Genomic DNA, 144179 nt, shown 5'->3' on the forward strand with positions numbered 1-144179 from the left:
GTGTTTGCACGAGTGTTTGCATATGCGAGTGTTATACCCTAATTTTGGACCTAAAAATACTGGTCAATTTCTCTTTTCTTGCATTATAAGTCATTTGAACTGTCTCTGATCAATTGCATCTTTCTCTGCATTTTATTTCAATGTTATTTGCAAAATTCACATGCAAGGGTATTTTAGTCATTTCCTGTGTCAAATTTCTCTCAGTCTTTCAAAAATTTGTTTAACTCCTTTCAAATAGGTTGAATAAGTCTTTGTTTCAATCCTATGTCAAAATCCCTTTAAAAATTGCGTTTGAAGTCATTTTGAGTCAGTTTTGCCCCTAGGGGCATTTTAGTCTTTTCATGTGTTAAAGCCCTGTTTAAATTCTAAAAAAATTGTCTCTGAGTCTTGTATAAGCTCTTGTTTTAATTCCCTGTTAAAAATCCATTTTTAAATTGCATCTGAGTCATTTTTAGTCGTTTTAGTCCCTAGGGGCATTTTGGTCATTTCACATAAAATCTCTTGTCTGCTTCGTTGTTTTTAATCGTCTCGCTTTACGTTTATTTTCAATTTACTTTTTCAATTCAATTTTAGTTTTAATTTTCATTTTGGTCCTCGTACTTTTGTTATTTGCATTTTAATCCCTTTTTTAAGTTTGTTAGAGTCCAAGTGCCATGTGTCTAAATGCTATTGGTCCATAATAGTTTGTTACAAGTTCAATGCCACATGTCTCTATCCTATTGGTCCAAGGCCTACCACATCACCTATATAAGTCAAACCCTTGGTCAAAATTTAACAACTAATTATTTTTCAATCATTTTTCACAAAAATCACAAACTTTTCTCTCAATTTTTTCCCTCCCATTTTCTCATCTCTAACCAACTTTTTCCACCTCCATCACCACCCTAACTAACTTTTCCTCCACCCTAACAAACTTCAACAACCTCCATAACCACCTTCAACCACCACCTTCAACCTCCAAAAACCACCACAGACCTCCATAACAAATTCCATAATCAATTCCAACAAAGGGAACACCACGTTTAACTCTTTCATTCGCCGTTAAACATCAAGCTCTAACAATGGCGTCTTCACTCTTTCTGGCTCCGTCTTTCATTATCTTCTTCTTTTCTTTCTCCGCCGGCGCTAAGCTTCCGACGATGCTTACCGATCAATTGCTAATCGTCACTATATCACTCTCCGATTGTGTAACCTCTGTCAACAATATCAAGATCAACGGAACGCCGATATACGACGATGGAGTTCTTCTTGTTTACGGAATCGATAGATTTTTCGATCCTAATTTTCAGAACACTGGACCTGGTCGGAAACTTATTTCGAATTCCAATTCATCGTGTTCTGCGTTGAATTTCACTGTGAATTTATCTGGTTCGTTTGAACAAGCTGTGAGGACACTAAAATCTGGCGGTTATTCTGTTATGGCTTCGTTCCTCGAAGTGCAATTCTCCAGCAATATAAACCAGAACGGAATAACGGTTCACTCCCACGGAAGAGATGGTGATGAACCGCATCGGTGGTTTCAGAGGTTATCCTTCGCCCTTTCGTCGACGTGTGGTGCCTTGCAAGCTTCTATGGAACGATCTGGTGGAGTTTGGTGTCGGCACGCAGTTGCTTCTTTCCGGCGGCGCTTTGCTTCTTTCCGGCATGCTCTGTAACTAGAGAGAGACAGGTTTGAGTTTAGAGAGAGAGGAAAATGGGTGGAAGAAGTGAACCGGTTCAATAGCTTGCACATTATATTAAACGGGTCGGACCTTATTCAAACAGGTTAGTCTGGATCGATCCAGTTCCTTATTTCCCTTTGTTCTAAGCCCAATAACTGTCTTGCCATGCCTGTGTACGTTTTGCTATGCACACCCCTCTTCCCTGTGTGTTTGTGATAATTTCTTGCTGTCTGCACCCCTGGCAGTCCAAAAATTTTCATAAAAATCCCTAAAAAATCATTATGTTTTTCTTGCTAATTTTAGTTGTTCTTGAAGGATTCTACATGTTAATTTTGAACTAAAAAATATATGGAGATGTGTTTTGATAGTCTTGTTAGTTTAATACTTTTTCTCTCGTTAAAATTGTGTGAAAAACCCCCAAAAATTGTTCGTGTGTTTTTATATTTTGATAATGATTCTTGATGTCAAATATGCTGAGTCTTTTACCTCTGAAATGTATGCAATTACCTTGATTTGTGTGGTGAATTTTTGGTGTCTTATACTCTAAGTAATTTGATGTTTTTGTAGAAATAAAGTGGTGAATACACCTAAAATCTTGCTATGATTTCTTGGCTTATTGTTTCCATTTGATTTCCATGTTATGGCTGAAGGAAAAATACTCTATAAAATTGGCCATAATGTAGAAATTATAGGCTCTACATTTGCCATCATTTTGTAGTGATATTTTGGGTGTATTTAGCATTTTCTCTTTGCCAATTCTAGTTGCTTGTTTAGAACCTTTTGATAACCTTCATGATATCTTCACGGTATTTCTCTATATTGTGCTACTAACCTTTCATGTTTTGTTCCATAAGCACTTCATAAACATTCCCATCTCATCTCATATTCACCTTTATCTTCTTGCAATTTAATTTGTACCAAGGCTTAGAATGTAATACTTAGGAGCTTTTGTAATATTTTACTTCATGCAATTTTTAAATTTCTTGGCAAAGAGGCCATAGAATGTATCTAGGGTATGATGTAAAGGACAATGGACTCTAATGATGTACACCGACACAAGCACCGACACATGCACACACATCACTATATAGCTAGAATATGCATGTTTAGATGTATGTTTAGGATTGTATGTTTAGATGAATGCCTAGGACTTATACTTAGAAAAAAAAAACCCAATTTTTCAAACAAATGTGAACAACTTCACTCAAAGCTTTTCCAAATAAACCTTGGGATCCAATATCCCATTGTATTTTCTTTTCCATTTTCTTAATCAAATTTCAATGAAAATAATCAAACTTTGACTTCTTTTGCAATTCACTAATTCAACCTCACTATTTTCCAATCTCATGCCCTTGAGGCCTCTTTCTATTCTTCAAACTCCATTTTCAAACTTAAAATCAACCAACAAAAACAAAAACATTTTTTGAAAGAGAACTACGGTGGATTTGATCCCTTAATCGGGTACGTAGGCAAGGAACAAAATTCCTTCAATTCAACTAAAATAAAAATTCAAACACATTCTTCTCCCCCCAATTCTTCACTTAGTAATTCTTAGGTTTAAATAAATACTTTCAAAATAGCATTTAAAAATAAAGCGCGCGCGTAGAAATTAAAGACGGTTCCTATAGGTTACTATAGTCGTTATGGGTGCCTAACACCTTCCCGTAGCGAAAACAACTCCCGGACCTCGACTCTCAAGGGTTTTGCTTACTTTTTCCCTTCCCAAGAAAAAATAAGATATCACCGGTTAGAAAGGTTCAAACGTAATCAATGTTTGACACCTGAAAACCAAGATAAAACAGCTGGCGACTTCACTGGGGAGATTCGAGAGTTACGCCTAGTCTTTATTTCCACGCTTGCGCTTGTATTTTTACTTGCTTCTTTTACTTGTTTTCTTATGTGAATAAATGTTTAATTTCTTGCAAACGTGTGGGGTGAGAATATCAAAAGTCCTGCACCCGGGCTGAGTGAACTTAGGATTTAGGGGGGATATAATCGACAATTCATTCCGGGGGTTGCCTCGTGTTTTGGATTATGCGATCAATCCCACATAGCTGAGGCATTTTGGGGGTGATGTTGTCGGCGCGAGTTGTCGCGTTTAGGCACTTTGCTTCTAATTGTTCTATGACGCTATGAACCGTAGATAACCAAACCCATCCATGGCCATTTTCTAGGATGTAGTGCGGAGGCTAAACCGGGTGTTGTCTCGAGTTTTAGTCGTCACGCGATACTACACTCAAGTTAGACCTTCCACGTATAATCATGGAGCGAGTGTTGACTCGTGACACCATGAGATACGTCGGAGAGGTTGCAACTTGGGAACCTTTTTAGAACCCGGTTACTATTATCCTAAAACCATAGTTTCACCGGACACCGTGTCCACCCATGACTCCTCGACTTTGAACTTCAAACCCACCATGTTTTCTCCGAACTTGAACATAATCATGCATTCATGCATACATGCATACATGCATAAACTTTTTCCATGCATTGTTATCGAAGGGCTTAGACAAGTTGAATTTGTAAACATTGTAGGGATGAAGATGACTAAATCCTACAAGTTCAAGGAAGTGGATTTGGCTAGTTTGAGGGATTTGGCACTCAAGATTGAGGATCCGACTGGTTTCCGACGCCGTTACGGGGCTTTACTTTCTATTCTCCAGACTAATGTGGATGAGAAGCTGGTGCACACTCTGGTGCAATTCTATGATCCGGGGTATCGGTGCTTCACTTTCCCAGACTTTCAGTTGGTGCCTACTCTAGAGGCTTATTCTTCCTTGACAGGTCTATCTATTGCTAAGGGGATACCTTTCTCAGGACCTGAAAATCCTCCTCCTCCATTGGTTATTGCTAAAGATCTCTATCTCAAGACCACCGATGTCTCCAAGAATCTTGTCACTAAGGCACATATTCGAGGGTTCACTTCAGAGTATCTTCTTGGGAAAGCCAACCTCAACACCACTTGTCAGGACACTCTCGAGGCTATTCTTGCACTTCTCATCTATGGGCTTATTCTCTTTCCGAATCTTGATGGCTTCGTGGACATGAATGCTATTATGATCTTCCACTCCAAGAATCCGGTTCCTACTTTGCTAGCTGACACATACCATGCTATTCACGATCGTTCCAGCAAAGGTCGTGGATACATTCTTTGTTGTGTGCCTCTCCTCTATAGGTGGTTTATTTCGCACCTTCCGCAGTCTTTCCACGACAATCCGAGGAATTGGTCTATTTCACAGAGGATTATGGCTCTCACTCCTAATGAAGTGGTTTGGCTCACTCCCGCTGTTAGGGTCAAGGAAATCATCTTTGGTGGTGGAAAGTTTCTTAATGTACCTCTTCTTGGTACCCGGGGTGGAATCAACTACAACCCGGAGCTTGCTTTGCGACAATTCGGTTTTCCGATGAAAGATAAGCCCATCAATCTTGCTACAGCTCCTTACTTCTTTCACTACTCCAATGCTCCCACAGGCATTAGAGAAGATTTCATGCAAGCTTGGACCAAACTTCGGAAGAAAGAGGTAAAGCATATGGGTGTGAGGTCCGGTATCGCTCATGAGGCCTATACACAGTGGGTAATAAACCGAGCTGAGGAGGCTGGTACGCCTTATCCCTCTATGAGATATGTGTTTGCATCTGTTCCTACCATGCCTTTGCCTCTACTCCCACCTACCCAGGAGATGTATCAGGAGCATCTAGCTATGGAGAGTCGGGAGAAGCATCAGTGGAGAGCTAGATACTATGAGGCTGAGAACTTGATCATGACTTTGGATGGAAAGGGTGAGCAGCAGACTCATGAGGTCTTGACATTGAAGAAAGAGTTAGCTAAGGCTAAGAGGGAGATTGAAGAGAAAGATAGGTTGCTTATGAGGGACTCCAAGAGAGCTAGGGGGCCCGTGACTTCTACGCACGATACTGCGACTATGAGTCCGACTCTGAGGATGACGCTTCCACTTCCTATGCTTGAGGATTTCCATTTCCTGTTGTTATTCCCTTTTGTTTATGTTAAAATTGTCTTGTAAAACTATATGTTAGTTGTTTGATTCCCGATTACGTTAATTGTTGTTTAGTAATGTTTACAAGTTCACAATTTGTCTAAAACCCTTCGATAACCTAAAAAGAGTCTTTTTTGCATATACATCAACACATTTCATGCATCATATGCATCATTCATCGGTCACAAAAAACTTCTCTCGTGCTCATTGCCTCCTGGTTTTGTCCGCCGCAGTCTGAAAAGTGCCTCGTGTTCGCAAAGTCTACCAACCAGATAGAATTCATCAGACAAGATTTCACAAGAGAAGGATAATGGCTAACTTTGAAGAAGAGAATGCTCAGCTCCGTGCCGAATTGGCTGCTATGAAAGAAGACTTGGCTAAGGCTCATGACGCTATGTCCGCTATGATGGCTGCACAGGAACAACCAGTCACTTCTGTTCCAGTTACTGCTGAGGTGATTCCCTCTATCCCACTGTCTACTGTGGCTACTGATGCTCGTTTTGTTATGCCCAACGGCCGTCCTTATGGCCTCTCGGCTTACTACTCTCCTAATACTGCCGCTGGTGTCTCTGGTTTTGCTGGTCAAGGACAGATTCCTGTGTCTACTGCTATGCCTCAGGTGACTACCGTTATTACCGACCCTATTGTACACACTGTGCAACAGGTGATTGATGTTGACACTCCACGTGGACAAGATCCCGCAATGGAAGCTATGAAGAGACAGTTGAGGGAGTTGGCTGGAGAACTCCGTGAGGTCAAGGCTAGCCGAGGAAACAATGGTGCTCCTGCTAAAGCTCGTGATCTATGCTTGGTATCCCGATTTGAGGTTCCTAAGAAATTCAAAGAGCCAGAATTTGACAAGTACAATGGGACTTCTTGCCCACATAACCATGTTATCCGGTATGTCCGAAAGATGGCTAACTACGCCGACAATGATGCACTGATGATCCACTGCTTTCAGAGTAGCTTGACAGATGATGCAGCAGATTGGTACACTAGTCTGAGCAAAGATAACATTCATACCTTTGAGGAACTCGCTGCTGCTTTTGAAGGTCAATATGAGTTCAACACCCGTCTGAAACCAAATAGGGACTCTCTTAAAGCCCTATCTCAGAAATCAGATGAAACCTTCCGAGAATATGCTCAGAGGTGGAGAGGGGCAGCTGCCCGTGTTTCTCCTCGACTTGATGAGGAAGAATTAACGCAGACATTCCTGAAGACTCTGAAGAAGGAATATAAGGAGAGAATGATAGTCTCTGCTCCGAACAACTTCTCTGATATGGTTACAATGGGAACCCGTCTAGAAGAGGCTGTCCGAGATGGTATTATTGTCCTCGAGAAAGGTGAATCTTCAAACAGTGCACCAAAGAAGTATGGTAATGGTCACCACAAGAGGAAAGAATCTGACGTAGGGATGGTGTCTGGTAACCCGTCTGCAGCAGCCATACAATTACCCCTGCCTTATCACTACATGCAATACTCTCAGCATCCTTTTTTCCCACCATTCTACCAGCAATATCCTCTGCCACCGGGTCAACCACCAATGCCCGTCAATGCTATCCCCCAGCAAGCACAACAACAGCCTCCCGCTCAACAGCAACGGCAGCAACAACAGGGTCCCCGACCCAAACCTTCCTTTCCAACAATACCAATGCGGTATGGTGAGCTGCTCCCAACTCTATTGGCTAAGGGACACTGTGTCACTAGACCAGGCAAGCCTCCGCCTAATCCGTTGCCTCCCAGGTTCCGTCAGGACCTAACATGTGAATTCCATCAGGGTGCTCAAGGCCATGATGTTGAAGGTTGTTTTGCTCTGAAATATATTGTGAAGGATCTGATAGAAAAGGGACGGTTGACTTTTGAGAACAGTGTTCCTCATGTCCTTGATAATCCGCTTCCGAACCATGCTGCTGTTAATATGATTGAGGCCTTTGAAAGGGTTCCCGTTCCTCAAGAGGATCCCATGTTGGATGTCCGCAATGTCGTTACTCCCTTGGTGCCATTACATGTCAAGCTTTGCCAGGCTTCTCTGTTCAAACATGACCATGATTCTTGTTCAGAATGTCTGCAGAATCCTATGGGCTGTTGTGTTGTGCAAAATGATATCCAGAGCCTGATGGATGACAAGTACTTGATTGCCAGTGATGTATGTGTGATTGTGCCAGTGTTTCATGACTCTCCTGTTGAAAGTGCAAAGAATGTCGAGCCTTTGGTAATCAGGTTACCTGGTCCGGTATCTTATACCTCTACCAAAGCAATTCCCTACAAGTACAATGCAACCATGATTGAGAATGGAGTAGAGGTACCTCTCGTATCCCCAGCTACAGTTGATAATGTTGCTAGTGAAGTTACAACTCTGAGAAGTGGAAAAGTCCGTCCACCGTTGTTTCAAAAGAAGGTAGTGACACCCATTGCTACGGTAACTCCACCAGTTGTCCCTCCTGTTGACAAGAACACCGGCCCAGCAGGCCAATCTATTGAAGAGTCCAATCTGGACGAAATCCTGAGACTTATCAAGAAAAGTGACTATAAGATTGTTGACCAGCTGCTACAGACTCCTTCAAAGATATCCATCCTGTCTCTGCTCATGAGCTCTGAGGCTCATAGGAAAGTGTTAATGAAGATACTCGAGCAAGCTTATGTTGACCACGAGGTCTCTGTGGATCAATTTGATGGGATAGTGAGTAATATTACTGCCTGCAACAACTTAGGGTTCGGTGACGATGAGCTCCCCGAAGCAGGGAAGCACCACAACTTGGCTCTACATATCTCAGTGCACTGTGGGTCTGATATGATATCCAACGTATTGGTAGACACTGGATCATCTCTGAATGTAATGCCCGAATCCACACTAAGACAACTGAGCCATCATGGAATCTCCTTGAGGGGGAGTAGCTATCTGGTTAAGGCTTTCGACGGATCACGCAAGGATGTTCTCGGGGAGGTAGACTTGCCAATTACCATTGGTCCAGAGACATTCCAAGTTACTTTCCAAGTTATGGACATCAATGCTTCCTACAACTGTCTCCTCGGAAGACCGTGGATCCACGACGCTGGAGCGGTAACTTCCACTTTGCATCAAAAGCTCAAGTTCATGAGGAATGGTAAGATTGTCACTGTGCATGGTGAGGAAGCATATCTAGTTAGCCAGGTATCATCGTTCTCTTGTGTTGAAGCAGGGTCCGCTGAAGGGACGTCGTTTCAAGGTTTGACTGTTGAGGGTGCAGAACCCCGAAGGGCTGGTACTAGCATGGCCTCACTGAAAGATGCCCAGAAAGCTGTCCAAGCAGGACAAGCTGCTGGCTGGGGCAAAGTGATTCAGATTCTGGAAAACAAGCGTAAAGAGGGCCTTGGATTCTCCCCGACATCTGCTGTTTCAAAGGGAACCTTTTACAGTGCTGGGTTCATCAACGCTATTACTAAAGATGCTGCTGAAGGAAGCCACGTGCCTGCATTTGTTATACCAGGAGGCACTGTGAGAAATTGGGAAGCCATTGATGTTCCTTTAGTCATGCATGCTTCCATGTAATGTGTCTTGTTGCTCATGTTTTTCCTTGTTTTCAAAATAACAATCCTTTCGCTCTGCCCGAGGCGAAAGTGATATCATTGTAAGGGCGTGTTTTTTTCGGCATTGCCGTTGTCAATAAAAGTTGTCGTCTTTCCCACGACTCTTTGTTTTCTACTTTTTTTAGTGCCTTTTTTCTCGGAAATAATGGTAATGCCAGAAAAAACCAAAACATCTGTATTTTTCTTATTAATTTCAAAAATCTGCATGAAAAACTTTTTCTAAAAACATCCAAATCATATTATGCAGATTGAACCATAATAAACCCGTTGAACACAGTGACCCTATGGTTCCTCCAAATTTTGAATTCCCTGTATATGAAGCTGAAGATGAGGATGATGATGATGAAGGGATACCGTATGAGATCACTCGACTGCTTGAGCAAGAAAGAAGAGCCATTCAGCCTCACCAGGAAGAGATTGAACTCATCAACCTGGGTACTGAAGAGAACAAGCGAGAGATCAAGATTGGTGCTGCACTTGAGCCAGAGGTGAAAAAGAAAATCATTCAGCTTCTCCACGATTATCCAGATGTCTTTGCATGGTCCTATGAAGATATGCCGGGTCTAGATCCCCAGATTGTGGAACATCGGATACCGACAAGACCTGAATGTCCTCCTGTCAAACAGAAATTGAGAAGGTCTCGTCCAGACATGGCTCTTAAGATCAAGGCTGAGGTGCAAAAGCAAATTGATGCGGGTTTCCTCATGACAGCTGAATATCCTGAGTGGATTGCCAACATCGTACCAGTACCAAAGAAAGATGGGAAAGTTCGAATGTGTGTTAATTACAGAGATCTGAATAAAGCCAGTCCAAAAGATAACTTCCCATTACCTCATATCGATGTGCTTGTTGACAGTACTGCTCAATCCAAAGTGTTCTCCTTTATGGATGGTTTCTCTGGTTATAATCAGATACGGATGTCTCCTGAAGATAGAGAAAAGACGTCCTTCATCACTCCATGGGGAACGTTCTGTTATAAAGTGATGCCATTCGGCTTGATAAATGCTGGTGCTACCTATCAAAGAGGTATGACAACTTTGTTCCATGATATGATTCACAAAGAGATTGAAGTATATGTTGATGATATGATTGTGAAGTCAAGTGATGAAGAGCAGCATGTTGTGTATTTGAAAAAGATGTTTGAAAGATTGAGAAAGTACAAGCTGCGGTTGAATCCTAACAAGTGCACATTCGGTGTAAGATCGGGAAAGTTGCTAGGCTTCATTGTCAGCCAGAGAGGCATTGAAGTTGATCCTGACAAAGTCCGAGCCATCAGAGAAATGCCGGCCCCTCAAACTGAAAAGCAAGTCAGAGGTTTCCTCGGACGTCTGAATTACATTTCAAGATTCATATCTCACATGACTACTACTTGCGGTCCAATCTGAGCAAGAAGTTCACCGACTGTGAGACTCGGTATACAATGCTTGAAAAGACTTGTTGTGCTTTAGCTTGGGCTGCCAAACGCCTGCGTCATTATATGGTGAATCATACAACTTGGTTGATATCCCGAATGGATCCAATCAAGTACATCTTTGAAAAGCGTGCTGTTACTGGAAGGATCGCACGTTGGCAGATGTTGTTGTCTGAATATGACATTGCATACAAAGCTCAGAAAGCAATCAAAGGAAGTGTCCTTGCTGAGCATCTTGCTTGCCAACCTCTTGATGATTACCAGCCAATTAAGTTTGATTTCCCTGATGAAGAGATTATGTATCTGAAAGCAAAAGACTGTGAAGAGCCACTGATCAATGAAGGGCCCAATCCCAATAGCAAATGGGGATTGGTGTTTGATGGTGCTGTTAATGCTTACGGTAAAGGAATTGGAGCCATCATTGTGACTCCGCAGGGGCACCACATTCCTTTCACTGCTCGAATAACCTTTGAATGCACGAACAACATAGCTGAATATGAAGCATGCATCTTGGGCATTGAAGAAGCCCTTGACCTGAGAATCAAACACCTTGACATCTATGGAGATTCTGCACTTGTCATTAATCAGATAAAGGGTGAATGGGAGACTCATCATGAGAAGCTGATTCCTTACCGTGACTATGCAAGACGTCTGTTGACATACTTTACCAAGGTCGAGCTGCACCACATCCCTCGGGATGAAAACCAGATGGCTGATGCTCTCGCTACTTTGTCTTCCATGTTTCGAGTCAACCACTGGAATGATGTGCCTGTAATCAAAGTGCAGCGTCTTGATAGACCCGCTCATGTGTTTAATATTGAAAATATGCCAGATCAAGCTGATAGAGATGTGAATGGTAAAAAGCCTTGGTATTACAACATCAAACAATTCTTGCAGAATCGTGAATATCCACCTGGTGCTTCCAACAGGGATAAAAAGACTTTGAGAAGATGGGCTAGCAAATTCTTTTTGGACGGAGAAATCCTATACAAGAGGAACTATGACATGGTCTTGTTGAGATGTGTTGACAAACAAGAAGCTGAGAAGTTGATGCATGATGTACATGATGGTACCTTTGGGACCCATGCTTCGGGTCACACCATGTCAAGAAAGCTGTTAAGAGCCGGCTATTACTGGATAACTATGGAGCGTGACTGCCACAAACATGCTAAAAGATGCCACAAATGTCAAATTTATGCTGACAAGATTCATGTGCCTCCACACGCCCTCAATGTTATCTCTTCCCCATGGCCTTTCTCTATGTGGGGCATTGACATGATCGGAAGAATTGAACCAAAGGCTTCCAATGGACATCGTTTCATTCTAGTGGCAATTGACTACTTCACCAAGTGGGTTGAAGCTGCTTCCTATGCAAATGTGACCAAACAAGTGGTTGTCAAGTTCATCAAGAATAACATCATCTGTCGATATGGTGTTCCCAACAAAATTATCACTGACAATGGTTCCAATCTGAACAATAACATGATGCAAGCTTTGTGTGAAGAATTCAAAATTGAACATCACAACTCTTCTCCTTATAGACCTCAGATGAATGGTGCAGTTGAGGCCGCTAACAAGAACATCAAGAAGATTGTTCAGAAGATGGTCACTACTTACAAAGACTGGCATGAAATGCTACCTTTTGCCCTGCATGGTTACCGTACTACAGTGCGCAGTTCAACCGGGGCAACTCCTTTCTCTCTTGTATATGGTATGGAAGCAGTTCTCCCTCTGGAAGTGGAGATTCCATCTCTTCGAGTAATCATGGAAGCAAAGTTAACTGAGGCTGAATGGTGTCAAAGTCGGTAAGACCAGTTGAATCTGATTGAAGAGAAACGTATGGATGCCATGACTCATGGACAGTTGTATCAAGTGCGAATGAAGAATGCTTTCGACAAGAAAGTCCGACCTCGAGAATTCAAGGAAGGCGAACTTGTATTGAAAAGAAGGATAAGTCAGCAACCCGACCCAAGGGGCAAGTGGACACCTAACTATGAAGGTCCTTATGTTGTCAAGAAGGCTTTCTCTGGTGGTGCTTTGATTCTTACACACATGGATGGTGTTGAACTCCCAAATCCTGTCAATGCCGATATAGTCAAGAAATACTTTGTCTAGAAAGAAAAGAACAGCGTGGTAGGTCGAAAACCCGAAAGGGCGGCCTAGGCAAAAATGCGCTTCCCGGTGGATCGAAAACCCGAAAGGGCGATCCAGGCAAAAGTTAGGGACAAAAAAAAAATGAATATGAAAGAGCTCGCTGAGATTGTACGCAACTCAGGCAAGAATGAGCGCCTCGATGAGCCAAAAACCCGAAAGGGCGGTTCATGCAAAAATGAGGTTGACAATAAAAGACAAGTAACTATATCTGGCAAATCACCATCACCCCTTGGGGCATCTGCAACTGTCAATGATCGTCTTCATCAGAAGCTTCCGTACTTGTGAATTCAAAATTTCTATGAAATGTAGCGGTCATCGTGTTCAATGTATCACCAACCAATAAAATTACCATTTTCCAAGCTTTGTAAATCCGTGGAGTCATGCCTTTGGCTGACTATCACTCTTCTACATCAATTTGAGCCTTTATATTGTTTGAAACTCTATTTTCTTTCTACTTTCAATGCTATATACAAAACATTTTCTTTCTATTTGATAATGTTAATGTCTGAAATAAACATTTTTGAAAATTAAAAAATCTTTTTCTGTCTATTTTGAAAGCAAACCTGAGCAACAGGGTACATTTCAATGAAACATGCATGAATGAATGAATATCAATGTCTATTTCAATACATGCTACAAGCAGGTTACTCCCCGGGATGATCTGTGGTCAATGGCAAGAATGAAAAAACAGAATGAAAGTGAAAAAAATGAAAAATGAAAATAAAGAGCTCGCTAAGTTGAAAACCCGAAAGGGCGGCTTAGGCAAAAATGAGCACCCCGCTGATTGACAACCTATGAAGGCAATTCAGGCAAAAATGGGGCAATGAAAAGAATCTTTACTCCCCGGTGAATCGAAAACCCGAAAGGGCGGTTCAGGCAAAAGTGGGGTTTGAAAATGAAAAATGAAAGAATGGAATATTGGAAAAGCATTGACCACAAATGCGAACATCCAATATTTACCCAGCACTGACACGCCTAGCAACGGCGACCTGTATCCAAGGGCATTCCAAGGGTCCCTCCTCTACAAGTTTTATTGCCCTCAGCCATGGTTTTGATACGTCTCCCAACGACGGTCTCTCCAAAGAGGTTTTCCCCTGTGAATATGTTGCAGCACGAGCCACTACGTGCCCAATCTTCCAATGTTTCGTCTGCCTTTGTGAAACTTTCTCTGTCCAACTGCCAGCCAATCATGCATTTCAAGCATTCATACATGCATAATCATACATTCTATGTGCTCATACATCCAATAATCTTGCTATACTATACATACATGTTGCATATCCAACTTTCAACTGTCAACTGTCAAATTCAATCCAAATTCCAACTGTCAAATTCAATTTCAATTTCAATTTCAATTCCAATTCCAAATTCAATTCAATTTCAACCTGTCAAATTCGAAGCAATTTCCAATTTCAATGTCAAACTGCCAAATTCGAAGCAATTTCCAATCTCAATTTCAATTTCAACTGTCAAATTCGATGCAATCTCAACTTTCCAATCTCAATTTCAAACCATGTCAAATGTCAAATTCGAAGCAATTCCCAATCTCAATTTCAATTTCAACTGTCAAATTCGAAGCAATTTCCAATTTCAATGTCAAACTGTCAAATTCGAAGCAATTTCCAATCTCAATTTCAATTTCAGCTATCAAATTCGAAGCAATCTCATTTCCAATCTCCAATTCCAATTCCAATGTCAATGTCAATGTCAATGTCAATGCCAATGTCAATGTCAATTTCAATTTCCAAGTCAATGTCAATATCCAATGTCAATGTCAACTTTCAATCCAATTTCATTCCAATTTCCAATGTCTCTTTCAATTGCAACTCTCAATCCAATGTCTATGTCTATGTCTATGTCTCTGTTCAATCTCAACTTTCAATGTCAACTTCCAATGTCAATTTTCAATTCAAATCAATGTCAATTTACTCTCAATTTACTCTTGGGCCAACAAAAATGGTCATGTCTATTTCCAAGTCAAGTCAATGACAATTTACCCTCAATGGGTATCTTGTTAAACAAGACTCTCAATTTGTATCCCGTTATTGGTCAAGTGCCAGGTTCGATCCAAAAAGAACCACTTGTACCTACTTGTATACCTATGTTCCTGGACAAACGGCAAGTTCGATTTGAAGAACAGTTTGTACCCAGCTCATGCTTTGTTATCAGTCAGACGACAAGTTCAATCTGAAGAACAGTTTGTACCCAGCTTATGCTTTGTTATCGGTCAAACGACAAGTTCGTTCTAAGAGAACAGTCTGTACTCTCCCACATGATGTGGTGATAATCCAACAAGCAGGTTCGATCCAAAGAAACAGCTTGTATCAACCCTTTTGTCTATGTCTCCAGCCAAACAGCCAGTTCAATCCAAAAGAACAGTTTGTGTCTGCCTATCTGTTTGTATCTCCAATCAAGTGTCAAGTTCGATCCGAAGAACAACTTGTATCTGCCTATATGTCTATGTTTCCGGTCAAGTGCCAAGTTCAATCCCAAGAACAGCTTGCACCTATCTCTTGTTTTGTATTCTTTGGTCAAGTGGCTAGTTCGACCCAAAGAACAACTTGTACCTATCTTTTCTACTCCCTGGTTTGTCTACCCTGTCAATGTCCACCTGGATCCCCAGTGACATGACAGGTTCCATAGACTCCAATTGTTTGTCTTGCATTCATAATCAAATATTGCATAGCATTCATAATTTTGAAAATCTGAAAGCGTATTTTTATGTCCAAAAGCAGTGCAAATGTTAATATTTAAGTATCTTCGTCCCGTCAACTCTAAGACTTCGTCTCTTGACTCTCCGGAAAAAGAAACTTAAATAGGGGCAGCTGTTATACCCTAATTTTGGACCTAAAAATACTGGTCAATTTCTCTTTTCTTGCATTATAAGTCATTTGAACTGTCTCTGATCAATTGCATCTTTCTCTGCATTTTATTTCAATGTTATTTGCAAAATTCACATGCAAGGGTATTTTAGTCATTTCCTGTGTCAAATTTCTCTCAGTCTTTCAAAAATTTGTTTAACTCCTTTCAAATAGGTTGAATAAGTCTTTGTTTCAATCCTATGTCAAAATCCCTTTAAAAATTGCGTTTGAAGTCATTTTGAGTCAGTTTTGCCCCTAGGGGCATTTTAGTCTTTTCATGTGTTAAAGCCCTGTTTAAATTCTAAAAAAATTGTCTCTGAGTCTTGTATAAGCTCTTGTTTTAATTCCCTGTTAAAAATCCATTTTTAAATTGCATCTGAGTCATTTTTAGTCGTTTTAGTCCCTAGGGGCATTTTGGTCATTTCACATAAAATCTCTTGTCTGCTTCGTTGTTTTTAATCGTCTCGCTTTACGTTTATTTTCAATTTACTTTTTCAATTCAATTTTAGTTTTAATTTTCATTTTGGTCCTCGTACTTTTGTTATTTGCATTTTAATCCCTTTTTTAAGTTTGTTAGAGTCCAAGTGCCATGTGTCCAAATGCTATTGGTCCATAATAGTTTGTTACAAGTTCAATGCCACATGTCTCTATCCTATTGGTCCAAGGCCTACCACATCACCTATATAAGTCAAACCCTTGGTCAAAATTTAACAACTAATTATTTTTCAATCATTTTTCACAAAAATCACAAACTTTTCTCTCAATTTTTTCCCTCCCATTTTCTCATCTCTAACCAACTTTTTCCACCTCCATCACCACCCTAACTAACTTTTCCTCCACCCTAACAAACTTCAACAACCTCCATAACCACCTTCAACCACCACCTTCAACCTCCAAAAACCACCACAGACCTCCATAACAAATTCCATAATCAATTCCAACAAAGGGAACACCACGTTTAACTCTTTCATTCGCCGTTAAACATCAAGCTCTAACAATGGCGTCTTCACTCTTTCTGGCTCCGTCTTTCATTATCTTCTTCTTTTCTTTCTCCGCCGGCGCTAAGCTTCCGACGATGCTTACCGATCAATTGCTAATCGTCACTATATCACTCTCCGATTGTGTAACCTCTGTCAACAATATCAAGATCAACGGAACGCCGATATACGACGATGGAGTTCTTCTTGTTTACGGAATCGATAGATTTTTCGATCCTAATTTTCAGAACACTGGACCTGGTCGGAAACTTATTTCGAATTCCAATTCATCGTGTTCTGCGTTGAATTTCACTGTGAATTTATCTGGTTCGTTTGAACAAGCTGTGAGGACACTAAAATCTGGCGGTTATTCTGTTATGGCTTCGTTCCTCGAAGTGCAATTCTCCAGCAATATAAACCAGAACGGAATAACGGTTCACTCCCACGGAAGAGTTGGTGATGAACCGCATCGGTGGTTTCAGAGGTTATCCTTCGCCCTTTCGTCGACGTGTGGTGCCTTGCAAGCTTCTATGGAACGATCTGGTGGAGTTTGGTGTCGGCACGCAGTTGCTTCTTTCCGGCGGCGCTTTGCTTCTTTCCGGCATGCTCTGTAACTAGAGAGAGACAGGTTTGAGTTTAGAGAGAGAGGAAAATGGGTGGAAGAAGTGAACCGGTTCAATAGCTTGCACATTATATTAAACGGGTCGGACCTTATTCAAACAGGTTAGTCTGGATCGATCCAGTTCCTTATTTCCCTTTGTTCTAAGCCCAATAACTGTCTTGCCATGCCTGTGTACGTTTTGCTATGCACACCCCTCTTCCCTGTGTGTTTGTGATAATTTCTTGCTGTCTGCACCCCTGGCAGTCCAAAATTTTTCATAAAAATCCCTAAAAAATCATTATGTTTTTCTTGCTAATTTTAGTTGTTCTTGAAGGATTCTACATGTTAATTTTGAACTAAAAAATATATGGAGATGTGTTTTGATAGTCTTGTTAGTTTAATACTTTTTCTCTCGTTAAAATTGTGTGAAAAACCCCCAAAAATTGTTCGTGTGTTTTTATATTTTGATAATGATTCTTGATGTCAAATATGCTGAGTCTTTTACCTCTGAAATGTATGCAATTACCTTGATTTGTGTGGTGAATTTTTGGTGTCTTATACTCTAAGTAATTTGATGTTTTTGTAGAAATAAAGTGGTGAATACACCTAAAATCTTGCTATGATTTCTTGGCTTATTGTTTCCATTTGATTTCCATGTTATGGCTGAAGGAAAAATACTCTATAAAATTGGCCATAATGTAGAAATTATAGGCTCTACATTTGCCATCATTTTGTAGTGATATTTTGGGTGTATTTAGCATTTTCTCTTTGCCAATTCTAGTTGCTTGTTTAGAACCTTTTGATAACCTTCATGATATCTTCACGGTATTTCTCTATATTGTGCTACTAACCTTTCATGTTTTGTTCCATAAGCACTTCATAAACATTCCCATCTCATCTCATATTCACCTTTATCTTCTTGCAATTTAATTTGTACCAAGGCTTAGAATGTAATACTTAGGAGCTTTTGTAATATTTTACTTCATGCAATTTTTAAATTTCTTGGCAAAGAGGCCATAGAATGTATCTAGGGTATGATGTAAAGGACAATGGACTCTAATGATGTACACCGACACAAGCACCGACACATGCACACACATCACTATATAGCTAGAATATGCATGTTTAGATGTATGTTTAGGATTGTATGTTTAGATGAATGCCTAGGACTTATACTTAGAAAAAAAAAACCCAATTTTTCAAACAAATGTGAACAACTTCACTCAAAGCTTTTCCAAATAAACCTTGGGATCCAATATCCCATTGTATTTTCTTTTCCATTTTCTTAATCAAATTTCAATGAAAATAATCAAACTTTGACTTCTTTTGCAATTCACTAATTCAACCTCACTATTTTCCAATCTCATGCCCTTGAGGCCTCTTTCTATTCTTCAAACTCCATTTTCAAACTTAAAATCAACCAACAAAAACAAAAACATTTTTTGAAAGAGAACTACGGTGGATTTGATCCCTTAATCGGGTACGTAGGCAAGGAACAAAATTCCTTCAATTCAACTAAAATAAAAATTCAAACACATTCTTCTCCCCCCAATTCTTCACTTAGTAATTCTTAGGTTTAAATAAATACTTTCAAAATAGCATTTAAAAATAAAGCGCGCGCGTAGAAATTAAAGACGGTTCCTATAGGTTACTATAGTCGTTATGGGTGCCTAACACCTTCCCGTAGCGAAAACAACTCCCGGACCTCGACTCTCAAGGGTTTTGCTTACTTTTTCCCTTCCCAAGAAAAAATAAGATATCACCGGTTAGAAAGGTTCAAACGTAATCAATGTTTGACACCCGAAAACCAAGATAAAACAGCGAGCCGAACTTGGATGAAGACATCGGACCACTTTACCGATGGATAAACCTTTTATAGTGTGAGACACAGACTAGAAACTATGAATGCAAAATGATGCATGAAATGCTTTATGCAAAAATATACAAATTTTTTGTTATCGAAGGATTTGTCAAAGTGAATTGTAAACATCATAAAGGAACATGGTTTCATTTTAACATTGTAAAGATATTGCAATAGATTTCCATTTCAAAAGGTAAGAACGAACCCAAGGAAAAAGTTCTTAACAAAAGCAAAAGCTTAGTTAAGATGTTTGAAGTTGTATTTCTTGGTGTTCACTCTTACAAGGTCCATTCCTTTGATGTTTACAAAAAACTTGGCTAAGTCCTTCAATTTTTGATGGAAAAAACTATTTATGAATGGATGCATGTATGTATGATTATTCATGGAAAACATGAGGTTTAATGTAGACAATGTTGGAGCTTAGGGACAACAACGCCATTTGGTAAGGACTATGGTTTCCATTTGCACAAGTAACAAGGGTTCTACCAAGGTTCCCGAATTACAACCGCCACAGAACTTTATCGGATACCGAGACAACACCCGGTCCAACATCGTTCGTAGGAAAGTCTAGTTCGAGTGTAACATTGCAAGTGAACTAATACCGAGACATCACCCGGTTTAGCCGCCCGCGTTACGTCCTAAAAAGGCCAAGATGGGTTAAGGGTTACTAAAGGTCCTTAGCGTTCAACGGAAACTTATAAGCAATAGAGTCTAAGCGTGACAACACCCGCCGACATATATCACTTTAAGCTCCTCCGCTAAGTGTGGTTATCTCACGTGTGACAAGACACGAGAATACTCTCGACATGCCACTATGAGTCTACCACTCCTATCTTATGTTTCGCTCAAGTCCGGGTATAGGACTTATTTTCTCACCCCTCACGCCATAAGGTAAATATATATAAAGTATAAACAAATAAAGCACAATAAAAGAAGAAAGGTGGGTTTAACCAGCGTAGGATCCCCAATGAAGTCGCCATTTTGTAGACCATGATTTTCGGGTGTCAATCCATTAATTGGTTTTGAACCCTCAATCGTTTGGACTTTCTTGATTTTTCGTGGGAAGGGAAAATGAGTTAAACCCTTTATTCGGATCCGGGGGTTGATTACGATTAGGGAAGGTGTTAGGCACCCGCATCGTCCACGGTACTCCGTGGGAACCTCTTTCTAACTTTATTTTATTTGAAAATTTATTGCTTAAAGTATAAGTAAGAGAATGGAGAGAGAAGAAGTAGGAGTTTTTGTTATTTTTATTTAATCGATTTGGAAGGAATAAACCCTTGCCTACGTACCCTTAAAAGGGATCAAAACCGCCGTAGTTCTCTCTTAAAAATATTTTTTTTGTGGGTTAGGTTGATTTTAATTTGATTTTGAAAAAGGTTTTAAGAAGGGTTGCGAGACCTCAAGGTATAGAAGAATAAAATAGAAATAAGGTTGTTTCATTTTATTTAAGAAATTTAGTCTAAGTTTAATTAAGATTCATTAGGAGTTTGGTTAAGAAAATAAAAAGGAAAAAACAACTTGGATTTGGATCCAAGGTTTATTAAGAAAATATTTGACTTTTGCTTATTTGATTTTTGAGATAAAAAGGTTTTTCTAACGGTGAACTAACGTAACGATGCGAAAAGTAAAGCGAGGTAAAAGCGATAAGTAAAGTGATATGGTGTTGGTGCAAGTGTCGGTGCTTGTGTTACCTACATTATTACAAAAAATTCCTAGATACATTCTATGGCCTCTTTGCCAAGCTACAACCAATGGTAAAAATATACATCCATTTCCTAATTATACACACTAAAATCAATGACAATAATAAAATGGATGATGCATGCAATAATTATAAACAAAAAAACAAGAGATAAAAATATACCACAATTAATATCAAGACAAGCATATTAAAAAAAGAACAATACGAGAAAAGCAATAAAAATGAACAACCAAGTAACAAGTAAAATTAAAGTGTTTAAAAATGCAAGGAATAAAATTTTAGAAGCAATTAGGGTACTAAAACTGAAAACAGTGGTGCAAATATTAAAACAGTAGAAAACAATTGAACAGAATTAGGCCTAATGCCTAAAATAGTTGGGCTCAGGCTGGGCAGTTCTGGACCATTAGATGAATCAAGAGGTCCAGAACTGAATCCAGAAGAAATCATCACAGCCACAGGATCAAAGATCCAACGGTTTAAAAAATAGGAACACAGTGCATTACAAGAAGCATAGGCGCGGATAACCCACTCTAAGAGCATCACTGACCGTCAGATCTGAGATCTGATGGTCTAAGCTTGAGATCACATGGTGAAGCTATGATTGTACACACACAGGATTGGACAAACAAATAATAGTATAAAAGAGAGCTTGACAAAAAAAATCACAAATACATACTCCTCTTTAAACAAAAACGGTTTTAGAGAGAGAAGGTGTAACTTCTCTCTAAAAAATTTCCAGCCATCTTCATCTTCTCCAAATCTCCGACGCGGTGGTCGGCCGGCCATCTATGGCGGCGCCGCCGCGCCGGAGGTAGCAACCACCTTCTTTTTTAAAACCAAATACACGTACAGACTTTCTTTTTCTTCCTCATTTCATTTCTTCAATCGTTTTTCAAAAATAAACAACAACAAAGTCTAGATCTACGGTTTTAACTTCGGACTCAAACTCAAAAAAATTTCAAAAGTATTTTGAAATAATCACTGCATATACACACTAAACCACAGTCAAAAGATTAAAACAGAAAGGAATCGATTACCTCTTATCGTCGTTTCGAAAACTTCTTCGGTTGGAGTGGAAATCACTTGAATCCGCCTCTTCTTCTTCAAACTCGGTTATGTTTGTTGTTGTTCTTGCTCGATTTGTTGCTTGACGAGTCCGATCTGCTAGCTCCTTGCTCTTCTCGGTTCGGTTATGGTGAAAACGAACTCGGATTCGAGTTATTGCTTGAACCGAATTCGAGATAAGAGTGTTGTTTGCTTATGAATCAGTGTCTGTAATTGTGTGTTGTGTTGATTCTGGGAAAGATGAGGTATGAGTGTTCATGTGTTCTTCATGAGTTCATGAAGTTCGTATGATTTTTGTGGGTTTTTTTGTATTTTGATCTGAAAATGTAGAATGAAAAGGAAAATTAGGGTTTGTGGATTAGAAGCTGCGGCTGCCAATCATTTTCGTGAACAGTATCTGACATTCAATGCTGCTATAAATACTGCTACTTTTTAGGGTTTGACTGATGGAACCAATGTCAAAAATACCCTCAAATGGGTCAGATACAAAAACTGCCAGCACACCACTGAAGATTGGGGACCAAGTTACTAATGAGACCAATACTAGACTGACACCTGGACCTTGGACAAAACTTAAGACCTAAAAGAAAATTAAAACAAAAAATGAAATGTAAGTGAGTCTAAAACTCACGTGACTCATAATAATAAAAAAAGAAATAATAATAAAAGAAATATAATAATAATAATAATAATAATAACATTAAAAAAATAATAAAAATAAAATACTAATAATAATAATAATAACAAAGTCCCTTTCAGTAAATGAGGTATTTTAAAATACCTCTCTGCCGAAATTTCGACTGAAACGGTTAAAAATCTCGGTATTTTTAGAATGCGAGCAAAACTTTTAAATGGTTCAAACGATACGAATGAAAAGGAAATTAGTTAAAAAGGTTAAAAAGGAAATAAATTAAGAAAACTTCAAAACTTGTAAAAGTACGCGTAAAAATTTTAAAAAACAAATAAAATGATTTTAAACATACGTGAAACACAAATAAAATGATACCTGCTTTAAAATACAAGATAAAAATTTTAAAAATGTTAAACAATGACTGAACAGGAGTTTTAACTGATTAAAATAAAAAGGATTTTGAGCCGCCTTAAAATACGACCAAAAGTTTTAAATGGTCCAAAAATGGGGTATGACAATGTTGGAAAATTGGGTCTGGCACCCAAATTAATGTGTGGGAGGACAATTGGATTCCTCAACATAATGGGTTTAAGATCTACACTCCAGACACTAACTCATCATCTATTAGACTAGTTAAGGACTTAATGGCAGAAGATCCCAGAGGTTGGCATCACTCATTGTTAGAAAACAACTTTCACAGCTTTGAAAGTGAACACATCCATCAACTACCCCTTGTTCAGGAAGTCCTAGAGGACAGCTACATGTGGATGTTTTCCCATGATGGAAACTACTCTGTCAAATCTGGTTATAATTTCATTAAGGATTGGCAACACAACCAATTACCTGGCCCTTCTCACAATGATATTAACCAGGACATCTGGAAAGCTATTTGGAGCCTAAACACTATACCAAGACATAAAGACTTTCTATGGAGGGTTCTCAATGATGATATCCCTGTTAGAAAAGCTTTACACTCTAAAGGGATAACCAGGGAAATTTTTTGTCCCAGATGTGTTACCAAAATCGAATGTATCAACCATACGTTCATGGAATGCCCTTTTGCGAAGAAAGTGTGGTTTGGTTCTACCATTTCTATTAACTTCCCAGATAGACCTGAATTTGAGCTCAAAGACTGGCTCAGATACATGATCAAAACAACAGAGGAAGAAATCTCTATCTACGTTGCATCTGTTATCTATAATTTATGTTATGCTAGAAACATGTTAGTTTTTGAAGGCATCACAAACAGCGAGGTAGATATACTGAACATAACTAGCAGAACCATTCTGGACTACAAAATATGCAATGAAATAAATAACAAGGCAAATTCAATGAAGAACACTATTTCTGGTCCTCCCAAACAACGTCAATCAGCAAAACCAAGTGGTTGGAAGAAACCAGAAAAAGACATGTACAAAATCAACACCGATGCAAACCTGTCTGAAGAGAACTTCTGGGGATTGAGCGCGGTCATTAGAGACAACTCGGGAACAGTCATGGCAGCAGCAACTTGGAAGCTTCATGGATTTCCAGATCCCACTGCAGCGGAAGCTTTTGGCATCTACACAGCTGAAGAATTTGCAACAGATTGTGGCTTTAGGAATGTAGTATTTGAATCTGATTGTGAAAAGATCATTAGAATTCTCAATGGGTATGAAGATGTACCAAATACCTATGTGGGTAATGTGATAAGGGGAATCTAGGGGAGAGCTATTAATTTTAGACATGTGGCATTCAAACATGTGGGTAGGAAAGATAATGGGGTAGCCCATAAATTGGCCCATTATGCCCTTAGTGAGCCAAACATGATTTGGCTAGAAGAAACACCCCCTTGTATTGTTTCAGAGGTCCTTCGGGACATTATTAATCAATAACACATCCTTGTCTTTTTCAAAAAAAAAATTGTTCTCTTGTTGGTTTGCAAGTCCTCAAATATTATAAAATAGAAGATGATGAGATTTTAGTAATAATATGTTTTATATAATAATAATAATAATAATAATAATAATAATAATAATAATAATAATAATAATAATAATAATAATAATAATAATAATAGTCTTGTTTCCGTAAAAATAAAATAAAATAAATTAAATAATAGTCTTTTTAAATAAGGGTAAAAATGGAATAAAAAAGTCATAATTTGTTCCATTCCGTTTATTTTGTAAACAATGGAATGGAACATTATTCCATCACTTCATAAAATACCCAAACAATTCTTTCAAAAACAAAAAAAATACCCAAACAATGGAATGGAATCTCTATTCCATTCCGTTCCGCTCCATTCCATTATATTCCATTCGCTCCATTCCGCTCAGTTCCATCAATCCAAACAGAGCCTAAAACTTTTTATATTGCACTTAAACTGACTTAAGCGTCGAAATGTCTTTTACAGGACGTTATCCTGATCACCACATATTAGAATTTAATTTTTAAATTAAACAATTTATTTAGTCTTTTTAGGTCTTTTTATTTTGCAAATATTACTTGAAATTATCTTGGCAAACAAAATATTTATTTGAAAACCCCTAAAAAAAGAACACCCCTAAAAAAATATTTATTTGGAAAGTGATATTCTATTTATCATGGCTAAATATTATTTGGAAAGTTATCTTACATTTATTTGAAATAAAAAGTCTTACATTTTTAATACAATAAAAATTCATATTAGCACGTTAAAATATACACATAGTTAGAAAATTGTAATGGAAAATGTTTTCAAAAAATTATCGAAGTGTTAGCTATCAGTGATAAACATATTTGCAAATCTAGGAATTTGAAAGTAACAACACGTATTAGGTTCTTTTTTTTTTTTGGTCAGAATTCGAACCCCAGACCTTGCATATATTATGCATTGTCCATAACAACTGAGTTAAGCTCATGAGGACGTTCTTATTTTAAGATGAGCGGATGGTGTTTTGGAAAAAGTAAAAAATTAAAATGGTTTAATTTTTTTTAGAGGAATTAAAATGGTTTAATGATCACTTACGATATTTACCTTGAGTAAATTACTAAATTGATCACCAAGTTTGTAAGTCATTTTCTTTGTCAAAAGATTTTTAATTAGCTCCCTCATCATGTGACAAAAACATAAAGATAATGACCCAATTGAAAAACTTAAAAAAATAATTTAAAATACTAATTTAAAAATTACTTGCAAAAATATAAACCAATTTAGTAACCAAAAAATATAAACCAATTTAGTATTTATTCTATTCATCTCACTCTAAAAAGACACAGAAAACTCCCCGTCCAATCACCCATGGGATTCTTCTCCATCTTTACCGACGTTTCATTTCATATTAATAAAAACATCTTTAAAAATAAAAAATAAAAAACATCTTTGCCGACATTCCATTTCATATTAAAAAAAAAATATTGGTCAAATTACACTTGTTGTCCTTAAATTATTTAATCATAATAAGTTGGTCATTTAAATTATTTCCATTCCACTTATGTCCTTTTAAGTTATTTAACTGTAATAAATTAGTCATCCTTAAGTTTTTTTGGTACCATTCATGTTTTTTAAGTTATTTAATTGTAACTTTTAAACGTTAAATAACTTACTTCTATAAGATTTAAAATTTTCCTATCGTTAAAGTTAAATAACAAAAGGACATAAAAAAACACTTAAAAAGTCAAATTTTTTGAGCAATAAAGTCAACTTATTATAACTAAATAATTTAGACTTAATTACAGTTTTGGTCCCCTATTTTCACTTTTTTGCAGAATCGGTCCCCTTATTATAAAATTCGATAAGTTTGGTCCCTCCATGATATTTTTGAACTATAAAAATGTGATGTGATAAATTTAAAATGTCTTAGAATATGATATGAAGATAGAAAAAATCAACATCGATGAAATTGTAACAAAATTCCCTTAAAAACTTCATTTATAACATATCATATCACAATATTTTAGACAAAATATGTGATAGAGGGACCAAAATTGTCGAATTTTAAAATAGAGGATCAATTTCACAAAATAATAAAAAGGGTTAATTAAGTAAATGGTCCCTATAAATATTCAGAATTTTGTTTTTAGTCCTTACAAAATAAAATCACACTTTTTAGTCCCTATAAAATTTTTCATCTACATTTTTAGTCCCTATAAAATTTTCCATCAGCATTTTTAGTCCCTATAAAATTTTTCCATCAGCATTTTTAGTCCCTAAAATGCTTAAGGAAATTGTCACAGGGACTAAAAAGTGTGATTTTATTTTATAGGGACTAAAAACAAAATTGTGAATATTTATAGGGACTAAAAACTTAATTAACCCTAATAAAAATAAGGGGACCAAATCTATAACTAAGCCAATAACTTAAAGAACCTTTTTGTTTATGGTGTCTGGAGTTTGAACCACAGACCTTGCATAGATTGCATTATCTTTATCAACTAAGTTGACGGAGACAATAATTTAAAGAACCTAAATAGTGCGAATACAATTTGAAGAAAAAAGAATCAAGTTTAAATAACTTAGAGAGAAAGAGAACTCTTGCTTTACTTAACCAAAAAGATTTGTCAAAAAAAAAAAAAGTATAAATAGAAAATGAAGAAACGGTATAAAAGGAGGCACATGGCACTCTCATTCCATAACGTAACATATATATCCAAATCCAATAGAGAAAGAAGTTACAGAAAGAAAAGGAAAAGGAGAAGAAGAATGGCAACGCTTGGTGGAGTTCGCGATGTTTCAGGAAACCAAAACAGTCTTGCGATCGATGGTCTCGCTCGCTTTGCTGTTGAAGAACACAACAAAAAACAGGTTTCTTTTCTTTTTTCTTTCCCTTTATAACTTGATTATTTACTATGTTTTCTTCTACGTTTCTTTGTTTGTTTTATGTTTGTTAATTTCTTATTGCCTCATGCCGATGATTGGTTTTGTCCCAAATACGTATGATTTTATATTAGATCCTTCATCTCGTAATTTTTTTAGTAAATATTTGATTTGGCTCTTCACAATTTCTCAAAAACCCAATTTTTGAGACAATGCATACTATATGTAAGGGTTGGGTTCGAACCCCACTTATTCACTTTGATAAAGTGTCAAGTTGAGTTACTTCGACCACCGAAGTAGGTCCTTGAGATTATGGGTAGTATGTCAAAACGGTCATGACTCTATTAAAGTGTCAAGTTGGTCCATATATTTAACCACTTATTATCAATTAAGTCTCAATATATTAACAACTTACTCTTAATTAGGTCTTAAGTTTATCCACTTTCTATCAATTTAGTCCTTATATCATATTCTTTAGAATGACTAGCAACAAGTGAAATTTGAGAGTGAGAGACCTATTTGAAATATTTATAAAGTCAAGGACCTATTTAAGAGTGTCCTGCAATGTCAGGGACTAATTTGGTGGTTTTCTCGGTAAAAATCTGGTTGCTCTGCAAGCAATAAGCAATTGTTGAATCTATCGATTGGTCTAGAGGACCTTCAGTGAGATCTCTCAAATTTTTTATTAGAAAGGTTCGAACCTGTGATCTTGTTTAAGGAACATGAGTCTAGTTCCATTGAAACAATGTAGTGTTGGTTTGTCTAGTTGTATTTTATTTTAAGAAATACTAAAATTGGTTTTTGAGAGGGGTAACCTTAGCGCAACTGGTAAAGTTGTTGTCATGTGACTGAAAGATCACGGGTTCAAGTCCTGGAAACAGTCTCTTGTGTAAAACAGGGTAAGGCTGCGTACAATACACCAAATGGTGGGACCCCTTCCCGGACCCTGCATATGCGGGAGCTCTTGTGCACCGGGTTGCCCTTTTACTAAAATTGGTTTTTGAGGTTCTTAAATATTCATTTCTGCTTTCAAATTAGTCCTCACATCGTAAACTTTATACACAAAATACTTCAGATTCGACTGCTAGATTCATACTAAGAGGCCTTGAATGTAACTTCACTCTTTCAGTACCAAATGACTTGGACCGTCTCTTACCAAAAGCCAAAGCTGTTTATTTATTTATTTTGTTCATTTTGTAGTGTATAGATTTCAATTGCAATTTTCTTTAGTTTTTTGGTGTGTTTTGTTTTTTTTTTTATCATTTTTATTTAGTTGGTGATGGTTATGCAGAATGCACTTCTGGAATTTTCAAGGGTGATAAGTGCTAAAGAGCAAGTGGTTGCTGGTACCATACACCACATCACTTTAGAGGTAAAAGATGGAGTGAATAAAAAGGTTTATGAAGCCAAGGTTTGGGAAAAGTCTTGGATGAACTTCAAGGAGGTGCAAGAGTTCAAGCTCGTTGAAGATGCTCCTGCGCAGTAAAGCGCTTAACTAGGTATTTTATTACACTGCATAACTGCTCCTGCCTGTTGTTTTAAATATGAAGGGTTTATGAAGTTATAATGAATGCAAATCTTCAATGTTACTTACTAGTTTTTGTGGACACATGAATGAAAAAAATGAGTTTTGAATGATTAGGACTTGATGTTTGAGATCAGTTTTCGGTATAGTAATGGGTTTATTTATCAATTAACGTGCTTCTGAGTTTTGATAATGTTCTTCCATTTTGTCGTTCCTTAGTGAAACCAGAACAAGATGGGGTTTTATTGGTGTTTAATTAGTTACTATTTGGTGGTTGGGCTGTATATTTGTAACACAAGAATAAGTGTTTCCTCATGGTTGCTGCAAAATGTACGGGAGACTAGAAAATTTTGAAATTAATTCTTTGATCAGACTAGCTGTTTTTTTTTCCCTATTAAGAAAGATAAGTTTTATCTTTGCATGAACTTTATAGCATTTGGAAGTGAAAAAGAAAACATGAAATTTCTGTAGGTATTTGTAGCATTAAGATGGGGGAGAGTGGTCTTATAATTACTTTTCCTCTGCGCCTTTTCAGAACTGAGGTATTGTATAGCCAAACATGATCTTGTTGTGAGAAACTGTGTTTATATATTTCTCTTCTAGACTAGACATTTAGAAATCTTTATGGGGTTTACGTATTTGGTGTCTATGAAGAGAGCGATTATTACAAATTTTTCAGATTAAATTAAGGTCATGTGAAAATCAATTCATGTTAAAAAAGAGAGACATTTGCAATGTTTCTCTTGGTTTCTTTGCTTGTCCTGTATCAGGATCTGTATCCTGTATTCATGCTAGTATCAAGGTTTTGCTGCCAATAAGTAGTATGCTTTAGCATATTGCTTTTGATTTAACCATTAACTTAACAGCTATACAATACAAACTTTATGCTTTAGAATACACCATCCTTCCCAAATGAGCTTATGTTCAGAAAAAAGGTTGTATATTATGGAGAGGACAAAATGTGAAAAAGAGAGTGAGAATAACTGGTTGTTTTTACAAATCAATGTTGTTCGTCCAAAGAGTATAATATTATGGTGGAGAAAAGGAGAATATGTTTTTTACGAATAAACATATGTTCCTGCAAAAGGTAGGTATTATTATTGGTGGAGAGAAAAGAGAGTAAAGGAGATAGATAGATAGATGAGATAGAATAATTGTGTTTTTGGCACAAGAGATATAAAATGCTCTTAGCACCAATCAACATTATCTTTTCAGATTTATTCCATTATGTTAATTTATCCAACTTGACATGCATCATACGTCCCTGGTATTATTGGTATTATTAATGATTAGTGAATACTTCTGCCTTGATTTTTCAGGTGACTAAAGAATAAAACTTATGTGCCAAGCATGGCTCGAAGGTGAAAAGCCTAAGGATCATGTTATGTATGGAATAAATGTAAACCATTGCTTTTACTTGTCACGAGTGTTGGAATTTTAGTTTCATCACAGATTATATATGAATCAAGTTAGTTTCATAACTAATTTTAGCTTCAATGGGTAAAATATGACTGAGACTGTATCCTATAACACTCTCCTTGTGTATGTGTATGAGCATTATTGACAACCCAGGACAACATTCAACTTCAAAGTTGTGCTAAGTAACAATGAGAAATTATATTTATACAATTATTATGTGAGTGTTTTCTCTCTATTGTTTTTTATCAATAAGAAGAGAGAGAAATAAAGTTGTCACAAAAGTTATTAAAAATTGGTTATAAAATATAATTAATTACTCATTAACAATATATCCAATAATAATGATCATTTTATTTGAGATAATTTTTTTTTTGAAAGAATTTTATTTGAGATACTATTCATCTAAAGTGAGCATCTTGCTTTGGGGAGTAAAGTTAGGCCATCACTGTCATTCAATTATTTAACGTTCAAGATTGGTTCATATTTAAAAATCTTTCTCACAACAATGGCACTTTCCTCTTTCTCTTGTCAGTTGTCACACTTTATCACAAACATCATCTTCTTCCTCATTTGTCGGTAACACAAATGAAAAGGAATAATGGCATTACGACTCGTGGCTCAGGCCAAAACGTAGCGTTGTGATCTAGGCAATATCATCACTTAGATCAGGTGGCATAGGGAAAGATTTTCCCACCATGAGAAAATTGGATTTTTACCATTAGATTAAAGAGGAGTATTGATCTTATTATGGTCTATCTACACTTTATTTTTTTTCCTTTCTCTTTCACATTTCTTCATCATCTGGATTTGGAATAACTTGTGGTGGTCCAACATTTCCTTGCTTGGGAGTGATCGGGCTGCTATAGGGGACTGGTTCTCCTTAGGGGTGTCTCGTGTTATCGGAAATGGTCTCTCAACCAAGTTCTGGCATGACCCGTGGTGTGGTCCGGTCCTTCTTAGGGATAGGTTCCGCCGCCTGTTTCAGCTGTCTATCCAAGTGGACGGGTTGGTGGGGGAGTTAGGTGCTTGGGACGGGACTGATTGGGTTTGGGATCTGAGGTGGAGGAGACCGCTTTTTGTCTGGGAAGCGGGCCTACTTAATGAGCTGTTTGGGGTTGCGACTAGGCAATCTAGAGTGGATAGGGAGGATTCCTGGTCTTGGCTGCTTAGCCCTGATGGTAGGTACTCGGTGAAGTCTGCCTATTCCTCTCTTATTAGGGACTCTATGTCTACCGGTGCCCCTCAGGGTGATACCCTGACGGCTATAGCTAGGGTGTGGAAGTCTTGGGCTCCCTCAAAGGTGGTTGTCTTCTCTTGGCAACTTCTTATTGACAAGATTCCAACTAGGTGTAACCTACAAAGGCGTGGTGTCCCCTTGCCTGTCAGAGATCAGGGTTGTGTCCTCTGCGAGGCGCCTTCAGAATCCGCGGTTCATCTCTTTTTTGTTTGCCATGCGGCTCTTTCGGTGTGGTATCAGGTGACTAGGTGGTTAGGGTGGGAGTTCGTGAGCCCCCACGGTCTTGCTCAACATTTCCTTGCTTTTACGGGCTTAGGTGGGGGGAAAAGAGTTAGATTAGGTCTCCTTTTAGTTTGGCATGCTGTTATTTGGACCATCTGGATGTCCCGAAACGACCTTTTCTTCTCTGGTGGCTCTCTCCATGAGGAGCCTGTGGTGGATAGAGCGAAACTCTTGGCTTGGAAGTGGTTCCTGGCTAAGTGTCCTGCTAGTTCATGTTCCTTTCATGAGTGGGAGGTGCAACCCGTCCTTTGCTGGCATCGGTAGGGTTTTGGTGGTGGTGTATCTCGGTTCCTAGGGGTTGGGTGGGGGTTTCTACCTCCCGCTCCTGGTAGGCTACTGAGGAGGCCTCTTTACTTTTGTGTTTCTGTTCTGGTAGGTGTTTAGCTTGGTGGGGTTTGTTTTTGTTCTTCTTGTCCTCCGGGCGGGGGTTGCCTTGGGGGCTTGTCCCGGGGTTTCCTCTTCTTTTGGTGTTCCGGGGTGTCCTTTTGTTTCCCGTTTGGTGTTCTTGTACATTTCTTTTATTTTTATATATATAATTATATTTGCCATTCAAAAAAAAAAAAAAAATAGGGACAAGTATAAAATGGTTATTCTTCCAGTTGCTCTCATAAAAACCAATAAAATGGTTATCTTCCAAATTGGATCTTCTTCATTCAACTTCATCCTCGTTGAGTATCTGGAATTTTACACTCACATCTACCATGGTTTTATAACTTAAAATTTAAGTGTTCAGCAATTTACAAATCATAAATTTAATGTCTAACTCCATTATTGTGCCCACCTTCTTGTTATTCATCAAAAACAAAATTATTCAAAACTAGATCTGAGTATTTCTATGAACGAGATCTAGGTATTTCTTCATCTTCCAACTCTAAATCTGGGTGGTATTTCTATGAAGGAGAAGCACTGTTAAGGTTGGTGTAAAGGAGTGTTCTTGGGGACTCAACTCAAGCAAAAGATGTAGTTTTACTTTTTCTCTGTTACAAGAGTATGAACTTAATTTTGAGATAATTAAATTGTTTCAATCTTGTTTGATTCACGAATTATGAAACAGTTTAATTAGCAATTAAGATTTAAGATGTAGTTTTTGGTTCTAATGGTAAAACAAATTAAGAACGGAAAAATTGAAGAAAGAAATTATGTGGACATACTATAATACGTTGGTGGAGGGATCAGTGGTGGTGGTGAGTTTTTTGGTGCCTGGTTGATGGTTGTGAGGTTGAAGACAAAGGAAAAATAATCTAGTTTTGATGGAGCATGATAAAAATGTGTTCTAAATTTAATCAGATGGCTAAAATTTACTTTCTCATAGTGGAAAACTTTTTCCCTTCCCCACCCTAAATGCCACCCTTAGATCAAGACAAAAGGACATTCTCTAAAAAAAAATGTCACCAACGAATTTGAGAATCAATAAATCTTACAAAAGAGAATAGTCTCCTTCTCTTTACTGTTGAATTCGATTTCTATTGGTAGCTTCTTCCCTCAAATTTTTCTGCGATTCTTTGTCTGGTTTGTCTCAATTTTTTTGTTCAAGGGTTTCTTCCAGTGTTGGCGTTTTCCCGTGACATGGAGAATGTGAGGATGTATTATGTCGAGAGATCTAGAATTCCATGCGGCTATTGGTCGATGTTCCGACAGGAAATTCAAAAAATTTGTTTGCTTATGGATGCATCGCAGAGAATGTCGTAGCTAGGCTACCCCATTGCATTGATATCTCTATTTTATCCCTTAGTTCTGAAGGCTATATAAGGATGTGTTTGTGGTTCGTTTGGAGCAGGTGTCAAATTTCTGATTTGAATCAACATAAGATTGAGTCGTTTGTTTGTTGTGTTCTTCGATTGAGTTTGGGGTTTGAATCACTGATGGACAAATCAATCGATTGTTTGGCTGACATTGCTCCTGGTCGTGAGAATTGGAGGATCAAGGTTCGTGTCCTTCAGAAGTGGGAGGTTCCTGCGTTTCTCAAGCCTGATGAAACTAATTCGCTGGAGATGGTCTTGAATGATCAAAAGGTATGTAATGAATTTGATTTATTGAGGTTTTAGTTGTGTAATGGTGTGCTTAATCTTTCCTATCTTCCCTGATTGTTATGTTTTTGTGTGTGTTGAGACAGAGTGCCAAGATCCATGCCACTGTTAGAAAAGAGTTGTTGTACGTTTACCAGAAGAAGCTGGTGGAAGGGGAGGTGTACAAGATGTCGTACTTCTCCGTTGCTCCAGGGTTTGGCGCTTACCGTACCACACCTCATCCTTACAAGCTAATCTTTCAAATGAAGACCAAGGTTGAGAAGGTTGAGAGTACATGGTCTATCTCTGACCAAGATTGTTGATATGTGCTCCAATACTGCTGATTTTGATTACTTGGTTGGTGAGTTGTTGTTGTGCTGCAGTGGGTTAGATGTGGCCTTTTTTTTATGGTTATATGTTAGGTCATCGTTATTGTTTCTTTTGCAGATGTTATTGGGTTGATGACTGGCAGATCTGTTGAGCGCGAGTATGTGAGGGATGGCAAGGTGACGAATATGATCATGTTTAACTGATGATAGGTTAGTTCATATGTAATTTGTATCTTCAGTTTTTATGTGTTTAGATGTTGTTAGTCACATATATTTGGTTATTGATGTTTGTTGCATTTATTTGCGCAGCGGTAAGGTTGAGTGTGCTTTGTTTGGTAGTTATGTTATTTCTCTGCAGAAGATGATGGGAAAAATCTGTGGAATGTTTGCCGGTTGTTGCCGTTCAGTTTGCCAAGATTAAGTTATTTCAAGGTTTCCTAAATTGTGTATTGTTCATTTCTATTTTATGTGTTCATGAAATGCAAGAGTATTGGTTTAATTGCATTTGTTTTCAGAAAAGGTGTCCATCCAAAATGTGATGAACACAACAAGAATCTGGGTTAATCCTCCAATGGAAGAGGCTTTGAAGTTCAAGGAGGGGTGAGTTGACTATATATGTTGTACTTAATTATGATTATTTTCATTACCAGTTCAGTCTTTGATATGTTTCATTTGTTATTTAGTGTTGCAATTCATGGAGTTGAATCTTCTGCTCCTGTGCCTGCAATTGGTCCTCGAGTCAGGCCTTTATTTCGAGAGGATTTCTTGGAATTGAATCCACCAAAGACAATATCTGAGCTGAACTCTTCGGAGGAGGATGGCACTTTTGTTGTCTTTGCAACTGTTGAGGGTTTGGTTGAGGGGCAGGATTGGTGGTATCCTGCATGTAGGTGTCACAGGAGTGTTACCCCTGATTCTGGAGCTTACTATTGCAAGGGATGTGCAGAGCATGTTTTTCATATAGTTCCTAGGTCATTATTATTTCATCTATTTGATTATAATTATGTTTGTTAAATTTGGTGATTTATTTTTCGTATATGATTTCTTTTGTGTTGTAGGTTTAAGGTCAAGCTTAATGTTGGTGATGGATCAGGTGATGCAGTATTTGTAGTGTTTGATGGTGATATGCAGCAGCTCCTTGGTGTTGCCAGCAGGGATTTGGTATCTGCAGCCAAGGTGTTTATATCGAAGTAGATAAAATAGTCACAAGGAAGGGGGTTTGAATTGTGACCCTTTAAAAATTATCCCGAAACTTAAAAGTGATTCTCAAGTTGTTTACTTGGAATAGTTAAGTTAATCTTCTGACTTCAAAACGTTCTGAACTTCATACGCAAAAACTGTTTAATAAAGTAAATGTGCAAGTGTGTGTTGTGTATACTGTAATTAAAGAGTATAGAGAAGAAAGAAAGAACACACAGAGAGTTATAGTGGTTCACCTAATGTGGGCTAGTCCACTCTTCACAATCTTGTGAGAGTTTCCACTATGATGCTTATCCCAGGTATTGATGCTTACATCATTATTCGTTATTCTATGATGTGTGTTTCAAGCGATCCTTATTGCCGAATCATTTTAATTGTGTGGAGTGTGAATATTTACTTCAGGTTTAGGCTTAAGGTCAATGTTGGTACCCTTGAGAGTGAGACAACGTTTCTTCTTTGCGATGATGTTGTTAGGGCCATTGCACGTGATACTTTCAAGACGTTGATGTCTTTGTTAATGATTTTTAATATACAATGTCCTTATAGTAATTATTCATGGTATACAGTGGTGTGTTGTTCCACCTCTTTCTTTTGTTCAGTTTGTGTTATTGATGTGCAGTGTGAAGGTTCCAGTTTATATCCCATTGAGCTTGATGGTTTATTTGGTGATCCATTGCTTTTCAAAGTTAACAAGAGATTGAAAGGCCATGATCCTTCATTTATAGAGTATGATATCCTTGGGGTTTTCTCCGATGATTCGTTGCTTGAAATATTTTTGGATCCTAATCACTCTGCATACGGTTCATTGGTGCGTAATGAACTGTGTTGTTGTTTATTGCAGAAAATTGTTATTGGATGTGAATTTTGGATGATAATATTTTGGTGGATAAACTTCTTTTGTTTTAGGGAGCTGACGCTGTTAACTTTGTTTCCAGAGCTTTGAGGTGCATAATGTTGATGAACTTGCTGATGTCTCAGAGGATGCTGATCATGGAAAAATTCTTAAATCCACTGTGGTTGAATCTGCTGTGGCCAGTGCGGAGATACATGGTGTTAAGAAAAGATTGCTGGATTTTGGGAAAGACTTGCAATGCCATGTGCAGGATTCAGTTGTGGGCAACATAGACAGTCCAAGGGTCAAGAGAAAGTTGAATGAATTATTTGGTAAGGCTGACAAGGTTGATCTTGCTCTTCCTGTTAAGGCTGGAATAGTTAATTTGGGCCCGTGAATTGTATGTTGTTTTGGCTGTAGGGGTTTTGTTTCATTTGGGTGTGAACTAGGTTATAGTATGAATAATTATTTTCCTTGCAATTTGTTGTATGTTGTATCCCCTCATGTGCGGTTGGCTGTATTATTAAGGTGCATATCGCATCTGTATGTTACTATAATTTGGTTGTATTTGATGTTCCTTGTGCATTTGATTGGCTATCAACGGATTGTGGTTTTTTAGCATAGTGATCAAGTGTGTGTAATAATGAGTTGCTTAAGTGTTTATTCTTGGGTTAGGATGACGCTGAGGTGAATGAATGTAATCCTTTGAATTTCTTATATATTTATATGAATGGGGTTTTGAATTAACATATCCATCTCTACAGACATTTGTTGTTAGGATTTTGTATAATCAAAGTGTTTGCTTTGCTTTGTAGTATTTGTTGTTAGGAATTGGCTGGACCATTTGGTAAGGATTTATATGATTTAATGTTGATTGATGTTGTATGGTAAAGGCTAAACTTTGGATTTAAGGTTGAATTGGGTAAAGACAAATATTTTCTCAGTGTACGTTTGTAGACCAAGGATGGTTTTTATGTTTTTACCTTAGTGGGTTACTATTTTTAGACCATTTTTTAATTATTGATTTGTATATTTTGGTATGTTATCCAAAAGTATTTTAATTCAGCCAAACTAAATGGGTAATGTTTGTACAAAACCCATAGAAATAAATTATGTCATGTAGTGGACAATTTATTTTGGGGTGATCGTCAATATGTGTTGATTTTTAACTCCTGGTGATTGTTATAACATATTTGGGGGTATTGGGTGGTATGTTACTGTCTTTGTTCTTTCCAATTATGGTATGACATGTCATTGTGGTATGATTCATTGACTAATATGGAAAGGTTTCTTGATGGAGTGACTCATGTGTGTATAGCAGGGCATGGTGGGTTGCTTATTTTCTCACATCAAGCCAATATGTGCGTCATCATCCCTTTCTTGTGATTCTCCCACCCTTCTATTTTCTCTTGGACTATTGACTACCACTTTCTTAATTTTTGTTTTGTAGCAGTGGTACAAACTTATATCTTTTTATTTTTCATTATTTTTTTCCTATGGCTGCAACGTCTCATGGTGCAACTTGATTGACTACTACTTTTTAAAAAATTTCTTATTTAGTAACTTCTTATTAAATTCTAGAGAAATACTAAGTTGGATGGTGACAATTTTAAAGAAAATAATTTAGTCATATGTCTCAATAACATTTTATTCATAAATTGTATAAATCATGTTGGTGTCCAAATAAGTTTTAGTTGAGGTTGTCTCTAGAGAAATACTTTTGTTTGTAGTGTAGTATGATTTTCGAATATATCCCTTTTAGTCGAGAATTTTCAAAGGAAAGTTAATACAAAATTTTGTTCTGGTAGCTCAACTTAAAATGTCATTCTTTCTAACTCATCGTGTTTAGCTCATCGTTTTCATAATAATCATATTTGAAAGATGTTATTTTGAAAAAATATGTAATTTGTATAGTGTACGGTGTCGAATAGTCAATATTTAAGTTAGTGAGTATTAAAATCTTCGTTTTAAGTCAACTCTGATGAGCTCTTGGATAATTTTAATATTTTTGAATTAAACTACATATAATTTATTTGGTTAATGTGTACGTTGATGAAGCAATAAATTGCTATTTTGTGAGATGCAAAGCTGTTCAATTTTATTTTGTGGTTGTGATCCCAAAATATACATGAAAATCTTTGTTGGGGTTATGATTTAGAGTAAGACAACTAGGTGTCCAATCTTTTATATCATTGGGGTGGCTTATAGACTAACCCAAGTAGTATATTACTTGATTGGGTTTTATTGATAAATGTGTTTGTATCATGTTGTTTCTAATTGTGGTGTGACAATTCATTTTATACTGGCTCGTCATTTTTATTTTCTCACAAGTTTATGGGAGATTTTATATTATGATGGATTTTTATTCACTCAAATCAACTGTCACGTGACTTGGTGGGATTTCACCTTCTTAAACAGTATTTTTCAGAACAAACGGACGTGTGTGATTTTATATATTTATTTAGTTGTGTGGTGTTATTTCAATTTGGAATTCCACTTTTATAAATTTGAAGTCCATGTGTTATTTCAGTTGTATGCTAATAATCTCTTAAGCTTTGCACACGACCATTCTTGCACTGTCCCTCACTTCTTTAAATACTAGCTAACTCCTACCTTTACAATCTACTTAGAAGTTAGTGTTCATTATGTATCTTAGAGTCAGAGTGAGGTGTACTATAACTCCTGTGGCGAGGGTTAGGCCTTCCAGAACTAGATGGACGATTAAGGCAACGGTTTCAAGGCTTTGGAATAACGAGAGTGTTATCATACCTGGAAAGCTTATCTCAACTGAGATGATTTTGATTGATCAAGATGTAAGTGTTCGATGTTTTCCTTCATTCCCTCACTACTTTGAAGCTTTGTTTTTGTGATTTTTTTATCTGAGGGTGTTATTTGTTTTCAGATCCATGTATTGTACAAAGGTTTGAAATTTTTTGCTGGTTTGCAGGGTGGTAGGATTCACGCTATTTTTCCACCTCGAGTTGTACACCGGTTTAGGAATTTGATCAGGGAAGGTCAAGTCTATGTTATTTCCTATTTCAATGTGTATCGAAATACTGGGTTGTCTATGCCTACTACACATGACTACATGATATCTCTCACTCCAAGCTCGGAAGTTCATTTGGATGATAGCTATATGATCAATCGATTTGGTGTGTCATTCTCTTCTTCAACGGAGATCAGGCAGCGTGTATTTGGGAATCGTCATTTAGTTGGTGAGTCCACTTGATGTTTGTTTTCAAAACTTTTTGTTTGGTTTGTGGCCGTGAGTGTGTTTAAGTTGTTTTCTTTATGATTTTTGCAGATGTCATGGGTCTATTGATTGGCTTATACTATGACTATGTTGTTGATTCAGCTGACAAAATGTCCACGGTGGTTAGGCTTGAGCTTACTGATGAGAGGTAATCTTCCTTTACTTAAAATATGTTTGGTTATCAGCTTTGCACTTGATGAGTTCTTTACGTTTTGGATTTTTTTTAATATGTAGGGGGAAGGTTGAATGTGCACTGAGTTGAAGTTGCGTTGCTATCTTCAAGGATATGTTGAGGCGATGCAACAATGTTTTGCCAATATTTGTTATCCAATTTGTTAAGTCTGGCAGGGATGGTGGGGTGTGCAAAGTTTGGTTGAGGTTTAATTCCTCTTTCTTTTTTTTTTGCGATTTTCATTGATTGAGATGTGTTTTAGTGATTGTGTAATTTTTTTAGGAGTTGTGTTGGTAAAATCTGTTGAAAAGGTCACAAGGTTGTTGTTCAATCCAGCCATTGATGAGGCTCTTCTTTTCAGGAATAGGTTGGTTCTTAGAGTGTGTTTTTGCTGGTAATGGTAATTTATTGTTTTGCTGTCATATATTGTTGGTACGTTCTAATTTGTGACCTTTGGTTCAATTTTTCTTTGCAAGTTTGTGATGTCTAGGAAAAGAATCAGAGTTGGTTATGTTCCTCATTCATATCTCGCCGTTACTCCACATGATTCCGAGATCAATATGACTGTTCCCAGAAAATCTGTTTCTGAATTAGTTCATACCGTCAAAGATGGGTTGTTTGTTGTTCAAGCTAGGATTGTCAGTTGCTTTCAGGTTGAGAAGATATGGTATCCTTTATGTGGGTGTGGGTTAGTGATGATTGAAAAGAATGACATGTTTGTTTGTGGAACATGTAACCTAACTACTTTCAATGCGTCTATCAAGTAAGGATTTTCATCTCAACCATGTGTTTTTATCTGCTTTGTTCATATATTTTAGTACGAGAGGTGAAACTTTGTGTATTGTGCAGGTTGAGGATTGTTGTTGATGATGGCAATGCCACTGCTAGATTTCAGTGTTTTGATCACCTGCTTTATGGCCTTTCCATTGTGAATTTCAATAAATTGGTGTGTATTTTTTTTATGTTCTTAGGTTATGGTGCAATCATCTAAATAATTTTTTAATGCATTCATAATTTTTACATATGCCCATGTTGTGTAGGGTTTAAGGTATGTACTGAGCGAGGAAGGTTTTATGGAATTGAAGGGGAAAAATTTTCTTTTCATTTTCAAGAAGACACCTCCTTTGGAAAGTCTGGCCAGGGAAAAATTTGAGGTGGTACGCCTTACCAATGATTCAGAGATAATAAAAAATTACCATGCCATTGGGAACAACTATACTCCAATTAGGATAAGCGTCTTATTTGTTTAGTTATGTGCGTTTCTTTCATTTTTTTCCTTTGGTCATAGGCAGCCTATTCTCATTTAAAAAAACGAAAAAGAAAAAAGGCAGCATATTCTGTTGAGGATTTTGTTGTGTTTGTTGTAGTCACGCCAATGTTCATGTGTTGTTTATGTAGACTGTTGGTTCCTTATATTGTGTTGTGTAACACCCTGTTTTCCCAACATATAAATAATACATAAAAATCAGAGTATTCAACTTAAACAGGATGTCACACTTCTTTAAAAGATAAATAGAGTAAAATTACTATTTATTTAAACATCTGTTATCAGTAATTCAAATTACATCGCAGCGATTTTTTTTTTCATTATTCAACAAAATGACACTACAGCCTCAACATAAACAACTTCTTAAAAATTCCATTTCAATGGTTCATCAACATAATTCATAGTAATACGTAATAAATGGAAAACAATGCAAATATCCTCATCCCGTTACGTATTAGAGCGTCCCTAAGACGACACATGAGAGAGTTAACTCACATCAGCAGCTAATCCTGGTTATCTGCACGTTACCCACATAGAGGCAACATTCAAACAGAAGGGGTGAGATCCACATACAATAATAATAAGCATATAATTCATCAACAAAATTTAACAACACAAACAACAACAATTAAACAATGTTAATGCTTCTCATAAATTCTCAATAACAACTCATTAATTATTTCAGCAACTTGACGACACGACGACAACACCGACAACTCGACATCAATGACAACAACATCAACTTGACAATGCACTATGCATGTGGTACCAATCAGGGCACCAAGCCCCCAACTTATAGAGCATAGGCTCTCAACATGGTATGAATGATCAAGCATTCAACAGTGCATCAAGCCCCCAACTTTATATGAATGATTTTACATTCAACAGGGCATCAAGCCCCCAACTTTAATGATTATGCATGGACTCAGCAACAAATGCAACAACAACCAACAACTTCAACGACATCGACAACAACTTACAACTTTAACGACATTGACAACAACAACGGCAACGACAACAACAACGACTTCGCATCATAATATCATAATTCATCAATCAAAGATATTCACGTCAAACCATGTTAGATTCATCACAACATAGGTTAAATACTCTTAAACACCTTAATTGAACTCATAGTACACAAGCCTTGAAGTTTGGAGACAATCCATAAGTTTTGGTTTAACTTAGAAATAGTTATGCTGAATTTTCATAAAGTTTTACTAAGACCCACTTGGAGTATTTTCATCATAACTCAAAATCTAAAAATTATTTTTGAGCCAAACCAAGACCACTGGAAAGCTAACACAATTATCTAAAACTTTCATGTTTACACCAAAGGCCAATTCAAACAGAAATGGGTGAAAAAGCACAAAAACGTCGCGAAAACCGAAGTCCTGACAACACGCAGACGAAGGCACAACAAAGCAGTCACCCATGAGGGGCTGTCTTGCTGCGCCCAGGCGCTGGCAATCTGCACCCAGGCGTGGGCAGGCAGTAGCCAGTGACCTGCGCTGCAGTTTTGTGCAGTCCCGTTTTTTTTTACCGTTTCGTCCGTAAAAACCCAACAGTTAACCCGATTCCAATTCCATTTTCGCCTACGTGCGTTATTCAATAAATCCTATCATATTTTACTGAAAAATCATATTTTCAAATCTCCAAAACAGCTTATCCCAAAATCACTTATTTCCCAAAAACACTTAAAATCACTTTTACTCAAAATCCCAATTTTGAATCCCCTAAGCCGAAATTTGGTCCCAAAGTTTGTTTAAACGTTTCTAAACATGAAAAGTCACTCAATACATATGAAACTTGAACCAAAATATCCTTTCAACAAAAATCACCATTTGACCTATTTTTCATGAAAACCTTCAAGAACAACACAAATTCATAGCAAGCTCTATGATTATGATTACCCATGGCATCAATCATCAACAACATCTCATAACAACAACAGCAGTAGTTAATCATGAATTCATTGAATTATCTACTTTTTCAACAATCAATTCCAAATCAAAACCTAATTCCCAAATTCACAAATTCACAAACAACAACATGCTAAACTCAATTTCAGAATTATACAACCTAAAATTAGAGAAAGTTAATCCCACCCTTACCTTAGATTGGTTGATTACAAGGTTCTACAAGCTTTCTCTACTCTGACTCTTCTCTTCTCTTGGTTCCTCCCTTTTCTCCCAAAAACTTGGTTTACGTGAAAAACTCTCTGACTCTTAGTTTTTTCTATTCTTATTTCCTTAACCAATTCTCTTAATTCTACTTAATTCCACTAAACTCCTCTAAATTCTAATTCAGCCCTTCAAGTCTAATTATTCTATTTTTAATCATATTCTACTAAATAATAAAATAAAGTCATTTAACAAAATAACAATATACCACATAATCAATTAAATCATATAATTAGACTATAAACCCAATAAAATAATTAAATAGATAAATAAGGCGTTACATGTTGCATATGACATATAGATAGCCAAGTCAGTTGGGTTTGTTCCATGTTTATAGTAAGGTTATTGTTGTCATATGTGGGTTATGGAATTTTAATTGCTTCTAAAAACATGTGGACTATCATGGATGATTTCATTTAGTCTTTGACCAAAACCATTTATTAAGTCTTAATGTCCTATTTATTGTTTCATTTCTTTTTTACACTATCCGTGAACACACCGTCAATGTACTCTAATTTTTTTTATCAATTCCTTTTTTTCAGTGTGTGTTCAAGCCCCCTTTTGCTGAAGTTACAACCTCCGGCGCGGATGGAGGACCTGTCTCGACTACTTTATCTCTCACTTGTAACTTGAATTTGGATGAACCATCCTCTTCCTATGCATATGTGTCAGGTGTTCCCAGCTCTCCAGAAGAACTTATGGATTTGGGTGATGCTGCTTTGTCACTTGCAGTTGAGAATTTTCCTCAGTAGTTGCTTTCCAAGGCCAATTAGTATATTTGGCTCATGTGTCGTTTGTCATCTGATTGTTATATGTACTCTTATGTTTATGTATGTTTGTTGAATATTATTTGTAATATTAAAGACTATGCATGATAGTGTGCGGCATGTTGTATTTGAAGAAGGTCTCTATGTTGCCATGGGTTGGTAGATCATGCATGTAAGCTTCAATGGTGTGGTGTTGTTCTTGGTGTTTTGTATCCATATGAATGAAGTAACTAACGTCTTTGCAATGTTTTCTGTGGGAGTTGTTAAATTTGATAAGTTTCTATTTTTTATATATCTACTTCAATGTATTTTTTGAGTAGTGATATTTGAACAACCATTTTAAACAACTTTTGGTACAACTTCTTTTTTCTCACTTTTGATTGGTCAAAAACAATGGAGAGAGAAAAAGGAAGAGAGAGAATAAAAACATAATGTGAGTATGAGAGAGAAAGTTGTCAAAAAGTTGTCACAAAATGGGTGTACAAATATCATTTCTCTATTTTTTATATCTCCCACACAATTTATAGCCACTCCTCTCATTTCTTTGAATCATGTTCAGAAGGAGGAAAGACATTGTATAAGTTATAGTTTCAAAATCATTCTTTATATCTGTTGAAACTAAATTTCTAAATTTATTTTAGAGAAATGATATTTGAACAACCACTTTTAAACAACTTTTGTGACAACTTTCTCTCTCATACTCACATTATACTTTTATTCTCTCTCTTCCTTTTTCTCTCTCTATTGTTATTGTCCAATAAGAAGAGAGAAAAAAAGGTTGTCATTAAAGTTGTTTGATTTTGGATGTCAAAATATCACTCCTCTTTATTTTATTACCTTGAGTTTCCAAATTTCAAAATCCTCTAAGTTTAAATCGTTGCACACATTCTGACGTAATGATTGATTAATCTCTTTATTAATGAAACTTATAATCAACACTGATGGTTACATATTTTTATCAAAAAACACTTATATTGATACAACTCAGCCTTTAGGAACACCATTTTCAACGACATTAAAAATCTCATGGGCAAAAAATTCTTGAGAATTACTAATTTATTATATTAGCCTTTTAAAGAATATCTCTATAGGTTTATATGTTCCATTATTTATTTGATGATACACCATCACATCTTATTTCATTAGAGAATATAAATTATGTACTCGACAAAGCAATCATTTAAGAAAGTGGTTCCTAATGGAAGATTTGACACACTTTCTATAAGTTCAACCTGCAGCTTAATAAGTTCAGATTCAAAGTATTGTTTCATAATCATTTTATTTTTAATTTATGTGGATGGGAGTGTCCTATTCACCTTTTTGTAGTAATATTGAAGCAAGTTACTTGGTCATTGTTGCATGGACATTATCCTGCTTAGGCTAAATGATTGTTTAACTTTAGCCCTACCAATCCATGTTGTCAACGATGCATATAAAAAAATGTTGTGTGATCATCCATTAGTGTATATGTCCATTAGAATTCCACAGTTCAACTGTTTGATCTTTCACACAAGTTAAAGTTAGTAGAGATAATTTATTTTTTGTGTAATTTTTTGTTAGAGAGGAAGAGTAGTTTTGTGGTTTGACAAGTGATGAACAAGGTTCGTGTAACAGATTTTTTAAAAATTTTGCGCCTGTGTTGGTATTCAACAACATATGTGGTTGTGGAAAGGTTCAATGGTAGTTAGATGGGACCATTGTGTGTTTGACTTTGGAAATTGGGTCTTTTTTTGTGTTGTTTTGGGTTTATTAGGTCTAATGTTTGTGCAGATGGCAACTTATGTTCCCCTGTTTTAAATTTTGTCCCACTTGCCACATGGTGAATTGTTATTAATTTATGTTAGTGTTTATTTAAGACATTCCATTTTGACTGTATCTTCTTATTCATTGTATATCTTAAGTATCTAGAAACATTTTGGCAGGGATTTTATTTAACTTATATGGAACACTTGCATGTATGCCAAAGAAGTACTTGACTTTTTTTGTCTTTTAGGGAACATGATATCTAGGAGAGGTGGTTTGTTTTTTAGTGTATGTTGACTAATTCAATTGTCCAATGTAAATGTGACACGTGTAAAGGTATTGTGATGCATTCCATGGGGTTTTTATACGCCAATTTTTGTTCAAGCTTCTTCATTCGTCTTCTGCTTGTGCATTGCAAGTGAAGATGCTCTGTTTCTAAACATTATAGAAAACACTTCCATTGGTTCCTATTCATAACAATGATAATGCACATAGGGCTGTTGTTTTTGCTCAAAGACGTATAGAGAGAAGAGAAAAGCTAAAAATGAGTAGGCAAAGACTAGCACTTAGGGTTTGTTTGCAAGGAGTTGGGCGCAGATGTGAGTTGTGATCCACCCTTAATCATCTGTTAGTGTAAATTACTCTGTTTTTACGTTCTTGACTTTTTTAATGATTTTGTTTTTATGTTGTTAAAGCTAACCACCATGGTGGCCAAAATCCAGTTTCTGTAGGCTTTAATCCTCAGTTCCTTCCAAGTTCAGTTGTAGGCAAGTCCCGATTTAAAGTCATTGTCTACTTTTGTTAAGTTGATATTATCATAGAGATTTTAATCGAGGTATTATTTTAGTTGGAGTGGATAGGGTAGATCATTTACACATAACTGCCCTATTTGCACAAAGGCGATTGGAGAGGAGAGAAAAGCTCAAAGCAAGTAGGCAAAGATTATCACTATGGGGTTCTATGTACAGAGTTAGGCGTGGATGTGAATTTGCCCCCAACTTTGGTATTATATAAGTGTTGTTAGGTTTTTTTTATACTGTTGCATTTATAATCTTTATGTGTTTCTTTGATGTCGTTGAAGTGAATCAAGTTGGTGGCCAAAATCGAGTTTGTTTGGGCTCTAATCCTCCCTTAGTTCAAAGTTCAGTTGCAAGTAAGTGTTGAATTTCGTCCAACCGTCTATTTTTGCAATATTTTTTGTTACGTGGAGATTTATTTTGATAATTAAAGAATGACATTGCTTTATTAATTTGTTCCTTAGGCACCTCATGGTTCCCCATTGCAATCCCAATCACGAACCACCTTTGTTGCATGTTGGTGACGGGAATGATGTTGCGTTGGAGCGTTTGCGGCGCAGGAGTGAAGAACAAGGTAATTAATCTTGATGTTTATTGTTGAATTTTTACATTGTGTTGCAAGCTTCGTATGATAAAAAAAAATATTTGTTTTTTGTAGAGTATCTTGATATTGGTGAAATGAGTACAATCTGCCAGAAATGTGGTGCTATGGTTTGGTATGGTGAAAGGACCGACAAGCATTACGCTGCAGTGTTGCCCAAAGTTTCATTGTGTTGTCTGAAGGGGAAAATTAAGTTGCCTTATATGCTTGAGCCTCCACCGTTGATTAGAAATTTGTTTCTTGGTTTGGATGCATGCAATAGTCACTTTCTTACCAACATTAGGTCCTATAACAATATGTTTTCGTTCACTTCCCATGGTGGCAAGGTGGAGATAGAACAGAATAATGGACGTGGTCCTCCTCAGTTTGTTATTTTCGGTCAAAATTATCATAGAATTGGTAGTTTTCTCCCAGGTGATGGCCAAAGACCGAAGTTTTGACAGCTATATATATGACACTAAGAATGAGTTGACCAATCGTTTGTCACACTTTAGGTATGTATTTATAACATCTCATGTATTTTAGTGTCAATCCTATCATGACATATTTTTGTTTTAAATACAGTGATCGATCCCAAGGAACTAAGCTTGATCCGTCGTTGGTGCAAGATTTGATGGGTTTGTTTGGTGAGCACAATAGGTTGGTTAAAAGCTTTAGGATGGTTCGTGATTTTCGGTTGGCTAATGAGAATGTGCCAGTCAAATTGCGTTTGTTTCATAACATAATGTTCGACTCCCATACTTACAATGTCCCTGAAGTATCAGAGATTGCTGCTTTGATCATAGGTGATTTTGATGACTCTGGAGAAGGTCGGGACATTGTTGTTAACGAAAAGGATGGTTGTTTGCAGCGCATTCATGAAACTCATGCAAGATATATTCCACTTCAGTATCCATTGTTGTTTCCCTTTGGTGAATATCAGTATCAAGAACATATTGAGTTGAGTGAGGAGACCAACAACAGTGTTGAAATGAAGCGTGTTCGTGTTTCTGTTTGAGAGTTTGTAGCGTTTCGTATTCAATAAAGGAGCTTTGAGGATTCAGTTGTTTTGCGTAGTAGGCGTCTTTTCCAACAGTTAGTTGTTGATTTATATTCAATGATAGAGTCTCAGTGTAACACCCTATTTCTAATAAGCGGTAAAACGCGCGAATATACAAACATATTCTAGAAATAGATGCTACGTCTTCGAATCAAACTACAAAAATACATGCATAAAGATCATGTTACACAACATAGCAGCGGAACATACATATAATTCATAAAACATCTCTGGATCTCAGCAAAATACAATTGTATTATCCAATTCTCAAATAGCAAATAACATCTCAACTCCAAATACATAGTCCAAAATAAAACCAACATGCAAGAACTACCCTAGATCAGAGCCCTAATCTAGACACTTGCGTAAAAAGAGGAACTCCACTCCTCGGCATCATCAAGCAAACAAACTAAGCATCCTGCACTCCATCTACCCGTCCATACAGAAAGGTAGGTGGTAAACCACTGAGGGTTAGCATTACATCATCATAATCCATATGAAAACATAGCATTCAAGGAATCATACATATCACATATACAAAACCATCCCTCCTAGAATACTAGCATCACATGATTATTATCCCACATCACGTACATTTCAAGCTATCACATTATTAACGTGGCATAGCAAGCATATCCAATCTCTAAACAAATCATCGACATAAGTTCATCAATTATCAATCAAAGAATGGATTACTCACCTTATTCTCCACTTAGCATACTTAATTCAAAGGTACAATTCAACATTTCAAAGTTATAAGCAAGTAATCATCATCATCAAGGAAATCACCACATCATATGCATATACATATAAAACTCTCACTTCATCATTATTATCAAATTAATTATCATCAAATAGATTCACCAAGTGTATAAGCACAAACAAATAAGACATGCAATTAGAGCATAATTCAATTATTCACAACCATCAACAAAATCCACCAATGTACATATACACCAATCCACACAATCACAACATTCACCAAATTTCATCAATCCACAAATTCACCAAGTCATATATTCAATTATGACACAACTCAGCAACTGATCAAATGCATGCAATGTTCTAGACTCTTCTAGATGCATGTGGTACCAAATCACTTCAAGGTCGTCACCTTAACTAGACCACCAAAGGGTCTCTGCAAGGCCGAAGCCCAAAAACTAGATCACAAATGATCTCTGCAAGACCGCAGCCCAATGATGCCAACTGAACATCATAATCACCTCAATTGGATATAAAATCCGCCACCATCAGTCATGAATGCATGAACATATGACTCGACTCAATGCATATGTTCACACAAACAATAATCACCTCACCATCACCATCATTTTGCATACATGCATTCACCAACAATATCACCATCAAATTAGCATGCATGAATTCACCACCAACAATCAACATTTAACATGTTCAACAAACAACATAACATGCATCGACAACAATTCACCACCACTTGACATATATACAATCACCAACAACATTCACAATACAAGCAACATATAGTTGTCACACACATATGCATCACCAATCATCTCCACATAAATCAACATATAGTTGCCACATTTCCATATAATTCTTTACAATCCAAAATAAAGGAACAAATACAACATATGATCACAAACATCATATTCATCACTCAACAACCATTCATACATCATCTCATAATCATATTAATCTATCCATAAAGGATTCATAAGCAATTGGCTCTCAAAATTCATTCTCAATCAAGTTCGTCTCCCAAAGTCACAACATTAAAAATACTAGAGGTTATGAACCAAAACCAATTCTACAAGCTCAATTGCCTATGCCATGTATTCTCACAAGTCACTTATATGTGCAGTAGAGTTTACATAAGCATTTCATCGGCCAAATACGATGAATTCACGAAGAATTCAAAGTTCGTCTCACTTTATCACTTTTCACAAAAATTTCCATTTTCAAATCACAACAAGTTAGATCCACCACATCATAGTTTAAATATCATTAAACACCTTAATTGAACTCATAAAACATAAATTTGAAGTTTGGAAACAATCCAAAGGGTTTGGGTCGACTTAGAAATAGTTATTCGGATTTTTCGTAAAATTTTCTCTAAGACCTCCTTGGAGTATTTTCCTCATAACTCAAAAACCAAGAATCATTTTCAAGTCAAACCAAAGTCATTGGAAAGCTAACAAAATTATCTACAACTTTCATGTTTACACCGAAAGCCAATTCAAAACAGAAACGAGGGAAAAAGACGCAAGAACGCGAAACAGGGGATGCTGCCACTGTGCAGCTCGCTGTGGCGAGTAAGCTCACAGGGAGCACCTCCTGCTCGCCTCCAACTCGCCTCCCACTCTCTGTGGCGAGTTGGGACAGTCCGGTTACGAGAAAAACTCACTTTTTCACCCCAAAACCAAAATTTTGACTTCCCAAAGCTCAAATTTGATCCCAAAGTTTGATTAAACATTTCCAAACATGAAAAGACACTCAAAATCATGTAAAACTTGCACCAAGACATCCTTACAACAACAATCATCATTTGACCCATTTTTCATCAAACTTTAAAAACAACACAAGTTCATAGCAAACTCCACAATTATGATTACCCAAGGTTTTAATCATCAACAACAACATCTCTCAACAACATCAGCAACTAACTATCATGAATTTCAACGATTCATCACAACAACATCTCATATCACCATTTTTGGACAAAAATGCAAAGCATACATATACCCACAATTTAAGCATGTAATTTCATCATCAACAACTCAATTAACATTCAATTTACATACTCAAACATTGCATCAAAACATGAACACGAATTTGCAATCAATTAAGTTCAATTCATCAATATTCATAAAATGGGTAAAAAGAAAAAGTTAGGAATTATGGTTGAAACCTAACCCTCTTACCTCTAACACCAAGATTCTCTAACCCAAGCCTCAATTTAGCTCCTAGATGATGAATCCCCTCTTGCCTCTAACCCTTGTTCTTGTTCTTCTCTCTAGTCTCTATCTCTTCTCTTCTCAAATGAAATGAAATGATAAATGTTTGTAAAACCTCATCTTTACCAACAACTAGAGTTTATATATGCTCTATCCAATTGGCCTTATCTCACAACCTTAATGGGTCTAACCCATTTCTATTTCAACCTCTAAAATGTTACTAGTCACTTAACGGTATAATATATCACTAACGGTAACTTACTTCACTAACGGTAACTTACCGGTAAATAAAATAATTACTACACTCTCTAGTAACTTGGTGGAATAATAACTCTCACTAAACACTAAAAAAATAACCTTCAGCAAAAATTACAAAATTACCCCTACTCTCAAAATGACCAAAATGCTCCTAAGTCCAAAATGACTAAAATACCCTTCTAACACCGAATTCTACAATTCCAACCAAAAATACACACAGAGGCAAATAATCACATAAGAGCACATATAACACACATAAATAAATAATAAAATAAATCTAGCGAAAATCGGGCTGTTACACTCAGCGTTTGTCCTTTATCCGAACGAATCACGATACCATACGGTCAGGTTTTTTGGATGGTGTTAAGGAGGTTGTAGTGCGTGGAGATTACGATGCATTGTCCTTTAGATTGCGGGTTGTTTTGCCTGCTTCTTTCACTGGTGGAAGAACGTATATGTTTAATAACTGTCAGGATGCAATGGCAATTTGCAAGAAGTATGGGTATCCTGATTTGTTTCTCACCTTTACATGTAAGCCTAAATGGGTTGAGATTCAGCGTCATTTGTCCCAGACTGGTAACTACGCTGCTTATAGGCGTGAAATATGTTGTAGGGTCTTCCGTGTCAAGCTCGAAAAAATGATGTCCGATTTCAGAAAGGGCCAATTCTTTGGAACAGTAATATCAAGTAAGTTTTTATGTTGTTTGTAATCAATTTCATCTATACCTTTGTCGTTCCTTTCTTTTGTTTATATCGATGGTATATATGTGAAATTTTGTTTCATAGTTTCAAGTATGGATTTTAATTTGCTAGGTCTTTACACCATAGAGTTTCAGAAGCTTGGTTTACCACATGCTCATATTTTTTTTTGCTTGATCAAAAGGATAAGTTAGACTCTCCTGATGCCATAAACTCTGTGATTTCCGCTGAGTTGCATGATGATGTTGTTTACCCTAAATTATATGTTGTTACGTGCTTCATGATACATGATCTGGTGGTTTTGCTAGGCTCAATTCTCCCTGCATGAAAGATCGACGTTGCTCTAAGTTTTATCCCAAGAAATTTGTTTCAAGGACCTCATTTGATGAGAGTGGGTATCCAATTTACCGGCGTCGAGATCTTGGAGTAACGATTATGAAGAATGATGTTCGGCTAGATAATCGCAGTGTGGTCCCGTATAATCCAACCCTGATCATGAAGTATCAAGCCCATATAAATATTGAGTATTGTAATAGGTCAAATTGAATCAAGTATTTGTTCAAGTACATAACCAAAGGTGTTGATCGGGTTACCGCATCTCTACATGTTGGGGATGAAGAGTGTGTTGACGAGATCCAGCAATACAATTGTCGCTACTTATCCCCGTGTGAATCTATATGGAGGATATTTAAGTTTGATATTCACAGTAGATGGCCCTAGGTGCAATGTTTGACTTTTCATCTGCGTGGTAGGCATATGGTTTGTTTCAAAGATACTACTCACCTGGGTAGGGTGTTGTCAACCAACAGAGAGAGAAATACAATGTTTATAGCGTGGATGGAGGCTAATAAGAGATATCCTGCATGACGCTCTCTAACCTACACTAACTTTCCTACCATGTTCATTTATAACTCTGATAACCGTGTGTGGAATCCACGTAAGAAGGGGAAGTCGGATGGGAGATTGACATTTGTACCCCAGAGGACGCGTGAGCTATATTACATGAGGTTGTTGTTGAATGTTCAAGTAGGTTGTACCAGTTTTGAGGATATAAGAACTGTTGATGGTCAAGTGTTTGATTCTTACCACGAAGCATGTGGTGCACTAGGTTTGTTGGCTAATGACAGGGAATTTATTGATGCTATTAATGAAATGGCGTTGATTTGTTCTAGATATTATGTTAGGAGAACGTTTGCGCGTCTGTTGTTGTGTTGTTCTCTTAGTGATCCACGAAATGTTTGGGATCAGGCATGGGAGATGCTGGCCGATGGCATTGTTTATGAGAGGCGACGGTTGCTAAACTCTCTCGGTAATGTTTTTTCTTATATAAAGAAATTCTTGTATTGTTTAACTGTGAATTATGTGATAGGTTTGAATTTGAAATTGTCTTTATAAATTGTTAATGCTTTTGTTGTAATTTACACGTGCAGATTTGGTGATGTCTTCGGATGAGTTGAAGCAGCTCTGTTTGATTGAGATTGATAAAATTTTGCTAAAGAATGGAAAATCACTTCAAGATTTTGAATGCATGCCACAAATTAATTCCCCTGATGTTCAGCCATTTCATAATATTTTATTAGCCAACGAATTATCTTATGATGCTGCTGAAATGATTGCAAAACACGGTGAGTTGTTTCAGACTTTGAACGAGGAGCAGATGTTTGCTTACCGGCAGATCTTGGATGTGGTTTATGCTAACAAAGGGCAGATGTTTTTTGTAGATGGGTTTGGCGGTACATGTAAGACATATCTTTGGAGTGCGCTATCTTTTAGATTGCGTTCTGAGGGTAAGATTGTTCTCAATGTAGCTTCGAATGGGATTGCCTCCTTGCTTCTACCTGGTGGAAGGACTGCTCACTCTAAATTTGCGATACCATTAGTTTTGGTCGAAGAGTCGTCTTGCAAAATTGATAAGGATGGCAAAAAGGCTGAGTTGTTGCAAATGGCTAGCCTAATTATTTGGGATGAAGCTTCAATGATTAATAGATTAGCTTTTGAGTACGTTGAGGGACATAATGAACAAAGGTGTTGATGGTTTGTTTAATGTTCCTTTTGGTGGGAAAACTATTGTTTTTGGTGGCGATTTTCGACAAATACTGCTTGTTGTTCCCAAAGGTGGTCGTGCTGATATTGTTCATGCTACTATCAATTCATCACTATTGTGGCGTTGGTGTAGGGTTTTAAAGTTGAAGAGAAACATGCGTTTCCAATTCTCATCTGATGGAGGTGAAAATGAGGGCTTGGGGGAGTTTGCTAGGTGAACTCTTGATATTTGTGATGGTAAGCTGGGTGTGTTGAATGATGGTGAGGCTTTGGTTGAAATTCCCCCTGATCTTTTTGTGACCGGTTCTAGTAATCATTTGGCTGATATTGTTGAGGCAACTTACCCTAACATATTAAATGGCATGCAAGATTCAAGTATTTTTCAACAACGTGCTATCTTAGCTCCTACGCTTGAAATTGTTGAAAGGGTTAATAACTTTATGATGGATCTGATGCTTGGGGAGGAGAAAGAATACTTGAGTTGTGACACAGTTCTTAAGTGTGATGAAGATGTCGTATTGACCGTCGTTGGATCACAACTGAGTTTTTAAATGATATTTAGTGTTCTGCGATGCCAAATCATAAGTTGCACTTGAAGGTTGGTGTCCCTGTGATGTTGCTCAGAAACATTGATGTGTCGTCTGGGCTTTGTAATGGTACAAGAATGATGATTGTCATGTTAGGGAAAAATGTTATTTCTACACGCGTATTGAGTGGACCCCACTCGGATGAATTTGGTTCCTTCGGATGCTAATGTATCGATCACATTTCAAAGGTGTCAATTTCTTGTGTGTTTGTGTTTTGCAATGACCATAAACAAATCTCAGGGACTAACATTGTCCAATGTTGGTCTATACTTGCCAAGGCCTGTTTTTATGCATGGTCAATTGTATGTTGTTCTGTCACGTGTGAAAACCAGAAAAGGACTGAAGATTTTGATAACTGATAATGGTGGTCAACCACCAATGTTGTTTATCAATAAGTCTTCCAGAAAATATAGCTATTGGGACCTGGATATGTTTGTGTGGTTTGAGACCATCCAATAAATGTTGATGTCGATCCGAAGTCTTTGTTTTGCTATGTATTTGTATGTGAAAGTCTTTGTTGTGGTGTTGGTTAATTAATTGTACTCTATATGAGTTTAGCTTAGATGTTTCCTTTCTTTTGTTGCTTCCGTGTCCTTTATCCCCCTTTATGGAGAGGGATGATATTATATCCGTAAGCTAGCCAATGGGCCGAATATTATGTGTTTTTCAGGTTGTATGTACCTCATTTCATTTGTGATCAAGTTATCATGCATTGAAGTTAGTGTAGGAGACCACCCAATGGTTTACTCCAAATTCCATTATTGTCATCACAATTGTTTTGTATGAGAACTAACAAACAATTTTGGCAATTGCAACCTATATATCAGAATCAGACACTCCTTATCCATGGTTATTAAAGCATACAAACATAGGGAAAGTAATATTTATAGGGATCAAATTACCTAGGCTGGTTTATATTAGCATGACTTAATTAGACAGATTCAGTCACTAAGAAACATATTAAAGAGTGTGTTGCACATCCATTGGTGTGTCATCAAAGTAACATGTATTGATCAAAATTGGACAAACTTTCTCAATGACATGATATAAGATAAAAAGGTAAGGTGTTAATAGTTAAAATTATCTGAATAACCTCATGGTCCTATAAAATTTCGCTTTCGTCTCCCAGCCAAGTTAACTTACGCTTTGTATGACCAGCTGTGACGGATCGTCGCTCCCCCTCCAAAAAATTTCGATGTATCACTTGGCTTTAGTTCTCGTTCCTTATCAAATTTGTACGAGTTTTGCACACAACGTCGTCCTTCCTCCCAGAGATGCGATGTCTGTCTGCTTCGTCGTCTTTCATGTCCACCGCAATTTCTTGAGGTCTATAGAACTCTTTTTAACGCCTGCCTATTGAACATCAAATAGGTTACCGTCTCATAGAACTTGCAAATTTATCCATGGTTATTTCATTCGTAAACTGTGCAAGTTTTTCCATGCATTGAAATAAATTACAGTTAATGATTAAATATCTTGAAATAATCATAAAGTTGTTCAATTTGTATTTCAACTGGATAGAGTTACACCATGAGGTATCTATCGTCTCATGTCTTTGAATTGTCGTTATCCAAATGAATGGTAGGGATTTTTGCGAATCTTTTTGATACTTTCTCAATATCAGTGAATAGCCAAAGATGAACCTATTGTATACCACATCTCATAATCTTTCAAATAGAACTGGTTTGTCATTTGAGTAGATGCACTTTCATATATTCTAGGCCAGACTAAACTAAAATAAACTGGATTTTCCTCCTTTTCCGCAGTGTAGTTAAACATCTGTAAATCTTTTTGTTCATTGGATGGTGCATTAAAATTTGTTTGAGGTTTTAACGATTGCATTCCAGATCAGAGTTAAATTAGATTTGATTATTGTTGCTGATGCGGGCTGCATCAATTAATTAAGTTCTAAAGAAACTAATGTATCATTTTTGTTATTTAATGATTCAAGGAGTGGGTTATTGATCTTCAACTAATGATTTTTTTTATTCTAAACAGTTTTTGCAGTAACTACCTAATTTCTGTTTTCAATCGTGGTGTCCTATACAGGGATAATTATTGAGTATTTATATAAAGCTTTGCAAGTCAACAACGGATTTGGAGTCGAAGAAGAAAAATAACAGGAACATTTACAGAATGCATCAAGGGATTACCATTCAATTATTGAGAGTAAAATTTATGAAGTTAAGCTTACAGTGGTTTTATTCTTTGGATTGTTGCTGAGTATTGAGAATTTGTTGTGTACCCACATCGATACTGTTTTCCAGCGAATGGAATCAAAGATTTTTTCGATGGATGAATAATACATGAGATTTTCACCCTTTTTTTGGTTTGCATGGGTCGAGCTGTTGGATTGGATTTACATGCAAGAAGATGTTGAAAAGAGTTTGTAAGAGAAAACAAAACCACCTACCTAGCATTGTCAGCAGAAGTGAAACACATATGATATAAACTCTCCGGTTTTGGTTTCTATTTTTGACTTAGTCAAGATATAGAGGAAATCATGATTAGAGAGGTTGATAGGTGATTTGCTTTTTTTGTCATAGTAATCAGTATAATAATCAAAGAAGCATGTTGCCTTACCTCTTCACGCCTTATCTAAAATCTACTGTGGAAATCATGACACTAGATTCAGTGAGATCTTGGCACAAGTCTGGTTTTGGATCTTTATTTCAATAATTGTTTATATTTTGTCTCATAGTCTTTGGATCAATGATTAATATTTTTTTTGGGTACTTTTCTAATTTGGGATACTCTCTTCAATGACACACAGTTAAATTGTTGAATTATAATTGGGTTAAGTATCTTTTTGATCTTTATAAAATATGAAACTTTTGAGTTTAATTGTCATTTAATTTAATTTTAATAGCTTTTTTAGTCCCTATAAAGATAATTTACATCGGTATTAGTCCCTCCTAAAATAAAGTTTCTAGACTATTTAAATTCTTGAATTTGTCAATGAAGGTGAGAAAAACACAAGAAGGGGGGTTGAATTGTGTTTTGAAAAATTCTTCGTTTCTCCTAAAAACTGAACACACTGATCAGAAGCTAGGTGAGACAGCTTCTGAAGTGATAATCAGAATCTAAATGCAGCGGAATAAAACAGAGAGAGAGAAGAAGAACGACACAAAGCAATTATACTGGTTCCTTCCACAATCCGGAAGTAGTCCAGTCCCCCTTGCACTTCCAAGGAGATTTCACTATGAGTAATATCTGATTACAAATGCTCAAGCACACAAGCAAGAGACTTCCAATGCTCAAGCACACAAGCAAGAGACTTCCTTTGCTCAAGAACACAATCAAGAGACTTCCTGCTCAAGCACAACTGCAAGAGACTTCCTAACTAAACAAAATTACACAGAAAATTGTTTAAGTTTGAACACTTGATATACAATCAGAGGTGCTCACAATACAAATCAGATACAGACTCAATGGACTTAAGAATTTCAAAGATATGACTTTGAGACACAGAAATTCTAAGTGAATGCAGAACAATTCAGCAGAGGTTTGGTACTTGTGAAAATCTTGTGAGTCTTTCGTTCAGCGTTCTTGCATTACCAATTCTCTAGGTCTTCACTCCTTTATATAGAGGTGTGAAAGAGACGTTGTGAAATTGCCAACACACCAAAGAGTCGTTGTTGAAGCTTGATCTTTCACCAATGATATATTGCCTGATTTGGTTGTTGTCCTATGAAGAACAAATTTGAAATCCATTCCTTATCCAAAGGAACATCTATGCAGACGAAACCGTATTCTGGAGCTGTTTTCTTGTCCTGTAGCGTGGACACAAAACAGAGTAGTGGAGAACGTGGTTGTACAATTCGTACAAAGTACAATGTCAACGCTTTCGTCCAAATTGCAAGCACACGCCTTCAAACACCTTTGAAATGACCGTTGCAAATTCCACTAATCCTTTGTTTGTGTTTTCGAATCCAATAGACAGCTTTTGCATTGATAAAACTTCAATTCTTGATTCTTTGCAAATCCAGTTGAAATTCAGCTTCTGGTGAAATGGCTTCTGATGAGGCAGCTTCTGATGATGCAGCTTCTGATGGATGCAGCTTCTGATGATACAGCTTCTGATGATGCAGCTTCTGATGATACAGCTTCTGGACTTCTTGTCTTCAGGAGCACTATTCTTACTTCAGAAGCGTCTTAACGTCAGGAGCACTATTCTTACTTCAGAAGCGATTTAACTTTAGGAGCGCTTTTTCTTCTTCAGTAACAAGTTGCCTTCAGGAGCGTCCAAGCTTCAAATCTTTGTTGTTTCCTTTGCTCTTTATTTGCTCATTCAGAACCAATGATGATGTAACGTTGTAATTATGGTCCTGTACACTTGAACAAATATTAGCTAGTCCAATTTACAATTTTTAATACCTTGTTATCATCAAAACTCTTTAAGGTTCATTGTTAAACACATTTTGTTCCAACAATCTCCCCCTTTTTGATGATGACAAACAAAAGTATTTAAAATTGATCAATTGTTGTTAATCTAATTAACAAGTTGACTTTGGGGTTCTGAGGTTTGTAAGCTCAGAATCTGAGGTTTGTAAGCTCAAACTCCCCCTGAGTCTGATAGTCTTTAAGGTGAGGTTTGTAAGCTCCCCCTAAGTTCTATCCAGGTTAATTAAATTCATTTTTCGCGCAATAAAATTATCAGAGCTTAAAAACAAAATTGAATCATTAAAAGAATTAACTTATAGATAAGAAGAATGGTTCAATTAATTTTACTTGAATTTTGATACTCCTTCGTTCGTTCATAGCTTATACCAATAAGGTAAAAAAAATGATAGAAGTTTTTCAAAAATTTCAAATGCCATTAATGGGGCTCAGAGCCTTTAAATACTTGTCACATATACTCCCCCTTTTGTCATTATCAAAAAAAATTGAAATAAATTTAAGCATAAAAGACAAAAAGATATGAGAAAAACTCAAACATGAGAGAGTATAATAGGAAATTAACTAAATAAATCAGAGCAGAGTATAGGAACATGAATATCAATAATCAGAAGCAGCTAATCAGTCAGAACCAGTAAGCATTAAGAAGCATAGAGAAATAAAACACGATGGTTTCAGAAGCAAGGACTAGGAATTTAAAACAAACAACAAACAAAAAGAAAAACACAAGGGTGTGCAACTAAGGGTTGGTTTGTTGTTGTTTCTTCATCTTCTCCATCTCTTCAATTTTCTTCTGCAACAGTTCTTCAAGTTGTTGTTGCCTCTGGAGAAGAGCTTGTTCCCTTTCTCTAGCTTCTTGCTGCTGCTGTGCCATCTGTTTCTTCAGAAGCTTACACAACCTGGCTTCTCTGGTCAAGTAATCCGTTTCAAAGAAGAAAGGCTGGTTTGCCAGGAGCAGTGTAGAACTTCTTACTCTAAGACTCTGATTCAGATTTTCCATTAGCCTTCTGACTGAGGCTTGCTTGACTCTGATGCATTTAGCCTTGATCTCTTCAATAAGCTCAGCTGCCCGGTTCTGAAGTGATGCCCAGGAGTCTTCATATGTACTTGTGAGATCAATTGTCCTCCTTTGATCCACCAGATTATGCATCTGACTCAGGATTGTGAGAAGCTCAGCATTGATATATCCAGATTCCAGGATGTTTGTGGGTGGATGTTCAAGGGTTTCAAGATCAGAATCACTGATTTCCAGATCTTGAACAGGGTTAGGAACTGGAATGGTAAGGTGTGTTTGTGTGTTTGAAGATGAAGGCTGGTCAGAGGCAATGTGAGTGGTAGAGGTTGAGACTTGAACATTGACTAGAGAGATGTCAACATCCATGGGAGTTGGTTCTGGGGATTGTTCAGGTAAAGGTTGAAAGTCAGTTTCAGTTGATGGTTGTTGTGGTGAAGTTGATGTTTGAGTGTTGAGTTGGGGGTCAATGGTAGCTATTGGTGATTGTGGGGGTGTTGTGGGTTTATGTGGTTCAGGTGTTTGTTGGTGGGGGTTTTCTGAAACAACGTTTTCAGAAGCAGCTGCTTCTGGAGTTGTTTCAGAGGCCTTTTCTGAGGTTTTGTCTTTGGGTAAGTCACCTGAACAGTGTAGAATAAGATTGTCTAAGACAGAAGTGTCTTCTATTGGTTCAGGAACTGATGGTGAAGAGGGTGAAATGGGGATAGAGGTGACTGGAATCTGGATTACCTGAACTGCAGGGCCAGCTTCAGAAGTGATCTTCTGTGGACCAGCAGCTTGAGGAACTACTTCTGAAGTTCCCTCTTCTGGAGCATTTTCAAAAATGAGCATCATATCGTCTTCCTCATTGTCTTCAGTAGGCTTACCAGCAATGGCTCTTACTTCAGCCAATTTATCTTTGTAGAACCTATCACAGTCTTCCAATCCCAAAGCCTTGAGCTTTTCATCTCTTTGATGAATGTATTGTGCTTTTTGTTCCTTTCTGTCTGATATAAGATCAGAAGCACGTTCATCTACCATCCTTTTCATTCTTGGAGTCATTTCAACCATAGGACTCACAAGTTGAAGGGGAGCCTTCTTCTTCTTCAGCTTGGGATCAGCCTCTTCTTTCTCCATTTCTTCAAGAGCTTCCTCCAGCTGCTCTTGAGTGATTACCAAATCTGCCTTACCTTTTCTTCTTTTCTGAGGAATAGAAGCAGCACCAACCTTCTGCATCTTTCCTTTATCCTTGATAGAAACAGGTTTAGCTTCAGACTTAGCAACTTTTTGCTTGTCAGTTTTAGCAATAGCAGCTTCTGACTCAGTACTGGTTCTGGCCTTCTTTCCTTTAGTAGGAGCAGCATCAGATTCAGAACTAGTTCTGGTCCTCTTCCCTTTAGGTGCATCAGAAACAGCAGCTTCTGACATAGCAACTGCTTTGGCCTTCTTGCCTTTCCCTTTAGCAAGAGCAGCTTCCTCCTGAGAACTTGCATCAACCTCCAAGATGTACTCAGCTATTAATCTAGCTAAGTGTTCAGGATTACTTTCCTTAACTAAGGAAGGAAAGTCCCTGATAATCTCAGATTCTTCTGTGGTCATCTCCAACCACTTCTCATCTTTAGGAGCTGTCTTGAAAAAGTGCATTGAATGCAAAGTCTTGCTACTGATAGTCTTCTCTGCAGTAGAAACTTCGAAGCATTTATCAGAAGCATCCCTTGTTCTTCTCAATAACTCCAGCACTCTCCCTTGATAAAAGATCTCAGAAAGCAATCTTCCATAGGGCACTTGTTTCCTTCCTTTGATTGTGCTTTCATTAATAGCCCAGCAGAGATGATCCAATACATATCTTGGAAAGTTTATCTTTTCCAGATTGGTCATGAAATAGATTGCTAGCTTCTGTTGGTTGTTGGGTTGATCAGACCCACCTGCTCTTTGAAAGAAGCAATCGTTACTGAATTTCACCAACATTCTGTTGTGAATCTCCATTTCAGAAGGCTTAGCATCTTTGTTACCACCCAGAAGAGTGTTGTAGTAGTTTTGCAGCAGGACATCATCCTTTTTAACTATTTCTTGAAATCTTCCTTCTGCATCCATTCTACAAGCTTTAGCAATTATCTCCTCTGTGATGATTACAGGAATACCCATCACTTCAGACCTTATCTCAAGGCTACTGAAGGAAGTGGGATTCAACTCAAACTCCTTCTTTCCTTTCTTCGACCCAGCTGGTTTATCTGCTGCCTTCACAGGCTTTCCATTGACAATTTCAGCCCTTAACCAGAAATCTTTGACCAAGTTCACATATGTTGGCCCATTTAGCATGTTGAAGTATCCAGACAGTTTCTGAGTTTCTACATAGCCTTCCATGTCCACTTCGTACTTCTTGAGTGAAGTGAAGTCCACTGGTGATTCTACTTGGACGATTAAGGATTTCCATGGAATATCCATAGTCTTCTCTTTGTAGATGGACCCAGATTCTGGTACGCTTTGCATGTTTGATGTAGATTCTGAAACTTTTGAGCTTGTTGATGCCATTTGATGATCGACGAAGATTTGAAGAAGATGAAGATTTTAGGGTTCTAAAGTTGAGAGAATGCGCTTACTTCGCAAGAGGTTTGAGAGCAAATGTGTTTGTTGTGAGTGAGTAGTGTGTGAATTGTCAAAGTGTTAAAAGTAAAACGATTGCAATTCAAAAGAGACAAACAAACATAACATTAATGACAAAATTGGGGGCGCGTGAAAAGTACTTTCAAAGCTATTAAATCATCATTGCCCTTTTAGTTATACACCAACACATACAGGCCACGTAAGAAGTTCACAGAGTAACTACCAAGTTAGTGGGCCAGAAGTTACTTTTTAAAAGGTAACTTCCAACGTTTCCACTAATTCAACTATTCAGAAGCAACAAATCCAGCTTCTGGACTTCAGATGCTGACGTCATCATCAGAAGCGAGTTTTCCTCAGAACCTCAATAAAGAGCTTCTGATGGACTACCGCTTCTGAACTAACTTCAGAACCTAAAATCCTATTCAGGAGCAAGCAAACATTTAATCAGATACAAAGTGCATGTTCAAATTTTTCTTTATAAAATCAAATCTTTCAACAGTTAAAGGCTTAGTAAATATATCAGCCCATTGATTTTCAGTATCAATGAATTGATTTTCAGTATCAATGAATTGTATATCTAAAATTCCTTTTTGAACATAATCTCTGATAAAATGGTGTTTGATTTCAATGTGCTTAGCTCTTGAATGCAAAATTGGATTTTTAGACAAACAAATAGCAGCAGTATTATCACAATAAATGGGAATACTGTTAGCAGTTATCTGATAATCTTCCAACTGATGTTTCATCCAAAGTAGTTGTGTACAACAACTTGCAGCTGAAATGTATTCTGCTTCTGCTGTAGACATAGCAATAGTTGTTTGTCTTTTGCTAGCCCAGGATATAAGATTATCACCCAGAAATTGACAATTGCCACTGGTTGACTTTCTTTCAATCCTATCACCAGCATAATCAGCATCACAGAATCCAATTAGCTTATAATCTAAGGATTTCCTATAAAGGAGTCCAAGATTAGTTGTTCCTTTCAAATACCTGAAGATTCTCTTGACAGCAGTCATATGAGATTCTCTAGGATCTGATTGGAATCTTGCACACAAGCATACACTGAAAAAAAATCTGGCCTAGATGCAGTGAGGTATAACAAAGAACCAATCATACCTCTATACAGCTTCTGATCTACTTTAGCTCCTTCATCTTCTTTGCTTAAGGTGCACGTAGGGTGCATTGGAGTGTTCATCACTTTACAATCTTCAAGTTTGAACTTCTTCAGAAGCTCCTTTGTGTACTTTGATTGATGAACATAGACTCCATCTTTGCATTGATTGATTTGAATGCCCAGGAAGAACTTCAGCTCTCCCATCATGCTCATTTCAAATTCATCCTGCATTAACTCAGAAAATTCCTTGCAAAGAGATGCATTAGTAGAACCAAATATTATATCATCAACATATATTTGCACAACAAGAATATCTTTCCCAAGGGTCCTTCTGAAGAGTGTAGTATCAACCTGTCCTCTTTTAAAGTCATTTTTGATTAAGAAATTACTTAGTCTATCATACCAAGCTCTGGGAGCTTGTTTCAAGCCATATAGTGATTTCTTCAATTTAAAAACATGGTCAGGATATTTAATATCCTCAAATCCAGGAGGTTGCTTGACATACACTTCTTCTTCTATGACACCATTTAGAAATGCACTCTTGACATCCATTTGATATAATATTATGCCATGATTAACTGCACAGGAAATAAGTAACCTGATTGCTTCCAATCTTGCAACTGGAGCAAACGTTTCAGTGTAATCAATGCCTTCTTGTTGACTATACCCTTGTGCAACAAGCCTGGCTTTGTTTCTTGTTACTTCACCTTGCTCATTCAGCTTGTTTCTGAATACCCATTTTGTTCCAATAATGTTCTTGTGCTGAGGTTTGGGTAACAGATCCCACACATCATTTCTTTGAAATTGATTCAACTCTTCTTGCATAGCTAGGATCCATCCATCATCTGAAAGTGCTTCATCAACTGTTGTAGGTTCAATCATTGAGATTAGTCCAATCATTGACTCTTCTTGTCTGAAATGTGATCTTGTTCTTCTTGGACTATCTTTGTTTCCAATGATTAGCTCCTCAGGATGTGAAGACTTGTGTTTGAATGTGTTTCTGGGAGGATCTTCTTGATGTGAATCATTGAGATTAGTCCAATCATTGACTCTTCTTGTCTGAAATGTGATCTTGTTCTTCTTGGACTATCTTTGTTTCCAATGATTAGCTCCTCAGGACGTGAAGACTTGTGTTTGAATGTGTTTCTGGGAGGATCTTCTTGATGTGAGCCATCTTGTGCTTCATCAGAAGCAGTTTCATCTTGTGCTTCTGATGTGGGTTCAGCTTCTGGACTATCTTCAGATTCAGCTATCTGATCAGGTTCTAGAGTAGCTTCAGGAACCTGTATCTCTGCAGAACTTTCACCTTGCTTTGAAGTTTTATCTTCAAGCTCCTTGTCATCAAATTTAACGTGCATAGATTCTTCAACACAGAGTGTTTCTGAATTATACACTCTGTATGCCTTTGACCTCTCAGAGTAACCTAAAAAGATTCCTCTTTGGGCCTTGGCATCAAATTTCTTTAGGTAGAGCTTGTTGTTCAGAATGTAACATGTACATCCAAATTGATGAAAGTAAGAGATATTGGGTTTTCTTCCTTTAAAGAGTTCATATGCTGTTTTCTCCAAAATAGGTCTAATATAGATCCTGTTTTGAACATAGCATGCTGTATTCACTGCTTCTGCCCAAAAATGTTTTGGTAAATTGTTTTCATGAATCATGGTTCTGGCCATTTCTTGTAAAGTTCTATTCTTTCTCTCTACAACCCCATTTTGTTGTGGTGTTCTAGGAGAAGAGAATTCATGGAAAATTCCATGTTTTTCACAAAAAGCTTCAAATGGCTCATTTTCAAATTCTCCACCATGATCACTTCTGATTTTCAAAATTTTTGATTCTTTTTCAGATTGAGTTTGAGTGCAGAAGCTACTGAATACATCACACGCAACATCTTTACTCTTTATGAATTTCACCCAAGTCCATCTGTTGTAATCATCAACAATGACTAATCCATATCTACTTCCATATAAGGATGCAGTACTCACTGGTCCAAATAAATCAATATGGAGTAATTCTAAAGGTCTTGAGGTTGAAACAATGTCTTTGGTTTTAAAAGATGATTTCACAATTTTCCCTCTCTGACATGCACCACAGAGTGCATCTGAATGATAGTCAATGTCTGGTAGCCCTTTCACAAGTTGTAACTTACTAAGCTTAGAGATTAACCTCCAGTTAGCATGTCCCAACCTTCTGTGCCACATCCATTTCTTATCATTCACTGATAGTAGGCAAACCACCTTCTGATCAGCCAGTTCGAAAAATTGATTTTATAGACATTGTCAACTCTCTTTCCCTTGAACACAATGGATTTGTCTTTCTTGTTGATTACTGTACAGTTGGGTTTTTCAAAAAGCACATCATAACCATTATCACAAAATTGACTAATGCTCAAAAGGTTATGTTCAAGACCATCTACCAACCATACATTATTAATTGAGGTAGAGGAATTACCAATAGTTCCTGTACCTATGATCTTGCCTGACTGGTTGCCCCCAAATTTCACATTTCCTCCCTCTTTCATTGTTAGGCTGAGGAACATGGACTTGTCTCCTGTCATGTGTCTTGAGCAACCGCTGTCTAGGTACCATGATCTTTGCTTTGGCACTGCTCTTAGACATACCTCGTTTTCATCTTCTGAGTCTGAATCTGATCCAGCTTCTGAAGTTGCTGTTGCTACCAACCCAACAGCTACCTTTGCATCTTCATCAGCTTCCTCTTTATCAGATCCAGATTCACTACCCAAATCATCCCAGGTTGCCATTAAACTCTGCTTAATCTGCTTCTTGAGTTTGCTTGGTTTGAATGTAGACCTCTTTGACTTGTCCTTTGACTTTTCTCTTTGAAGATCAGGGCATTCAGCAATGAAGTGTCCAGGCTTCTTACAGTTGAAGCATCCCTTCTGATCTTCTTTCTTTGAGCTTCTGGATTTACCCCTTCTGGAGAGAAACTTTATGTTCTTCTTGGCCAGATATTGAAGTCTGTTTGAGAGCATGGCCATTTCAGCAGCATCTGGTTCAGAATCTGAACTTGACTGTTCTTCCTCTTCAGATTCAACCACTTTGAGAGCTTTTGATGACTTGCCTTTGGATGGAAGAGCTATTGATTTACTCTTCTTAGTAGACTCATGTTCATTAAGACTTAACTCATGAACTTTGAGAGAACTAACAAGATCTTCGACACTTAAAGTGTTTAAATCTTTAGCTTCCTCAATGGCAGTCACTTTTGGTCTCCATCTGGCAGGTAAACTTCTGAGTATCTTGCTTACATGATCAGAAGCAACATAGCTCTTCTTTAGAATCTGTAGCCCAGAAACTAAGGTTTGAAACCTTGAGTACATCTCCTCAATAGTTTCATCATCCTTCATCTTGAATAACTCATACTGATGTACAAGCAGGAGAGCCTTTGCTTCTTTGACCTTCTTGCTCCCTTCATAATTTGAACAGAGAGAAGCAAACATAGCTTTAGCAGTGGATTTGTCACTCATCTTCATATACTCTGCTTTGGGTATGGCAGTGACAAGGGCTCCTCTGATAATATGATGCTTCTTGTAAAGTTTCCTCAGTTCTGGAGTATGTTTCTTTCTATCCACAGCAGCTCCTTCTTCATCAAGGACTAAATCACCAACACCATCTTCCAGAATATCCCATAATTCTTCATCCAGGCTCATGATGTAACTGTAAAAGTTGGTCTTCCACCAAGAGAACTCTTCAGCATCTCCATTGAACTTTGGAACTTTTCCAACACTGGTTTTCTTACTATCACTATAATCATGTGAGACATGTTTATAGCTAGTATCACTAGGACCAGTAGGAGGAGGAGTAGACATGTTTTTCTCAGATCTTTGACTGTTGCACGGTTAAGTGATACACAACAGACCAAGGCTCTAGATACCAATTGAAGGTGAGAAAAACACAAGAAGGGGGGTTGAATTGTGTTTTGAAAAATTCTTCGTTTCTCCTAAAAACTGAACACACTGATCAGAAGCTAGGTGAGACAGCTTCTGAAGTGATAATCAGAATCTAAATGCAGCGGAATAAAACAGAGAGAGAGAAGAAGAACGACACAAAGCAATTATACTGGTTCCTTCCAAAATCCGGAAGTAGTCCAGTCCCCCTTGCACTTCCAAGGAGATTTCACTATGAGTAATATCTGATTACAAATGCTCAAGCACACAAGCAAGAGACTTCCAATGCTCAAGCACACAAGCAAGAGACTTCCTTTGCTCAAGAACACAATCAAGAGACTTCCTGCTCAAGCATAACTGCAAGAGACTTCCTAACTAAACAAAATTACACAGAAAATTGTTTAAGTTTGAACACTTGATATACAATCAGAGGTGCTCACCATACAAATCAGATACAGACTCAATGGACTTAAGAATTTCAAAGATATGACTTTGAGACACAGAAATTCTAAGTGAATGCAGAACAATTCAGCAGAGGTTTGGTACTTGTGAAAATCTTGTGAGTCTTTCGTTCAGCGTTCTTGCATTACCAATTCTCTAGGTCTTCACTCCTTTATATAGAGGTGTGAAAGAGACGTTGTGAAATTGCCAGCACACCAAAGAGTCGTTGTTGAAGCTTGATCTTTCACCAATGATATATTGCCTGATTTGGTTGTTGTCCTATGAAGAACAAATTTGAAATCCATTCCTTATCCAAAGGAACATCTATGCAGACGAAACCGTATTCTGGAGCTGTTTTCTTGTCCTGTAGCGTGGACACAAAACAGAGTAGTGGAGAACGTGGTTGTACAATTCGTACAAAGTACAATGTCAACGCTTTCGTCCAAATTGCAAGCACACGCCTTCAAACACCTTTGAAATGACCGTTGCAAATTCCACTAATCCTTTGTTTGTGTTTTCGAATCCAATAGACAGCTTTTGCATTGATCAAACTTCAATTCTTGATTCTTTGCAAATCCAGTTGAAATTCAGCTTCTGGTGAAATGGCTTCTGATGAGGCAGCTTCTGATGATGCAGCTTCTGATGGATGCAGCTTCTGATGATGCAGCTTCTGATGATGCAGCTTCTGATGATACAGCTTCTGGACTTCTTGTCTTCAGGAGCACTATTCTTACTTCAGAAGCGTCTTAACGTCAGGAGCACTATTCTTACTTCAGAAGCGATTTAACTTCAGGAGCGCTTTTTCTTCTTCAGTAACAAGTTGCCTTCAGGAGCGTCCAAGCTTCAAATCTTTGTTGTTTCCTTTGCTCTTTATTTGCTCATTCAGAACCAATGATGATGTAACTTTGTAATTATGGTCCTGTACACTTGAACAAATATTAGCTAGTCCAATTTACAATTTTTAATACCTTGTTATCATCAAAACTCTTTAAGGTTCATTGTTAAACACATTTTGTTCCAACAGTCAACAATTTTTTTAAGACAGGTTTAGAAAATTACAAATATTTCATTTTCTAAAGGTTAATTTTTTTAAATGAATGAATTAAACATAAAGATTTTTTAAAAGATAAAAGTTTAAAATAGAAGTGACAATAATCTCGATGTAGGAATAAAACTTTTGTGATATAAAAATTGCCAGATAAACTATTAGTAATGTTCTTAACATATTTCTAAAAAAATGTTCGAAATATTAAAAGTTTAAGCATGATGAAACAAATTTTGAGTTAGAATGGATTAATATTAAGTGTAGAAGTTTTTTATGGGATCTAAAAGCACTGTTAAAATTTAGTTAGGATTAAACTTAAAAGGTCGAAATTTTACAGGGACCAATAAATATAATATGAATTTATATTTGCAGTGTTTGTAAATAGGAATACTCCGTCTACTATTCCTGATAATCATGTGAGGGCATAGTGTTAAGCATGTGATATAGAGCAATTGTTTAATCTGGTCCTCTCTCCTATATAAGTACATTTTTCGTCTTAATGTTATCACATCCTTTATAGCTACCAGTAAATTATTAGTGGTTTTTTTAGTTGAACAACTCCAGTTTGATTGCAACCAACCACCATGTGGCTAGCAACATTGGGAGAGGTTTTTAGGGGAATGACAAGGAAGGGATGTTTTAATACTGTGTATGTCAAAGATGTTGTAAGTGGATCTTTACCTTTCAATTTTTATACACGTGACCGATATTGTTGAGTAATTGGAAACTAACTATTTTTTTATCAATGTTAATTTTTGTGTTTTTAAAGCCATATGGTGAGATAGACCCTCTATTTATTCATAGTTCTGGTGAGAAATTTGTTTTACAATTGGTTGGTTTACACGGGTACTCACGAACATGCTGTGACTTGGAATGGACAAATGGATAAACCACTTATAGTGGAAGGTTGGACTAAGATTCAAGAGTTTTACAATCTACAATACAAGCATCATGAGGTTGAATTTATATATTACGGGGATGGCAAGTTTTTGCTGAAGGTTGACGTTGAGCATGAACTGGATAGGAGATTTTTTCCAGAGTATCATAGTGTTTCGATTCCGGATCATGATCCTCTAGCATTTCATGTTGTTGTGTATGGTCTCAATACCGGAAATCCTCGATTGACATTGGTAATCCCTTTGATTTTTTAATTTTTTTAATCACTCAAATATAAACTTTAACCTTTTTTTCCATTCAGAAAATCCAACCTTTGGTATGGGGAATTTATATCTAAATATGAAATAGAATTCTTGGTGTTGGTTGGACCAAGTGATGAGCCTTATAGATTACCCATAAGACAGTCTGAGACATTCGTTGAAGGAATTGAATTAACACTACGTTGGAGAAAATTTTGTGTTGGCAATGGATTTGTTGATGGAGATGTTCTTCAGTTCACATTTAGGAACATTTAGAAGAGTGGTTGGGATGATGTTCAAAAGGTCGAGTGATAATTTTTTATTTTTTTTAGGTTGTGTATTTATCCTCCCTCTATGTAATTTCTTTTTTGTATCGTTTGTAATATGTTTTTTTATTCACTACTTTTCTCTCTACCTGGCAATTTTATATAGAGCATATGGATCTTCGTTGATGTGTGTGCATTCTATCCATATCCTTCTATGTATAAGAATACCATTTTCAAAGGAAATGACTAAGTTGCCCCTCATCCATAATGTCACACCTCTTTAAGCATTAGCGTTATATCGTCTTTTTGGGTGATTTTGTTTAAAAATATTAATCTCTAAAACATGTTTTTTTAATTTGATTTGTGCTTTGCTTCCACATGAGTTAATATGAAGAGGGTCTCACAAGTATATTTTTGTTTCACTTACAAATATATGCATAAGCTAATTTTTACAATCGTATGTTAAATTGTATACAAATTAACGATAGATTGGGTTAAATAGTTTAATAAATTCGATTTTTTAATTTGTCTTACGAATATGATTACATTGTATAAAATAACTTAAAAAGAAAAAAAAACAAAAGATTGGATTAAATCCTTAAAAAAATGATTAATGACACAAGACAAAAAAAAAAATCCTTTAAGACTGCAATTTGACAGACAATGGACTTCAACTTGGCTTCTGGATTTTTTTCCAACCCAGCTTGAGACCTGAAAAGAATACCAGCATCCCACTTTGAAGCATCCAATCTGTCTTCAACTCCAAGCATGAAAATATCATCTTATTTAGTTGCAAGTGTTGGTGTAAGCCCTAGAGGCCAATAATTTATGTTAAACTTATCTTATGTATCATGACTTTTATTATTGAATAATATATGTCACTCTTTATTATATTTATGTAATGTTAATAAAGTCCTTAGAATAGATAGTTCGTGTAATAATATAATTAAGTGTGACTTAATCATGAGATTACATTATCATAAAGAACGCTATTCTTAAATGCATCCGTAGTCAAAGCTTTAATATGAATAAAGGATAATAATAAAGCATCGAGACTATTATGTATGTAGACTGATGACCGCATCTCATGGGTCATAGAGATGAGATATTAAGTCTATACATAGGTATAAGTATTAGGAGTAATATTTATACTGGATTGACCCACCGTGAGAATACTACATAGTATGTTATGATATTGTCATAAGATATTCTCACAATGATAATAATGTATATCGCTCTTAGACCTGAAACCACTATGATTCCTAGATGTGGACTCAAGTGCTTTGTTGCCATTCTAACGTTATCTGTAACAGGATAACCATAACGTTGGTTGATGGGTACTTGATGAAACATGCTGAGGGACATGAGTGTCCTAGATGGGATTTGTCCCTCCTCATAAACAGGAGATATATCTTTAGGCCTCTTGATGAAATATGACTGTAAAACTGCATGGCCATGCCGAACTAAGTCAATATAAGATATTGGACTTATTCGTTATTCAGTATATTTTGGAATCAAGAAATATAAATATTGATCTATACAAGGGTGACAAAATATCTATGCCTTGGGATCAATGAAGATATCGAGACAAAGGAGTAAATATACACATGAGTATTATCATGGAAAGGTTTCGTCAGATCACTTGACATTCTTGTCACTTGGGTAGCAATGATGTGTTGCTAGATACCGCTCATTGTTTATAGTATTAAATATTAGATTTAATATTATTGCCAACGTGACTAGAACCTATAGGGTCACACACAAAGAACAGTCAAAAGAGAAATATATAAGTATGACTTATATAAAGGGGTGCGTTTAGTAAATGACGCTAATTAGTTAGCAAAACTACTAAACTCGTTGTTGGGCTTAATGAAGCCCAATAGTGACTTCTGACTTGCAGAGCACACTAGAAGTTCTATAAATAGAACTCTAGTGCTGAAGTTTTTGGTAACAGGTTTTGAAGCAACCCTCTTCTCTGCACTTCTGATTCCTTGGCTAGCACCGAGTTTTGGAGGAGCACTGTTCGTGTGGACTTGCTAGAGGCTTTGCTGCTTGCTGCTTGCTTGGCTGTGATCGAGATTCCAGTTTCCAGTTTTCAGCTTTCAGATTTCACACTTCGAGGTAACAATCAAATCACTGATTCATGTTTGAATTTTGTAATGATCCAAGGAAAGAAAATCGAAATTATTCCGCTGCTTCTACTCCCTTCTGTTGTATTCGATTTTCCTTCAGCAAGAACTACAGTAGGGCAGTTGCAGGTTTACTTCATGTCTTTGTCAAGACAAATGGTAATGATCCATGCCAAGCCTAACAGTGGTAAAATGCAAACTATGATAATTCCTACGTTATCGTACCCCACTTCTTCTATTTTGATGATGCTACCGAGGAAGAAAATGAAGATAAACATTGTAAGGAAAATTAGAAAACACTTACCCATTTTTTTGTGAATGAAATATTTATGAATGGTGTGAGGATTGTCTGAAGAGGATGATCTCTTTATAAAGTGTATGATTCGCAATGTTTGCTAAAGTTGCTGTTGATGCGCATGATAATGTTACCCTCGGTTACTATTCATTGTACAGTGAATGGTCTATGGTCAGCAGCTTTAGTTTTTCTCTGATAGGGTCTTTCAATGCTGCTTTTACCTTTAATAGCTGTTGGCCACTTCCATTTTAGGAGGTATATTGCTTGGTACAAATAGTAGAGAAGTCCCCATAATTGTGGTAGACAATTATTGGTGATTTTGTAATGCCAAATGTGTGTGTGTGTAGTGTCCATGTCTTTTGGTGTGTGGTCTTTTATTGGTTGTAATATTTTATTTTGTAGGCATGATGAAATTAATTTTGAAAAAAAAATGTATTCGTTTTTTAATTTTTTTGTGTTAAAATTATTCTCAACGTTGTTCATGATTGACCAGGTGATGGAGTTCAGTCTGAAGAATAATAATCGATGCACGAATATTCTGTAGATAATTTTTAGGTGCAAGTGTTTTACGATTTGTGTATGTGTGGTACTTGCGTTGTCGCTATGTGGTCTGGTGTGTGTACTATTTTTTGTCTTCGTGTGTCATGGAGAATGTGGACGACGTGATTTCAGATGTTGGCCATTTTCCACCCCTGCGTCGCACAGGCATTACACTAGTGTAGGACAAACATGGATGTTGAAATCTTATGTGACGCCGCCTACGTTGCATAGTCAAGTCTCTTGTTGAATGATGATAAATTAATTTACGTTCAACATACTTTTAATTGAAAAAATTATTTTTACAAAATGGATTCTATCAAACTGAATTCTCACCACCACATAATCAAATACACATTATATAGATTCATGGAAGTATTTGGTCATTCTAGCATTACCACAAATCGACTTCAAATTTTTCTTTTTTACAATCATTATCTAAGATATGCAGATTACTCTTATTTTCTCTAATCCACATTACAAATTTTTCTTTAAAGATAGACACAATATTAACTATTTTTATCATATTTAGTGCTGCTATTTTTTTAATTACCTTTTTTAACTTGTTCACAATGTGAGTGAATCTCAATTGTATGGAGGAAATGGTTTCACCATCTTCCATGTAAAATAACGCATATTGTTGGATAAGGGTATTGATTTTTGATTGCTTGACGTCCTTGGTGCCCTCATGGAGGGTTTCTAAGGCGTCACACATTGCTTTAGAGGTCTTACAATGTGAAACCAAGTGGTACTCGTTTACACCTAGGGTGGAAATAAGTATATTTCTCGCTTTCAAATCATATTGAACCTTTTTCTTATCATCATCCGTCCAAATTTGGCTTAGGCTTGTTTTGCATGAGACCATTAACATTTACTTGCAGTTCAAACCGCTTGTTGACAATGACATCCCAAACATCTATATCGACTGATTGAATGTGAACACTCGTACATTCTTTCTACCAGTCATAATTTTCACCGTGAAAAATGGGAGCTTTATTATAGGCCTCTTTAGGCTCTTTGTTTGTCATATCGACTCTTCCGTTGATTAACTGTTAGTGAAGAGGCTAGACTATGATATCACTTGTTAATCTATATGATGATACCAAGAATGTGCTAGACGGGGGTGAATATCGTTTTTCGATTTTAAAAGAATTTGTGAAAGCTTGAGTTAAAATACGATTATGATTATCGGGTTGTGCTTGATTATGATGATATGAATAAAACAAGGTAAAGAAATAAAGATTCAAATAAGAATGAGAAGTTAACTATTGAATCTTATTATACAATTCAACAAACAATACACACATTCAAATCACAAATTAAACAATCTCAAACCAAACTAAGATTTATGGAGGTTCCCCCTTTTCGTCCTCACTAAGGGTACGTTCTTGTGATTGAAAACGCCGTTATCACGGTCTTCCACTATGATAAAAAAATGTTTACAAGTCTATGATTACAAAGATTCCTTTGATTCTCTAATATTATATTATAAGCAATCGCACAAGATTCACTCTTCAGGACCTATTGATATTGGACACCCACAAGGTCTTCGAACCTTAAGCTTCCATGCAATCTTTTGAACTTTTACTCTAAGAATTCGTCTTTGATATGTTGGTATTTCCCATTTGACAATTCTAGATGAGGCACCCGAGTGCGGCTCTTAGTTAACCAACTTACAAAATTTACATTTCTCTTTATTTTTTTTGTTAATTTTTTTATTTCAAAATTTAATTTAATTCTTAAAAATCTAACACAAAAATATAATCGAGATTGTATAATTGAATGATGAATACATATATACTTCAAGCAAGTTATCATTGAGTACATACATGCATACTCCAGCAATTTAACATTGTGTTCATTTTGTTTTGGGTTAATAGTGTTTTTCACCCCTGTAATATAGGTCATTTCCAGTTTTCAAACCTATAAAATTTTTGGTTTGATTTGCATCCCTATAAAACATTTTTTTTCCGGAAAACTCCCCTCCCCCATATGACTGTGCATATTTGCTGACGTGGTACAATGTGTGGCATGTTGACTGTGCATATATGCTTATGTGGCATACTGACTGTATAATTAATTTTATTTTTTATTTTTTAAGGGTACACGTGGCATTTGTGCCTTTTTTTAAAAATTATAATATAAATTCATCTATATTAATTTAGAAATAAAAATAATTTAAAAAATATGAAAATTAATTTTTGAAAATAAAAAAATTCAGGAAATTTTTTATTTACAATTTTTTTTTTAAATTCAGGAATTTTTTTTATTACAAAAAATATTTTCCAAATTTTATATTTTTTGTTTGAATTAGAAAATGATTTTTTTTCTAAAATTTTAATTTCAAAAATGATTTTATAAAAATCTGGAATAAAATTTTAGAAAAAAAATCTGAATTTTTTAAAAAATTTGTATCCAGATTTTAAAAAATAAAATATTTTCCAGAATTTTTTTTTGTAAAAAAAATTTTAAAACTATTTTTTTCGGAAAAAAAATCTAAATATTTCGAATTTGTTTTTTCTAATTTTAACTTTTTTTATTTTGAAAATTAAACTCCAGAATCTTTAGAAAAAAACCGAATATTTTTTTGGAAAAAAATCTGAATATTTTTCTGATTTTTTGGATTTTTTTATTTTTGAAAATTAATTTTCAGATATTTTAAAAATTAAAATCTGATGTGGACAATTAAAAATAAATAAAAAATGTCAAGTCAACGCCACATATGCGTATTTGATGAGTTGGATGGAGGAGAGGTGTTTTCCGAAAAAAAAAAGTTTTACAAGGATGCAAATAAAACCGAAAATTTAATAGGGGCGAAAACCGGAAATGGGTGAAAAACACTATTAACCCTTTTGTTTTTTCTTTTAGAAAACTAAAATTGGTTTTAGAGTGACGGTTCGTTTTGATCCATAACAAAATATGCATAGGTTAAATTAGTCCTCAAAAAAAAAAATAAACATATGTCCCTTGCAAAATCAAGCCGAGACAATTTAGTCCATCCGTCAATATTTTTCTCCAATCGAATTTTTCTTTCTATATTTAAACTGTGACAAGATATATATGGTATTCAAATTGTCTTATTGGCTTCCATGTGTATTATTTAAAAAAAAAAAGGGGACATTTAGATCCCTACTAAAAAATTTAGGACACTTTGGTCCGCATAAAAATTTGAAATTAGTCATTATTTTTCGATTTCTTCATGACAAAAAAATGCAGTTTGTTAGATTTTAAGGGACCAAATTGATACTTTTATTTTTTGTTGTTTATCTTCTCAAGTCGAAACGGTTGTCGTCGTCGATACTCACTCAAAATCGAAGGATGTCAGGGAAAATGGAAGCGCGAAACTAAACCAAAAGGGTATGTGTTTTGGGATTTCAATTTCTCAATTCATTATATGTTTATGCGTTAAAAGGTTCATTCATTCTCTTTATTCGTTAAACATTACAATTCATTCTCTTTTTGTGAAATCACTCAGTTTTGTTTTATTTTGCTTTCTTTTTTTTTTAAATGAGGGACTAAATTGTCCCCTTAAAAATTCCCTTAATTCTACGTTGGCATTTAACTGACACAGTTAACGCCGCATGTCAAATTAACAATCATACTACCTCCGTTTCAAAATACATGTCCATTTTGAAGAAATTGCAGTAACCAAGAAACTAAATAAATTTTGTTACTTTTGATGAAATGAAATTATATGTGTATTTTCTATAATACCCTTAATCATTTATTATTTCATTATATTTTTTCTCTCTCTGCAATAAATATGCAAGGGTATTATTGAAAAGACACTAATTAATGTTGCATTGAAACTTGAAAGAGACAAGTATTGTGAAACAAAATTATTCTTCAAAATGGACAAGTATTATGAAACGGAGGGAGTATTTAATAAGGGAAATTGATTGAAAAACTAAATTGTGTGAGTTTAATTTTTATGAGCTAAAAGAGTCTTTTTATTTGCCGAGAACTAAAAGAGTTTTTTTTTGGAAATGCTAACCGGTGCTCCGGGCACTGGTTAATGGTACTAAAAAAGGAAATTTTATAATAATTAATGTAGTGAAAATTGCGTAATTAATTCATAAAAGGTTTAAAAAATTTCCTTTTTTAGTAATGCTTTCCTTTCAAAATTGCACATTATCAAACAGGTCATCTAATATGGGACGGAGGGAGTATTATTTTTTTTTTTAATGAAAAACAAACTAATAGTTGATTAGGATAATTTGATAAAATTGCTATGACATTTGACTACTTTATTTCATTCTTTAATCTGTGTGCAATTGGCTAAAGTGACACTCATTTTGAAACGGAGGGAGTGGTAATTAGGCTACTCTACTCAGGTCTAATTTGTGAATCCATTTTACTTGGCTTCTTCAACTTCCAAGATTTTCACATTGCCTCACAAAATCCTCGTTAACGGTGGCAATTTCATAACTTCAAGATGTCAAGGTGAATTGTATCAACCACAACCATTACTCATCCGCTGTTTTTGTTCTTGGAATTCCATCAGATTTTCACCCATTAATTATCCTTCTCATTTAATAACATAAATCATTACACTTCCTTCCTTTTGTTTTGGGGTTTGCACAATTTTAACTGCAATATTGACCCTTCATGTCTCTCAATCATGCCTATTTATTTAACCTTCAGTTGCACTACTCTTCCATCCAATCCTCCAAAAGTGATAAAGCCAAAAACAAATAATATTTTCCTTTTTACCCTCCTTTGATCGATACAATGGCCAATACTAAGCATGAATCTGCAAATTTTCTTGACCAGATACTCGCTACTGATGAGGCACGACATGCATTAGCAAAAGAGCGCCAGGCTGATCAAGTTGGGATTGTTAACAATGTTATTTCTGCTGATTTGTGTGATGATGTGCCATATGATGAGGATATTATGGTGGCCGCTCTAGAACTGACTACTATTAATAGTGAAGCGGAACTAAGGACACAAACGGTTGAAGTTGAGTACCTGAAGTCTGATCAGTGGCTCATGATTCCTTCCGGGCTAGGAATTAATCCTGTCACACCTGCTATAGGTCGTGTGAATCCGCGTCCTGAGCTGGTTACGAGATATTGGCAAATGACACGAATGCCATATGATTGGATGAAAGAGCTAATGCAGCAAAACACACCAGCTGCTACTGTTCTTGCTGAAATTGCAACATTTGAGTCTACACCTGGGACAGCTCTGTTTGCTGACTGGGGTGTAGGACCTCCAAGTGGGGAGGCTGATCCAAAGAGTGTTGTTGATAATGTTTACATGTTTGTTAGTAAGAATGCTGAAATGAACTTTGGGCATTTTAAATGCTGATAACATGTCCGTTACTGATGTTGATTGGAGGAATCTTAACAATGCACTAGTAATCGGTTGAATTTGAAGATAAATGAATATGCAACAACTTGCTGCGCTGAATCTTGTTCCATGCACCTGTTCAAAATTGGCAGCATGGACAAGAGCTTATGGGGTAGGTTGTGGTATTATGCCTCATCCAACTTCAAGAACGTTGAAAGAGTATTGCTGGACTGATTCTTTTGCAAAGCAAGAGAATGTTAGGGCTTGTTTAGCTTGGGAGAAAGAGACATGTTTTGGAAAGCCGATGAACGTGATTTGCTTGAATATTATCGGTCTGTTTGGGCTACTTCACCTCAATAAGGATTGCACATTCTGTAATAATGATCCGAATATGAACCGTATTTGTACTTCATGGCTTAATACATTGGATTCTATTACAACAAAGAAAATGCAGAATGAGATTCTTAATCAGAAAGAAGCACTTTGTAGGATTGCTGCACATCCATTTGGACTAGCACAAACATACTGGCTTGCACAAGTACTTGGGAGGACTAATATGTTGGCATCAAAGCTAGCTCTGAGGATCGATACGTCCCCGCCACCAGTGCAAAGATTTATGATATGTGATGCTACATTTAGTGATTGGGGGAAGCTTGCAACAGGTGAGGAAGTTAATACTATCTATCAAAAGAAGATTCAGTTGATTCTAGAGGGTGTTGGATTAGTAAGAGAGTGTCCTCCTGCTTATTCGGAACTGTATAAATTGTATGGTCTAGATGAAAAAAATGATCTAAGGAAGGAAATAAGTGAAGCTGTAGGGACATTTTGATGCCAGCAGTATTCGGTTATGCTAAGTCAAGACATGGTGATAAACGTATAGCTATGGCAATGAGTTATCATAGTGTGAAGAGGGAATATGGAGAAGTGATAATTAATTGGTGGACCAATAAGTGGAATATGGACAAAGAAGGGAAGAAAGCATGTCAAACATCTACTAGTTCAACCGCTGTTGGCCACTTGGGTTAACTTAAATAATGTTTTATAGTATTCAGTTAAAGTAATTTAATTTTAAAATGAACCATTCACTCTCTCCCTATTCCTTGAAATTCTCTGTTGATGAAACTTTGATGAATGTTATGTTATTGATGAAGAACGTAGAGAACCATTTTGCTTGACTTCCTCGTTTGCTCTTGTTTCTTCCCTTCTTGCCCTATGCCTATACATAATGGTTTTTTGGTTGTTTCTTTAGGTATCGGACCTTTCACGGCCGACCTAAGGGCCAAGCAACCTAAGCAAGGGCTTTAGACCTCAAAATTTTGGAGTAAAAAAAAGCCTAAAGAAAACTAATTTGGCTATAAATATATAGTATAGCAAATAAATTATAGAAATTTTCAATGGTTTAATTGGTTATTGAAGAGGCCTCAAATACTCTTGGTCATTAGCTCAAATTTTAATCTTTACAAAATTCATTTTTTTTTAATGTTTTATAGGTATTTTGCTTAAAAAACATTATTTTAAAAGGCCGCGTAATTTTGTTTTGGTTTAGGCCTCTTAATCTGTTGAACCGGCCCTGAAACCTTTAACCATTGACCATCCATCTTTTTTGATTAAAATATAAAGCATGTGTTTTAAAGCAAAAATGTTGGTTTATACTAGTAATTTCTTTTTTCTTTATGTAGATAGTTTATACTTTTTTTGGGTAGATAATATACTCCTCCATCCCAAATTATACGTCGTTATATCAAAATTTGGGTGTATTCTTATTCATTTTCCTAGAATCCATATGTGTGCAAATCCTTATAGCGACCTACCTAAAAAAAGGAGCCGCGACCTTGTTTGTACGCACGAGTACCAACTTTCAAAATTTTGTAGTTTTTTTTTTTTTGGTCAAAAATTTTGTAGTTGTAAATTTCGTATTTCTCTTTTAAAAATCTCAACAAATATTAATTTAAAATATATTAAATTGTTAATAATATCTTATTTACTAAAGCTTAACCCGTAAAGCTAACCCTAAACCTAATTTTTTCCCCCCATTTTTTCCTCCACTTTTCTAAGCCATTAGATCTTGCGCATTTAGGCGTCATTCAATTTTAGCCATTGATCATATTATATTTATCTCTTCTATTTTCCGAAACAACTATTTCGTATTTATCTCTTCTATTTTCCGAAACAACTATTTCATATTTTTCTCTACTTCCGAAACAAATTGGCCCTACAACTATTTCATATTTATCTATAGCCCTATTTTTCCGAAACAACTATTTCATATTTATCTCTTCTGTTTTCCGAAACAACTATTTCATATTTAACCCGTAACAAATTACATCTAAAAAAATGCATCGCATCAATTTCATTACTTTCCTATTAGTTTTTTATTTGACAATTACTATTCCCCAATTACTATTTCCCAAACAGATAATATTACGAAAGCCCTCTTCCCTCACGCTAATTCTTCTTCTTTTTCTGTATTTCAGTTTCTTTTTCTGTATTTCCAAATTCTCTCTTCACTTCCTCTCTCTCGCCGTCTCCTTTATGCCAACCATCTATACTGCTTCCCTCACACGCTGACACCCCTATTTGAATCACTCTCATCTGTCTAGCTTCATTCCATGACACCTCTATTTCTCTCCTTCTCTCCCTCTCCATGATCGTACTGCCCTTACCATGGCCAACCCAATTGGTTTCTGATTTCCCTCTTTCTTTCTACTTTAATCGTTTTTCGCTTTCTTCAATTTCATTGTTTCATTTGATAGTTGACTGGATTTCTTGAACAGAAGATCTGATGGATCGAAGACGGCGGCAGAACGGTGATTATTCGATGTAGAAGACCTATCGTGTAAGTGGGTTGCGAATGTTTAATTTTAATCCCTTTTTAATTATGTGAATTAAGAACTTTGTTTGAATTTGATTATGATATCCCTCATTAGGGATTGAAGATACTACTATATATTTGATCTTAATTCCACATCTATGATGTTGTTATGCTGTAATTTTCGTGATTATGATATCCCTGAATTTTCTTGCTTCAATTAGTTTTATGTTTTTAACTTGATTTTCGTGTTGATTTTAAGTTTGTATTCCTATTTGGTGATGTTTAATTGTTGATTACAAGTTTTTGTTGATTTTTGATTTTTTAACCCTATAGATATCGCGAATTGTGTTTTCACGACAACCTTGCGACAGGCATAATTGTATTGAAGCAGGCTTTATTCCTTTTCATCTGCTATGTGTGTTTTAAAACAATTTTAGCATCCAATTACCCTGTTTTCTTCGCTATACATTCGGGATGTATGCTTTCTTGATAAATTCCTCACGACAGGTGTAAGTTTTCATCGTTCAATATATTATATTTTACGGAAAAATCTTTAGTCCTGATTTTTTCTGTAACCCTATTATGTTTTTACTTTGAAATTCGAATTATAAATCTTATAATATGTGTAAGTTTCTTTTTTTTAGGATTCAGTATTGGACTGCAATTTTTAAGGTTTCTTTTCTTTCTAGGATTTCTCTTATTGAGTGAGAAGATATGTAACATGAATTCTAATACTTGATACTTCAGGACTGTCCTTTGTCATTTCTATTAATACTGTTGCTAAGCAGTGAGTAGGGTATTGTGAAACTAATGACAATTTTCGTTTGTTACAGTAACGGATACACCTTGGGCTGAAAGAGTAACCTTTGTATGTCAGTCCTTTTGTGGTATGCAAATTATGCTATTTGCTATGCATATTTTAGGACACTTTGGTTCAAATTGCTATTTGTTATATAACTTATATTTATGTGTTGAGAAATTTATGTACTGCTTCAAATTGTTCTGCAACTTTTATTTGGTGTCCATGTTTCTTAACAAAACTATATGTTTCATCCATTAATATTGAGTCATCGATACATAACAAAAGATGAGTTGGGAATAATACTATGACAATAATCACGAATAACATTAGATTATAAATATTCAAACTTTTGGTTTTAGTCTCCAATAAAATTTCACTGACAATTTTGATCTCTGCTTTTTTTTTTTTTACAAAAGAGGGCAAAAGATCATTGATCTCTACTTTTATGAATCCCAAAAATAAAAGGAAGGTGGAAAAAAATGTAAGCAAGAATATATAAAATTTTGCAACGTACCGTAGGCTAATTATAATTGTAGTGCTATTTTTTTTGTTTTTTATGGTGTATTTAATTTTGAGCCGTCTTTTTAAAATTGTCTTTCATCTATTCTTTTCCATCTATTCTTTGCACAAATGCTTGCAATATATGCATGAAGTATTTTAGAATTGCTCTATAAATAAATACAATTATGCTACTTAGCTGTTAATCCAATGTCTTCTCCCTTACTAAGCATTACAAACTACAATTTTGATATCCTGCTTTTCTGTTACAAACAACCTGTCCAGCAAACGATAACTTTATAAAAATCATTATATCTTATGTGGGAGACTTCATTTTTGCATAAATAATCCACATCATGTATATTGAATTTCATGATTTTTGGAGGTTTACTAATGCAATAATATCTCATGATTGTCATATATGTGTGCGTTCACTAATGCAATTTTTGGAGGTTTATATTGCGAGAGAAAGATATGTCAATTATTGGAGTTTCAGGACTGTTGTTGCAAGGCATTTGGCAAACATGTATGGAGGTTTTTGCTTCTTTGTTGAAGTTAAAAATACTGAAGTAGGAAGGAAGATAATTTAGCTGTTGGGTATACTGGTTTATGCATAAATGTAGCACAAGATATACTCAATGAGGAATGAAAAAAGTGCTGATCATGCAATACATAAGAGCAATGGTACAGGTGACAAATAAATATTATAAGTGTTTTTTTGTTTTTGTACAAGAATACTATAAGTGTTTACTAATTATGTATGTATAATTTGTGATACATTGGTGTTGCTTTAAGTATTTGGTGTAATTCAAAGTTGCAAATATGCGCGGAGCAAAAGGTGTATGATCTAAACCTATTAGACTCATACTATTGTGCCTTAACTTAATGAATTTATTTGTTGTCTTATTCCAAAAAAGAAATTTAAATAAATAACAAGTTTGATTGTATAATAACTGATGTGGAATAAAGTACAACGGAGAGCAGAAATTTTCAAATACGAGACCTTTAAATTTAACCAAAATTAATAAGATCTTTTTATCAAGTAAAATTTTAAAATATAAATAAAAATTGGAGACCTTATTTATCATCAACTTTTTATTTCATTTCTATATATACTTTAGACCTTATTTAACATCAACTTTTTATTTCATTTCTATATATACTTTATACAATACAGACTATATTTTACAGTGAATATGACCCGTGCGTAGTATATATAAATGTTAGACAGTCTGACCTAACCCTAATCCCGCCCTTTTTGGCGGGATTCGAACCGGGTACCATTTTGGCTACACATTGGAACTCTCACCACTAAGCCACTTCCTTTTTGTTTGAAATATTGTTGCTTCCAAAATTGATATACCGTACTAAAACATTTTTTAAAAGACGCACACACCCTACCGTACTAAAATATTATTATTATTATTATTATTATTATTATTATTATTATTATTATTATTATTATTATTATTATTATTATATTTGTTGTTGATGATGTTATTATTTTTTGTCGTTTACCACATAAAAGTTCCTATTCATATTTCTTCTTCTTTCAGTTACCACATAAAAGTTCATTTTCCTTTTCATTTTTATAGAATTAACGGCCCTTGCGGTTAGGATCAGTTTCTTGGTGTATTCTTACTACGTGTTACGATATTAAAGTTGCATTTTTAAAATTGTTGATAATTTGACTGATTCTGATGATAATTTTGTCATTAGAAACTTCATTTTTTAGTGTAATTTTGTTGGCCTCTTTGTTTGTCATATATTATATTACTTGAAGTTATTTATTCTGACTTTTTATTTTCAAAAATCACTACACTAGATTATAACATTACTTTGATTTCTCCCTTTGACTTTTCAAACATGTTTACTATTTTCAATTAGTTTATTTTAGTTGTTCTTTTAACATGAATGTAATCAAATATGAAGATTGAGGAAAAAGAAATTCAAGAACACGACCTGGTAATATTATTTGGTAAGAAAATAAAGTTAATAACTTAAATTAGTGTAATTTTTGCATTTTTTGTTGTTGAATTTTGAAGTCGTTTCATAACATAGTATTGAATGTACAATCAATATGATATTTATATACAAAACCCGTGCATCGCACGGGTTAAAGTCTAGTATATATGTAAAAAGGATCAGCGATCTTCCATGTATTCACGGGTAAGTTTGGAAATTTTACATTTATATGTAAAAAAAAATCATTAAATATATATTTACAAAATATATCAAGTTTTTTATAATATTTTTTTTTGAGGGAAAGTTTTTTATAATATAGAAAGATTATTTGAATTTAACACAATTGCGTCCTAAAAAAAAAGTAGTGATCATGTGTGTATCCACGGGATACCTGATTTCAAAATTTTGTAATTGTAAATTTCATATTTCTTTTTAAAAAGATCAGTAAATATATTTTTACAAAATATATAAGTTTATAATAGTATAGAAAAATTATTTAAATTTAATACAGTTGCGATCTACTCTTTTTTTTAAGAAGTAAACTATCTCATCCAAATTGGTACCAGGTTGAATTGAATCAAAGATGGATGAGTACACTTCAAGGTCTCATGCCAACATCATAAGGCAAACCCAAGTGGATCGCGACCTACTCCATAATGAAACCATAAAATCCAACACGCTAAGCACCATTGGATCTTCAACTGATACCACCAATGCCAGTTCTAGAAGGATTACAAAAGCAGCTTCCGTCAACGTTAATGGTTAGCCAGAGAGATTCAAAGAGTTGAACTTAATGTTCCTTCCTTCAAGACTGTCGTTGTGAGGCGTGTGAAAACAAAAGAAGATTGTATCTTCCATGGATCGAGCCAGTGGCGGATCTTGAATAAATTTGTTGGGGGTGCCAAAAATGTATGTATTATATATTAAACTGTTTCAAGTTAAAACAAATAGTAGATAACAAGTTAAGTGGTTAGTTTTGCTGGATCATAATGATGGGGAGTCAGTTCAAATCCTCATATGAACACTTTTTTTGATTAAATTAAAATAGTAAAATAAATTACATTAGAAATAGATAGGAACACTTTTTTTGATTAAATTAAAATAGTAAAATAAATTACATTAGAAATAGAAATATTAAAAAATAAGCAGCTATGGGACTCGAACCAACGACATTTTGCTGAAAGACACGCCACCTTTCCACTGCAACCAAGTGAATCATGTTGTATAAATAGGCCTAATATGATATATATAGTAAAGTTAGGGGATACCATGACACCTGGGGTTCTCTAAAGAGATCCGCCCCTGGATCGAGCCAAGACAAAAATTGAGCATTATTTCTTGACCAAGGCACAAAAATAGGGGTGAAGAATCCAATATTTCCTCCGGTGCGAACTTTGCCATTTCTATTCTTCTATTTTGTGTCATGTTCGTCTAATGACAGACCTTGTTACCTTCGTTTTTGCTTGCAAGCCTTTTTCTACAATATTTCTCACCGTCGAGACCCATGCTTTCTACACTTTCATCGAAATCTGATTCTGAAATTAAGTCATTGAGGGACAATATTTTACATGAGATAATTCAATGCTGTTGTGTTTTACCGCCGGTGACAGACTACAAACGACTTGGTGGGATGGTGTGAACAGTGGTTGAGAGAGAGAGAGAGAGAGAGAGAGAGAGAGGGGGAGAGAGAGAATGGGCAATTTTGTAGTTGGTTGTGTCGATTGCCTATAACACAATTTAGTGTAAATAATAATAATAATAATAATAATAATAATAATAATAATAATAATAATAATAATAATAATAATAATAATAATAATAATAATAATAATAATAAAAGTAACAAAAATATTGTTATTTGCTTAAGTAGACCTCTATGATAGACCCACAAGACTATTATATGACATATATTTTGACATGTTTGGTAAAATAGAATTAAAAAAAAAAAAATCGTTGTCTCGTCTATTTTAAAAAAAGGGTCTTGCTAACCATTGCCTTCAAGGCATTGGTTAAGGATTCTACGAATAAAAATTTTGTCATGTAAATATAAGATGTTACTTTTGACTAAGTAATGATTACACAATTTTTTCATAAAAACTTGTTTGTTTTGAATGTTTAACCAATGTCACAATGACATTGGTTAACATTCTCTTTAAAAGAAATTGGTGTAATTTACTTGATATAGGCTAGGTCGTAGACTTCTATCAATTGATTTGACTTATTTCTACTTTTAGTCTCGGACAATTGAAAAGATTAATTATTCGAAATAATTGTAATCAATTTAAGAGAGATTACCTCTTCCAACATATATTTTTTGTATACACCCTCCAGTCACTAATATAAGGAAAAATTTACAGTTTGCATTCCTTCAATTAATGATGTATATAGTCTTTATTATAGACCACATACATCATTTAATGAATGAATCTAAAATGTTAACTTTTACTTATATTAGTGACCGCATGGTGTACACATCAACCAAAAATAAAATATATTAATTTTATTAGGTATTCAAATATCTATCTTATATAAAAATATTTTTTACACACATACTTCACAACTTAGAGTATAAAAAGCATATTCCATTTCATTTCATTCTACCCTATTTCTTGTTGAGATTACATTGAAAATATTTTCTCACATTTTTTTTAAGAATACTAGTAGTACTATGAAAAGTCTTTCTTCTAGTTTCCGTGGAACCAAACAAATATACATTGGGGCAAGGGCAAAAGGCAAAAACTTGCGGCCCAAGTCGATGACACGCATCATGTAATAAAAGCATAAATAAATACACAATAAATAATAATAAAAAATAAAAAAAAAGGAGAGAGAGTGTGTGCGTGTGTAAGCGAGGGTTAGCTCATCATATACTGTTTGTTTATGTCCCAAAACATTTGGAAAAAGTCTCATCGCTCTTTGACACAACACAACACAACACTCTTAACACAGCCGCCACCTCTTTCCCGATCATCATCCCTTTCTTCTATGAACCATGCAGGTTTGTTCTTTCTTCACTTCACTATCCACATTATTATTATTCGTTTAATCGCTTTTTATTAGGTTTTTCTTTTTCATTTTCATTTTCATTTTTCTTATACAGCCCCTATATATTACAGTGCTATGATATTCCCTTCTGTTGTTTTTCACTCTTGTTTTTATAAAGATTATTCATTTATTGGAAATTGGGGTTTTTTTTTTTTATAATTTTGAATCATTTTATTGAGATGAGAATTCTGATCCTTTTGAATATAACCCTGTTTTTTTTAACTTCTCTGTTTCTTATTGATGATGGGTGTTGAAAAAGTTTGATTTTTTTTGTTATTTATTAGAAAAAAAAGGGTTTTTGATTTTGAATCTGTGTTTTTTAATTGTTTAAAAATAATATCAACTAGGATTGATTACTGTTAGTGGTTATGGATTGAGATGTTAAATGTGATTGATTGCACTAACATAATCGTCTGTTTTCAGTTGTAGCTGATTAGGTATTGGTAAAATAGTTTATTGTTGATCATGATTATTATAATGTAAACATGTCTAGAACTTCTCTTAGGTCCTTAGTATTTTATAGCTGATGATAATGTCGAAAGATGTTAGCTTTAACATTGTTCTTACGTTTATGTTTCACGGTAGTTGATGTTAGCTTTATGTTTTTAGTGATTGTGGATTGAGAGATTAAATGTGATTGATTGCTCCAACATTTATTTTATTTGGTGGAATCATCTGTTTTCAATGTGATTGTAGCTGATTAGGTATTGGTAAGAGAGTTTATTGTTGATGATGATGATGATTATAATGTACACATGTCTAGAGTTTCTCTTAGTCCTTAGTGTTTTATAGCCGATGATAAAGTGTCGAAAGATGTTAGCTTTAACATGGTTCTTACGTTTATGGTTCACAGTAGTTGTTGTTATAAATGAAGCACGATTTGGACATGACACTGACACTTAGAAACTGATAATAATTTGAGAAAATGAAATAATTAAATGTAATCACATATGTCTGTTTCGGGTCTATCTATGTCTGCACACGAACACAATTGGACATTGAACACACCTTCGATCGGAGGTTGATATGTTGTTTTTGATGTCGAGAAAGTTCCTCAAAAAATTGTCATTTTTCAGCTAATGCTGCCTATTTTGTTTCATTTTTCTGGAATTTAATTATTTGTAATATTGAACTTTATTTGCAGAATATGTTACGGTCAAAGCCGATCAGTACCTTTTCTAGCAGTGCTAGGAGCTTTTTTCTTGGTGGTACACGATGTAATGCACCAGATGCTAATTCCTGCACATGCAATGAGGACGAAACATGTGCGTCAATAAGACAACAGAGGAAAAGGGATCAAGATTTACTTGCTCAGAAGCCAACCTCTATAGTAGCCAACTCACTTGCACAGAAGCCAACCTCTATAGTAGCCAACACACTTGCACAGAAGCCAACCTCTATAGTAGCCAACGCTACATCTCGAGTAGAAGGAACCTCAGTTTCAAAAAACCCGGCAAGTGGAACAAGTTCTCACAAGGTCGAGGGTGTTGATAAATCTGGCAGTGTGCAACAAGTCAGGTCTGCTTCACTTCCTTCAAGTAAATCAAACTCCGTAACATATGCTTGTGTGGCTGATGATAGTCAGAATCATGTCACAGAGTCTTCACCTCTTGATGGTGAGCAGTTTTATAGGGCCGGTATTGCAGCCGTCAATTTCATTTCTGATTTAGTTAATAGTAAGCTTCCTTTATCAGATGGGATGGGAATACTAAGCTACTCTAAAAATTGTATGGTTGAACCTATAGCCAACATAAGAACTTCCAATGTAAAAAAAATTAGAAAGGAAGATTTTATTAGTGTTCATCCCAGACCACCTGTTTCTACTGAGCAAGGTCCATCAAACAATACAAGTAATTATCATGGTTCAAAGGGGAGAGGTGATAAGTCAAAGATAGGTAGAGGTTTTCAGCATGTTGCTTCTTCAGGGACAGGGAAGTCAGAGGTGGCTCCCAATATTCCTTTCAATAATCATGACAGCAGACCCTTGCCGCAGAGGACAAGAACTAATTCAAATCGATTTGTCACTAAATTTGATGGCAACATGCAAGCTTCAAACTCACAGATGTTGGGGTCGTTCAAGGAAAGCTTCAATAGATACCCCAGGGATCTGAAAACATCAGCAGGAACTGCTTCATCAAAATCACATTATGCAAAGACAAATCGCCGTGGTGTGGAAGTTGTTAAAGATATACTTCAACAGTTAAAGTGGGGTCCTGCTACAGAAGAGGCTCTTTATAATCTGAATTTTTTTATAGATGCATATCAAGGCAACCAAGTCCTAAAGCAACTTGAAGACCACTCGGTTGCTCTAAGCTTCTTTTACTGGTTAAAGCGACAACCGAGCTTCCGGCATGATGGGCATACTTACACCACCATGGTTGGTATCTTGGGGCGTGCAAGGGAGTTTGGTGCCATAAACAATTTGTTGGAACAGATGGTCAAGGATGGATGTCAGCCGAATGTTGTAACATATAATCGCCTGATTCACAGCTATGGCCGCGCAAACTACCTAAAGGAAGCACTGAATGTCTTCAATCAAATGCAGGAGAAGCGATGTGAGCCTGATCGTGTCACTTACTGCACGCTCATCGATATCCATGCAAAGGCTGGATATCTTGATGTGGCCATGTCCATGTATGAAAGAATGCAACAAGTTGGCCTATCTCCCGACACGTTTACTTACAGTGTGATGATCAACTGTTTGGGAAAATCTGGTAATTTAGCTGCTGCTGACAGACTATTTGGTGAAATGGTTGATCAAGGTTGTGTTCCTAATATTGTCACCTACAATATCATGATTGCTTTGCAAGCTAAAGCAAGGAATTATGAGGCAGCATTGAAACTATATCGTGACATGCAGAATGCTGGATTTAGACCTGACAAAGTTACATATAGCATTGTAATGGAGGTGCTTGGTCACTGTGGGTATCTTGAGGAAGCAGAAGCAGTCTTTGTTGAAATGAAGCAGAGGAATTGGGTTCCAGACGAACCTGTCTATGGTCTTCTGGTAGACCTATGGGGAAAGGCTGGTAATGTTGAGAAGGCTTGGGAATGGTATGGGGCAATGCTCAGTGCAGGTTTGCTTCCAAATGTACCAACTTGCAATTCTCTCCTCAGTGCATTTCTTAGGGTGCATCGGTTGCCAGATGCGTATAATCTTCTCCAAAGCATGGTAGAACTTGGCCTACGTCCTTCTTTGCAGACTTACACTTTGCTTCTCAGCTGTTGTACAGACGCACAATCACAGTATGATATGGGATTTTGTTGTGAGCTGATGAAAGTCAGTGGCCATCCTGCTCATGTATTTTTACAGTCAATGCCGGCAGCAGGGCCCGACGGTCAGAATGTGAGGGATCACGCAAGCAAATTTTTGGACCTGATGCATTCAGAGGATAGAGAGGGCAAACGAGGACTTGTAGATGCAGTGGTGGATTTTCTTCACAAATCCGGGCTCAAAGAGGAAGCTGGTTCGGTTTGGGAGGTGGCTGCACAAAGAAATGTATATCCAGATGCTGTGAAGGAGAAAAGCCGCTGTTACTGGCTTATAAATCTTCATGTCATGTCTGATGGAACAGCCGTAACTGCATTGTCTAGGACACTTGCTTGGTTTCGCAAAGAGATGCTGGTATCTGGTGTTAGCCCTAACCGGATAGATATTGTGACTGGATGGGGCAGAAGGAGCAGGGTCACAGGTTCTTCTCTTGTGAGACAGTCGGTGCATGAACTGTTGCGTCTATTTAGTTTCCCTTTTTTCACAGAAAATGGGAATTCAGGTTGTTTCGTGGGTTGTGGGGAGCCTCTTAGTCAATGGTTGCACCACTCTTACGTGGAGCGAATGCATTTACTCTAGTTGCTTTCTTTCTTATTACACCCCAATTTTGCTGTGTTGGATTGACATTCTAGCATTTTACTCTTTAATATGTCACAGTGAGCAGTTATTTAAAAGCTACTACTCTGCCAAGTTTATGGATTTTTGGACTGGTAATATTATTGATTCATGTTAATGTTCACTCGTATTTGTTTAATGTTTCTCTCATTTCATTTTTCAACATATTGGTGCTTTGTTTTGTTGTCAAAATGTAAAAAAATTGTGATTTGGAAATTGGGACATATCAATTAGATTGCAGCTACTATTTTTTTTTTTTTTTTTTTGAAAGATAGATTGCAGCTACTATTGTATATTACTAATAGGATTATATCATTACTTGAATCTGCATTGACTGTAAAAAATGATTATTACATAAACATACAATACTGACTGAGTTTATTCAAGTTCATGCCATGTAACGGAATGTTAAAGGGTCACAGGAATTATTTTATTTTTTAAAAATTATATAAAGGACAAAAACTGTTATTATATTATTTTGTAACTTTCCAATTTTATTATATTTTTAAGTCTTTTATAGTTGCAGCTTTTGTTTTTTTGGTTACAAAGCTAAAGAAAAAGTAAGAAAAAAGAAAACAAAGCTTCTATAGTTTAAGCTTTTGAGTGGATGCAAACCCCTACTTATTATATTATTTTTTTGAGGGAACTTATTATTTTATTTTGTTAACAAATGCAAACGCCTATTTATTTTTTTATTGATTTAGTACATGGGTTGTTATCTTGTGTTGCCACTCCCTCGGTACAGTACAGGTTGACTTCATGTCTTCAGTTATGAACATTTGTACTCCAATAATAACCTGTTTCATGTGGGTGTTGTTGGAACTAGAATAGTGATGAAGTCTATGATTTTGATGACAACAAAGTTATGGTGATGGAAAAACTTATCATTAGATACTCCTATTTAGCAACGTTTATTGATGTCTGCAAATGAATAGACTTGAAGATATCAAAAAAATATTTTATAAGACAACGAACTTCGAGACAAGTAAGTTACGTATAATGACTAAAAGATGCGTCGGAGTCTTTGCCGAGAATTGATGATTCGATGGATTGGTTGTTAAAGGGAGTGTCAGTCTTTCAAAAAATCAATATGTCACCTATGAACAAATTCAAGAATGAATTTTTTTGTAACGAGAAGAATTATTAAAACACACATGATATACATGGTTAAAGGATTAAGAACTTGGAAGTTGGAACATAAGCTAACAAATGAAGCTTGATCCTTAATTACTGTCATTGGCAGCTGGTGAAATGATACTCTCTACCTTATTGGAAAAATATTACGAAATTTTGAACTGATTAGTAATTGGATGGTTCCTCCAAAAGTTCGGGAAAGCTTAGAAACATCTCATTTTCTTGATCGAGTATGGTCTCTACGAATGAAATGTCTGAGGATGATGACGAGACTTGGTGTGACATGACCTCTTTCTTTGAAAACAATCCACCTAAAATTTGTTGTTCTTGCAGGTTATTAGTAGGTGCATCTTGTGAAAAACCATCTTGTAGAAGAAAGTCATTCCAACTAAATGGTGCAGAAAAGTTTGTTTCTTGTGTTGAAGGTAATGGTGATGATGATGATGACAAGAATGCTTCCATAAACATTGATGTTGGATTATTATTATTACTGGTTTCATTTTCTACTTTTGTCATTGGGATGGTTTGGAACTGTGAAAGATTCATAACTGTTTCCATTTTGGGTGGCAATTGCTTTGATAGGTCATTTGTGTTTCTGATCAATCTTTGATTCCTAAAGTCTTGATTAATATGACAATTAGCACCACCTATATTTCCATAATCAGCAATGAGTTTAGAGAAAGGCTTGTGAGTAACAGGGTCTATCCCCATTTGAGAAAGCTTCTTTTTCAGCTTTGTGTTCCAATTGTTCTTAACATCATTGTCTGTTCTCCCAGGAAGTTGTTGAGCTATGATAGACCACCTACTACCTATGGCTGCATGAAGCTTAACGATTAGATCTTCTTCTTGGGATGTGAACTTATCATCATGCTTAGGATCAGACATGGAGTTACTCCACCTAAGCCTGCAACTTTTTCCATACCTCTTAACACCTGTTAAAAACAAATTCTTATCAAATTCAATCCATGTATTCATCAACTTTACTGTGTCATTTTGAATAAACTTAAATTTTGTAAAATTGATTATCAATGAAGCAGAGATACTTCTCGGATTAGGCGTCTCTCAGTGTCGGACACACATCGATGTTTATGTTTATGACATTAGCAGTGTCAACGTGTCCACATCTGTGTCGTGTCTGGTGTTCGTGATTCATAGTGATTATGTTAAAATTGAAGTAAAACCTGATGTAAACTTTTCAACCTAATGCAATCAAAATCAATTTGCCTTCAAAGTAACTAATGTTTCTAGGTCCATGAATGTTAGGTTTACGAGGATTGGTTTTGCCGTTCAAAAAGGCCTAGCGGCGAGCTTGTTGTCCGCTTGCCTTATATTCATGTGTAATTTAATCATCTTATATATATATTTTTAGCAAATTTGGTTGGACAGAAAGGTGAAATCAACTGTGACATTCTCTCACTTTGAATCAAACATACATTCAAGAATGAGATGAAACTTATCTGTGTGAGATAAAAATTACTAAGAAAAAAGAATATGAGAAATGAGAAAAACAAAGAAACCATAAGATGGAAAAGATAATAATTTCTCATGTTAACACATATGGTAAATATTTTATTGAAAAAGAAACAAGTCTCTAACCTGTTTTTTTAGGGACAGAAGTCAAATTAACAGATCCATGATGCTCTGAGGCAAATGAAGGTGTCTTTGCATCTTCTTCTGCAATCCATACACCTCTTTTGATGACACTATTTTTTTCACAACTTGAAGACCTCACCATGTTTTCTGCCAATACAAAAGATCAAATGGAAATCAAGGGCTTTTCAAAATGCATAAGAAAATTAAAATAGAAAGAGAGAGATGTCATACACAATTTCAAATAACTTGCTCTGAAAATGCTCTTTGCAAGGTAAGAGAAGATGAGTTTAAAGGTATCACAAGTATTGAAGCAAGAAAAGCATGTGATGTTGTTACAAATTCAACATAATTTGCATGATGATTCTCACCATTCACAACAAATGGTATCATAAGAGATATATAAATAAATGTAACACACTTTTTCTAACCCAACAATACTCACCTTGTCCTATAATAAATTTGAGATCAGGTTTGAAACCGGTAAAATATTTGGTTAAAATTAGATTCAATTTAAGTTAATATCTTATTGTTCACACCAGTGCGAAATATCATTACCACTTTCTACATTAATTAAATTATAAAGTCTATAACTAATATACAGTAGCATCTTTGAAAATATGAGATACATTTGTAGTAGTACCTTGAACTTTTTTTTTTTTTTTAAGATTCTATCCTATAATTCAAGATTCTTATCGTTTTAGTCTCTAATGTCATCCTTACATCCGAGGTAGATGACATCGCACACAGTATGAGATTTTGGCATCATGTGACTGACGTTGATGTCATGGCAAATCAGTGCCACGTGGAAGCAAAACCACATGTGGGATATCATCTCAGCATACCACATCATCTACTTCGGATCGAAAGATGACTAAGACTTAAATAATGAGACTTCTTTCATTACAGAACATAATTAAATTAAAATACATATCCGAGAGTACTTAAGGAAAAATTGTTGACTTCTCCGGACAGTTTCAGCAAATGAAAAAGACTAGTTTGTAATCTGATTAGATTAACAAAGAACGACGACAGACAACCCTAATATGGCAACAGCGCTTCAATATCGAGTCCAAGGAAGAAAAAAAGGAACTAAAGGGGTTGATAATCTAAAAATCACATCTATTTAAAGTTACAAGTTATTATACATGGATTGGAAGGGATAAATAACGCCCAACAAACTCTCATTCATTTTCGTAGACCCTTTGATTATAGAAATACTAACCGGTAACTGCTACTAAACAATTACTACCTACTCTACACAACTCAATCTAGAAGACTAACTATCACACTGCTTGGGGTGGAAAATCAGGCACCAAGGACCGCTTAAATTGCCAAAAGAAGAAATCCGGTCGTTAACTTCCTGCGAGGCATCATGTTTCGTTGTTGTGTTGGGACCATCATCAAAACCAGAGATACAGTCAAAGCTCATTCAAATCCAGACAACGTCTATTGGTCATATCTTCAACTTCTACCTGACCCGGACTTCTTGACTTTGGAGGCGCCTGCTTCTGGTTTTTGTTCATTCTCTCCTGCAGCAGGATATAATGTATCTCTTGCTGCATTGTAAGAAACAGGATATATTCTATCTTGATCTCCAGCATTTTTTCCATTGAATTCTTCACTTTACGTCATATATTCTCCGTTCTCATTGGGATCTGTGTGATCATAGGCTGCATTGACTTCTCCGGTTTAATGAATGTCTAGTTGTATGACTTCTAGTTGCTCTATTACTACGTCTTAGACCGATGAACTGTCGTCTATAGATCTGAGTGTAGTTTCCCTCATAGTACGGCCTGGAAATTTCTTGAGTTTACAGGGCTTGTCACTGTCCTCACTGATACTCCGAGGAATCTTCAACTTCTGCATTATCTTTGTCCCAATGATATTTTTCATCTACTTCAGAGTTAGAGCTACAGGAAACCTTCCTTCTCTGCTGATATTTCTGGAGATATTCATCATCATATACGGCTTCTCCGACAATATAGGATCATCACTGTCAATGTGAGTTCCGTCAAGTAATGTTAAACAGATAGGCCAAATATGAAGTTGCATCATGCAATCTAATGAAACCATTCAGAGATTCATTTATAGATTAGCCCACCACAATTTACTATTGTCAATGCAGGATGATTTAAAGCAAAGCCTGCCGACGAACTTCCATTTAAAACTAATAATTATAATAAAAGAAAAGGCTGGTGATGAACTCAGTCAGTCTTGAAATCAAAACAGAAAACGTTCTCTAATATGACACCAAAAATCAACCCCTCAAAATTTAAAGTTTTAATAAATTTAACCCTTCTCTTACCAAAAGTGTAGGTGACATGTTTCTTATCAGGAAAGTTCAAATAAGTTTCCTACTCAAATAAGTTCAAATATAACTTCTTTAGCGTTTCTAAATTAATGTGCTTACTAATAGTGATTCATTATCTTGGTGATAAACCTATAATACAAATTCCCAATTTCCAGCAAAACATTCAACAGTAACAATTATTAAAACATGCCAACTGAACATAGATAGACTAGCTTCAGGAACTTACAGAAATATCTTGAAATTCATCTTGAAAGATTGGTCGCAACTCGCAACTGTGTCCCACTGGTAAGTAGAAACTTTGTCCCTTTCTTCGCTTGAACCACTCCAGTTTTCCTAATTTCACGATACAATCCATTGTTGTCAAAATCCGGACTTAAATCCTAAAATTCAGGATTTTGCAACTTTCTTCACCTTCAACGATTCAAATCCATATTAGAACCCCAAAATAGACAAAATCCATCGATTTTGATTGCGATTTTACGATTTCTTATAAACTAAGTCATAAATGACTATATACCATTTATAACATATATTTAGTATTAATTATTTTGGATAAAATCCATCGATTTTGATTGCGATTTTACAATTTCCTATATCGATTTTACAAAAGTCATTAAATAAAATCCTTTGATTTTGATTGCGATTTTATGAGTCCCGATTTTGCTATTCCCTTTCGACCTGAAGTAAAGTCCGATTTTGACAACCTTGATACAAGCAAAAACGAACTCCGTCTGAATCACCACCATTACGCTCCTTGCAGAATGTTGACAGATGAACACCATGTTTGAGCGAGTAGTCAATGTAATTTGTGTGAATTGTATTAACAAACAAGCTATTGATGAGGCTGATTACGAAACCGTTACTAAACACACAAGCACAAAGAAGCACTTGATATCAGAGAAGATAGTAGAGGGTGCAAAACAAAATAAACAGAGTCTGCAAAAACATAGAAATGGAACGGAAATTGTTACACGCAGAACATAATACATTTAAGGGTTAATTAAGTTTTTAGTCCCTATAAATATTCACAGTTTTGTTTTTAGTCCCTATAAAATAAAATCACACTTTTTAGTCCCTGTGACATTTTCTTTAAGCATTTTAGGGACCAAAAATGTTGATGGAAATTTTTGACAGGGACTAAAATGCTGATGGAAAAGTTTTATAGGGACTAAAAATGCTGATGGAAAATTTTATAGGGACTAAAAAGTACGATTTTATTTTGTAGGGACTAAACACAAAATTTTGAATATTTATAGGGACCATTTACTTAATTAACCCTACATTTAATTCAGTCCTCTGCTCAGAGTGATCTCATCCTACCATTCTAACCTCAACACGAACGTCACATAATGCTTTGCAAACTACAAAATATATATATTTTATTTTATGTTAAATGAATTTGGGGATGAAGATGAATGAATTTAATGATTTTATTTGGTTGAAAAATAAATAAAAACATTTTAATTATTATTATTATTATTATTATTATTATTATTATTATTATTATTATTATTATTATTATTATTATTATTATTTCTTAATTTAAAATGTTATTAATAAGTTTAATGCCATCCTAATGTACAGTCAGCAAACAAATGTCAAATAAGCTAGAAAACGGGGCCAATGACTTCTTTAAAAGACAAAAAATGTCTTTTTTTTTTTTTTAGAGACGAAAATCCAACAAAACCACATTTACATAAACTATTTGCATATTTTAGCCTTAAACATAAAATAAATAAATAATGGGATATCATAAAATGGTAGTTCTTAATTTTTAAAACATATTTTTCAACTTTTTCAAATAATAAAAAAAAGTATTAGATTAATGGCTGTTAATAATAAAAAAAAATGCAATATACCTCCATGAATTTCATCATCTTTCTTAAGATAATCTCGTTACCAAACACAACAACACATCTTAAGATTTAGAAAATGGTCTCCTAGTTGAAAAGTACCTTCGAATAAGTTCAACATATAGGCTCAAATAATAACAAAAAATAATCAACTAGTCATATAATCATATTTAAAGCACTATAAACCAAACATTCAAGAAGCAAAGATAAACTTTAGATTATAAAGCTTTGAAACCTAAATATTACATTCTAAATTCATAACAAAAGCATAGGAAATTACATATATTACAGGTAAAAAAGGATTATATTCCTTTGCATGCTTCCTCCAAATTGTTCTTCTAGACAAGTGTTCCTTCTTGCTCTTTCTTCATCACCAAGAATTCAAAAAGCATGTAGGAGTTTTTAATGTGTGCTTCCTTGGCCTCAGCACCAAAGATTCAATTTCAAAGATTTTTTTTGCAAAGAAAGTGCTTTCGAAGATACAAGACACACAACATTCATGCAACTTAGAAGTTAATTTACTATTTGTTTATATTTATTTTTAATGGTAAATGTTAACAATCAATACTTATATTAATACTTACTCATTCATCCGAATTTGAATCCAAGACCTTTTAACTCTATCACTTAGAGCTACCAAACCCCCTACTATTTGTATGGTAGGTAAAAATCTCTCAATAAAAAAACTAAAAAAACTTGCTTTAATATAAAATACGGTTCAAATATATTAAACCGGTTTTAAACCTGAACTGAATTGTTTTTAAAAATAAACAAGTTGTTTTTAAGTGGTTTTAAAAACTGAATTGAACCATTAATGTGGTTCAGTTCCAATGCATGTTAGAACCACGAACACCCCTAATTGTTAGAGAGTAAAATTAGACTTAAATAAATGATTTAGATATTTAGTTTAGAAGTAAAATTGTGTTAGTTTTTTTTTTTTTTTTTGTCGAAAATGTTAGTTTATCTTTCCTTTGAATTGTTTCTAGCTGGGCTTTAAGTTATGTCTTTAGTCTTTAGGCCCATTAGGATTACTATCCATTATCACTCATATATATAGTGTCTTTGACACACTATCCGAGGCAATCAAACGAATGAAAAGTTATTTTATTTTATCTTAGCTAGTTTTATTCTTCTTTATCTTTTAACTTAGAACCCTAGTTTTATCATAGTATGTTAGTGATAACTTTTGCTTCCTAACACCTATCAACTAAAAACTTTTTTAATAATCAGACTCGTATCATAGATTGATCCATCGAGTTCATTTATTGGGTTGAAATATTTTCAAATCTACAACATAATACCATCAAGTACATTTCCATATATAGAGATAGATTTATTACACATTATTTTTATTTTGTTTCCAATCACACATACTTGAGAATTGAACTCTTGACAAAAGGGAAGATACATTTAGATGACAAGCCCGACTCATTTAAACAAAAGAAAATGCTAACTAATGTCCCTGAGACATTAATCAAAGCTAACCCACAATACCCTTCAGCACCTCAACCAACCTTAGGTGTGCAGTTAACTGAGGGAAATGGCCAGTCATATCTATAAACTCCAAAGTAGACATCCCTTTAATGTTCTCATCCAAGTAATGCCCTATGCTTATTGGAACTGCCACATCATTACTTGACTGAATGATTGTGCAGGGGATCACTACCTTTTCAACTATATCTCTATAGTCACTGAAAAACACAGTTTTGGCCAAGGTAATTGCAACTTCACCACCCATTCTTTTCAAGCATTTTTGAAATTTGTCAATAGAGTCAGCATCATTTGGATCCACTGCAATAGGACCGTATGCTGAAACCCAAATTTCGTATTGAGACTCTATGGTTGATATTAAGTTCTCAATATCTGATCTCTCAAAGCCTCCTTTATAGTCATCTGTATTTATATACCTATGAATGAATAATTATGGGATGTTAATACAAGACACTATGGTTAGTGCAATCCAAATTTGGTTAGTCCACTCCAAATTTGGTTGGGTATGTCCAAAAATTGAGCTCAAATATGGTTTTTCAAGAGCTCAAATTTGGTTAGTGCAATCGAAATTTTACATCACACTAATTGGAAGTGATTTATCGAGTTGGACCCTTTTTAACATTTATAGTTTTGTGGAAGGACAAAAATAGGTACACTTCTTTATGTGTGGATAGAAAAGCATAGTTGTGAGGAGAGACCATTTTAAGATGGTTAGTGACTTTTCTAGATAGACATTAGTTATTGACAAAAATTGGTGGAGACTTCGCACCAATAACATAATTAAAAAGTTACTTTAAATTACTTTCAAACATTCATCCAAATTTTTGTAGCACCGACACTTCTGATGGAAAGCGTGTCTGGTGTCCGACACGTGTCGATGATACATGTGATTACGTTCAATTAATTCATTTTTTCAAATTTTTACCTGTGTCGGTGTTTCAGAGATCCAAATACACAATATGAGATTTCACCAAATAATCAAGTGTTTTTAACAATAGAGAAATATTGTGTTACTGTTAGTATTTTCATAAAAAGAGAAGAGAAAAAAAAAACATCAGAGAGAGTATATCTAGGTAAAGATGAGAGTACCTTGGGGAAGCACAAAGAAGAACAATCCTCTTAAAGAGCTCAGGCTTTTTAATGGAGGCAATGCAACCTATCATAGCAGACATAGAGTGTCCAACAAAAGTGATACATGTGAGGTCCAACTCATCCATAAGAGTGATTAACTCATCAGCATAAGGTTCATAGGAATTATATTTTGCATGATTATAAAGGCTTTTATCTGTAATAGCTCCAGAAAATGGCCAATCAAACAGAACTAGACTGTAATTTTCAGTTAAAAGAGGAACAATTTTATTCCATATAGACTGGTCTGTTCCAAACCCATGACATAAAACTATTGTTTCGGGTCCTGTGCCTATGGTTCTTGCATTTAAAGATGTTGAGAGGCTCTTTTTTGGTGTCACCATTTTTGTAAATGGAGTAAGAAAATTGAACTTCAAGGGATAATGGGAGATAACTACATATAGTTAGAGTGATTTTGTTTATGCTACTTGATTTCTATTTATAGTCCTTGGGATAAGATTATAAATGACTACGTTAGAGAGAGTTGGGATGACACCGATAGTATAAAAGATGGTGGAAAACCGGTTTAAGTGATTTGAACATGTAGAGAGAAGACCTTTTAGATTATGTAATAAAGAGAGTACATTAGATGAAGGATTAGTCAGATCAGGGCCGGCCCTGTGCAAGTGCATCAAGGCCCTTGGCACAGGGCCTAAAACTTAGAGGGGCCTCAAAATTTGGAAAAAACAAAAAAAAAACTTGTACCTACGGCCAAAATCCGTCACTAAATGTCCATTTTCCGTAGGTAAAAGTCTAAAAGAGCAATTTTGCTGTCAATCATATGCATTATCCATAGGTAAATGCTTATTTGTCTGTGGGTAAAAGTCTTTAGATTTTTTTCAGTTATTTTTAAATGAAAAATTGTCAAGATTATAACGGGGCCTCCGAATTGTCGGGGACGGCCCTGAGTCAGATCACTAAAGATCATGGATGGATCCAGAAATTTTAATAAGTGGGGTCAACGTTGTTTATAAAAAAATGTTTATAAAAATATATAAATTTTATAACTAATAAAGATGACATCATAATATTGTGCAAAAGTTTAGAAAATAAAAATTATAGTAATGTATATCCAAAAATTTAAAATACCTTAATATTGAAAATTTATATCTGATAAAAATGAATAAAAAATAGCTTCACCTTGGAGAATCCTTCAAAGTTGATTTGGTTGGATGGAGGATAAAAAATAAACCAAATACGAAAGAGTGAAGCATATCCTCTTCAACTATTGGAGGGTCTGCTTAAATTTGGTCTATTGATTTCAATATACTCCTAGCACTTGGATTTCTCCTTTTTCTTTTAATAAAACAACACATTTTTTAATATTGATAACTTTAAGACTCTTGCGTAAAAAAAAGTTTTAGACTTATAGACCATCTCTAATGTGGATTTCTCAAACTTTGAAGACTTGATACCTATTTAAAAAACTTTGAAGACTTGACATTTTCAATTGAAATATAATGATATAAAGTTATTGATAGTTGATTATTGAGTTCCATTTAAGAAATTTGTGTGAGATGCTGGATTGGAGAGATTGAGTGTTTATTAGGTACTATTATTAAAAAAATATAAATGAGTGATGTGTACACGTGAAATCCATTTAAGTACCCAAAAATGGATATATTTTGTTGTAGATGCTCGTAGAGTTTGTTCATAAGGCAAATTTTCCATCACTTATCATGCGATCCACTTTTCTCTTTCAACGGAACGTGGATCCGTGCATGCTAAAGATAGATGAAAATTTGGAAAAACTATCAGAGAAACTATTAGAAAATATTTTGTAATTAACGAGTTAGACCAAAATATGGTTCATGTAGCCGATCCCACTTAATAAAAAAAGATTTGATTATCGTTGTTGATTCCTATTTATCGTTCAAAAATGGCTTATTGTTTGTAATATTAAGATATGAAGCGTTCTTAAGAATGATTCAATTGATAGGAAAATGACCCATATACTAATGCTACAATGACAACATATGACCGTGTTAGTTACAAATCTGTTAGTGTTAGTGGTCCATTTTTTTGTTGAAAGTATATATTCACCTAATTTATTTTATAGTAAAAAGGGGATTGAAATGGTTAGAATGTCATCTGTCAAATGCAGTTTAATTAGTTATTGTGTAGCCTTCATGAAATTCAAAAATAAATAATGATACTTTGACTATTGATTTTTATATATATAAGTAAGAGAATAATTCTTTCTTTCAACAAAAAAAAAAATGAAAACTTGGTATATTCTACATTTTCTTTCTTCGCAACATGAATCATTGAGTGGAATATTGTTTGTTAATTTGTTCTAGAAACAATTTAATAAGAAACTATGTGTCTAAAAAATCAAATTTGTACTTTTAATGAGGTAAGGAAATTGACAAATTCAAGAACCCTGATATATCTATTTGTGCCGGCCTTCTTTGAGCAATTAAATATTATGTTTCTGGAAGTTGTTAATTTTTTTTGTTCTAATGCTGTGAGTTGTTAATTTAAACTCGGGTATTTAACTCTACTGTAAAACATAAATTGGGTTAATTAACTTAACTTTTGTTGAGGGTGTGTGTCTTAGTGATAATAAAAGTCATGGAGGTATATGTCACTTCTATTTCTTCCCCACTAAAAGGCTAATATATAAAATTAAAAGGAAACCACACCCTCCAAAAGATGTCTAATTACATCTCACAACACTCTAAAACAAGAGATAAAAAGAAAAAGTCCGATACAAGCATAAAGTGCTTTCGACTGGTGCATCTTGTAACGGAGAACTACAACTTATATATAGTCTTGGTCTCCCTCTTCCTTTACATTTCTAAACAATGTGAGATTTCTTCAACATGCATATTTTCAACCAACACCAACAAACAAATCAGTCACTGTGATGTTGAATGTCAAGTGTCAACTATAAAACATAGTATCAACTTCTGAAGTTAAACTAGAAGTAATTACAATTTACAAACATAAAAATGATTTAAAGATGGGTGAGATAAAGAGAATGCAGAAATTAAAATAGGAAGAGAAAACCATAACATAATTGGGAGAGGGTTAGAGAAACTCAGATAGAAAGAGAATTATCTACTGGTATCATAACAGATTGATAAATGTGATATACACAAATTTTCAGAAAATCAACAATTACATATCCCAAGGAATGTAATCAAAATCCAGTATCTAAGCTCTCTATTTTCTCACCAACTAGAAAAGGATGCACTTGGTCTCCAATTTGAACCCAACTACAACCAGGATTTTTCTTAGCTCCCCTTGATTTCATCAATTCCCTAACCCTATTTGCCTCATCCCATCTTCCAGCCTCAGCATACATATTTGAAAGCAGTATATAGTATCCACAATGGTCAGGTTTCAATTTAAACAAATGCTCAGCAGCCCAATGACCCAATTCCACATTCCCATATATCCTGCAAGCTCCAAGTAGTGCACCCCATATATTAGCATCAGGTTCAAAAGATAAGCCTCTAATAAGGTTTGCAGCTTCATCAATTTGGCCTGCTCTTCCAAGAAGATCGACCATACAAGCATAGTGCGTATGTGTTGGCTCAATATTATAATCTTGCATTTGCTTAAAATATTTATTCCCTTTCTCGATCAGTCCTCCATGACTACATGCCGATAAAACTGCAATATATGAAACTGAATCGTATTCCACACCATCATCTTCCTTCATTGCTTCAAAGAGGTTGATTGCAGTTTTGAATTCACCACGCATACCATACCCTAAAATCATAGTATTCCATGAGGCTACATCTTTGTGTTGAATACGGTCGAAGACTTTAGTTGCAAGATCTATTCGACCACACTTGGTATACAAATCCAAAAGGGAATTTGCTGCAAAAAGATGAGTGTGGAAAAGCTTTCTTACCAGATGTCCATGAATCTCCTTACCTTGTTTTATGGAAGACAGATGTGCACAAGCGGATATGATACCAATGAACGAAACAATGTCAGGCGTCATACCGGAAAGTCTCATTTCTGTAAACAAATTTAGAGACTCTGAGCTGTTAGTTGTTTGAGAATAGCCTATAATTAGTATATTGTAGGAAACTTTATCCTTGATAGAGACATTGAAAACATTTCGAGCAAGGCTTAAATGTCCACATTTTGAATACATGTCTGTCAGAGCATTGGACAGAAACAAATCAGAGGCGCATCCAGTTCGAATTATCCTGGCGTGAATTTCTTTTCCAACATTAAGGAAACCTAATCTTGCACATGCTGGAAGAACATTTGTGAAAGTCACATTGTTGGGGTTTTCTCCATGAGCTTGCATTTGTCTCAATAATTCTACCGCTGCAAAATGGTGTCTGTTCTGAGCAAAATTTGCAACCATAGAATTCCATGACACAATGTTTCTATCTCCCATTTTGTTAAATATAGTAGAAGCTACACGCGACGATCCCGATTTCGCATACATATCTATCAATGAGTTGCCAATAAAAATGTCAGATTCAATACCCATCCTTAAACTATATCCATGTACTTCCATTGCTAACTTAAAAAGTCCTAACTCTCCTAACACAGGTAGCATACTCGAAATTGTGACCGGGTTTGGTCTCATTCCCGTATTAATCATCGACCTAAACGCATCCAAAGCATCCATAGAAAGGCCTCTAAAAGAAAAACTAGTAATAACAGCATTCCAAGAAACCTCATTCCTCTCATCCATTTCATCAAAAACTTTCTTGCAAGCCTCCTCACTCCGACATTTCCCATAAACATCAACCAACGCATTTCCAACTTTTACATGACCCGACAAACCAACTTTGAAAACATAACCATGCACAATTCTCGCCATGACCACATTCTCACTATCCGCACAAACCGGCAACACACTAACAACAGTAACCAAATCCGGTCTAATAACCGGAGCAGCCACAACCATCTCCTTAAAAAAACAAAGTGACTCCTCGTAAAAACCCCGATCAGAACACAAACCAATAACAGTATTCCACGACACCTTATCCCTCTCAAACATTTCATCAAACACCTTCATCGCATCAACAAAAAAACCACAATTACCATAAAACATCAAAAGCGTATTTCCAACAAAAACATCCTTATCAAAACCAACTTTAAACACAACCCCATGAACCTCCCTACCCTTATCAAACTTCAAATAATCAGAACAAGCCTTTAAAACAAAAGGGTAAGTATGATCATCAGGCTTAACACCAGAACGAACCATGGTGTTATAAACATCAAACCCATCAAAAAAACCAGAAATGGAATAAGCACGAATAAGCGTGTTCCACAAGAAAGCAGTTTTGGAAAATGGAAGAGTGTTTTGGAAGAGGATGAGTGAAGTTTCGGGGTGTCGAAATGCGGCGTATTTAAGAATGAGAGAGGCGGAGATGGAGACACTGTGAGGGAGGAAAGCATTGAGAATGGAGAAAGCGTGAAGTTGGTTTGTTTGTGAAAGGGTTTGGGAATGAGTGCAGAGATGAAGAAGGTTTGAAGATGAAGATGAAGAAGAAGAGAATGAAAAAGAAAAGTGTTTTTTGAATTTGAATTTGAGTTTGTTGAGAAGATGATGGGAATGGAATATCATGGAACAACAATGTCTGTCGTTCAACTCTGTTGTTTCTTTGCTTCTGTCTCCCGATGTAGCATCGTCTGTTTCTCGAGAGATTTTTTTTTTTTTTGGAGGGTTTTGGGGAGAATTTTTTTTTTTTTTTTTGAAAATTCGGTATCCGATTTAAGAACCGACTAATCCGATGAGATCAATTCCACCGCCCACTTGTGGGGGCCCCGATCTAAGCCTGGAGAGATTTTTTTTTTTGGAGGGTTTTGGGGAGAATTTTTTATTTTTTTTTTTGAAAATTCGGTATCCGATTTAAGGACCTACTAATCCGATGAGATCAATCCCACCGCCCACTTGTGGGGGCCCCGATCTAAGCCAAAGCAAAGCTCTGTATGGACTTACCCACCAAAATTGGCACCAGAGGCAATCGAACCTGAGACCTTGAAATGAGCACACTCCAAGATCTCAAGCCAACCACTAGACCAACCCCAAATGGGTACTAAGTCTATATTTTCAAATACATTTGATTATTATTTTTTTTAAATCAAGGAACATGATAAATAATCATATAAAATTTCAATCATATTTGATTGATATAATATATATATATATATGGATTATGATAGAAGACACATTTTATGAAGGTGTCTTTTATCAAGTTACTCTATGAGCATTTGCGAAAAGACACCAACTTACTTTTATGAAGATGTCTTTTAGCAAAGTTATAACTAAAAAGTGAAAATCACACCTTAAGGTGATTTGTTAAAAGACACCACCAAAGGGTGGCTTGTAACAAAACCCTAATATATATATATATATATATATATATATATATATATATATATATATATATAATATTTTTAATTTAAATGAGAAAAGTAAGTCCCTCTCTCCCTCTAAAATCCTTCATTCTTTTTTTGGTGGTGGCTAGACATGGCAACAATACCCGTCCCCATGGGTACCCGCCCAAACCCACCCCGATTTGACGGGTTTTCCCCGCTTTGACTGGGTATGGGTATGGGTTTGGGTTTTCTCCGATCTCAAAACACGGGTATGGGACGGGTAACGGGGTTTTATGTACCCACCCCGAACCCATACCCATACCCGTCCCAAATGTAAAAAATTATTTATTTTACCCCTTTTTATATAAATAGAAACACAATCCTAGATCATGTTATGTTATTTGGTTTAATAATTCCCATGTTATAAAAATTGCCTTTGATTTTTAAAGGAGCAACCAAATCATTATGTTAAGGAAATGTTAAAGGGAACATAATGCTTTACAAAATTGCCATTGGGGTTGAAAAAAAATCATTTTTTATTAAAAAATATTTCACTGCGGGTACGGGGATGGGGATGGGATCCCCGAACCCGTTGGGGACGGGGATGGGGTTCGATTTCTCATCCCCGTTGGGTATGGGTAGGGTAACGGGTAAATATATGAGAATAGGGTATGGGGATGGGGAAGGTAAAACCCGTCCCCACCCCGCCCCATTGCCATGCCTAGTGGTGGCCGAGGTTCGAATCCCGGACCTTGCATATTTTATTCATTGTCCATACCAACTGAGTTAAGCTCACGATGACACTAAAATCCTTCATTCAAACATACTTTAAGAGAACATGGTGATTATTCTTTAAATGTGATTTTTGTTAAGAAACATGACATCCATTAAAATAAAAGAGAAGAATAAAAGAGAAAAACTAAGAAACTTATGCCAGTAGAATGATATACAAACTAAAAAGGATAATACAAAACGAGACAACTTATCGCTTATATATTAACTTTAGCTAAACTTATAGGGTTAAATATGCTTTTGGTCCCTATAAATATGTCAACTTTTCGTTTTAGTCCCTCTAAAATTTTCCTTCAACTTTTAGTCCCTGTAAAATTTTCTATCACTACTATTGGTCCCTATTTTTAATTTAATTTTTGTATTTTTTTAATGAAATTGTGTAGAAATGTGTAGAATATTCTAAAACAAATTCTTAAAAAAAATTAGAATTTTTTAACAAAACACAAATTAAATATGAATTTTTAACCGTAAAACATATAAAAATTCATATTAAATTCATGTTTTGTTAAAAAATTCTAAATTTTTTTGGGAGTGATTCTTATAATATTTTGAATTTTTCTGGAAAATTTTATTAAAAAATATGAATTCTACATATGAGTTTACTTTAAAACAGGGACCAAAAATGAAGATTGAAAATTTTATAGGGACTAAAAGTTGAAGGAAAATTTTAGAGGGACTAAAACGAAAAGTTGACATATTTATAAGGACCAAAAACATATTAAGTTGACATATTTATAGGGACCAAAAACATATTTAACCCAAACTTATATACTAACTATTTTTCTTTCAATTTTACTCTTCACTTCAACTTTATTTTACCATTTTATCCTTCTTTACCAATAAAATAACCTATTTTTTTAAAAATCAGATAAAATTATACAACTACTATTTTTATTGATAAAAGCAAAAAGACAAACACCAATGCACAACTACTATTTTTATTGATAAAAGCAAAAAGACAAACACCAACGCACCCATCTAGAGGGCCAAAACTCTAGTTAAAATTGTACACATAAAATAAACTTGAACATTTGCCATTTTTAAAATAATGCAAATAACTTCGTGCGCATTTTATGTCAAACGAACACGTAGTGTTATGTTGGAGAATAAACTTATTCTCTTCAAATTTTGAAATGATATATAGTTTTTCCTTCACCATAAGACAAGTGCAAAACAAGCTTTCAGATTCACTTTAAAAACTGCAAAATATACACATTTACCTAAGATACAAAGATACAAGGAATTAGGTGCTGAAACAGCTTGTCTTTACACAAATGTTTCCCCTTTCCAAGTAGTTTTGGTTTCTATATAGAAAGAAACAGACTAAACTGGGGATACTGCAAATGCCAAGATGAAATAATACATTAATGTCCAAAAGTGATAATTTTTAATCACATTTCCTTCTTAACTACATTAACCACGCAAACGTTTCAACAACCACTTTTTTCTCAATCTCTCTTTTAAATTCAAAAACATCAATCCTCTCTTCTCATCGAAACATAAATATTCACAAGCTTCAATAATGAGATCATCATCAAAGTCGGGAATATTCTGCACCTTTTCAACCACTTCCTCCAAGCACGCAGTTTTGTTCCTTTCCGTCAATGCATCGGCTATCCGACCGATATCAGCAGCCATAACATTCATCATTTGTAGCATCACATCATCGGTGCGTCTCCGTTTTGATGGCTGCTTTGAATGTGATGACGAAGGCCTTGCCCCTGTTTGCTCAGATGAACCCTGCACTTCATCAATTGCATTATCATGGCTCATCTCCTCTTCATTCGCTGACATCGGTGTTGGAGATTCAGCTTGCTCTTCAAAGTGAGGAATGATATTTACATCAGCGTGCTCTTCAAAGGTAGGAGTAAGATTTACATCTGCATTCTCTACAAAGTTAGGAGCAAGGTTTACATCAAACATCTCAGTGTCTTCCGACCAATTTCCACTAGCTTCCTCATTGCCAACAATCAAACCTAACTCGTTGAAGTTCTCTATTCGTTTGTCTCGCAGACTCCTAGCATCTCGATGTTTCTGAATATACACAGACCAATAATCAATCAGGATTATCTAGGAACACATACATATATACTTGCGATTAGTCAGGAATATAAAACACATATATACCAACACATGGTGCACCGTGCAGGAGCGTGCGAGTGTCTACACTATTGAGCACTCATTGGGACAAAGGTGCCCAGTACGGCTGTGGCTGCAGTTTGAAGCAACTGAACCCAACCAAAATGCACAAACAAAAAATAAGTGAAAGATGACGCCTTCAAATACAATCTTTGGTGTATTTTGGTAGCTACTATAATAATGGGTCTTTGATTAAATTACATAGAGAAGATAACAAATGGTTAAAAATTATGACCAGATCACCAGACTTAATGACCTAATCTTGACATTCAATGAGCACTAGTTAAAGTACTACAATAGCAAATAAATGTAACCATAATTACTTCTGAAACTAAAATGAATAACTATACCTTAATATATTCATTCCATGTTGAATCAGTTGCAACAACCATCTTACGTCCTTCATCCCACTCAAATCCCCCACGAGAAAGCATTTCCTTCATAAGGACATACTGCTTCTTCCATGTTCTTAACCGGCTTTTAATGTTTTCTATTGTTAAATTCAGGTCAAATCTCTCATTTAGAACTGCTAGAGTAGCTATGTAAGCTGAGGTCTTAAAATTTTTCTCAAGCTTATTTCCCAACATCACTTGCTTGACAAGAAGCTCTGTCAAGCAAAGATCCATTTCATCTGTCCATGTCACACTCTTTCCTTTTTCCGTTGTATTGTCAGTTCCATGGTAATTTGTCTCTTGAGCTTCCATAACATTATCATCTGTAATCATACCCATCTTAGCACGAGCAGTGATCATACCTGGTGGATCAATGTGACCAATGATTATGCACAGCTCCTCATAGTTTCTGATGACTCGTCCTTTAAGAATTCGAACATCAGGATTTATCTGCTCCAGAAAAATGTAATAAGCTTAACAGTAATATTGTGTTATGCTACAACAAATGCCGAATAGAAATTTAAAGTAGTCTATAACATGCACCTTAATATATTCATTCCATACAGAATCATCTGCAATGACCATTTTTCGGTTCTCATCCCATTCGAAGCCACTCTTGCCCAAAAGTTCTTTCAGGATATCATATTGTTTCTTCCATGTTTTAAGACGGTTTTTAATATGATCTTTTGACATATAAAGCTTAAACTTTTCATTAATAGCCTGCACAGCAGCTTCCAATGCAGCAGGTCTTAGTTTGTGGTCAAATCTGCTTCTGTTACCAAGTTTAATTTGCTGCACGAGAATCTCACTTAAACAGCTGTCCATATCACTTGTCCACCTCATATGCTTCATTACATCTTTAAGATTGCTATCATAGTTAACTGGACCGACACTTTCAAATTCGAAAGGCTCGTCACAAGGCACAGAGTCATTACGATGCAAAGGCTCATTGAAATGGCCAAAGATAGTGCAGAACTGCTCATAGTTCTCCAGGACCCTAGCACGGTAAGTCCTTGCATCTGGATGTGTCTGACATGATAGAAAAAATGAGGAACAAGAATTAATGCTGGTAGGAACTGACATTTTAGTAAGACAAATACAAGAGTGCCACTAAGAGCTATTTGCAAACAGTAAACCAATGAAAAATACAGAAATAGTAAAATACGGCTTTAAATTACGGCGAAACAAGAATTTTTTCTCTACCCATCACATCCTCTCCAATGTCTTACTGCAAACTGTTCATTCTATTACAATAACTTCTCCAAGCAACTATAATATTGCCCCTTCCCTTATTTCTCAAACATGAGTGTCTAATATGCAAAATCTACAACCAAGTTTGAATTGTCACAAAATCTACAACCAAGTTTGAATTGTCAATTAGTGTGATCCAACCCTTTTGCATAATTAACAGTCTTTCAGAATAAACGAATTGATAAGTTGATTATCTGAATAAAAAAATTAATCAAAATTAAATAAAAAATGAACCAGAACTACAGAGATCAAATATGACACTTGAACACACACAAAATGAACTCTGAATGCTGTGCTACTATTATTGATGGTGGGAGATTTATGTCCCAAACCCTAATTGGATCATCTACAAGAACAGTTAAGGTCAACCTTACGCAGAACTCGCCATTTTCCCCATTTTACAGTGTTAGGACCCAATTGAAGATTGATGGAGACAATCGAAATCGATGAGAGCATCTTTGGTGGTGCTGAAATCGAAGATTGTTTGTTTGGTGGTGTTTGAAGATTGTTAGTATTGAGTTTCAATGGAATCATGCCTTATTCACCAAAAAAAAAAAATCCTCTCAGGCTTCAGATATGCATGTGCTTCATGTATGCTTGAAGATTTTAGTAATAAAGTATTTGCAAGTCCTGAGAAATTTTTTATTTTTCCCGTTAATATTTAGTGTATATGTGACTGTTAATGTAATGGTTGGAGGAATAACGTGTATAAATTACTATGACTCAAGTTCAAGTTGTCAATTGCGGATCGTGGAAAAAAAATGGTTTGTTCATGTTCCACTGCACAACAGTGCTACAACGCCAAGATAGGCGCTATTTGACAACATTTTGTACAAAATAACGTATCGTGGAACAATAGCAACTTGTTAACGCCGCGATTGAAGAACACTGCTCAAGTTACATGTTAACCAAAAATAAGTTATTTGCTATGTTTCCTTAATAATTCTTTGAACATTTTGTTTCATTCATGACCATGGTTCTCACACGTTTTTCTCCCTCAATCGTATCAGTGCTAAGATCATGGAATGAGCCCGTCCATAGTGGAAGATCACGAGATCTTGGGAGCAGTACTTTTCCTCGTGCTGGTTTCGCGCATCTTGCCCTGTTTGACCTGTTTCCGACCCGGTACCAGTAGCGCCTTTTCAACCCGGTTTCACACATTTTCGAGTAAGAATGCGCCTGAGAGAGAGGCTGAGTGGGTGGCTTATAGAGAAATTGAACATAGATAAGACAAGAGGTAAAGTGGGTGGCTTGTCGAGAAGATGAACAGTTATGAGACGAGAGGCAGAGTAACAACTAGGATTAGAGGAGACTGTAACTCTAGTGTTAGCTAGGTTTCTCACGTGGGAATTGGGTCATTGAGCCAAATTCTCTTTTTTGTCCCTTTTTATTGTTAAGTCCAGTTTTTATCATCTTAATAACAAAAAAAACAAAAAAACAAAAAAAAGGTTCTAATACTAATAACAAATAGAATAAATTAATGTTAGATAATAAATAATTCACAAAAAATTTATGATATAAAAAGTAATTAAATATAATTGTCATTTTGGTGGGATCTTACGATCCATGTTAAGATCCCACAATTTACAATTTTTCAATATCCAAACGATTTTAGGTAGGATCACGAGTTTGACAACCATGTTCATGACTCTATTATCCAACAAAAACTTTCTAATTTAAATGTTTATACCTACCCTTCATTGACAGCCAAGGCCGGAACACATTAATCTTGAATTTGAAGGCCTAATAATTTAAAATCAACAGAGAGCTAGGTAGCTGTAAATTATTGACATTTGCTACTACAGTTCAGTTTGACTATTTGCTACATATAATTTTCTTTGGGCAATATTAAAAGGTTGTAACAAATGATAATCTGATGCAGACGGGATGTCAAATAAAAGGTGGGATACTAATTACAAAATTAAAGCAATACGAAAACAACCAGCTATCCAACTATACACCCCCCAAAAAACTTGTTACGATGTTATATATTAAATAAAAACTAGAGGATGTTATACATTAAATAAAAAACATGTGAAGCATTGACAAAGAGACCAATTTTACTGTATAACTTCATCTAAATAGCATTGGTTTTGAAAATATCATAACTCAATTGCCTTAACAGTAATAGAAAAAAGATAACAGATGCCTGTGCAAATATTCGATGCTGTAAAGATGCCTTTTTAGCATTACACAGCAAGTGAATTCAAAACATTTGTCCTACATACCTTATTTCATTCCAAATTAATTTCATTAATGAGAACAATGGATTATGACTTTTGCAAAGAATATAAAGAAAAATTCATTTTGCTACTGCATAAAGGTTTCTCTTCCAAAACAAAAGAGAAGGGAACTATGTAAATGACTTTTTGTTTGCGTCAGAAGATAAATATTTTGTAAACCATTGGTACTTAACAGTTTTAAAGGTCGAATAGGTGAAAACATACCCGGATGTAGTCAATCCATGTTGAATCATTTGCAATGATCATTTTCTTTGTTTCGTCCCATTTAAATCCAGCATGAGACAGAATTTCCTTTGCTATTTCATACTGTTTCTTCCATGTTTTAAGACGATTTTTAATGTGAAATTTTGTTAGATGATGCCCAAATTTTGCATTCATGGCGGAAACAGCTTTGTCATATGCTTCTGTCTGAAAGACATTATCTATTTTAAGCCCTTTCCTCACTTGATCTACGAGAATCTTTCCAAGCCAGTGATCCATTTCCTCTGTCCATCTGAGGTGCTTAGTCAGGTTTCCATCAGTTTGTGTTTCAGATAAAATGACAAGATCTGGCTCTTCGTCATCAACTGTGAAGTTTACATCAATTTCAGTAACATTGTCAGAAAATCTTGCAATTGATTGATCACTTTCAAGAATAATACATAATTTATCATAGTTTTCAATGGACTTTGCTCGGAAAATCTTGGCATCAGGGTGCTCCTGCAGGTATCGTAAGAATTTTACTTATTACTTATCAGACAACAAACAGAAAACTATAAATTAATGGGGTGAATATTGTATTGCAGCTAACAATATTACCTTGATGTAGTCATTCCAAACAGAATCATTGGCCACAACCATCTTTTGTGTCTTATTCCAAACAAATCCCCTATGGGAAATGAGTTCCTTCAAAACCCCAAACTGCTTCCTCCAAGTCTTCAGCCGATTTTTTATGTGTCCTTTTGTCATATGCATGCCAAACTTTTCATTTAATGCTTTCAATGCAGCGGCAAATGCTGCCGGCTTCAAGATGTTATCCACTTTATTCCCCTTTTCCACCTGCTCTGCAAGCACATCAGTCAGGCAATTGTCCATTTCACTTGTCCATACTATGTATTTTCCTCGGTCTGTAGCTCCTCGGTCTACAGCAGTAGAGCTACGAGTCTGGTATACTTTTGGATGCATCCCTGAAAATCCAGACAACACACTATGATACTTCTTCTTCTTGTGTACCAAGATGAACAAACATAAAAGAGTCGCGTGATTTTGAGTAAGTAAAAAGAAGGGCGTTACAATAGGGATTTAAAAAAATTATTTGCTTATGCCTGGAATTCTCCATTTTCACATATTCAGAATTTATTTAAATTAACGTTCATTATTCTCATATATATAATATATCCCAAGAACAAAGACATGCTTGAAAAACATCATGACATTTTCAATCATCATCATTAGATTCATACATTATATCTTAACACTATTAGCTGCAAAAGCACAATACACCACCATAATTAGGATGGCATGAATGTCGAATTTGAATCACAATTCAGTACCAAATAAATAGATCAGAACTGAAAGTTCACATTGGCAACTCCTCGTTAGTTTCACTAGGAATACTCTACATTGAACCTGATTTAGTATGGTGGACATTCAGAATAGTTCTATTGTCGAGTCACATACCAGACTATCGCAAAGGTCTCCATGACCAAAACATCCCTAATCTTCTAAAAAGGTGATCTTCTCCGAATGACAACAGTTTATGATTTGGTTGGAATTGTTGTAAGAAGAAACACAATCAAGAAAAATACTTTCCGAACTGCGAGTATAAATTTAAAAAGAAAAACCATTGTTCAAAACTTGGGTTGATGTGCTGATCTTAAAATTAACTATATGGCAGTTGTGATGATCTTAAATATGAAAACTTAATAATGTTGCTTATCCAACTGCCAAATTACAAATCATATTAAATTAATAAAAGAATAATCCTTATGTTACAAATTTCTCGAATACAACACGAGAAGTTAATTGACGGCAACTTTAAAATCTCATTCCAACTCTTCCAAAACTAAGTTCAAAAAGAAATGCATGTTAAAAAAAAAAAAAAAAAAAAAAAAGCCTCTGACGACTTAGATTACTTTAACTCGGACTATATTTGAAGCATATCTACATCTACATCAGAAACAAACCCAAGGACGTGACACATACGTAAGGCTCTTGATATCAAACCTTACCTTGAAAAATATTTGAGTATGCAAATTACACAGTACTCAAATAGAGAAACCAATCAAATCAAATAATTTACACATTAAATAAAATATCACAAATCAATGCTAATTTACATACATATATATGTGTTGTCAATGCGGAAATGCGGCGCAGGTTCAGGATGCTATTTCGGCGTTGCAGACACTAATAAATTTAATACTAAAATACCATACTATTCAAAATGAAATGCTATAAAATTCTTTAAACATTACTCAGTATTCATAATTTGAAATATAAGGGTATAGCAAAATTGAAAATCATAAAATTGCTAATACCAAATATATACAACTAATTCAAGTTATTATTTTACTATTTGTTTATATTACATTATTATTGTATTATTCAAGTAGTGGTCTATTATTTTTTATAACCATTATTGATCTATTATTAATAAATAATACTGTTTTTATTCAAATATGTTGCTATTCTTTTTTTTATTTGTCAAAAAAAAAAACCTACTATTGGTTTTTTTTTTCTCTAAAATAAAAGGTAAAAAGACGTAATGCATTGAAAGGTAATAAAACAACACATCTTTTGTTTAAGCTCATTATACTGAGTCAGCCCATATAAGTCTTCACTAACAAATAAACCCTAAACCTAATTATGTGCATGGAGCCGCCGCACAAACAATCTCCTTTAATTCACAGTACAATCAAAGATCTTCACTATTTTTTGTCTCTTCTTTCATTTCTTCTCTTGACCGTGAAAAAGGATGAAGGGGACAATATGACCCGTGTAACCTCAGATCTAGCCACTCCGAACATACGATTTTGACAACATCAGTTGCCGTGTCCGCTATGGCCGCGTTAACACCACGCCGCACTGCGGCATAGTGGCTCGCTTTGACCACTTTCAACTTCCGACACGCACCGACGCGGCCTGGCATTGTGGTCCTGATTTTTCCGCTTCACACCACTATAGTTGCCGGCGCAACCGCTTAAAAACAATAAAATGCTGAGCTTAAAATACCACATCATATATTAAATAGATCCTAACTACCCCATCATGTAATACCAAATATATTCCTAACAGATGATACCAATATAGAGTGATTTTCTACGTACTCAATTAAGTATAGCAAGTATTTACATCTACTCAATATAAATATAACTATCACATACATTTCTATCATCTTTTACTGAAACGGCAAGTATTAGTATTGTAAGTATTATATGGGGAGTGGAGCTAGAACCCTCGACATCCTTATCACTCCACTCCTTAACTCCCCCACCCCACTAATTACAGTTAATACAATTGTTGTTAATTTTGGATAGTGGAGCAACGTGCCAGACAATGAAACCGTTCTAGCGGTATAGCAGATAGCAGCTATTGCAAAGACTAAAAAATAAGTATACAAACTAAACAAACATAAATCCAACAGGATACATATACTCAAAAAAATAACAAAATACCAAAAGGGTATAATAAATAATTATAATTAACTTTGATCACTTGTCACTAACATTAAAAATCATAATAAATATAATATTAAAAGTAATCAAATGACAACCCATTAAAAAACAAGTTCTAAAAGTAATTAAAACAGTGGCAGAAGTGAAACTAAAAACAGAGTTTGGTGATTTAGATTTAGATGATGCTATTGTTGAACGCAAGCAGCGTTGAAACTGAAAACAGGGGTAGTGGTGAAAGCTGAGGATTTATGAGAAGAACAGAGCCCTCAGCCTCCGTCTCTGTAGCCTTTGCCAAAAATACAAGTGTTTGCCATTGGAAACAGATAAGAAGGCTTCATGATTACCATAGAAAGAAAAGTTGACTTCTTCGTGAAGAAGATGAAGCAAAAGACTTTGGAAGAATCTTCACAAAGAAAAATTAGATCACGTAAAATCAAACAAAATGATCAAAATACTCTTAAAAAAAAGAGCCGAGAGATTAAAATAGGAGGGTAATTTAGATTTTTAGCTTCAATGCGAGAAGACTACGATTTGGCAATGATAGGCAGCCACAAACACCATGACTGCTGAATGTGTCGCAGTGGACACGAGTTTGCAAAGCGAAGCTGCTATCGCGCACAATCGCACCGGCATTGACAAAGAATTATGCCCTTCTCTGGTTCACTCGCACATATACTTTTGCGAGTCATCTACAAACCGGTACTCACAAACAATTAACAGGCAGACAGAACAGCAATACTCGCTCCTCCAAAAGTACACAAGGTCGCATCACGACTTATGAAGCCTGGATACTCTAGAAATGGAAAATATCCACATTGTATTGCATCTCCAATACTTCTCGGATACTTCCCGTTAAGTATCATAAAAGTATACCAATATTTTTTTTAGGAAAAGCTAACAAGTGCCCTAAGGACATTGTTTAAGCATCTAAAAGTAGCAATTTTTGCATTGGAAATTGTACGGTTATAACTTTAAAAAGTGTTTGACTTGTATTTTCAAGACATAGTTTCTTTTTTTGGGTTCCTTAAACAATGCCCTTAGGGCACTTGTTAGCGAGACCCTTTTTTTTAAGGTTGAGGATGCTCCTTGCTACTTTCCAATACATGTTTGTATCAAGACGACAGCTCCGTTAATTATCATAAAAGTATACCAACATTATGGCTTAATCCGGACTCACCAGTAACTAGTAACTTAGCATCACAAATATTAATCAGACAATTAGGATTTTTTAACTTTCAATTAGAATAAAAAAAAAATGAATTAATCAGTTACTCGGCATTACAATAATTAATTACTGAATTATTATTATTAAATTTGAATTAAAATAAATTTGGGGTATAAAATAAGGGTTTGGCGAAATTGAAAGTGAAGAGAGTAAGTGTAACTCACCAAAGAAAGAGAAAGAAGAGAGACTAGTTACGGCAATGTGTAGACGCAGACACGGCGGAGGAGATCGAAACGAAACTTGAAACGGAGCACGCCGGGAAAGGAATCCGGCGGCGGATATGGAATTGGTTTCCGGTGAAGCGGTTACTGTGGCCGGGGAATGGGATTGAATCAATGAGACTGAATTTTGGAGTGTCGTGTGGACAGTGGGGAAAGGGATTAGGGTTTCTCAATTGAAATCTGTGTTTGGATGTGAAAAGAGAATTAGGACAGAGAGAAATAAAGAGTTGGATAGAAATTTGATAATGGTTGGATGCCCGGTACGGATACGGATAAGTATGCATGAATTTTTTTTTTAAACTAGTTTAGAGATCCGGCGTTGTCCGGGTTAGATATTAAATAAATTTTATAAGTTTGTGGGCATGAATACACGTATCAGTATATTAAATTGAATTTATTTAAATTTACTATTATAATAATATCATAAAAATAAATATAAATGATGAGATGAATGTCCAATGCAAGAATAAAAAATGTAACAAAATCAATAATGAATTAGTCCAAGTGATAAGAGTTTTTGGTCTCTTTAAACATGTGGTCATGGGTATGTTTCGTGACCCATGTGTATGAGAGAGAAAAAACGATTGAAAAGGCTGAAAGTGGTTGATATATATATATATATATATATATATATATATATATATATATATATATATATATATATATATATATATATATATATATATATATAAGAAATAATAAAATTGGTGTTTGGCAAACCTGAAGAAGGAAAAATGTTAGATGTAGAGAAGGTTTGAGGATTCTGCTTGTGCTCAAAATATATAAATATATGTGATTAACGAAAATTTATTTATTTATAGTTAACATTTGCATTAGAATATGTTGCTAAAAGATAACATAATAACTAATCGAACCTTTTTTTTATCAAAAAAAAAATTTAATCTAACCTTTTTTTTCATCAAACATAAAAACTAATTGAATGATAAATTGCTAAAAGATTAGTAATAACTAATTGAAGCTTCTTTTCCTAAAAACAAATAAATAAATTGGAGTCATTTAATCATAAAATAAGATCATATATGTAAACTTTGTTGAAAGTATTATGTGTAGTTAGTTGAGATATTTCTGCTACATAAAATATTAGAAATTCAATAAAAATTTAAAGAAAATATTGAGTGGATAAGATTAAAATGTTGTTGAGATATTTATGTTAAATAAAATAGGGTTAATTAAGTTTTTAGTCCCTATAAATATTCACAGTTTTGTTTTTAGTCCCTACTAGCGTCCAGACGGGCACTCCCGTGCCCGTCTGCCCGTTTTTTCTACTGCGCTAAAGTACTTATATATAGTTTACTATGTTTAGTTGTATAAATTAATAAGTAGTATGTGTTGGAACATGTGTGGAAATTGAGTAAAAAAAGACTAAACACAAATTCCCATGTCGGGTAGAACTAGTGTTGTGTGAATTGAAAAAAGTGGAAGTCCCACATCGGATGGAACACACACATTAGTAGTGTTTATATAGTGGGGGTGTACCTCTAATTAATGGGGGGTACATAAGCACTAGAGAAAAAATATATATTGTTATATATTTTATTATTTGGAAATGATAAATTAAATAATTAATTTAATCATTATTAGAAAGTGCTTTCTTAGTCCCCAAGTTTTGCTAAAATATTTTGGTACATAATATGATATATTTTTGTACTAGATCTAATATGTGAATTACTTAATGACAAAGTAATGTATTACTTGTTCCCAAAGTTTCTCACTTATTAGTTGTGAATTTTCTCTATAAATAGAGAGCTCACACAGTGCATTCCACACACCGAAAAGAATTTCATTGAGTTGTCGGGAATTCTTTTCTTCTCTTCTCCCTCCGTCTTGTGTTAACAAGTTTCTTCTGCTTCTACTCCTTTCTGTCCCTTTCGGTTTCAAATAGAGCGGTTACGTACCGTATCGAGTGGCTTCGATCAATCGATTGAACCATATTTTAAGAGTGTTCTTAAGACCATAGTCCCTTTTTCGGTTTAATGTCCCTTCGGAATTAAGAGTGGTCTTAAGTTCATAGTCCCTTTCGATAATATAAGTCCCTTCGGAATAAAGAGTACTATTAAGATCATAGTCCCTTTCGTAATAATAATGTCCCGTCGGAATTATGAATGATCTTAACAGTATATAAATTATTTAAATATTTTTCTATTTGAGGAGAAATGGTGGTATCACCATATTTTGAGTGGTCATAGTACCATATTGAAAGTTTGGAGAACTTAAAAGTTAGAATGGTGGAAACACCATATTTGAGTGGTCTTAGCACCATATAGAATGGTAATAATACCATATTAAATTGGTTTCAGTATTAATGAGTGGTCTTAGTACCATATTTGAAGGTGTAATTCTCGAACGGTTTTCTACGGTGCAGTAGTTAACCGCACAGTTGTAGCTGGGCTTGTTTTATCCTGGAGGCGGCGTGGTTGATAGTCTACCTTGCACAATTTTGGGTAGTGCCACGAAACGTCTTAAAGAGAGCGACCTGGTCGTGACTCAACCTAGTAACAACTTCGGTAGATAATAGAATTTGGAAATCCAAATACAATAGTTTGGAAATCCAAAAACAACAATTTTAAGACGTTTCGCACTGCTATGTCTACCGAAGAAGTTACTTATTGAGTTTTGTTGTCCCAAAATAAAAAGGATAAATCAAATTATAGAAATACATCTTTAAACTGAAACAATGAAGTGATTGTTGTTAAAACAACAACACTAAGAAATTCACATATCGCTTTTATTGGTAAAGCATGAAGTTAATTGTGGATAATTATAACTTCCCCTCGACACATGGATTCCCAAATTTCTCATGATGATGATGATGTTGCGGCTTACTGTGTTGGGAATGTCGATTTGAAAAAAATGACAATGGATTCACAATTTATTTAATTGTGCAAAACCAAGTCATAAGGGCCGCAAGTATAAGAACAGGTCGACATAACAAATATGATATTAATTTTAAATATCATGAAAGGTTGATATAGAAGTTCACCATTCAGTAAACAATGTTTATGCAAAAAACTGAAATTTGATTACTTCAGTAATAAAATGCAACAGCAAATTATAATCTCTTGATATGTTGCACTTGTATTATTCACAATCAGATTTTGGCATTTTTATGAGCATTACTGCGCCTCTGATGGTAACTTGGACTTGAATAACTTGGACTTGATTCCAACGTTATATGATTAGACAATTTTATTTACTGCAGTCAAGATATATGAACCAAAAATTCATATAAATCAGAATTTAGAGAATATGAATCTCTAAACATAATAAATTATGATATGTGCAAACTTGATGGCACATAAACTAGAAATGATAAAATAATATTTTATCATATTTATTGATGACTGTGAATTTTGAAAAATAAAATTGATATGCTTGATATGTTCAATTTTTATAATGAAAATTGAAATCTATGTGTATCCAAGTCTAAGAACAAAAATTCTAATTAAGAAATTTTTGAAGAAAAGACAATCCAACTTGTCTTATTTTTGAACTTGGGATTGTCCGGACTATATTTGGCTTCAGGACCCTAAGAGAGTTAAACTCACTAGTAGAGCCTATGAATGTGTATTCATTAGGTATGCGATAAATAACGAAACATATAGGTTTTAGGACCTAAATGTTAAAGTGATCATAGAATTAAAAGATGCTGATTTCTATGAAGTAAGTACCCCTTTAAATTAAAGAATAATGGGGGCACTAGTGGGGGTAAACTAAATTCCCTTCTAAAAATTAAGAACTAGTGGGGGCACTATATCTAATCACATTCATGTAATTAGAATAGTTATGAGAACATCGTACGAGATGTTATAGAACCTCAAAGAGGTAAGAAAGCTAAAATTGCTAAAGAGTATGAACTTGGTTTATACATTGGAAGAAGATCCATTAAGCCTTAAATAAGACATGTCCTCATTGGATGTTGAATTTTGGCAAGAAGCAATAAACGATGAAATGGATTTTCTAGAGTCTAACAAAACATGACACTTTGTTGACTTGCCTCATAGTTGCAAACTAATCGGTTGTATTTGGATTTTGGGAAAAAGAACTAAAACCTGATGGTACGGTTGATGAATACAAGGCTCTCCTTGTAGTCAAAGGTTTTAGACAAAGAGAAAAATATAGACTTCTTCGACATTCATTCACCAGTCACAAAAATCATATCCATAAGAGTACTAGTCCCTTTAGCCGCCGTTCATAACTCGATAGTACTCCAAATGGATGTGAAAGTTGCCTCTTTTTATGGTGAACTAGAAGAAGAAATCTATATGAAACAACCTGAAAGTTTTGCGATTCATGGACAAGAAAACAAAGTCTGTAAGTTAGATAATTCTTTGTATGGTCTAAAATAAACTCCTGAGGAATGGCATAAAAAATTTGGCATTCTAATGTTATCGAATGAGTATAAAGTGAATGAAAGTGACAAATAATATTTGCACGATCATATGTCTCTATGAAGACGACTTGCTCATATTTGATTTAAAGATTCATGTTATGGATTATGTGAAATCATTGTTTATCAATAACATTGATAAAAAAGACCAAGAAAAAGTTGAAGTAATTCTTGGTTTCAAGATTACTAGATCAGAAAAGAGAATTTTTTTTTTGATAAATCTCACAAAGTTGAGAAGTTCTTAAGGAAATATTATTATTTCGCCGTAAACTTGCAATCATATATTATGATCCAAGTGTAATAACACTTGAGATGGAGTTAGAAAAACAGAATATGTGAGCATCATTGACAGTACTTAGGTATGTCACTGAATGTATTAGACCCGACATTGTTGATGTCGTAAAACTCTTGTGCAAGTTTACTAGTAGACGGATGAGAAGCATTGTCATGCTATAGAAAGAGTCATGAGGTGCCTTAAGAAGACTATGACTCTAGGATTACTTCATGAGGAGTAACCTATTGTACTTAAATTGTACAATATATAAAATAGAACATCCTTCAGATGAGTATTTAGCGACTAGTGACTGCACATTGAGCATCACTATAGGAGTTGTTTGTTTAAACAAATGATATTGACTCAGTCCACTATGGAATTAATCTGGGATGAGAACACTAGAGAAAACTAGTGAAGAAGCAAGTTGATAAGATACTTGCTAGCTGAGAACCCTTAGTGGATAAAACCGTTTCCAGAAGTGTTAAATCATTGTGATAGTCTGCAGCTATTACAAAAATTGAGAATCGTTAGAGACGATAATTAAGGCATGAACACATAAAGGATTAGAGAGCTAGCTACTCTCAAAAGGAACGGTTAAAGTAGATCATGTACGTACTGATAAAGAATTAGTTAATCCTTTGACGAAAGGAATTACTAAAAAGAAAGTCCTAAACACATCCAATAGGATGGGACTTATGCCCAAAGGTCACAAGTGATGGTAACCCGACCTGCATGACTGGAGATCCCAAGAAATAGGTTCAATGGGTAATAACAAGTCACAAGTGATAGAACATGCTATGATAAAAGTAAGAAAGCATGATTCCTGCAGCGATAGAAGGATGAGATAATAGAAACTCTTAATGAGATCTATACTCTATTTGGAGTGGAGTAAATAGCTACAGGAGTACTCTTGATAGACTCACCTATACGAATGTGGAACTAAGGGCCGGTTCCTATGGGATTCGGGGCAGAATACCTAGAGCGTTCGTTAAACCGGGATACACGTGCAAGGCCATAAACGCACGGGCTTTTAGAATACACCTTATGAAAAGGTTTGTGTGTGGGTTCTATGTCTGAGATAGAGTTCAATGCTGTAAGCAACTCTTGTTAATCAGAATTTTACTCGCTATGCAAAGGTTCAAGTTGTAGGCGACACCTTTGTTTACTAGCAAATCTTATGGAGACGTCTTTGACGTTATTTCTGAAACCATTTTTTAAATTCAAGTGGGGGATTGTTGGAACATGTGTGGAAATTGAGTAAAAAAAGACTAAACACAAATTCCCATGTCGGGTAGAACTAGTGTTGTGTGAATTGAAAAAAGTGGAAGTCCCACATCGGATGGAACACACACATTAGTAGTGTTTATATAGTGGGGGTGTACCTCTAATTAATGGGGGGTACATAAGCACTAGAGAAAAAATATATATTGTTATATATTTTATTATTTGGAAATGATAAATTAAATAATTAATTTAATCATTATTAGAAAGTGCTTTCTTAGTCCCCAAGTTTTGCTAAAATATTTTGGTACATAATATGATATATTTTTGTACTAGATCTAATATGTGAATTACTTAATGACAAAGTAATGTATTACTTGTTCCCAAAGTTTCTCACTTATTAGTTGTGAATTTTCTCTATAAATAGAGAGCTCACACAGTGCATTCCACACACCGAAAAGAATTTCATTGAGTTGTCGGGAATTCTTTTCTTCTCTTCTCCCTCCGTCTTGTGTTAACAAGTTTCTTCTGCTTCTACTCCTTTCTGTCCCTTTCGGTTTCAAATAGAGCGGTTACGTACCGTATCGAGTGGCTTCGATCAATCGATTGAACCATATTTTAAGAGTGTTCTTAAGACCATAGTCCCTTTTTCGGTTTAATGTCCCTTCGGAATTAAGAGTGGTCTTAAGTTCATAGTCCCTTTCGATAATATAAGTCCCTTCGGAATAAAGAGTACTATTAAGATCATAGTCCCTTTCGTAATAATAATGTCCCGTCGGAATTATGAATGATCTTAACAGTATATAAATTATTTAAATATTTTTCTATTTGAGGAGAAATGGTGGTATCACCATATTTTGAGTGGTCATAGTACCATATTGAAAGTTTGGAGAACTTAAAAGTTAGAATGGTGGAAACACCATATTTGAGTGGTCTTAGCACCATATAGAATGGTAATAATACCATATTAAATTGGTTTCAGTATTAATGAGTGGTCTTAGTACCATATTTGAAGGTGTAATTCTCGAACGGTTTTCTACGGTGCAGTAGTTAACCGCACAGTTGTAGCTGGGCTTGTTTTATCCTGGAGGCGGCGTGGTTGATAGTCTACCTTGCACAATTTTGGGTAGTGCCACGAAACGTCTTAAAGAGAGCGACCTGGTCGTGACTCAACCTAGTAACAACTTCGGTAGATAATAGAATTTGGAAATCCAAATACAATAGTTTGGAAATCCAAAAACAACAGTATGTATACACAAATATATTTTATTTTACTCTCGTGGCAGTCAATTTGTTTTTTTTATATTATGCTAACGTTTGCATATATTTGAAGAGTTAAATGGTAATGCAATGGAGATTTGTGTACCAAAGTGGTTCCACAAAACGAAGAGAATTGAAAATCAGATGATTATACTCACAAATGTGCGTTTGCAAGTCATTTGTGAGTTGGCAGGGGTAACATCTCGAGAAATTTGATTTGGACTTAGGAGCACAAAAGATAAAAAAGATATATAGCTTCAATTTTGGTAGAGCTATAAGAAATGAAAAAGTAAGGTTACCACGCAAAATGAGATGCATGTAAGAGTTTTACTTTATGGAAAACAAATTAATGCAATGCTCTACTTTTATTTTTTGAGGGGATGTTTCGTAATACATTTTCATCTTGTGATAATGTAACCTTTCATATAATTTGAAAGCAAAGACACATCATGTGTCTTACAATGGTGCTGCATTAGCTTCTCCGTCAGTTTATCGATGTGTCTAATGCGACTCAGGCCTTTTTCTCTTCTACATGCGACACGGGTCCCTTCTTCTTTGTTGATAACCTTTTTTTTTTGCATCGTTACATGTCCTCAAGACATAACAACAGACAACACTTTTAAAATGTTGTATAACTTCCTTTCTTGTACGTTATTTAGTAGGCAAAATGTTATTTGTCTTCTTAAGCATTGCCATTCAACTTCTTCTTCTTAAGGTTCTTCACAAAAAGCACAGAGAAATTGAGTGTTCGTGTCATACACTCACTGCCAATTAAAACACTAAAAGAGAAAGCGAAGTGTGAGAAACAATATGAGATTTAAATTACAAAAAAAAAAACCATTAATTCGATCTCATATATTTTTCGATGAATTGTGAAGAACGTAAATTGAGAAAACATTTCATAAAACCTACAAAAATGCTACCTAGATCTTCATTGTGTCTGCAGAATTTAACCAATTTTGTAAAAAAAAAATCTCATCTCCAGCTAATTCTAATCTTACACAACTCCAGGCTTTATTAAAAAGTATATGATTTCGGTTGAATTACACTTACCCGAGACAATGTCATTCCACCACCTCTGCTCGCCCCAGTCTTAAATCGTAAAAAAATTTCTCTATTGGTGCACCTCCACACATCGAAATCACCCTAAATTGCTATCACCTTATCTTTACTGTTAAGACAACCACACCCCATTCCCATGCCTACTTCGTACGAAATGAGTTTTCATGAGTACCGGAAATTATAGAGATGAGCGGTCCCTAACCCCTTATTTTATGTTACAGTGACCCTCAAGTATAGGAGAATTTTCCACAATTAGGATACGTTTTTTGGGCTGTGTCCAATAAATCAAAACAAAGTCTCACCAGGAAACATAGTTTATCAATCCTACAACAAAGACTTCAATAAATATCTCAACAGAATGTCACACTTAATCCTTCCACCTTATTTCAAAGCTTTGAGTAGCACCTTTCATTCAAAACCAACTCATCAGATCAAAACATGTAAAAAAAGAATTATTACATCAAAACTGATATTAAGAATAGTGTAGTGTCTCGTTCTTAAGGTTTCAGGTTCGTTTCACCTCGATGCCAATTTCGGTGGGCTAAGTTAACTTCTAAAAAAATATATATTGTAGTGTTTTTTTATAGGTAAAACCCTCGGTTGCAATTTGTTATTGTTAAGAGTCCCACATCGGTTAGGAGTTGGCCTGACAATTTGTTTATAAGTGGGGGCAATCCTCACCTCACAAGCCGGTTTTGTGGGATTGTGTTAGGCCCAACCACGATTTCTAATAGTTATCTCTCAAATTTCTCAAACCCACATTCTATCCATTGTTTATCTTCAATCTTGTTTGTGTGTTGATTTTTACTTACATGTGAAGAAAACTAATTGAAAAGACCCACATTCTATCCATTGTTTATCTTCAATCTTGTTTGTGTGTTGATTTTTTTGTTTGTGTGTTGATTTTTACTTACATGTGAAGAAAACTAATTGAAAAGGAAATAAAAAAGTCACTGGAAAAGTAATAAACTACTATCAAGCTAAAAATAAGAGCAGAAGCATCAGAGTGAGTGAAAAATAGCGATGGTATCTAAGAGTAGCACAACGAAAAGTTTCAATATCTACACAATCTTGTTGTGGTTCATAGACTTATTAACACTCCACTCCACCTCTCAAAATGGATCAGATCAAAGAGTTTTTAATGGATCAAGAGGATTATGATGCACTCAAACAAACACAAAACAAATAAGGAAGCAATTAAGATTAAAATTAAGCAATAACAAATAACAGAAAGTGAAAACTATAGTAGCAACAAAAGGAGTTGACAGTTTATGAAACAAAAATAAGATATAATAATTAGTGGAAAAATATAGATTGCTTAATTACTTGCGGAATAAGATTTCAACATCTGTCCCTATCAGACCGAATAAAAAAGCAAAACCAAAGGATTCCCAACACTTATATAGCAAAAAGAAGAAAATAGAAATTAGTAGAAATAGTCAGAAATATTGGATTATTTGTCCATTGTCTTACTGATGACAACTTCTCTTGTGTGCAAGGTTCTTCTTCCTTCAAGTGTAGTACTCTTCGCATCACATTCTCTATATGTTCTAATGGTTGTTAAAGTATCCCTTAAACATCTGCATAATACTGTTCAGATTTGGAAGGATTTGAAATTCACAAACAAAAACCGGTTTGTGTTTGAATAAAAGTTGGGGAAATGGTTTTTACCACCATGCTATTCATGATCGCAAATCTCTTCCAGATTAATTGAAAAATACTTTAATTGTCTACGGGACTCCTACACCGCATGCTTCTCTCTGTAAAATAATGTAAAATAATGAAGTAGAAAAATGAGGATAAACCTGTAACACAATTGAAGAAGAAAAAATTAAGTTTGTGTGTAATGGAGAAGGAAGCACAATAGAAGGGGCAAAAATCCGTAACATTGTGCATTTGGAACCATTGCCTCCGCGGTAACCCATTGATCTCAAATCGATGCCATCGCAAGCAGCCAATCACTAAGATTCCACCGCATACCACCATTGTCTTCTGTTTTTCTCATCTTTATCTAACCATGTTCAAAACAAAGCATTTGATCACAATTGATTGGCAAACACATTGCACTCAACGACACCGTTTTAGCAATGAAATCAAAATCAAACGGCCACAATGGAAACAGGCATGAACTCAACACTCGCCGCAACAGTCTCACCAATAATCAATCACCAAACACAAAAAACTGCATAGAACAAAGCATAAATTAAGAATATCAAAAAGTGATTAATGAGAATCAAAACTAAAAAAAATAAAAAATTAAAACAAACCAGAGTTTTCAAGAGTCAAGTGATTATAGTGGTTGATTCGTTTAGACAAAGTTTCTGTAATAGAAATTTATGAAGTGAAAAGAGAAAAACGAATTCAATCATCCCATCAGATTCCATCCTTCTTTCTATAAAAGTTTCTCATGTTTCATTTTTTCCGTTGTTCTTCTGTCAAGATTGTGCAGCAGTTTTTTCTTAGTAGTTTCTGAGTTTCAATGAGAGGCATCAGTTACCTCTTCCTTCTAATCTAATCAAGTTGGTTATCGATGAAATTACTATAAAGCAATGGTTTACAGATTAAATTTGAGAAGGAAAATGAAGGACATTTTTGGAAAGAAAATAGGCTACACCAAAACAAAGTATTGCCTTTATTAATAGGTATAGATAATATTCTCTGTATACTTTTTAACTTACCTACCCGGATTTCACTTGGGTGACTATGGAGTTGGTGACTTTGATGACTTTGTTCTTCTCACTCTCTCAATCAACCATTCTTTGTCATCTAAATAATTTATTTTAATCATTTACACATCCCTCAAAGTCACCAGACCCCAAAGTCACCCAAGTGAAATCCTACTCACTATGCCTTTGTGATGTTGGTTCTTGTGACACACATCATTTCTTTAACTCTATATAAAGTCTGACCAAGAATATTTTATAAGCATCGGAAAATTCTCGCCTTATTATTACCCAAAAGAGTTCTACCACAACATTCTTTGACATGAACTAAGACACCATGCATACACATTTGGAGATAGATACAACAAAAAAGTTATTCAAAAGCATAAACTTAGAGAAGAGATTATAGAACAGGGAGTGGACAACCATACCGTAGAGAGACCAACATCCTGCAATGCGAGGGAACCCCAAAAGCAAAACTTTGAAGAGATGAACATGGGAAGCAATGTCAACAACTTGTTTCTACTGTTGTTTAATAAAATTTTTGTTTTTCACCATTTCCTATTGGGTAGGTACGCCGCCAAAGTCAGAAACAAAGGGCCGCTGAAAGGTGTAATATGATTAAGAGATGCGATAATTAATTATAAAAACGCATGTATAGCTACAACATGAGCGGCGCTGTCATATACAGAAAACAAGCTAAACAACACAACTCAACAATCATGAAAATGTAATTTCAAAATGACGATCATCAGTCATAAATAATAAATAACTATAGTTAAGATTAAGATTAAACAAAACAATAAAAAAATAAAAGAGGAGTTGTGATACATCATTTTCTGAGTAGCATACTAGAATCATTCATCCAGCAACAGCTAAAGCCAATAAATAAAAGCAGCGAAAATTCAGATTTGTAGTTGTACATCATTGAGATAATGAAGTTGGCTTAGAACAGAACCCCTAATTGTTTGATAATCTTCGGGTGGGATTTGAGGTGTTATCTATTTATGTGAATTGAAGCTCACACTTTCCTTGTGATGAAAGACATTGCATTTGGGGGACAAACTGCGGATGCATATCACCACTTCTTCGCCACAGCAGCCTCCGAACTGACAACAATTAAATAAAAGAAAAATCACACATCTGAGGCGGCAAACAAAGATAAAACAACGAATGGTGTTATAAAAGTTAACAAACTAACAAACCTTATAATGAATCACAAGAGTGTGAAGAGAGAGGCAGGCGGAGACGAATTTTTTTAACCAATCCCAAGAAGAAGAAGAAGAAGAAGAAGAATATTCGTCGTCCACAATTGTAAGCTCCATATGAGTTAAATTGAGAAATTGAGTAGTGTCTTGATGTTGTAGTGTGACTTGTGTGCGAAGAAAGTTCACATTGTAAAACAAGTTCAATGGGAAGCAAGAAGAAATAGAGGAAGAAGAGTCAGAAATGTGGGCTTTGAGCAAATTGGGGAAGGGTTTTAACATATCTGCTGTAGCAGCAGCATTATGATCATCAACTGTAACATTTTTTATGAGTAAATCCTCAAGAAGTGGACATACGGAGAGAATCTTAACAAGAAATTGAAGCTTTAGAAAATGAACCCTTGTGAAATGGAGTTTTTTGAGGTTTGGCAAATTAGTTCGAGAACTATGAACATAGTCAATAGTTAGGGCCCCATTCCCATTCAAGTTCAAAACAACAAGAGTTGAACACATTAGAATAGAATGAGTCAAGTAAATGGGGGTAATAGTGGGAGAATGCTGCAAAAAAGTGAGATTGACAAGTTCAACTTTCGTTAATATCGCAGGGTTAAGCCAAGACTTTAATGAATTAGTGTTGGCGAAGGGAGACGCAGACAAAAGAGTTAAAGTTTTGATGGGTTGGCATCGGCGAAATATAAGGTAGTTGACCACGTTAGAATAATGAATATAGGCGTCTTTGTCTCGATGATCATCCTCCATGTCGTTCAGGTTGATATCAAGAATTCTTTGATAGAGTCGTCTCCAGCGCCTTGAGAGACAGGATGTTGCAAAGATTTGTTTTGTGGGCAAAAGAGAGAGGATGTGACATCGTAGCTCGACAGGTAAAGCGCTGATTATGTCTGCTTTAGGCATTGTTAACCAGACTCGATTCCATCGCTTTGAGAGAAGACTTGTGAGGGCTATTTGTGAGGAGGGCAAAAAGGAGAGGATGTGATGAATTAATTCATCTGGTAAATTGCTGATTCTGTCTCTTGTTGGTGCCATATATATTGTTTAAGTTTTTTGTTGATTGGATTGAATTGAATCAAAGAAGAAGAACAATCTGATGAATTGAATATTGGATTGAATTGAATCAAAGAAGAAGAACTCGATCGATAAGGGAGGTTCTGGCGTTATGGTTTCTTTCAATCGTGACTGCTGCTCTGTTTCAAAAAAAAATCGTGACTGGAATTGCATTGGATTGGATTTCAACTAAGTTTCAAACTTAAATAGTTACTCTTTGGATCCTGATGGGTTTGTGCGGGCTGAATTCCTGATAATTGGACATGGAATTTGCTCTTTAGGCCCCTACCATTTGCTAACAAGCACCTCCAACTACGTTTTTTTTCATGGAATGGGACAACAAAAGAATAATTGAAACTCAATTTGAAGGATTGGAGCTCTTCTTACGTCAACTCACTCTCATATTTCATAAGGTGAATCCTTTATTAAGCTTGAATGCCGAAAATGTAGAGTTAAATTTGTTGTTATCACTAATCTCATAACCATAAGTCATCAAACTTTTATTTTATATTTCAGTATTTATATTTTCATTTACCAATACACTAACAAAAGTGTGTTTCCGATAAAATGTCGTATTTTTAAGGGTAGATTGAGAAATCTTCAACAAATTCAAAGGCTTAAACCAAATAAAATAAAGTAAAATAGGGGTCTAGCATCAAGAAACATCTTCCTCTTTGCGTAGCCGTGGTGATGAGAAATCTATTGATGAATGAAATACAGTAAAAAAACAAAATTGCTTTGAAGTTAAATTCTTGAAGTCAAACTCTAAAATGTTTTACATGTATACGTTGGATTTTTCTGGTTAACAAAACCAGGAAACGTTTGTTTTTTTTCCTGTGTATAATAAATACAAATTATATAAATATTATTATAGGTCTAAATTTAAATAAGATTTTAGTTCCTCCAATTATAGTGTTTTTTGTTAAACAAAATTTGTTTGGATTTATTCCTTTGTAAATTTAAAAATTGTTGCTCTTACTCTATACCATTAGCTTATTTAGATACATGGCGTGAGTTTATTAAAAAAAATGGTTTGTCTAACATGTGCAATACTGCACATGTTTAAACAACTAAAACTAAAATATAATAATTAAAAAATAACAATTATTTATTATAAAGTTAAATATTTAATATTAAATGCACAAGTTTCAATACAAATTTACAATTTTAAACTTTTTATCATGTGCAAATTTAGACATTATTTAGACAAATCATGTCTAGCATCTAGTGCATGCTACAACTATACAACAGTCATACCACCCATAAGAACATGTGATAATCATTAGAAGCATTTAAAGTTTAACTTTCAAATTTAAATTTAATTAACATTTCTCATATCATAAGATTACAGGAAAGGAACAAAATAACTTCAGTGCTAACGTAACTAACAAGTGACTTATTTTTCCCATATGAACCTTCTTTATGAGATCTCCAATCACAGAGGTTGAGTTTCCATCACTTTCCGTTTCGAGTGACATATTCTCATTTCCCTTAATTTTCTTCTTAGAAGTTTTGTATTCGAAACCTCTAAATTCACAAATATTAACTATGATGTCTCTAAGTCAATTAACCTCATACTTCATCAAGTCTATAAAAATAAATTCGAATTACATGATACTTTTATACAAGTTTGTTTAGTTGTCTACTAAGAGACGACATATTCATCAATAAAATAAATTTACTTATATATATTTATTCTCGATTCATATCTAATTAACATCATTGTGAATCACGTTTGGTTCAATGGTAGATGGGTTCAACAATAGCATAAAAGCGAGCATTTGTTTGTATTAAGAACAAAGTCCAACATTGTCTCTCCAAAACAAGGTAACCACCGGTCATTAACACCTTCCCAGGAGCAGAAGCAGCCACCCCGTTAATATCAATTAAGCTTAGTTGATTCCACAGATGAAAATTAATAAGGTTGTGTGATGGATGAATGAAAACAACTTACACGGCCATTGGTATACTGTGATGTGATATTTCTTTACTTGAGATAACAAAAATGGTTATTATTCAAATCTCAAGAGGAGTGGTTAGGCAAATTTCAAGCCTGTACGACAAAACACCTAATTCTTTCGATACTTAATAACAAATTTAAAATGTCCAAATATGTGACATAATGCTCAAATCTATTACTCCCTCCGTCCCATATTAGATGACCTAGTTGACTCCGACACATGTACCAATGCATGTGTTTTATCTTTGATATATTCAATTCTCTACTAAAAAAAATTATGAAAATTTAATATTTCAAAAATATTCATCGAGATGAATCCAACAACATCTTACATGATATTATTTATCTTTGTGAATTAGTAGAAAAATATGGTCAAAGTATGTTAAGTCAATAATGTATATTATCAAATAGATCATCTATTGAGGGACGGAGAGAGTATCTAATGAACCAAATGACCGATTTACAAGATAAAAAAGCACAGGTTTCAAGAAGACTGCATAACGGAATCAATACTTGGAGGTGGTTGTTAGATCCTTCTAGTGGTTATTCGGTGCGGGGAGCATATCGCTTTCTCACTAATTCCGGTGAGGTGGTGGATAGGTCTATAGTCGATGACATTTGGCATCAACATATTCCTTCTAAGGTGTCTTTATTTGTGTGGTGCCTTCTCCGTGACAGACTTCCTACCAAGGTCAATTTGATGAGACGGCAAGTTCTTCATCATGACGACGCGGTTTGTGTGTCAGGATGTGGGAAGTTGGAAACAGCAGCTCATTTGTTTTTAGATTGCAACATATTTAGCTCTCTTTGGTCCCATGTCTGGCTCTGGTTGGGTATTTCTTCCTTTCCTCAAGTGATCTTCGTCAACATTTCATTCAGTTTACTAATATGGCGGGGTTGCCTCGATCAACTTTTATGTATTTCAGAATTATTTGGTTTGCCTCTGTTTGGGTCCTTTGGAAGGAAAAGAATGACCGTGTTTTCCAAAATGTGGCTTCTAATACTTCCACTTTAATGGCAAAGGTTAAACTAAACTCTTTCTTATGGTTGAAATCAAAACAGGGATTATTTAGTTACAATTATCATGATTGGTGGAATCATCCCCTTCTCTGTATGGGCATCCACTTAATTTATTTTTCTCTGTTTTGCTGTTTTGGTGGTGCTTGTTTTGCACTTTGTTAATGTAAATATTGTTGGGTGGTTTGCCTTTTGCACGCCTTGTGCGAGGTAAATCACAGTTGTTAATATCATATATCATTTTAGTTTGTTCAAAAAAAAAAGAACATGAATATGAACTGATCTACGACATGTTTGATTTATCAAGATATTAAGAAAAAGGGTATTAGGAATACCGGGATAAAGCTTTCATGGGCAGCCCTCTCAACGACAACGGTAAACAAAGAAAGGTGATCTGAAACAAACAAGAACGTTAGCAGCAGCTGATTTGGTTCTTCCTCAACCGGTACCTTTATGCTTCAAGTTCTCTTCAGATGGAGGAAGAGAGAGTTCACCGTGTACGGTGTATTGGAGACCATATCGTCTTTTATATTGGATGGCCATTAGTGTTTCCCATTATTCCGTTAATGGTTCATCCGGACATCCACTCATTGAGTCCATATCAACTAATTAAATATTTAGTTAATTATCCAATTAGAAATCTAATAGTCTTATTAATTAATTTAATCACTAATCAACTAAGCTCATAATTAGCTAATATAATTATTGTTACCATATTTGCCCACATAATAATATTGAAATATAATAAATAATAAAATATTCCAACATATTGCCTCTGCGTGACTTAACTCAACTCACGCTACCTTTAACACTGCAATTTTCCTTCTCTTCTTCTTCTTCTTTCTTCAACAACCGGAATCTCTTATCTTCTTCCTTATATACCATTTTTAAAAAAATTCAATTCCAATACATGTTATGTAGGGACGGTGAATCGATTAATTTTGGTATATACATTTGTATGATTACATGCGTTAATCCTGTGATGCGAAGAGTTCACATTCTATTGATTTTGAACAGGTTTCATTATCCAGTTATTTAATTCGATTGGCATCAATTTTATGAGATAACGTTGATACCGATAGAGAATGATGATACTTTCCAAAGTTGTTTCGTTTTTTTTTTGTCAGGTAATTTGTGGATAAACAAAGTTTAGAAAGAAAAAAATAATCAGTTTTGATATTTCGGCACTTGATTGATATGCTTTAATAGTTAATAATTATATGAATATATTTGATTCATCGTGTGTTGGACTGTTTTTAGTTTTAACTTAAGTGCTGGCCTTTAAGTTTAGAACTATCGATTCCTATTGTTGAAGAAAGAAGAAGAAGAAGGGAAGGAATATTGCAGTGAAAAAACCAGCGTGAGTTAAGTCACGCTCCATTATTTGTAAATTAACACTAGCGTGTGTTAACTCACGTAACGTATTTTAACTCACGTAAATTATACGTTAGCATCACTTAAGTCACGTAAGGGCATTTTGGACATTTACTTTGGGAATGAGCGAAACCATTTGGGTAAAGAGCATAATTCATTCCCGATTAGGACATTATACCATGTACCCCTGCAATCAATCCTTCACCCCTACAAAATATAAAAAATGTCAACTTTACCCTTTTTCATATCTGACTTCACCCCCACATTCAGATGAGTTTCCTGTTAGCTGATATAAACGGGAAAGGTTGAGGAAAGTTTTTTAGAAACTGCAGATACCACGAATTTAAGACAAACATCTTCACAAAGTTGATTGATTCCACGATTTCCCGTTAAAATTCCATGAATTCTCGTCAATTGTAATTGTAGGGGTGTACAAACTTCTTCTTTAAGTAAAGAAATTGATTTTTGACGGAATATTCTGGAAAAACAAGATTCTCGTCAAAATTGCATGATTTCATGATTCGTGTACGGGTTAGAGATTATTCCCTTCAAAATTACATGATTCCACGATTTCAATTTTTTAAGTAAATAGTAAATAAACATCATCACATAAATGGTAACAATTTTTAGAGATGAGATGATAGGAATTTCCATAGTACTCATTTCTCATAAATGCCCAACCATCTTTCTACCTAGATCTGTTGATCCAACGAAAATTGATTTTTTAAAAGTGAAACCTGGACAATGTTAATGGGTTTAATATCATGGAGGTTTAGGTAAACCAGAATGGTTCATGTTTCTTCTTCCGTGGATCTGCAGTTAAGCCACACAATTGTGGGTTAAATTCCCAAAACTTGTCTCAAATTTTCCGGTTATCAAATTTAGCAACTCAAACAACATAACTCAAGCTTTCTGGAGAATTATTCAATTATAGGGGTGAATTCAAATGATCAAAGGGGTAAAATCGACATTTTTTATGGTTTGTCGGGGTGAAAGACTAATGGTAAAGGTACAAAGTATAGTTTCCTCCCTATTATTATCTCACAAGCCCAACTCGCTTCTTATTTGAAGAGGCCCATCAACATTGAATTAAGACAAAAACACACACATTTTTTTAATTAAAAAATGAATGAAAATCCAAAAACAATAACAAAAACTCATCATCATTTCCAGTTCCATCAAATCAATTCAAATACTATATACAACAAAATACAGCTGCTGCAGTTTTGTCCTTTATTACCAGTCGGAGTTAGTCGTCGCCCGCCAGAAACAGGTTTTCCTTCTCATCTACTTGTTTCTCCATGCATGTTAATTTCTTTCAAACTTTATCAAACTCATCAAATTAATAATATTTATTGTGGTGCTAGCTAATTTGATTATATATATTGATAATGATAAAAGCATAATCAAAATCTTGAATATTTATGGTTGGTCATCTTGAGTTCAATTAGGATATTGACTTTGCTTCCTTAGTGCTTCATTAACCGTTTTTGAATTTGTAAATTTTCGCTCTCAACTGTTGTTGTTTAAACGCATGATTATTTTTTTGGTGGTGGCCGGGGTTCGAACCCCGGACCTTGCATATTGTATGCATTGTTCATACATCTGAGCTAAGCTCACGAGAACTTCTATGATGATTATTGAATTTAAAATACGTGCTTTGAGTTTTTTGCGATTTAATGAGTGACCGGAGTTTATCTTGAGTTTGAAGAATCAAAAGCATGAATTCATGTTGATTTTCACTACTAGTTTTTTTTTTTTTTAATTGAATGTGATAAATTCGTTGCCTGATATAAGCAAATCTTTGTTTGGCTAATATGAGCGTTGTGATGCTTACATTAATCAGTTTCTTTTGATTCATAGCTTGGGAATTTATACTCCGCGCTTGGTTGGTTCGTAGTTCGTTTCATTTTAGGCGTAGGTCCTCTAGATTACCAAACTAAATAAAATCTGAGAATGTTTGTGAAGATGAAACTTCATATGAGGATTCTACAATCCATTTTCTTTCAGTTTTTCAGTAATACAAGTTTTTTTTTTCTTCTTTAAATTCAATTTCTTTTGTTCCTAACAAACCATTAAAATTGGTTCTGCTCTGCTGGTTCCTTGACGTGTCTTAACACAGATTACAATTTTTTAACCCAGAACTCATTTTCATTTCAGAGTTCAAATCATATGACGTAAACTGTATTTAGTTAATCATAGGTAACATAAATTATCAACTGGTGTATTTTCCTCTGAGGCAATTGAATATGATGTATATACATTTTATAAATATTATTTTTCCTCCCCAAGTATCACAATCCAGTAACTTTTTGATCTTCCCATCAATAAACGATATGTAAGAGTAACTAAAATGGTATCTTTCTCATCTAAATTTTTTTATGAGACCAAATTATTATTGTTGATACTTACTTTTTGACCAAAATATTATTGAAATATTCTAAAAACTCACAATTTTGACTTAATGTAACTTTTTATAATAACCATGATACTAACTTTTTATAATCACAATTGCTTGATATTCCCATTGCTTAGACCATCTCCAATGGTCCTTGTTGAAGCTTGTTGAGACATGTTGAAGCCATTGGAAGAGCCTTGTTGAAGATGAGGTGGAGGAGTTGGGTGATGAAGGTATTCAACATGTTTAATCCTGCAAGCTGAAGCCACGCGGCGCGTTTTTATTGTTTGAAACCTGGCGCGTGCGTTACACGCGCCGACAGGGCGCGTCGGGCAAGATGAGGGCGGAGAGAGAAAGAAAAGTGGGGGGATAAGGGACAGCTGGCGCGTTCTTATTGGCTGGTTGGATTTTAAATTATCTTCATATTTTGCACTCAATTATTTCGGTGGAAATAAATTTTTTATTTTTTATTTTTTTTACCAAAATTCGTGATTTTTTTTTCTCTATAAATAGAGACTTGGATCATTTCATTTGGACACAGAAAAAAAATCAAGTTTTTCACTCTCTTAATCTTATTATTAGCCTTTCTTTTAAGTTTTAGTCTTTGATTAGTGAAATGGTTCCCAATAACAATCAATTTAACACCCAAAATTCTTCTGATTACCCATTTAACTACCAAAATCCCAACAATTATCAACACCCAAATCAATTTCGAAACCAACATTTTTAAAAAAATATTGTTTTTTTTAAAAAAAAATATTTGTATTATTTTAATTTAATTATAATCGATAATTATAATTTTATGTGATTATAAAAACAAAAATTAAATAAGAATAAGAAATAAAAAGTAGTGGGGTGTAGGGTGTTGAATGAAAACTATTGGAGTAGTAAAAATTGAATGGATGTTGAATTAAGAGAGAGAAAATGATGTGGAGTGTTGGGAATTGAAAAAGTGGGTGTTGAAGGTTATTGAAAAAAATTTCCCATTGTACATGGTCTTATAAGGCAATTAAAGCCTCCCCAAGCTCAACACATAGCACAGAAAATAAAACAAACAGAGGAGCAAGAAAAAAATAAACCTAAAAAAACATTGATTTCTTTCTTTCTTTCTGATTCTCCGATGTTCTAAGATCAATCTTACGTTGATTGTTTGTCAGTTTTCTTCAATCAGGTATGTATTGATTGACTCAAATACTGATTATATGAACTTTTAATTTTTTTCAATTGGGAATTTATATTAAAAATTAAACTTTTAATCGATTTTCTGAACTGTGATTGACTTTGAAGCTTTGTTATGTAGTTGAATTCAACTGGGTAGTTTTAATTTTTTTTTTCTCCTTCAACTGGGTTTGTTCTATTAAGATTACTTGTGCATGTTTTTTGACAGTGTTATTGATATTAATTTTCATTGTTTCATGAAGTTAGTCAACGTAGATTGTATTACTGAGAATTAGAGGTAATAAATTTTTACTTGTTAAATTCATATGCAATGCATTATATCACTTGGAACCAAACATACACTTAAACAGCCCAAATACCCCCACTTCAGAAAAAAAAAACTTAGTTCCAGCCAGAAACAATAGAGATTAGAGACGCGTTCGTTCCTTTTCTCTTCTTCACGCCAGAAAGTAAGTCAGAAAGGCTCTTCTTTCTTCTTCCACCACTCTCCGCCTTATTATTCTTTGCTAATTTCACTGTTATTTTGTTGATTTCATTGTATTTGCAAATTGTGAAATTTTACTGTATGGTATAATCTTGTTAGTTTTTGTTGTTAATCTTGTTGAAAAAAATTAATTTATTATATTTTATGGACATATGGTGTGTCTAATTTCACTGTTAGTTTGAATGTTAGTTTGAAATTGTGAAATTTCACTCAATGCCTTGAATCATGATTGCATTTCTTTTATTTGCTATTTGCTAATTACTAATTATCTCTTAATTTTTTTTATTGGTTCAGCTTCAATGTTGCGGAATTGCTCAAGAACAGTCAGAAATTGCAGGTTCTATTTTTTTTTTTTTTTTTTTCAATCTTCCTCTATGCCTCCTAAATTGTCTCCTAAGTTTAGAAAGTTTGATTCTGGATTTGAGAAGCATAAGAATAGGAAAAGAGTTGATGACTTAATTAAATCCCAAACTGGAGCTCTCGATAAATTTATTATAAAAGAACCACAAATTCCTATTGATGATAATGTTGATGTTGGGGATGAAATTCTTGAAAGTGTGGTTACTACTGAAAATATGAAGTATAATGTTGATGTTGATGCTACTGAAAATGATATTGTTGCTGGAAATGTTAATGTTGTTGATGATAATGAAAATGTTGATAATGTTAATGACATTTACATTGGTGTAGATATATTTGATCCAAGAAATTGGGATTGTGAAGGGTCGTAAAGATAAATCTTGTAGACATTTTACGGCTAATTTGTATGCTAGAACTTTATCAAATGGAGAGAAGTGCGATAGAAATTAGCTTTTTATGTTTAGGGGCTAAACATAAAAAGCTAATTTCTTAAATATAAATAGAAGATTACTCTTTTAAGAACTCTTAGAAATTGTGGTTGGGCCTAACACAACCTCACAAAACCGGCTTGTGAGGTGAGGATTGCCCCCATTTATAAATACATAGCCAGGCCATCTCCTATCCGATGTGGGACTCTTAACACACCCCCTCATGACCAGCACTATTGGGCTTGGTTCGTGGACATAAATGGTGGGTGGCTCGATAGCGGAAACCTGATAGCAGGTGGCCCAATGGATCTTGAAGAGGCTTTGATACCATCTTAGAAATTGTGATTGGGCCTAACATAACCCCACAAAACCGGCTTGTGAGGTGAGGATTGCCCCACTTATAAACACATAGTCAGACCATCTCCTATCCGATGCGGGACTCTTAACAAGAACCAATTGCATTTTATTTTATTAAGGGTCCACTTTTACTATGTGAGCCGGGCCACAAATTTCATAGAGATGGCCCTGTAAGTAATGCTAAGAACTATGGTGAATCCATGCCAGCTTCCACTGAGCTTTTCAGGCATGCATGTTCCCTTTCTTTTTTTTTCCCGTTTTAATCTTTAATTGTTTTTGGACTGTGTATGTTGGTGATATATAAGCAAAACCAAGTATTGAAAATCTTTGTTCATATGAGCTAGCTACTGAACTGTGTCTGTGAGTCTTTGCCCCAATTATATGCCCATATGATTTAATAAATAGACCAATAATGTTAAGTCTAAATGGATATACCATATAGTATCTAATGGGTTTTGTTTTTTATTTGTGGATTGCAATGATTTTTCCAAGAAGAAAATCTTGGACTTAAGATACATTGTATTCGCAATGGCTGTTGCCAAATACACAAGCAGTGTTGAGTGCAAGAGTTCTTGCATTATAACTAGTAATCACCACATTATTTTGTAAGGAGTTTGAAAAACAATTTTAGGCACTACATTTTTCATCTTTTAATCATGTTCCTGCATTATTTTGTAAAGGAGTTTGAGAGACAAATTCATAATCTTTTAATCATTTTAAGAACTGCACTTGACCCTTATGATGATTTGTGATCAATCAATAAATAGTACACAAACAAAAAAAAAAAAGTAGAAAAGAAAATGAAATTAATCTGTGCCGTTTTTTTTCTCATTAAAACAAAAAAGTAATTAATTTGTTTGGCTTCTAGCGAGTTTTTCAGTAATACAATTTTTTCTTTCTTTAAATTCAAATGCTGAACGTTTAGGTGAAAGCAAGCTCTCTATTTCGAAGGGTCTATAATACATATTTTTCTTTTGACATGCATTTTGTATTTTATTTGTTATCTGATGTTGATTGTGGACAGTATAACTCGATGTTTGCATGAGTTTCATAATGTCTTGTGTTCCTGATATAAGAAGCTGTAATCAATTTGTAGGATAAACTGCTGATCTCATCCGCTTTGATCTTTGCGGAAAGAAAAGGCCCTGAAAGCAGAAGATTTTCTCAATTCTTCAGAATATTATCTAATCTTCTTGTAGAAAATGGCTGCCGAAGAAGATAATAAGGATCTTATTGAAATCGTTGAAAACTTGAACTCAATCGATGTTGCTAAATATATGAATTTTGTCAGTGCCCCACAAGCTGGAGCTATAGCTACATTTTCAGGCACCACTCGTGACACTTTTGACGGAAAAACAGTCGTGGAGTTGATATATGAAGCTTACATTCCAATGGCGATACGTTGTATCAAGTCCGTCTGTGCATCTGCAAGAGAATCCTGGAATCTACATTCCATTGCTGTTGCTCACCGGCTAGGTACAGTACCTGTTGGAGGAACGAGTGTCTTCATTGCAGTGTCATCTGTCCACAGGGCTGATGCGCTTGAGGCATGTAGATATTTGATAGATGAGATAAAAGCAACAGTTCCTATTTGGAAAAAAGAGGTTTATTCAAATGGCGAGGTCTGGAAAGAGAACACCGAATTCTTGGAGAGAAGGTCCGAGCTTGGTAAAAAGGATGTAGTTGTAGATGGCTCTATGAAAAAGTCGGAAATTAAGGAGCATAGCAAAAAGCTTTGTTGCGGGAATAAGGTTCGGGTTAACGATGAAGGTAGCAAGGAGTAAAGTCAACTTTGGCGATAAAAAATATACAAAGGGTGATTTCTATAATTTAACATTAGTTTGAAAAATCTTTCTCTCCTCGACCGTTTTCTATTCCCTGTCTCTTTATAAGATTGTATTTAAGCTTTGAAATCAATAAACCTGTCCATCTCTTGTTATATAACCTCTTTTATTGAGATTATCATTTCCATCACAATCAGAAGAAGGAAAAAAATGAATTTTCAACATTGGCATGAGAGGGATACAGAGAAATAATGTTAATAGAGAATTGTATAATACATGTTATGATGTTATTGGGGCATCTAATATAATTCTGTCAAATTTAGTTTTTATTGGTAAGCATAGATGAT

At 35.1% G+C, this 144179-nt stretch overlaps 9 protein-coding genes, 1 long non-coding RNA gene and 3 pseudogenes across 15 annotated transcripts; 7 read left to right on the forward strand and 6 right to left on the reverse strand.

The window, feature by feature from the left end:
- The first annotated feature begins 16646 nt into the window (after nucleotides 1-16646).
- Nucleotides 16647-17244, forward strand: LOC146937455 (putative fasciclin-like arabinogalactan protein 20; annotated as a pseudogene).
- A 5889-nt stretch (nucleotides 17245-23133) lies between these two features.
- On the forward strand, nucleotides 23134-24192 carry LOC146937456 (uncharacterized). The gene has a single exon (XM_085749435.1). The coding sequence runs from the start codon at nucleotides 23134-23136 to the stop codon at nucleotides 24190-24192; it is 1059 nt and encodes a 352-aa protein (XP_085605561.1).
- A 2891-nt stretch (nucleotides 24193-27083) lies between these two features.
- Nucleotides 27084-30420, forward strand: LOC146937457 (cysteine proteinase inhibitor-like). The gene is made up of 3 exons (XM_085751752.1): nucleotides 27084-27254; nucleotides 28558-28765; nucleotides 30111-30420. The coding sequence occupies exons 1-2, from the start codon at nucleotides 27153-27155 to the stop codon at nucleotides 28750-28752; spliced, it is 297 nt and encodes a 98-aa protein (XP_085607878.1). The 5' UTR covers nucleotides 27084-27152; the 3' UTR covers nucleotides 28753-28765; nucleotides 30111-30420.
- A 1947-nt stretch (nucleotides 30421-32367) lies between these two features.
- Nucleotides 32368-35413, forward strand: LOC146937458 (uncharacterized; annotated as a pseudogene). The gene is made up of 6 exons (XR_015030941.1): nucleotides 32368-33741; nucleotides 33843-34096; nucleotides 34183-34258; nucleotides 34374-34496; nucleotides 34580-34664; nucleotides 34748-35413. The product of XR_015030941.1 is annotated as an uncharacterized LOC146937458 (transcript).
- A 134-nt stretch (nucleotides 35414-35547) lies between these two features.
- On the forward strand, nucleotides 35548-54854 carry LOC146937459 (uncharacterized; annotated as a pseudogene).
- Nucleotides 54855-87566: 32712 nt separating this feature from the next.
- LOC146937460 (pentatricopeptide repeat-containing protein At1g18900-like) lies at nucleotides 87567-91740 on the forward strand. Its single transcript, XM_085751765.1, has 2 exons — nucleotides 87567-87668; nucleotides 88860-91740. The coding sequence occupies exons 1-2, from the start codon at nucleotides 87663-87665 to the stop codon at nucleotides 91563-91565; spliced, it is 2712 nt and encodes a 903-aa protein (XP_085607891.1). The 5' UTR covers nucleotides 87567-87662; the 3' UTR covers nucleotides 91566-91740.
- A 1001-nt stretch (nucleotides 91741-92741) lies between these two features.
- LOC146937461 (transcription factor MYB35-like) lies at nucleotides 92742-95005 on the reverse strand. The gene is made up of 3 exons (XM_085751766.1): nucleotides 94560-95005; nucleotides 94332-94475; nucleotides 92742-93667 (listed from the first exon to the last, which is right to left on the reverse strand). The coding sequence occupies exons 2-3, from the start codon at nucleotides 94468-94470 to the stop codon at nucleotides 92901-92903; spliced, it is 906 nt and encodes a 301-aa protein (XP_085607892.1). The 5' UTR covers nucleotides 94471-94475; nucleotides 94560-95005; the 3' UTR covers nucleotides 92742-92900.
- A 421-nt stretch (nucleotides 95006-95426) lies between these two features.
- On the reverse strand, nucleotides 95427-97086 carry LOC146937462 (uncharacterized). Its single transcript, XR_015030943.1, has 2 exons — nucleotides 96866-97086; nucleotides 95427-96321 (listed from the first exon to the last, which is right to left on the reverse strand). It is a non-coding gene; the product is annotated as an uncharacterized LOC146937462 (long non-coding RNA).
- Nucleotides 97087-99732: 2646 nt separating this feature from the next.
- Nucleotides 99733-101524, reverse strand: LOC146937463 (putative strigolactone esterase DAD2). The gene is made up of 2 exons (XM_085751767.1): nucleotides 101073-101524; nucleotides 99733-100399 (listed from the first exon to the last, which is right to left on the reverse strand). The coding sequence occupies exons 1-2, from the start codon at nucleotides 101453-101455 to the stop codon at nucleotides 99973-99975; spliced, it is 810 nt and encodes a 269-aa protein (XP_085607893.1). The 5' UTR covers nucleotides 101456-101524; the 3' UTR covers nucleotides 99733-99972.
- A 2637-nt stretch (nucleotides 101525-104161) lies between these two features.
- On the reverse strand, nucleotides 104162-106778 carry LOC146937464 (pentatricopeptide repeat-containing protein At3g03580-like). Of its 2 annotated transcripts, XM_085751754.1 has the most exons (2): nucleotides 105000-106778; nucleotides 104162-104831 (listed from the first exon to the last, which is right to left on the reverse strand). In XM_085751754.1, the coding sequence occupies exons 1-2, from the start codon at nucleotides 106660-106662 to the stop codon at nucleotides 104257-104259; spliced, it is 2238 nt and encodes a 745-aa protein (XP_085607880.1). In that variant the 5' UTR covers nucleotides 106663-106778; the 3' UTR covers nucleotides 104162-104256. The 2 variants fall into 2 exon arrangements, with proteins under 2 accessions (XP_085607880.1, XP_085607879.1); XM_085751753.1 differs by having other exon boundaries at nucleotides 104162-106776.
- Nucleotides 106779-109376: 2598 nt separating this feature from the next.
- LOC146937465 (uncharacterized) lies at nucleotides 109377-119547 on the reverse strand. The gene is made up of 6 exons (XM_085751755.1): nucleotides 119280-119547; nucleotides 115033-115400; nucleotides 114439-114933; nucleotides 111284-111769; nucleotides 110699-111190; nucleotides 109377-110243 (listed from the first exon to the last, which is right to left on the reverse strand). Exons 2-6 carry the CDS (start codon nucleotides 115396-115398, stop codon nucleotides 109623-109625), a joined length of 2460 nt encoding a protein of 819 aa, XP_085607881.1. The 5' UTR covers nucleotides 115399-115400; nucleotides 119280-119547; the 3' UTR covers nucleotides 109377-109622.
- Nucleotides 119548-126738: 7191 nt separating this feature from the next.
- Nucleotides 126739-132666, reverse strand: LOC146937466 (FBD-associated F-box protein At2g26860-like). Its single transcript, XM_085751757.1, has 3 exons — nucleotides 131430-132666; nucleotides 130656-131333; nucleotides 126739-129743 (listed from the first exon to the last, which is right to left on the reverse strand). Exons 1-2 carry the CDS (start codon nucleotides 132471-132473, stop codon nucleotides 131226-131228), a joined length of 1152 nt encoding a protein of 383 aa, XP_085607883.1. The 5' UTR covers nucleotides 132474-132666; the 3' UTR covers nucleotides 126739-129743; nucleotides 130656-131225.
- A 5320-nt stretch (nucleotides 132667-137986) lies between these two features.
- LOC146937467 (molybdopterin biosynthesis MoaE family protein) lies at nucleotides 137987-144161 on the forward strand. Of its 4 annotated transcripts, none has more exons than XM_085751761.1 (4): nucleotides 138007-138115; nucleotides 140662-140868; nucleotides 141198-141240; nucleotides 143145-144161. In XM_085751761.1, the coding sequence occupies exon 4, from the start codon at nucleotides 143251-143253 to the stop codon at nucleotides 143830-143832; it is 582 nt and encodes a 193-aa protein (XP_085607887.1). In that variant the 5' UTR covers nucleotides 138007-138115; nucleotides 140662-140868; nucleotides 141198-141240; nucleotides 143145-143250; the 3' UTR covers nucleotides 143833-144161. The 4 variants fall into 4 exon arrangements, with proteins under 4 accessions (XP_085607885.1, XP_085607887.1, XP_085607886.1 ...); XM_085751760.1 differs by lacking the exon at nucleotides 138007-138115 and adding an exon at nucleotides 140269-140411; XM_085751759.1 differs by lacking the exon at nucleotides 140662-140868 and having other exon boundaries at nucleotides 137987-138115.
- Nucleotides 144162-144179: the final 18 nt, after the last annotated feature.

The sequence above is a fragment of the Medicago sativa genome, chromosome 3, assembly GCF_051527215.1.
Source record: "Medicago sativa cultivar Bolivia chromosome 3, Bolivia_mono, whole genome shotgun sequence".
Classification (NCBI taxonomy): Eukaryota; Viridiplantae; Streptophyta; class Magnoliopsida; order Fabales; family Fabaceae; genus Medicago; species Medicago sativa.

Excerpts from the sequence above, each read along its gene's own strand:
- LOC146937456 (XM_085749435.1), top strand. The coding sequence starts at position 23,134 with ATGGCAGAAGATCCCAGAGGTTGGCATCACTCATTGTTAGAAAACAAC.
- LOC146937457 (XM_085751752.1), top strand. The coding sequence starts at position 27,153 with ATGGCAACGCTTGGTGGAGTTCGCGATGTTTCAGGAAACCAAAACAGT. Across the intron at positions 27,255-28,557 it reads AAGAACACAACAAAAAACAG|AATGCACTTCTGGAATTTTC; the intron begins GTTTCTTTTCTT and ends ATGGTTATGCAG.
- LOC146937461 (XM_085751766.1), bottom strand. The coding sequence starts at position 94,470 with ATGGTGAGGTCTTCAAGTTGTGAAAAAAATAGTGTCATCAAAAGAGGT. Across the intron at positions 93,668-94,331 it reads TTCTGTCCCTAAAAAAACAG|GTGTTAAGAGGTATGGAAAA; the intron begins GTTAGAGACTTG and ends TGTTTTTAACAG.
- LOC146937463 (XM_085751767.1), bottom strand. The coding sequence starts at position 101,455 with ATGGTGACACCAAAAAAGAGCCTCTCAACATCTTTAAATGCAAGAACC. Across the intron at positions 100,400-101,072 it reads CTTCTTTGTGCTTCCCCAAG|GTATATAAATACAGATGACT; the intron begins GTACTCTCATCT and ends ATTCATTCATAG.
- LOC146937464 (XM_085751753.1), bottom strand. The coding sequence starts at position 106,662 with ATGATATTCCATTCCCATCATCTTCTCAACAAACTCAAATTCAAATTC.
- LOC146937465 (XM_085751755.1), bottom strand. The coding sequence starts at position 115,398 with ATGCATCCAAAAGTATACCAGACTCGTAGCTCTACTGCTGTAGACCGA. Across the intron at positions 114,934-115,032 it reads TTTGGAATGACTACATCAAG|GAGCACCCTGATGCCAAGAT; the intron begins GTAATATTGTTA and ends CGATACCTGCAG. Across the intron at positions 111,770-114,438 it reads CATGGATTGACTACATCCGG|ACACATCCAGATGCAAGGAC; the intron begins GTATGTTTTCAC and ends CTATCATGTCAG.
- LOC146937466 (XM_085751757.1), bottom strand. The coding sequence starts at position 132,473 with ATGGCACCAACAAGAGACAGAATCAGCAATTTACCAGATGAATTAATT. Across the intron at positions 131,334-131,429 it reads CTCTTGTGATTCATTATAAG|TTCGGAGGCTGCTGTGGCGA; the intron begins GTTTGTTAGTTT and ends AATTGTTGTCAG.
- LOC146937467 (XM_085751759.1), top strand. The coding sequence starts at position 143,251 with ATGGCTGCCGAAGAAGATAATAAGGATCTTATTGAAATCGTTGAAAAC.